Below are 130598 nucleotides of genomic sequence, written 5' to 3'. Positions count from 1 at the left end.
ACAGACTCGGAACTCCAGAGAACACACTGGTCACCAGAGGGGAGGTGGGTGGGGGAAACAGGTGATAGGGATAAAGGAGTGCTCTGGTGATGAGTACAGGGTGATGGAGGGACGTGTTGAATCACCATATTGCACACTTGAAACTAATATTACATTGTACACTAACTATACTGGCATTTAAAATTATAAAAATTCACTAAAAAAAAAAAGGAAGAAGGAAGAATGGAGCCGTGGAAGAACTCTAAACTTAGAATTAAAGTCTTTGCTGGGAAGACATCTACTTTTTATCATCTATGTCCTTGGACCAATCATTTACTTTTGGGGATGTGGCTAGGGGACCAATCTTAGCCAAACAGCTCCAAAGATTGTTATAAGAATCAAAATTACACAATGGTAGAAAAAGTGCCCTGGACATTGTGGTATGTATGACATTAGTATCAAGAAATTTTTTATTATGTTTTATAATGTTATGTTAGTCATCAACAGTACATCATTAGTTTTTGATGTAGTGTTCCAAGATTCATTGTTTGCATATAATACCCAGTGCTCCAAATATCAAGAAATTTAAGTGATTTATTTGGAGTACTCTAGTTTTTAAAGTATTAGTATTCTATTCGTGTAAAATCAGGATATTTTCTGGTACTTTTCAACTCTCTGCCAAATCTTCCAATACAGGTGGACAAGGACTAACTGTGCCTTACCGGGTACAGCTAACTTACATGTTACCATCAATGTCTATGCAAACTCAGCATTAGGTTGAACCATATTAAATTGCCAATTCTGAAGGTAAAAATGGTCCAGTATTTCCCATTATACATGTTTCCTTCTAATGCTACCTTCCTCCCCGTCTAGATGACCAGATGGGGCTTAGAGAGAGAGGAAGATGGACCCAAAGTCAAGCAGGCAGGGCAGGACCTCGGTCTCCTGGTCTGCGTGTCCAGCTACTGAGTCAGGAACTTGTAAATCTGCACCGTCACCTGGATGTACTTTTGCTGGATTTGATCCGATTCGGCACAGCCTGGCGCTCTCTTGTCTCCATTTATCCCGGGCTTCATTCTCCTTCTGTCAGGAATTCTTCCCACTTCCCACCACCACTGCGAGGCCATGCATCTCTGAGCACTGCTTGAAGAGGCATGGCGGCCCTGTCATTTTCCACACGCCTCATCTCATTCCAGAGGCCGGGCATCTGCTCCTGGGTTTGTCTGGGATTATCTGACCTTTCCGTCATGTGCACACTCTTCAAAAATCCCGACCCGAGCTGGATGCCTGAGCGCTTCTGAGCATCACCCGAGTCCTTGAGCGTCCGTCCTTCTGAGACTCTTGGGTCAGGGGGTGCAACTTCTTTGTCTTTTCTTCATATTGACATGATGGTACCTAGAAAACTGTTTTAGAGAGAAATTCTGTATTTGTCAGTTTGTTGCATCAGAGGACCAAACTATTTTTAAAAAATTATTGTTGTTTTCAAAGATTTTCTTAACGTGACTTAACCACTAACATAACCGATACATCATTTACTTTGTGGGGGAAAAGCAGAGGGAGAGAGAGAGAGAATCCTGAGCAGGCTCCATACCTAGCGTGGAGCCCGATAAGGGGTTTGATTTCACGACCCTGAGGTCATGGCCTGAACTGAAGTCAAGTTGGATGCTTAACTGACTGAGCCACCCAGCCGCCCCATAACAGCTTGTATTTTGGGGAGACCTCTCTTTGCCAAGCACCGTGCTAAGTGCTTTACGTTGGCTCAGTATTTAAATTCTCATATGGAGACTCTAAGTTAGATATCACCATTAACCCACTTAACAGATCTAAGAAAAGGAAGGACAGGGAGCCTCGGTCAAGGTGAGGCAGGTGGGCGGTTGGCACTGGCTTTCACACCCAGGTGCTGAGTTCTCAGTCTTGGAGCTCTGCTGCCTCCCTAGGGTTGGATCCTGAATGATGTCATTTGCTTATCTAAATACTTAATGCCAGGTCGTTGTATGTAAATATGTATACCCATGATCGATTATCCAGGTTAACCAAGTTTTTTAATCCAGAGGGCCATACATATATTCGTATTTTGTGCCAAGTAAACTGATCTTTTGACAATTGAACACAACTTTTTATTTTTAAGCAGATGTCTGGGGCCCTGGGGAAATCCTTGCTGAAGAATGTTAAACGTCCTGAGGGCTAAGCCAGAGTGATAGGCAACATTGCCCCTGTTGCAACAATTTTGGCATGGGATTATGACGAGGTGGGAGCCTTATGACTGAGCTCCGGGACGCCCCAGAACCCTGACAATAATAGGCTGGATGTAGGGTTGTGTACATGGTTGGCTTTGGAGGAAATTCTCCTCTTGTTAGTTTATTCTGAGTTCACTTGGGAGAACCGTGCCTTTCAGCCTTGTGGAAACGCTGGCTTTTTTTTCTAGAGGAGTTGGCTCTGTTTTGTTTCTTGCTGCCTAAACTAATGGGGAGTGATGGATGTGCATCACTTGTTTTCCTAAATTATTAACAATTCCTTGAAGTAGAGAAAAAAACAATGCAGGGAATATATTTCTGGCAGACAGCATGCTACAGTGGGATGGACGTGACTGGCAGAGACTGGAGGCACTGGCTCCAGCTCGGGATGTGTCCCTCCACATGGACATGCCCATTCACTGCAGTTAGCTCCCCACACACCTCCACTCTCGCGCCCTCTCCCCCCCTCCAATCTGCCAACTTGGGAGAGTCAGCTCAGCTTCTGAATCTCAGTGTGCTTCTTGATCCCTTTGCTTATTTGTTCATCCATTCATAGCTACCCACTCACTCACCTTTTAGATTTCAGGCACAGGTTCAGGTCCTAAGGAAATACTGTTTCCTTTCTAAAACAGTAAGGAGAGTACTTTCTTGAGTTCCACATATTTGTTATGAAGTAAACTTTCAGCGGTGTGCAGATACCTTGCAAAGCTGAAGCAGGACACAAGTGTTGGTTATTACATTTTTAAAAAAATAGTGGCATAGGAAAAATGTTTGCATTCATCAGTACTCGTTAGTTCAGAGTCTTTTTCCCACCCCATGTGGAAACTCAGACCATGAAGTCATCACTCCCTATTCCTCGCTTTGTGGCTAGACCACGTTTTGTTTATCTGTCCATCTGTGGATGGACATTTCGGTTCTTTCCACCTTTGGGTGCTCATGAACAGTGCCACTGTGAACAACTGTGTATAAGTTTTTGTTGTCCTACCTGTTCTGAATTCTTTGGGGGTATAGAAGTAAGCGTGGAAGTGATGGGTCATGACGGTAATTCCATGTTTAAATTATTGAGTAACAATCACACTGTGTTCCAAAGCAATCACACCATTTGCCCTTCCCACCAGCAGGCATGCTGGTTCCACTTTCTGTAATATCCTCGCCACTTGCTGTCTCCCACTGTTGTCATCACGGTCATCGTCAGTATGAAGTGCTATCTCATTGTGGTTTTGATTTGAGTTTCCCTAATGACTAAGGATGTTGAGCTCCTTTTTCTGTGCCTGCTGGCTGTGAGTATATCATTTTCAGAGAAATAGCTTTTCAAATTCTTTGCTCATTTTTAAATTGGGTTGTTTGTCTTTTTTGCTGTTAAGTTGTAAGAGTTCTTTATGTAACCCAGATACAATAGATCCTCATCAGAAATAACATTCACAGATATTTTCTGCCACCCTGTGAGTTGTTTTTTTCCCCCATCTTGGTAGTATTCTTTGATGCATGAAAGTTGTTAATTTTGAGGAAATCCAATTATGTCTATCTATTCTTTGTTGATTGTCATATCTAAGAAATCTGCCAAATCCATCGTCGTGAATATTTACTCCTATGCGTTCTTCTAAGAGATTTATTATTTTAGCTGTTATGCTAAGGTCGCTGATACATTTTGAGTCAATATATGTCTATTTTGTGAGGTAAGTGTTCAACATCATTTTTTTTGCATGTGCATTTCCAGTTGTCCCAATACCATTTGTGAAAGACAGTTCTTTATCCATAAATGGGTTCAACATGCTCACTAGATATCAATTAACCATGGATATATGGCTCTGTGTCTGGATTCTCAAACTTGCTGCATTTATCCATATGTCTACCCTCATGCCAATATCACACTGGAAGTTTGTAGTAAGCCTTGAAATTGGAAAGTGTCAATATTCCAAATTCATTCTTCCTTTTCAGGATTGTTTTGGCATTCAAGGTCTCTTGCAATTTTATATGGAATTTGGGATCAACATTTCCATTTCTGCAGAAGAGATTGTTAGGATTGCAGATAATCTGAAGATCCCCTTGGGGAGCATTGCTGACTTCATAATATTAAATCATCCAATCTATGAACATGATCTATCTTTCCATTCGTTTATGTCTCCTTAATAACTTCCAGCAATGTTTTATAGTTTTCAGTGTACAAGTGTTGCCTCTCTTTCATTGTATTTATTCTTAAGTATTTAATTCTTTTGGATGCTATTGTACTACTGTAAGTGGAATTTCTTTCCTAATTTCATTTTCAGATTATAGTCTGTAGATTCACAATGGATTTTTGTATTTGAAGTTGTTTCTTGCAAATTATTAATAATTTATTAATTCTGATATTTGTGGATTCTTTAGGATATTCAATATATAAGATAATGTCATCTGCAAATAGTGTCATTTCTTCCTTTCTAAACTGAATAAGTTTTATTTCCTTTTCTTTCTTAATTGCTCTAGCTGAGACCTCACAATTATTAGAAGTGTTAAGACTAGATACCCTTATCCTGTTCCTGATTTTAAGGAGAAAGATTTAGTCTTTTTTTTTTTTTTTAAGTAAGTTGTTATCTATGGGTTTTCTACGGATGCCTTTTATTAGGCTCAGGAAGTTCATTTGTTATGGACTGAATTGTGTCTTCCCCAAATTCATGTGCTGAATGTGACTACATTTGGAGATAGAGGCTTTTAGGAGATAATGTTAAATGAAGTCGTAAGAGTAGGTTAATCCAGTGGCACCAGTGATCTTAGAGGAAGAAGAAGAGACACTGCAGTTCTCTCTCTCTTTCTCTCCATGCACACACAGAGGAAAGGTCACATGAGAACACAAGAAGGTGGCCATCTTCAAGCCCGAAAGAGAAGCCTCCCCAGAACCAACCATGATGACAACTCCATCTTGAACTTCCAGATCCAGGAACTGTGAGAAAATAAATGTCTATGGTTTAAGCAACCTAGTCCCTGGTATTTTATTATGGCAGCCTTAGCAGACCAAGGCCCCACTTATTCTCAGGGTTTTTTTAGTGTTCCTTTTTAACATGAAAAGGGTTGAATTTTTGTCAAATGCTTTTTCTGTATCAATGTAGATGGTCACATGTTTTTGTCCTTTGTTTTATTCATATGTTGTATTACATTAATTGAATTTCAGATGTTAAACCAACCTTGCATTCCTGAGATAAATCCCACTTAGAGTATATACACATGATTTATAATCTATTTAACATGTTGCTAGATTGGATTTGCTGATATTTTGTTGAAGATTTTTGCATCTATGTTCATAAGAGTTATTAGTCTGTTTTCTTTGTTTGGTGACAATAGGGATTTTAGGACTCTCATAGGGTAAAGGGCAAAGATAGATTGTTTTCCAAGGCTCCTAACCAACCAGGGAAGTTTCTTCAGATGACAAGACAATATAGAGGGAGCAGGAAAGTCTCTTATTTATATTTTTTCCTATGTTTATCTTTGACATTTACTTTTAAGGCTTCCTTAGTCCATTCTATCCCTTTTATCAAATTAAGTTTTGAATTGGCTAAGAAGACAGAAGCCAAGCTTTGTAGCTGTGTAAGACTTGCTATAATTCTTACATGAAGGGCAGAATGGACCTTTGGGTGGCCTGACTTTATCTATCCACTTTGTTCCTTTTTACTTAGGGAAGGACCTAGGAGAAGCCTTTTAAAAACAAAATGAGCCTATCTCATTTTGTTTGCTAAAGTCAGAGTGCAGTAAATGATAGGATTCCTTTTCTAATCACTGCTTTAACTGGAATTAGTGACCGAGAAGCAAAACGTTTGCACTGTCAACATTTCTGAGGTTGCAACCACATGGTATTATTCATTTGATTTCTCCATTGCAAATTGTATACACACACACACACACACATTGCATATGCACATGTAAATGTATCTGTATGTGTGTGTGATTAAACTAAATTCTACTTTTGAATTCTGAGATGGTTCACAGAGATTATCTGGGATCATAGAGTCAACATTGTTGCCCTGGGTGATGAACGGAAATACTACATGGGAATCAATTTCTCTTGTTGCTCTTTTACTATCTTCATAGTATTTCACCCATAGATTTGAAGCCAGGCATCTTAACTTCGGCTGTTTGATTATCTTTATACAAGCTACAGATGAATGTTCATTGCTGGTACTTTGGTGCAGAGCTGGAGGAAGGGTCCGTCCTCTACTCCTGCTGAGGAAGGGGTCCTGAGCTCCCAGTGAGAGTCTCACTGTTCAGGTGGCCACACCCCTGCCCACTTTCCATCCGGGTGCTTCCCCACAAACTAATCTTCTTTCCATTTCCTGCTGAGCTTCGCGATTGCCTAGTCTCTGCCAGTGTTACCCCACTTCCTCTATTTGGAGGTACTCTTCTACCCTTTCCTAATTCATCCTCATGACGTGTGTCAAATTTTTCTACATGAAGCTGTCATTAGTCCACTTTCCTCATGTAGGGAGGTAGAGAGGTGGGCCTAGGTGGTGTTTAGTCTGCCCACTAGGATAAGCAAACTAGAGGAAACTACAGTGCTGAGAATGTGTTCTGGGACAGGAGAAGGCCAAATAGGAAAGTCCAAGGTCACGTCTCAGTCAGGGTTTTAAAAACACTGTCAGCTTCAGAGTGGGATAAGCAGGAGGTGTTAGGATCTAGTGGTAGATAGGGTATAGACCATGAACTGGGTGGGGTGGAAACATATAGAAAATTGGTTTCCAGAGACTAGGTTCAGTCACCTTGTGAGGTGTTCAGAGGCCAGGCTTCAGAGGTGTGAGCTCTGATGTAAACAAGGGTTTTGGAGGACAGGATAGCAACCATAGAGACCCAAAGTCACTGTCCACAGACAGGTGCACACAGGGCAGGAAGGGTCAGCCCCTGGGAACCTGAACAGGAGCTCTCCATTCAGCCCAGTGAGGGGAGGGATGATACTAAGTTCAGCCTGTGTGGGTGGGGAGACGGAAATGGTTGCAGAACTTTGAGTACTGAGTAGCTCAGTCAAAACTGATTTAGGAACTAAGGATGAGCTAGAGAGTATGCATTTGGTTATAGGCAATTAAACTGAATCTTAAGAAAATATTGGGAAAAATACAGCGTTGTGTCAGGAAAGGAGACTCACCATCACCAGGTCTGGTCACTCAGTCCTTTGATGGCATTTCCAGGTCAACGATGAAGACCTCTTTCAGGTTGGAGAGTGTTGTCAGTGCATCTCAAAGTACCCACATTCTCAGAAACAAATTCACAATAGTCAAACCCCTAAGAAACCAAACCATAATCCAAGAATAGTTTTTTTTCTTGTTGTTAATTTACAATAAGAAGTATTTCTTTCTAGTGATATTCATGCATGCTACCCAAATTAGTAGCCATTAGGATATGATTAGGGCACAGAATGATATTTGAGGACCCTGGGAAAACCCTCAGGTCAATCCTTGATACCATATAAGTCTCTTGAACGTGAAGGTCTGCCTAGTCCCTTCTATCTGCTAACAAGCACCCACTCACACCTTGCCCCTCCTCCTTTTAATAAACCATCTTCTCCGGTATGTCACTACGATTGGTTGGACTACTGACCCTTCATTTGATTCCTGCATGGCCTTGCTCTGTCTTGTTGTACTTTACGGATGCCCTGTTTCCTGGAGACTAACACAGAGCAGTCATCTCCATTGAGTCAGGATTCAGATAATGTAAATTGGAAGCTCAGCTTCGGTCTGAGGGCTTGCTATTTTAACTCCTCTGCATTGACCAGGTGGCCAAAATATGACACAAGTCTGACATAACTTGTATCCTTTGAAGACTTTCTGTCCTCAATAATTTTCGGCCAGATGGAGAGATGGCTTGCTATTTTAACTCCTCTGCATTGACCAGGTGGCCAAAATATGACACAAGTCTGACATAACTTGTATCCTTTGAAGACTTTCTGTCCTCAATAATTTTCGGCCAGATGGAGAGATGGACCAAAAAGCTCATGAAGTTAAAATCCTGGGGTAATGCAACATTTATAATGGTTTTGACTTTCATGAACTCTCCTTTTGTCTTCACTGTATTTGTTGTGTGCTTTATTATCACATTAGAACAGGAATTCCTCAAGGCATAACAGCTTATTATACCTCATTGGGCTTCCACTCCAGAGTCTACAGATCCTTCCTGACCTGGGAACATGGGGCTGCCCTAGCAGGATGCAGAGACTTGACCTGAAAGTGCACGAGGAACGTCAATAGGAAGGCAGACTCATCACCTGGGAATCTTGAAAGAATGCAGATTCTGAATCTCTCGGAGGTCTGAGACAGGGCTCAAGGTCTGCATTTCTAACCAGCTCCCAGGTGACAGAAGTGCCACTTGTCTGCAGACCTTGAGTGACAAGGGTTTAGTGGTTTGGAGACTCACTCTCCCGAGTGATTACTTCAGTTTCCTCCATCGTCAGCTTTGTGCCCTTGGGCAATTCCTTTCATCTCTCTGAGCCTCATTTTGGGTCTGTAGAGCAGGAATGCTCCTTATTTCTCAGGCTCTTGTGAGGATGAAGGTCTTGAATGTTTAATGTTTTTGATAGTGTCTGTCATTTACAATCTTTCCTTCTAGCCAATCTCTGGCCCTTAAAGCTAGATTTACCCCACAGGAAGACATGGGGCAGCTGTCCCTAGGGTTTTCTCAAAAGCTTTCAGTCTGCTTAGGCACCAGCTAACCCATTGGTTTGTTTCTAGCTCCTGCTCTCAGTGGGTGTCACCCTTCCTCTAACCCCTGGATCATGGTTCCCAACACCTGGGCTCTTCCTGAGACTGGGAATTCTGAACACACCTGGCTTGGACACTCAGCATGTACAAATACTGTTGAAAGGTGCCTTATCTTTGTGACATCATTGGAAGAGGACAGACAATCCCTTTCTCCCACCACTGCAAGGCTGCTACCTGGGGATAGTGATAAAGTCTGGCTTCCAAACTGAATAGGGTTTATGTTTATTTTGGGAATACATTTCCTTCCCCAGGTGATCTACCCCCCCGAGAAGTTGGTTAGTAGTCTGTCTTTTTCCCCAAAAGTGGAGTGACCCAGGGGAACCCTGGGAAGTGGTTCCTTTCTAGCATTTAAAGACCAGCCCAATTTCATTGCCACGTGAGATATGCAATCCCAGATTGCTGAGCAGAGCTTTGGCCACAGGTTTCCTGTGTACGGGGAAAACACTAGAGTCTGACATTTCTGTTTGAGAGAGTGCAGGATGCTCTCGTAGAGAGAACAAGGGGAAATCATCAAGTTGTCCATGATTACCAAAGGATATGTAAGAAATATGTTGTCTAAGGTGGAAATTGCTACCCTTGGGTAACAGGAAAAGGCTGGCCATTACATTATAAGTAGGAAACGGGAGGTAATGAAACAGAGGCCGAGCACAGAGTGCAACCTCGATAAGCAAGTTTGCATCACAGCTGCTCAATCCATCCTCTCAGATGGCTCTTCTCCGGGGCATTGAAACTCAGTCTCTCATATCCATCGGTGATATGAACAAAGAGATTTGCCCGGTTGTTGCTATTGTTATTGGAAGCTAATACCAACAAAGTGCTAGCAAAATATCCCCACAGCGTCCTATGAGATGGAAAGCACCCGGACGGACCCAAGCGGACCTGTGCGTGTTCATGTCTCTGAAGCACCGTGAGCTCTGAGGGCTGGTGCAAGTCACAGGGAAGTTGCTGCAGATCAGTCTTAATGGACACAGGCTTCAAATAGTCAGCTTACACAGCCGAGGGTATGGAGAGGCCATGGTAAAAATGCCTTCCCTGTGTGTGGCTTACAGCTCAGCTCCCTAAAGAGTTTGGGAGCATAATGCCTGGTTTGTTCCCTGGGTGTCCCAGCCGGCTGACTGCTGGTAGGATTTCTGGCAAGAAATAAGGCACAGTGAACCATGCTCCCACGATATTGGAAAAGCAACTTTGCCATAAGTCTCCTAAGAACATATGGCTGTACTCACGTGAGGTCCATTCTGAGCAGTCATTACTACAGAATCTGTGCTGGCAGGTGCCATGAAGACCACCTCCTCATTTTGCCCCTTTAGAGCATGGGTCTCAGAGAGGGACAGTCTTTGATTGTACAAGTTGGAATCCAAGTTGGGATGAAGGCTCCTGACCCGCGGTAGGTTCAGTAGGAACCCTGACATCACACCTCCCACTGGCCCCTTCCCTGCTCTCACAGCTGTATAAAGGGCAGTGTCCAGTGGGGCGATGGGGGTGAGGCTTCCTGGGTGCCCAGTTTTGAGGCTGCCATTCACAGAGCAGTCCACAGGACCAGCATCTTCTGGAATTATGCAGTGTACCCCCTAGGGTGGGCACATTGCCTGTGCTTGGAAATAGCTGTGATCTGGGCCAACTCATACACATCGAAGTCACAGGGGTCCCAAGCATGATACAAATGGATGGAGTGAGCTCCTGCTTGGCACGAAACCCATGGGATCAGGCCTGGGCTCTTGACAACAGAACTATGGAGGCCTGAGAGCTGAACTGGGCCTGGGGTGGGATCCATGCCCAAGGCCTTCAGGTCTAGGAAGGGGAAGTTTGGGTCAAACTGGGAAGTGGTTTCCCCAGTGCCACTTAGAGCATCACTGGCTGAGCCGGGGTGAGGACCCAGGGTTTCTGGGTGCTGGGCCCACACACTCTCCCCATGTTGCCTTAAATGGTAGTGAGAACAGTGCTCTGAGGATGTTGGCTGGAGACACTGATGGCCAGTACCAGAGATCACCTCCAGCTGGCTGGAGCACAAGAGGACGGTTGTTAGAGTGTACATGGGTGTCTCTCTCTCAGCTTATAGGAAGCCACTTCGGTTCTGTCTCTCTCTCGCCCAGACACACACCTGTGCATACACATTTCTGGCCATCTCTGACCCCTTGTCCCCCCATAGACCACTGCCATGGCTGAATATTTCTTTTTCTTTTTCTTTTTAAGGTTTTACTTATTTATCTGAGAAAGAGAAACCATGATGTGGGAGACAGAGGGAGAGAGACAAGCACAGTCCCTACTGAGCAGGGAGCCCACGTGGGGCTCAATACCCAAGACCCTGAGATCATGACCTGAGCTGAAGGCAGACACTTCACCGACTGAGGCCCCCAGGCACCCAGTGGCTGAATATGTCTTAAACCCAACCACCCCAAAACTCTCCATCTCCATCTCCAAATGGAGGCCCAGTTCAGAGGTGTCAGGCCCTGATTCTCACCTGTGGTTGTAGGAGGACTGGCAGGACATCATCCAGAAAAGGGGACGAGGGAAGTTGTAGTTGAGGATCCTGGAAGCTGAGAGGAGAGAATTATAAATGAACCCCGCGGACACTTCCGTAGGTGTTGCTGTATGTGGGGGTCTTCCTCCTACCCCCACACCCAAGGCAGCCTCATCAAGTCCGTGTCCTCCTTGGCCCCGTGTCTCTGTCTTCCCCACTCACCTGATAGGAGCCCAGGGCCTGGAGGATGGAACCGGAGATGTGGCCTCATCCCTGCTCAGCTCTGCCCGCTGTGCTCGGGGCCCTGCCGGGAGCCTCAGGGCACCCTGCCCTCCCCGCAGCAGCCCCTCACGAACAGCTATGGGGCTCCTTCTTTGCCATGGGGAGCCTGGGGAGGGCCCGTGTGGGGTGTGGTGTCTGGGAAAGAGGGAAGCAAACACGCTGTGTGCCTTTGTCTCAAAACAACCTCAGACTCCACCTAAAACACAGGCTTTGACGCTCAGGTCCCTGAAGCCTGGGGGCGGAAAGAGGAATGTGAATTGGGGACCCAGGAGTCAGCCTGATTCCCCTGCGTGGTCAGGAAGAAAGCCGTCAGGCCTCCTCGGGGGAAGCTTTGGGGTGACCTGCCCTGTTGCTTTTAGCAACCTCTTCCCTGGTTCTTGTTCTGCCTTTGGGGTGAGAGAGAGAGTCAGCGAGCCAGCAGGGGGAGGGACAGAGGGAGAGCGAGAATCTCGTGCAGACTCTATGTTGAGCATGGAGCCCAAAGTGGGACTCGATCTCATGACCCATGATATCATGACCCGAGACAAAACCAAGATGTGGACACCTAACCAGCTGAGCACCCAAGGTGTCCCTGGGTCTATCGGTCTTTCTAAAGTGCAGCTCAAACTTTGTCTTCTCTTGTTTGAGCACTGCCATGTCTCCCCAGGCCTTCCTCCTCCAGGATGGAGGCTCAAATCTGACAGAGCTATGAAGCCCCGTGAGAGCTGGCTGCAACTACCCTCCTGCCTGCTCCCCTGTCTTGCCCAGCCCCCCGAGAACAGGAGCCAGCACCCGGCAGGATGTCCATCCCAAACCATACGTCCCCTGCCCTGCAGATGAGGCCCCTTGCTTCCGATCTCCCGATAGCCACAGCTGCTCAGTCCTGTTTCATCAGCTGGGTCCCTTGTTGAGTGAGATGACCCTGAATCATGAGGGGACATGGCTCTTTCCGTCCTGCTCTGCAGGTCCCGTTCAGATGGAGGAATTGTGCAGTGTTTGCTCACCCAGAACTTGGTCGCTGGTCTAGCAATTAAAGGACACATGACCACGTCTCTTCCTTCTAACTGCTGTTAGTAAGACCCCAGGAGGGGTCTGAAATGGCAGCGAGCTATGTTTGAGGTCATTAGAAGGTCGTGGAGGGGCTGAGATGTTCGCATAAATGGGATTGATGCCGTTGCAGCTTTGAGCCAGCCTTTACGCAGTGCCTGTGACAGATGATCTCAGAGGGACCCAGGGGAAAATTGGGGAACCACAGGGAAAGATAGGGGGAATTTTGTGACTCCTAATATGTGAGAAAAGACAAGCCTCAAGGGAAAAAGATATAGGGGGAGAGGCACATCCATCACCCATCTGGTGATAGGCAAGGTCCTCCCCTACTCTCTTTGTGGCAAAGATGACACATCTGAGCCACGTGCCATGGGTCACTTCTCAGTGACTGTCCCAGCTCCCCAGCTCCCCTTTGCGTTGAGAGGAGCTTGGGAGACCCCAGAGAGCACAGGGGTGTGGCTGCTGTTCAGACACCTGGGCCACAGTGGACCAGAGCGTCCTTCCAGGAGACACATCACCCTGACAAGCACCTTGGCTACTTGATGGCATGTCCCTTCCCTCTCCTACCGAATTCTGGTAGCTGAGCATCTGCCAGTCTGTGCTCTGTGGCCCATGCTCTGTAGCCCTCCTCACTTGTGCACCCACGGATCGCCTTCCCCAGGGTGCTCACCAGGTCTCCTTGGACTTGAGGATGAAGGCTCTGCCTGACCTTGGCCTCTAACTGGCAACAGGAGGTGAGCAACTCCCTCCCCTGGCCCAATCCAGTGAGGCCAGATTCTGAGTTAGTAAGGTAGCTCACGTTGCCTTTGTTGACTTCGTGGCCTGCTGTGAACCAGAAAAGTGATACTCTCATCACTTCATCTGCCATACCTAGTAGAGTTCCCTGTTTACGGATGGAGAAACTGAGCCCACGTCCTAGAGCATGGTTTCTGGGGAGTCTCCCCAGCCACTGGGGTCTGATGACCCACTCCTAATTTCCCTGATTCCCCAGGAATCAGGAGTGAGCAGATTCACTCTCTAAAGTCCTTTCTGGGTTTGATGCTGCCAAAGGAGGGCAGCCTGTGTGCAGGACAGACAGAAGGGATGGGCTAGAAGGAGGAAGGAGCCCAGCTGAGACCAGGGACAGGAAAAGCCCCCAGTTCCCGGTACAAACAGCATGTCAGCGCTGTGCTCTGCATTCTGTGTAGACCAAATGACTGGTTGTGTATGTGGCATTGGGGTGTGGGGTGGTGCTGAATTCATGTAGCCCCTGAAACATTGAGGAACAAGGACAAGGGATGAGGAGGGACAAAGCAGGCACACGTGGACAAGCCAAGAATAGCAGACGGGCTGCGCTCTCGAGCCAGGAGGAGAGCCCAGATCCCGCCGCGTTAAGCAGAGGCTGCTGGGAGGAAGTGGAGGCAGGTGGTGGAGACCAGGCGTCCTCCAGGGCTGGGCAGTTCCCCTCGTGTAGAAGCCAAGGTACGGATGTGGTTTCCAACTCTCTGGAGGCCCCAGAAGATGTGTATCCTGGCCTCATGCATGCTTGATTTAGAGATAAGCACTGGGCTGGAACCGAAGGGAAGGAGGAAGGGGTGCTGGAGGGGGGGTGGTGATCCCCACTCCTCCCAGTGGCCCAGGCAGATTCCCTGGTGCCCTCCCTTCTCTGCCCTCCCTCTCCATCCTGCATCAAGCTGCTGTTTCCAGTCAGGCTCGGAGCACCTGCCCAACTGAGCCCAGATGGCCAGAGCCTGTGCAGGGACCCCAGACAGAGACTTCTTGCTGTCACTGCCACCATGACAGTGCTGGCTCTCTGAGCGTTGGGAAAGTCCCTGGATTAGCAATGGAGGAGCTCAGCCCGAGGGGCCCAGGTGCACTGGGGCTCAGCACCTGCTTTCCCCGGCCTCATTTCTTCCACACCCACCTTGAGTCCTATTTGCTGGCACCCTTGGTAGCCTGCATTTCCTTGTCATTCCTAAGCCACAGATTGGGGTGGGGCTCAACCCACCTTGGCCTCCCTCTGAGCTGGGCTCCAGGAAGTCTCCGTTCCAGCCCAGCCTCATGGGCCCACTCTGCACCCTCTATCCTCACCCTCCTTCCTCCAATTGGTACCTTCTCTTCATGCACATGTCTATCTCCACCCGTACAGTGTCCCCTCCAAGACAACACCAGCTCTCTTAATCTTGTCATCACCCGCCCACTTGCAAGAGCCCTTGCTGTAAGCTAGACGTATTGGAACCCTCCATGCTCTCCTCCGAGAGCCAGCAGCGGGCACATGGACTGTTTTTCCTCCCACTGGGTCCCGGAACATGGGAAGCCAGACCAGGCATGTACCTCTCGGTGGTTACTGGCTTTTCTACCATAACCCAAATGTATCCTCTCCAGGACATGAGACTGAAATCACCCCCCAGACTACTCAGAACGGCAGCCTGGAGAGTACGGTCACCAATGCAGGAGCAAGGGTGGGCCAGCAGGACAGCAGGCGTGGGCCGAGAAGGGAAGGGAAGGCAGAAAGGAAGGAGATGCAGGAAGGTGGAGGCAGGCACATCTCTCTTGGGGACAGCAAACTGCACCCACCTCGTCCTGGTCTTCACTTTCCTCAGCCTGGGAAGTGCTCCCGGCCCATGGGGGTGGGTGATGGCAGCTCACTGTCGCTGAGAGCACAGAACATGTATGTTACAGTGAGTCTCGCGGTGGGGGGTCCCGGGTCCCACCTTGTCCCCTTGGCGGAAGAGGGTCTAGAGCAAACCTTGCCAACTTCACATCTTTCCCTGAATGTGGCTGCATTCCCATCAGTCTGTCCTGAAGAGAAGGCGGCCCATCAACCGGGCTACTGGAATGAGGATTTGAGTGCAAAGGACCCACCTCAGATGCCCTCCTTCCTCCCGGTGGCGGTCATGGGCATTAGAGTGATTGTTGTGGAAGCTTATGGACTCCATGTGTCCACATCGTGCATGCTGTTATAGAGGACATGGGGTAAGTCAAAAAAAAAAAAAAAAGAAAGAAAGAAAGAAAGTCAGCAGGGACACCTGGGTCGCTCAGTCAGATAAGCGTCTGCCTTCAGCCCAAGTCGTGATCTCAGGGTCCTGGGATCAAGCCCCTGCATCGGGCTCCCTGCTCAGTGGGGAGTCTGCTTCTCCTTCTCCCTCTGTCCCTCCCCCTGCTCAGTTTCTTTCACTCTCTCTCTCAAGTAAATAAATAAAATAAAAAATAAAGTCATCAATACCAAGCAGAGTTTCCCACATGGTGCCTACTCAATCATGCTTATCATGTGAATGAAAGAGAGGTCAATCTATCCTTTTATTGACTATATTAGCAAGGGGTGCACATGAATCCATGGTAGAAGGGGGACACATGGGGCGCAGGGGCAATGAGTACGTTCACGTTCGCCTTCACTGCAGACCGCTCATTTCTTCTCCATCCTACACACATGGCTGGCCTTCTAGATTCCACGCACAGGCACTGCATGATTATAAGTATTCACTTTATTAATTATAGTCCTCCTCAACTGGATACCATTACTTGGGTTTGTAATTTTCTTTTATAAATATTAATACCAGTCATTATTTAACATTATGAAATAGCATATTCTAGCATTAAAAAAAACACGGAGCTAATTTAGTGTCCAAACTCATTAATGGTACTTAAAAAAATCAATTAGATAAGTTTTTTTTTTAAAATTACTGTCTGCAGTTGAACACAATTCACAATATCAGTCTCCCCCTTCACAATGTAAGTGTTTACAATCCACGGGTTCTCTTGATCCCTGATACACCCTGGGAGGTGGCATGATTACAAATATTTGTTCTGCATCTGGCAGGTAACTTAGTAACTTCTCATTTGATCCCAGTTTCTGAAAGAAGACAGCCAGGTATTTATTAGGACATTTTAAAGAGGGTAAACTGAGGCCCAGGGGTGAGGCACCTTGCCTTGCCCATCTGAAGGAGAATCAGAACTCGTCTCTGGCTAGAGGGGGTCTCCCCAGGTGCCACCACTCGCTGGCCATGCTGTCTTCCAGCGTTCGAGAACAGTAGTGCCAACAGTGGTCTTGGGTAAGAGAGCTCTGGATGCAGCTAGATTCAAGTGCTGCTTGGCCAAGCCACCAAGTGTCTTCGCTGGCTTGTGCCAGGCACACAGTGCAAAGCAGACACCACAGAGAGAAGGGAGACCTGCGTAGTTCCTCCCTGAGTTTGCATACATTCCGACTTGACCTGAGTCTCAGACCATGAAATCGCTTGCTGACAGCAGAATTCAGTCAAAAGCAATGGTCCCTTCAACCTCTGGGAGCTCAGTGTCTGGGTGGTCAGGTACATTTCCTAGGAACAGTGAGGTAAGGTTCCCTGTTGATCAGCAGAATGGACAATGGTTAAGACATGTTCTGGGGACACAAAGATCCCAACCCCAGCTTCACCATGTTCTGTGTGACTCTGGGCAAGTGACTTCATGTCTCTGAGCATTGGTTCCACATAAGGACATGTGTTATCCCAAAGGTATGTATTTCACTGGGTGCCATGGAAGGAACATAAGGTGACGGATGCCAAGTACAAGAACCTCACAAGGCCAACTGTTGATCTGTGCACCACAGTCATGGGAATGCAGGGTGGTGTCAGGACTCACAGCCATCAGACAAGGCCTTGAGACCAAGACCAAACCCCTGCACTCTGTTAAGAATCATTTCATTTATTTGCTTCCTCAGTGTGAAATGTGACAGACATAATTACTTCTAGAAATATCTCTTGTTAAGAGGGCATGACCGCCTCCAGGCAGCAGCGCCCCTTACCACCAGGGCATCCTTTGTACAAAGTCCGTACCCTCCCCATCACCACTGCCACCCCTCCTTCGGGGTCTGTCCACAGTCAGTGTGCAGAGAACAATGTGTGGAAAGGACTGAGCTGACCTCAGAGGAATCACAGAATGTCTACACAGCAGGGGGCATTGCAGGGAAACCAAGGGAATGATGGAAGAGGCTGTGCGGTCACCTGGTGGGTCCCGCTGAGCTGTGAGCACCTGCAAAACCCCATGCTGACACACCCAGAGATGATGACTTTCCTGGTGGAGAGCACACAGAGCTGGAGAAGCACTCCTTTTTTGAGTCTGGCCGCCTGACCCGTGGTCTCACTGGAAATACTTCACGTGACAGCAGTCCCCCTTGGCAGGAGAGATTTTCAAAGCCTACATCCCCTGAGGGTAACAGCTGAAGGTCTTTCCAGTAGGTTTTCATGAACGTGCATGTTCCCTTCAGGTCCACCAGCCCTGTTCTGGGGTTCCACACTGGCTGTTTCATGTCACATTGCCAGAAACACCTCCCACCCAGAAATCTGCCATTTGTAAGCTGAGTCCACAAACACTGTTTCTTCATTGGTGAAATGCATGCCTGTTACTTTGTAACTATTTTATAGTTAGGGATGATAGCTAAAAATGCAACAATGTATCAAAGGTTCTGTTGTTTCAACCATATGTTATTGAGGTGGAAACAATGGCCTTGCTTTTTTGTCTTCGCTTTCCCCACCTTGCTCTTTTTTTAGGAAACCACCTCAAATTTCTGTTTAAAGTCCTTTCTAAGACTCTGGGACTGTATTCAAACACATTTGGTTCCTGAAAAATAGACACTAGCCCTTTAAGAGGACAGTGTCTTCTGAAAAATAGACAGTCAAGTTCAGACAGTTGCCTATCGAGGAGGTACACCTCGGCTCTGGTTACGGCTGCAGGATCAGCAGCAGGAGGAGCTGCTATCTGTCCTGCCATGTCTCTCGTCCTGAAGACAGAGAATAGAACAGCTTCTGATCCAGCAAGACAGGGTTGTATGGTCCCTGGGGGCCTTATTCCACCTGCCTCTGTCAGAAAGGACCCAGGACATGTTGGTGGCATTAGTAAAGAGAGGGGACGGGTGGCTTTCATTAGTGTCAGGGACATCAAGAAAGAACTCATGGCCCCAGTGGGGAGAGACAGCCAGCAGGTGGAACACAGAGGGGCTTTCTCCTGTCACTGTGTCCCTGGAGAAGGAGCCGTCTGTGCAGGGGACTGGGTGGGGACTGGGTGGGGACTGGGTGGAGACCGGGCGGGGACTGGGTGGGACTGCCCACGTACCAGTGACCCAGGAGCCCTCGCTGTACGTCCACACTTCCCACTCGACCTTCCATGAACCGAAACGTGGCTTTTGCCAGAAACCTCAGCCTGAGCTGCCAAAGGTCTTCGATGACATCATGGGACCATCTCTAGCTGCATGGCGCCGACTTTGTACAATTGATGATCTTTCCTGGGCATTTCTGGACAGTTCCCCTTTTATCACCCGTCCCCCACTCCAGTTCATCTAATCCACCAGTGGGTTCTCACAGCCCGACCCTCGCTTCAGCAATGATCCAAGCCTTCACTTCGCCCCCGCTCCTGCAAACCCCGGTCCTCTCTCCCTGGACCACGACTGTGGCCTTCTACCTGGTTCCCCCACTCTCATTTTGGCCCTGCAATCACTTCTCCACACAGTGAGCAAAGTTGGGGCCAGACACAACCCTCAGTTGTGTAGTTGCATCAGACCCACCTAAAACCCTCGGCCACCCCATTCTCCGAGTGTACCTTGCAGCCCCAACCAGTCCAGGAGCCCCAGCCGAGGTCCCTGCTGGCTCCCATATCCTTGCCTTCGGCCCCCAGGCCAAGGGCTTCACACTGCTGTTCCCAGTACCTGGAATGGGGGCTTTATCACTCAGGCTTACTCGAACATCTCTTCCTTAGAGATGGTCCCTCAAAGAGGCGAGCACCTGGGGGACACCAACCCTCTGTCCCTCCAGCCTCTCCGAGTCTGGGGCAGAGAGAAGAGTTGCTCTTCTGTCCATGTCCACCTGCTCTCAGTAGAACCCAACCTCCCAGGCAGATTAGGTCCAGGGTCCCCCAGGTGTACCCCAGTGCTCAGAGCAGGGTTAGCCTCAGGGTGCGGCTCCATGGGTCTGATGGGGTCGTGTGATGGGAGCAGCTGATCTCTCCCATTCCTGACCTCAGCTTCCACCAGGCACCCCAGGGCCTGTGGCCAGTCTTCTCCTGAGCTCTGGCCAGGCACCTGAGCCCATCTAGGAGGCGCAACATGCCCTGGGACTTCCCTCTTTTGGGGTGAAAATGTCCCTGTGGCCTGGCTGTTGCTCTCACGGCCCCTCCCGTTGGCCTTCTTCCTTGCACTCGTGGAACCGGGCACTCTCACCGCCCATGGGCCACCCTGGGCACTCTAAGCACCTCGACTCTACATCTCTGTGCTCTTCACCCACGCTGCAGGCCGGGTTCCTGCATGGTCCCGAACCCAGAAACACAAACTACAACACATTTCTGGAGGGTTCCAGTGTTCGCGGTGCAATGGAGGGGACAGGCGCTAGTGTAAGGGGGGAGATATCAGGGAATGTGCTGGGGGAGAGCGGAGGGTCCCTGGCTTAGACCTGGGGGTCAGGCGGGTGGGCCGACTGTCCCAGGTCCCTCTGTCTGTCCCTCCTTCTGGCCATGGTTGTGGGCTCCATCCTGCTCCCCCTATACAAGAGGGGGCCCTGTCCTCCCCACACAGCCCAGCCTGATGATCCATGTGTAGACAGCCTGGAGCTGCCGCCCTGTCCTGTGGGCACACATGCAGACAGCACAGCTGGCCACCTGTCACTGAGCTGGCCCTGCACAGACAGCCCCATGTCTATTTCTCACTTGCCCTCCCTCCTCATGCACCTGCCACCACAGAGGCTTCCGCCATAGGCTGCTTCTCTGCCTGGAAGAAACTCACCTTCCTCCCCGGCAAGCAGGTGTTAGTCACACCGACTTCAAACAGGACCCAAATGTCACCTCTCTTTGAACAGTGCCCCCTCTTCCTGGCCCACCGGCCCCCACCTTGAGCAGGAAAGCCCAAGGTCCTACGGGGCCCCAGGTCTCCCCACCTGCTGCAAGGAGTGAGACAGGCTCACTACAGCCATGGGGAGCTAAGTCACTCATGACAGCCCCGCCCCAGAGAAGGAGGGACACAGGACTGCAGCCCTGCTCACTGGCTGACCTTGGCACTCACCCTGTGGCGGGCCTTGGTTTCCCCACCAGGCCTGTGAGGTTTGTCCACAGGGCGAGGACTGGCAGGTGCAAGAACCCAGTCACCACTGCCACCTGCTGGCCGTCTACCCCTCTGGCAGGCTGAGCTCCTGCCCCATCTTTCCTATTTTTAGGTTGGCGCAGTCCCCACTCTTTCCCCAACCTCAGGGTAAGAAGAATTATCGAGGGTGTGGGGAGAAAATATCCTCCCCATGATTTCCTCTCCCATGCTGCCACCCCAGCCCATTCACTTTCCATAGCAACAGCTTCTGGCGGAATCAGAGCCTGGTTTTGTGGGTGCCTACAGCACTGGTCTGTTGTTCACACTTAGAAATCCCCCAGAGGAGCAGGGACACTTGCCGGCAACCCCCACAGCTGAAAGCCTGAGCCCCAAGGTCCAGAGCAGCTGGGGTTAGGTAGGGGCAGTGGCATTTGTCCTGTGCAAGCCTTTGAACAGCATTCGGTTTCACTTAGGCCAAAATGAAGAGATTGCAAGAATGTGTACAATAAAAGCAAACTCAGCCAGCAACATGCCTGATCTAGGCTCTCAGATGCTAGAATCAAGTTCCCCCCGAAAGCCAGGGCCCTGCAGGCAGACTGATCAGACTGTCTGGAAGAGCAGCCGACAGGAAGTTGTAACTGGTCTGTGGGTCTCCTGGAAGGGGGTGCCTCCTTACCAGGAAACTCTCCTGCCTCGGATGCAGCTTCACGCTCTTGTTTTTCCCTCATGTCCTTCTCAGCGCATTCATTGCCACCAGATGCCTTTGAAAATAGTCAATAACCCCAACGAGTTATTGCTGCCTGATGCAAAGCCTTGTGTGTGCTCTGTGTCTCTAAATTGCAGCAAGAAGTGGATGACCCTGAACCTGGTACTGGGGGACATCTGAGGCAGCCAGCACAGGGGTTAGATGAGCATTCCCGGTCTTCCTGGGAGCCACCACAGGAGGGACTCCTGGAACAGAGGCAAAGTTTTGGGCTCCAGGTTAAAGCCACAAAAGAAAAAGGGGATCAAAGATGGGCCCAAGCGTCCCAGGAAGGGGCATTACTCTGAGGTGAAGTCTTGTCTTGGGACCCCATTTTGCCACCTGCAGGGGAGGCTTGGAGGATGTCTCTGCAGACCACCAAGGGAGATTTATTCATTCACTTATTCATCAGGTAATTACTGAGTGCCAAGGACAATGCCAGATGCTGGCGATAGGAAGTTGAGACAAGACCACCCAGTTCCTATTCTCAAAGAGCATAGAGCCTCATAAAGCAGATGAAGATTGATCTAAACATCACATAAATGATTGCATAATTACACTGAGAATGCTACCAAGAAAAATGACTTACATGAGAGCACAAAACAAAGGAACTTTATGTGGCCTGGGATCTGCCAGACCTCCCGAGGAAGGGAGCTTTGCACAGAGAATAGAAAGATCAGTGAGAGTTAACTCAGTGAAAAGAGGGGAGAATGCCCCAATAGGAGGAACAGAGGCTCTAAGTTCCTAAGGCAGAGGGAGAGAGGCCTCTTTGAGGATCTGAAAGAAGGCCGGGTGAACTGGAGCAGGTAGTGCTAGACTGGGTGTCCCCACCTGATCCCCAAGGGCCTGGGTGGGTGGCGGGGGGTGGAACAGGAAGCCCTGGGTGCTTTCCTCCTCAGGGATGCATGGCAGACAGCTGCATGCATGGCAAGATAGGCCATCTGATGTTCATGGGGAATCATACAGGCAGCACAGGGGCCCATCACTGACAGCAATATCCACCTAGCATGGGGTCTCGGATGTGACAGGCACTCTCTAGGACTGTGGAGTGAGTGAATGAGAAGTTCCTCTGCCGGAAACTTGGGAGATGGTCTCCAGGGAAGGGATGCTCCCAAGTTCTTCCGAGTTTTCCTTTACCTCCCTTTGTCCCTGGGGTGGGTGGGAATGCTTTTGGATAGCTCATGTCCAGGGATATCAGTTGAGCTATTTTATTTCTGGTGAGCATTAGGAAGCAAGATACAATGTAAACACACACTGCCTGCTGTCCCCCTGACTTTCTGTTCTTTCACTCTGGGTTTGTGTTCTGTACTAGTTTCTCCTTGCTGAATGCTATTCCCCTTCTCCTCACAGAGGTAAGAATGATGTTTTAGGTCTGGGCTGGAGAACCCAAACTCAGAAAGTAGCTTATTCCCCGTGCTCCCTTCCATGCGGGTACATGGTTCTCCTGGACCCATTCCTCATGGCTTTGAGGCTGATGTGGCATACAGGGCTCCTCATGGAGGGTCACCGCTGTGGGAAGCTTGCAGGGGTCTGGGTCAGAGATTCAGGAGCCATTCATGGATGTGGCCAATCTCCCCTTGTTCTATTTTCATTTTGAAGACTGTATGTGAGAACAGAGGGCACCAGAGGGGAGAGTCCAAGAGCTGAAGAAAGCAGCCCCATGTGTGGAGGCGTGAAAGAAGTTTCAGAAGCAGTAAACCTCAGAGGGGCTCAGTAACCGTCTTGAGATCACACAGATAGCTCTTCCGAGTGGGGATGTAAGCTGAGGTCATGCAGGCTCCCGAGCTGTGTTCTGATGGCCACTCTGGTAACCTCAAGGGGAAAAAATGATACAGACACAGCTTACTGCATGCTCGTGGTGGATTGCAAAACACGGGCACGGATTCCTTCTAAAGAAGTGTGTGTGTGTGTGTGTGTGTGTGTGTGTCCCCTTGCAATGTGACTCTGAGGCATCTGTTTCCCACCTCTGGAAGTGGGAGCATCCTGGGATGGACCATGATCATAACCGACAGTGAGATGATTGGAAGTGGGATTTTGCAAACTCCAGAAGCTAAGACTTGGGAGATCTTGTGATTTTTGCTTTGACCTCTTGAAACTCTGCTCAGAGACCACCAAGTAAGAATGTCTGGCTCATCCTCCGGAGAATGTATGGTCACATGGAGAAAAACCAAGGCCAGCAACCACGGCCAGACATGTGACCCCCAGCTCCGCTGACCTTGCGACTCAATGAAGCTTAACAGCCAAGCTGAGGCCACACGGCCCAGAAAGCAGAGTCCAGCCGGTTCTCCAGTCACTCCCCACACCCATGAGGTTGTCTAAAGCCACTAATTTTAGAGAGGTTCGTTATGCATCAGTAAACCACTAAGACATCACCCCTTTCACATTCAGGACTCTCCCCCGTCATCTTTTTCACCCATGATGACCCTGCAGGCTATCCTTTTCCCCTTTTACAGATAAGGAAACAGCTTCACAGAGAGGCTGCCACTCCATTAAGTGACCAGGGCTAGAGTTTGCACTCATGTCTGTGTGGCCCTGAAGGCTACTCTCTCCATACTTCACTCACTTGTCACAAGCCACTGAGATGGAGGAAAGGAAAACACACCATCATGCCGGAAGCAGAGGCTCAAGTCCCCATCTGTAGGTGTCCTTAATTCTTCTGGTCACAGAACAAAGCTCAGAACTGGGGAGCTAAGGAAAGATGCAGGGGTCCTCGGGACACTGCAGAAGAAGGGATGGACTTGGACGTGTGTTGACTTTATTGAGCAGACCCACATGAGTCAAAGACTATTGTGACTGAGACCCACAAAGCTGGTACAACCTGGGGGGGTGCCAAAGCTATTCAGAAAAGCACTGGTGGGGTTTGTATCAGTTATGATTCTGTTGTGTTACAGCTCTCCCCAAACCGGGCAGACAATCAAGAGAGGCTTGAAACTACAGAGAAGTTGTCAGCCGGGTGGGAGCATGGACTTCCCCTGCATTTGGCAAGAGGCTTCCATCCATCACCAGGTGGCTCATGACATGGCAGCTTGCTTTTCTGGGGCTGGGGGAGAAGGGGGCGATGAGAGGGGCTGGAGGAGGAAGGAAAGTCAGCATTTTTTAGAACTTAAACTTGGAAGCTTCCTACCATCCCATTATGCTGCAATCACAGACCTTTCCTGCCCATTGTGATGTGGGGCAGGGGCACAGGTGGGAACGCAGGAGGGGCGTGCTGGGGTTCTTGGAATGGCCACCCACCCTGGCTCCGAACAGCCCCCGAAGCATCAGCCACATCACCAAGCCCATTCCTTTGTGGGGGAGGATGTCAGCAAAGGTGTTCCAAATGATTTCAGGAAGTCTGATGGTCTCTGGCCCCATGAGAGGGCTTGGCTAGCATTGCTACTCGTGACCGACTCACAGTGATGGTTTTTACAGGCTTTCTAAAGAGGTACCTCTCTCCCATCTCATAATGCCATAACACACAGTGGAGGCTTAGCTGACAATTCAAAGTGAAAGAAAAAAAAAGTCAAAGTCAAATAACACAGTGGACAATTTCCACACGTTTCTAAACGTCTATGACTCTGCCAGCCTCAAAGGACTTAATGTTTTCCGAAAGGAAGTAAAGTCATGATTGAGCCCTCAGTGATCTGGCAATTCTATAATCTTGAGTCTTTCTTCACAAGGGTGATGCCTCTCCCGGGACTGCCCCTTCCTTCACCAGGAACACATCCGCCCATCTTCCAGGGGTCCCTCCGATCCCGCTCAGAGCCTTGTCCTCCACCCTCTGCCAACCTAAGTAAATCTGTTTGTTAAAGGGGAAACCTTCCCCACTGCACCTGTTGATCTGTGATCAAAGCATTGCAGGAGGCAGAATTATTCGGAAAAAGCCAAGCAGACCAGAAAAAGAAAGGGAGAAAGAGTAGCACAATACGAGAGACGAGCTGAAGAAAGCTACTGCGACCAGCCTGCTGCTGGCGTCATGATCTGTCTGTCTGTGTTCTCCGGACAAGTCTGTTTGCTCCAGGCCCTCCCAGGGGGGCTCAGCACAGAGGAGGACCTGGGACTCCAGGCTTGTGGGTCATTCACAGAGCAGCTGCATGTCCAGAGGCCAGAATGACCATGGGGCACTGAACACCTTCCTTAGAAGCTTCATGTCCTTAACGACAGAGTCCGCATTTCCAGCAAGGTGACATGTGCTGTGACCTCCTAGTATGGGTGAATGTGCTTTGCCTAGAATCTAAGACTGAATTATAACTAGAATTCCCAATACAGAAGAACAGTCGTGGTTAAACACTGTGTAGGAAAATAAGGAGTTTCGCCGTTAAAAAAAAAAAATTAAGCGAGTACATTTGCATTGTTGTGCAACAGTCACCAACTACCTCCAGGACTTTTTCCCCAAACTGAAACCCTGTCCCCATTAAATACTACCTCCCCTTTCCCCTCTCGCTGCCCCTAGCACCCACCATCCTCCTCTACTAGTCTAAGTACCTCATATGACGAAATCAGGCAGTGTTTGTCTTTCTGCAACGAGCTTATTCCACTAACCAAGTCCTCAAGTTTCATCCATGTTGTAGCAGGTGTCAAGAGGTCCTTTTTTTTTTTTTTAGACTTTATGCATTTAGTTGAGAGAGAGAGAGAGCTCACGAGCGTGGGGAGCAGATGGAAAGGGACAAGAAGGCTGTGCTGAGCACAGAGCCCAAGGCAGGGCTCCATCCCAGGACCCTGAGATCATGACCTGAGCTGATTCAAGAGTCAGACGCTTAACCGACTGAGCCACCCAGGTGCCCGTGTCCTTCCTTTCTAAGGCTGAGTCATATTTCCTTTGTTTTTGTAGCGTATATTTGTTTATCCCCTGATGAACATTTGAGTTGTTTCTGCCCTTTGGCGATTGTGGATCCCAGTGTGTAAATATACATTTCAGACTCTCTTTCCAGTTCTTTGGAGTATAATCTGGAAGTGGAAGTCCTCGATCCTACGGGAAGTCTATATTTAATCTTTTAGAGGAACGGCCCTCCTGTTTTCCACAGTGGTGGCATCACTTTGCCTTCCCACTAGCAGGAAGAGATTCCGATTCCTCCCGGTCCTTGCCAATACTTGTTATTTTATCTTTACGTGTTTTTTTTTTTTTTTATGGTAGCCCCCTCATGAGTGTGGATCTTGTTTGTTTTATAGAACAGAAAACCAAGATTTAGTAAATTGAAACAGTTTTCTTCAGGTGGTGTTGCTAATCAGCGGCAGAGTTAGGAACCGTATGGGATTTTCTTCCATTTTCTTGCCGGGTTAACAGTGCCTAAGCTCGGGCTTGCCGGGCTCCTGCCCCTGGGAGGGAGCTCTGCTTAGCCTACATCAGGCTGATGAGGAACACGTAAAAATACCTCTATCAGCTACCAGAGAGTCTGTGATGGGTTCGGTCAAAAACGAGTCAGTAACCTGGAACAGATAAAATCAGAATAACTCCTGACCTTTGGTGCAAATGCCAAGGGACCCGAATGTGGATAATTTTGGAAGCCAACTGAAGAGTTGAATTATTACTTGTCTCAATGCTTCCTGCTTTCGGTTGGGACTGGAAATGGAAGCGCCAGGCCCTGCCAGGAAGTCTGCTCTCGTGGTTTTACTGGTCAGGGCTAATTTAGGAAGTGCTGGAAATCTCGCAGAAACCCCTTGGGAAATTTTTACCTTGTTTTCCTGCATAAAAACTTCCACTCAGTTAAAAAACCTCAGAAATGACATCTGCCCCTTCCTACTGGCTTATCTGGCTTCAGCCTTGTGTTCTTTCCCGGTGCAATTCAGTGTCGGGTGGCACAGCCCAGGGCCCTGTGCCCCGCAGGGGCTGGGTGGGGAGAGAGCCAGGCATTCCGCGGGCTCTCGCACACATCTCCCCTCTCACCCACACGTTGCCCAATGGAGCGCCTGTTAGTGTTTGCATGTCACCATTGAAGATCTTGAAACTCAAAGAAGGTGCATTAGTTTACCCGACATCGCCCCTGTGAAAGAAATGGTCACGACATGAAGCTGGCAAGATGGTACCTTTGTCCTGACCCCTCTCTGTTTCAGAAGTATCACAAATCATTCTTTTCTCGAAGGAGGTGTGAGTTCTCACTACGAGAGGTGGAAGTTCAAATTCCATCATCAAACAGAAAATGTACGCGTGGCATTAAGTCCAAACTCAGACCACCACGCCCAGCCCAGGGTCCTGCCCGATCACCTCCACCTGCAGCCACACTGGGTCCTCTCTGCTCCCGGACAAACCTGCACATCTCGGCTTCCCCGCCTTTCCTCAAGCCGTTCCTTCACACACCCACATCCTCCTGACCTTTTGAGGCCCTGCCCAACAGATCGTGAAAGAAGCCATTCACCTTCTTTCTTTCCAATACCCACAGTTTGTGAGTCAGACCTTCTCCGTGTCTCCCTGGGAGCTGCCCCCGTGTCTCATCTGAGCTAAGAGAAGGCATGCACACAGAACATGCACCAGCACAGTGATGACTCGTCGGGGTGTTTGGAAAAGGATTCCATGAATTATGAGTGAAACACTGAATGGAAAAGATCTATGCAAATTTAGGGGAAAAGAAAATGTGAGCTTGAAGCGGAAAATGAGTCAGCTTTAGAAATTAAGATTTGAATGGTTGAGAGTCGAGGCCAGGGGACCATGGGAGGCAAGAGTGATGGAATTGGGAAGAGGTGAGTGAGAAGGAGGCCAGCCTCTGCCCCAGCAGCACCCCCCGCCCCCCTCCCAGGGAAGGCAGGGGTTCCTGCAACACGAGACGCATGCAGTGGACAGACTACAAACCCTCACCGTCTTTAAGGAGTCATTTGGCATTCCTTCGTAAAACAGAGAGCAAAAAAGGAAGTGTATGTCACCCTGTATACCTGCTTAAAATCAGCCATTCCTCATTCATTTATGCAATAAATCTCTTTGAGTGTTTACCATGTTTGGTGAATAGACAGATTTCTGCTTTCATAGAATAAGTAGCTGGGCCCGAAGGATCCAAATCAAGACCACACCGTCTTTTTCCTTGACGTCTGTGGAAAGATGCCTAGCAGTGAGCAGATTTGAGCAAATGGATTAATCGTTCAATCCCGGACAACGACGTCCCACCGACTTCGTCCGAGTGGTGCCAAAGCTGTCATCACAGTTGCTGATGGGTCCTGAGGAAGAGCAGAAGACGGAGGGATAAAATCCCAGCTCAGTGTTTCCTCCCTGACATCAGTTTTGATCACTAAGACCTGGCTCCCATGACAGAGTAATCCAGTTCTCTTCCTCTGAAAAATTAACAAGGCAAACTTTTGTAACTGTTCTTGGGACACTCTTATTACAAAGGTAGAGGTGAGCCTTGGCGTCTTTTCTTATTTTGCAATTCAAATACATTCCAGGCTATTTGGAAAGTGTATGTAAGGTTTTTCTTTTTTTTTTTTTTAATTTTCACATAACTTTTTTATGGCAGGCGCTTTCCCATGCTATTGTATTATTTTCATAAGTAATTTTTTATGTCTTATTTTTTATAAACATATAATGTATTTTTATCCTCAGGGGTACAGGTCTGTGACTCGCCAGGTTTACACACTTCACAGCACTCAAACACAATCTACATGTCCAGAAGCATCTTGAGCTAAAAAAAGAAAGTAGAATCAAAACATCAACTTTTCTCTGGAAAACAAGACACCAAGGCTGGTGGCTGCCTCTCCGTTACTCATGGCCCAATTTCATACGCCCACTCTGCAGGGCATGAAGTACTGGGTGCCCGCAGAGGGTGGGCAGTGAGTCAGAGCAGCTCTGATCCTGTCACCCACCTGGGTCTAGCTTGCCAGTGTGACTCATGCGGGGCCAGCCCCTGGAAGCCTCCGTGGGCCCTCCTCAATGGGGCAGGAGCTTCCTGTCACTCCGTTCCCAGGCCCTGGGCTTCTGCACACACAAAGCACAGTCCTCAGACCTCCTCTCTCTGGGTCAGGGACGAATGAGCTAGTTTTAAATGGCGATCAGTTTTTGGAGGTCTCAATCAGTCTTGGGGGCAGGCGCTATCTCTGTTCTCGGAGGCAAAATGATTTGATAAGCTTTCCAGGGGTGTCGGGGCCTTCAGTGGAGACAGTCAGCATTTGGGAATAGTGGGAGACATCTATTTTCCTGGACACATCTATTTTCTGCCCAGGTGGCGGTGACGATGGAAAGTCAGCCTTCCCCCCGCCCCCCCTTTGTGATTATGGAGGCAGAGCCGAGGTGGGGACAGGTTTTGGGAGTCCTGAGGATGAAGGAGTGGGCCCATGGCGCAGTGTTTGGATTGAGAGAGAGCCGCGGGGGTGAGGCTGAACCCCGCCAGGAGTGGGAATTGCTGACGCCGGCTTTAAGTTTTCCTTTCTACATTGTAATCCTCTTACATTCACTGCAGACCTGAGGACAGTCATTAGAAATGACAGTCTCACGTTTAGCTGTGCCTCCAAGCTAAAAGGGATCAGCCTTGACCGTGATTTCGTGGGAAGCAGACCGGAGACGTCTGGAAGCGGGGAGAGGTGACAAGAGCCGACAGCCCCCGTCAGGGTGGGTCCCAGGGAAGCGAAGGCTTGGAGACTGAGGCTGACCTGGTGCTGGCTTAGGGGCTGGTGGAGAAGTGGGGGTGGTCAGCTTACACTAATATCATCATCTTGATGCGGTTCTAGAAGAAGTTCATTAAAGATCAGAGGTCAAGATGTCCCAAGTTTAAGGTCTGTTCATATCCAAGGTTGGTAAAGAAGCAAGCTTAAGAGCACATCCTTGAAGGTCAGCTCAACCAGAAAAGCAGACACGTCCAGAGGTCTGAGGAACCCTGAGAGAAAAAGGGCAGGAGCGTGTGGCCGAGGACAACTGGGGAAAGGAGCAGGGCCAGTCCACAACCCTGCAGACTGTCTGGGGCTGGAATTAGCCCATATTTAGATATAACTATATGGCCTCGGCAATCTGACCTTTCCACCTAAATTAATCACCCAGACCTACCACAGAAGTGGAGTGTCTGCCTCTTTACTTGATGTGACTATTCACGACGTGAATCAACTTTGCTAAGTTATTATGGCCAGTTTTGGGGTTATAAACCACTCTGGGCTCTTATGTGAAGGTGTTTTTTTCTGTTTTGTTTTTAGATGAGATTAGCATTTAAACCAGGAGACTTTTCATAAAGACTACCCTCCAAATGTGGGTGGGCCTCCCCTACCCAGTTGAAGGCACGAAGAGTAAACACTGAGATCCCTGAAGGAAGAAGGAACTGTGCCTCCAGACTGTATTCGGACTTGAGCTGCAATACCAGCTCCTCTCTGGGCCACACACTTACTTATTTTCCCTATTGGTTTCAAACTGGCCAGCCCCTAAATTCACATTATTCTAAGGAGTCAGTTCCTTAGAATAAATCTCTCCTTCGGAACATACACTTCCTACTGGTTCTGTTTTGCAGAGAGCTGGCTAACAGACCCAGCGTCTGTTACTTTCCCTGGTCTGTCTTGTGCCTTTGATTGCACTTTTCTCAATTTTTGTCTCTCCTTGTCCTCCTTTACTTATGCTAAGACCCTCCTGTCCCCTCCCCTATGCGTCCACGTCGTTGGGACACCCTTTCATAGAGCACGATCTACCCAGCATAGGCAGAGCTATGTGGAACCGGGGCTCTAAGCTTGAACTGCTGTGAATTAGCACAAGCCCTTGGGCGTACCAGACTCCAGGACTCTTTTTATCTATAAAATGAGATGCTTGGTCCGAATCAGCGGTAGTTTAGGTTGGAACGTCGTAATGTAGGTTGGGATCTTAGAAACGGTGTAGGAAATTTTGTGTTTCCTGGGGAAAATGTCCAGTGTTTTCATCCAATTGGAATCACTGGAATAATTAATCTGGAGAAATAGAAACAGCCTTTTCATTATTATAGCTATTCATTAAGTTCCAGGAAAAGGAAATGTTCAGTAATGTGTGTGTGCGTGCGCACACACGTGTGCGCAGAGTTAACTCATGCTATTTTGAAATTTTGGTCTTGAGTACATTGAATGAGTAAGAATTTAAACTGAAAGCAGTGAGAAGAGTTAAGAGGCAATATTTTAAAAGCTGTGATGGTAATTATATAATCTTGAGGGATGTGCAACAACACAGACACTGCCCTCTCCCCGTCATAATAGAATCGCCCCCAAAAACGGCTGAACAGTCATCCCTGGAACTTTGACCATGAGTCATTACCAGGCCCAACGACCTTGGAGGGCGTAACAGTGGCTGCTAATCAGTGATCTTAAATAGGGAGCGTACCCCAGATTTAACCATGTCAACCCTTAAGAGCCAAGCACATTTTCTGGGCAGAGGCAGGACATGCCACAGAAGGGGAAGTAGAGTGAATTGACGTACGCAGGGGACTTGACCTTTGTGCAGGGACGCACCTGGAAGTTGTGAGCAGGAATTGGGCAGCATTGAGGAGAAAAGCCTAGCCCCACCGACGGCCGGTCCCCCCATCAAAGGATGGGGGACCTCCATCCTACAACCACAGAAACCGAACTCTGCCAACAATCTGGGTGGGGTGAATGCAAATACTTCCCCCCTCCCCCCCGCCAGAACCTCCAGCTGACTCCCTGATTTTGGCCTTGGAGACACCTGAGCAGAGACCAGAGTGGACTCCACCCAGTCCCTCCAGTTGACTGCACCCCCCTTCCCCATGAGGACTCTCCAGGGTGCAAGGATCTCCAGCCAGAACCGAAAGGGCATGCTCTGTGCTTATCTAATAAAATCTCTTTAAAAAAATATTTTATTTATTTATTTGACAGAGAGAGAAATAGCAAGAGCCAGAGCATGAGCATGAGGGAACCGGAGAGCGGGAAGCAGGAAGCCCGATGCGGGGCTTGATCCCAGCTCCTGGGATCATGACCTGAGCCGAAGGCAGACGCTTAATGACCGAACCCTCCGGGCGCACCCTAATAAAACCTCTTGACACAATATTGTGTCGACAGAACTCAACACCATTTCCATTTTGGAAGGGCTTCTTCTGCAGGCCTCTGTGGTCCCTGCTGCCAGTGCTTTCCCTCCGATCTCAGATTGCTTTCCATTCTCTCTGCTTGATGTGGCCGTGTGGCCTCTCATCTGGGTCTCTGTCTGCCTGACCTGCTCTCAGCTGAACTGCATCCGGGTCTGTGTTTCCAAACACCATATTGCTGGTTATGCTCCCCTTCTGATTGTCCAGATCTGGGCTCTCCCGGGGGAAATCCCAGCCCCCCCTCCCCCACCCCACTTGCCCAGCACGTCTGTGGGGATGCATCCTGGGCTTTGCCACTTACAGCCCTAAGGATGGAACTCTCGGCTCTAACCTGCAGGAAATGGACCGTCCTGCCTTGAGAAACAGATTCACCAAGTAGCTAGGGCCATAAATATGATTCTTTTCTTTTTTTTTCCCTTCTCTTCTGGGATTTGCCACAGCTTTATCGGGATAGGATTCCATACCCTAAAACTCACTTATTTAAATTGTACAATTCAACACTTGTTTTTTGTTTGTTTGTTTGTTTTGTTCTTAGTATATACATGGAGCAGGGCAGCCGTCAGCATGATCTAAGTTTACAATCTTTTTATCACCCCAGAAAGAAACTTTATACCTCCTGGGGAGCACTCATTATACCTCCCACCCCCTCAACCCCCAGCCCCCAGCAACATCCTCCCAGCCCCCAGTGACCAGTCATCCACATTAAGCTTCTACAGCTGTACCAGTTCTGCACATTCTGTAAAAGTGGACTCATGATACGTGGCCTTTCGTGGCTTCTTCCACTTAGCAGCATGTTTCAGAAGTTCTCCGTGTTTTGCGTGTAATGACACTTTATTCCTTTATTCCTTCTACAGGAATGATATCCTGTGACTAGAGCGCATTTTGTTCATCCATCCATCCGTGGACGGGCGTGTAGGATTTTTGTCCTTTTTGGCTCTTGTGAATTGCCCCTTTTGACAGAGTATTGGTGCTACAGACTTTGGGGCACACGTGATTTCCTTTCTCTGGCTACATACCGAAGTGTGGCGTCCCTGGTTCATGTCCTGATACCGTGCTTGCCCATTTGAGGAACAGCCAGACAGTCTGGCAAAGCGTTTGTGCTGCTCTGCGTCGCCACTGGCAGTGTGGGGTGGTTCCGACCTCCCTAAACCCTGGCCAGTCCTTGTAGTTCTCTGTCTTCTGATTCTAGCCACGCCATACGTGTGACTGCTTTGGCGTGTGTTAGGAACTGAATGTGTGCCGCTCCCTCGCCCAGCCCCCCTCCCCGATTTCCTACATTGAAATCCTCACCCCCAATGCCATGGTGTTAGGAGGTGAGGCTTTGGGGAAGTGATTAAGTCATGAGTGTGGAGCCCTCCTGAAGGGGATCAGTGCCATTGCAGAAGAGACCCCCAGGAGGGTCCTGGCTCTCTTTCTGCCATGTGAGGACATAGCAAGAAGGTCTCCATCCACGCACCAGAAAGCACACCCTCCGCAAACAGCAAACCTTCTGGAACCTTGATCTTGGATGTCCAGCCTCCAGAATGTCTGTTGTTTAAGCCCCTGCTCTCTGGCATTCTCTGACTGAGCTAAGACAGTGGGCAGTGCCTTCCTGTTCCACTCCCCACTGCCCAAGTTGTGGAAATATCCATGTGGGGGACATGGTTACCGCCCCCCCCCACCCCCGCAAGTGATGTCTCTTGAATACCTCCTCTGGGCAAGTGATTTTGTTGGTACTCCAAAAAAAAAGGAAATGACTAAGGCACGATCTTTGCTCTAAAATAACTTCTAAGCTTGTGAACGAAATGCATTCTACTGACTGGTGCTTGGGGTCAGGTCATATAAAATCCAGTTGAGGGAACCAGTGGCAGCTTCTTCTGGGACTTGGCATTTGAGCAGCTGCTGGAAGGCTGGAGTGGATTTCAGTAGCTGTGGATGGAAGGGACAGGAGAAACTGTTCACCCTTCTGCAGGGTTTGGCTCCGATGGTTTGGATAAAGCCCAGGATACTAGTAATGTCCCGTTGCCGGACTTTGGAGGCTGCTCCTCATGGTGTGTGGCCACCATGACTGCCAGGTTGACAGCCTTGACAGCGGGGACATGTGAACGTTCATTTGTAGTTCTGTCCCTGACGCCTTCCCCATCTCACGTCTTACCTCATCACCCAGCTTCCCCTGCAACACTGCCTCATCTTCGTCCAGTCCTGTCCCCCATCTCACACCCGGACTTCACCTGTGACCTCCACAGCACAAATGAGAAGAGTCATAATTAGAGTTTTTCCTGGAAGACCACATAGATTCTGCCTACCGCTTCCACAAGGAGTCCTATCAAAAGGTCTTGCTTCAAAAAAAAAAAAAGGTCTTGCTTCAGGTCCAGCAATGGAGGGCATGGAACGAATTGCTTAGCCGACAGGGAAATTGCCCTCATGGAAGGTTCTGGAATGGGCGGAGGTGGACTGGCGCTATGCTCCTATGCTCGGAAAGACTGGCGTGGGGATGGTGAAGGATGGTCAGAGAAGCCAGGTGAGTGACCAGGTAAGGAGCTGCCATCCCAGCGCAGGTGAAGTTCACAGGAATGTAACTAGAGCAACCCAAGGCTGTTGCACAGGGAGAATAGGATGAGACTCTAGATGGGCTGGACTTCGGGGAGGGCTGGGAAATCCAGGAAGATTCTCATCTACCTTTCCCTCATGTATACTATGAGATTTAGGTATGGGAGATAATGTGAGATTTTTCTCTGACATATAATGGGGCACTAGTGTTTAAACAACGTCTCACTGATGTTTAAATTGTATTTATTTAATTGATTCCACCCCAACTTCATGTGGCAGAGGCAGGAATCCACCTTGGAAAAGCTCTTGGTGAAATCCTGAGTCCTCTGAGCAAAATCTGTTAGAATGCAGGAGATACAGTGTGACATTCATTTGACTTCAAGCACGGTCCCATCCGTCAGGGTCGAGAGCCCTGGAGAGAGAGCATGGCCCCATTTAGGTGAAGAGCTCAAGGCCTTTGGGAGTGAAGGGATGAGGATCCCAGGCCTCTTTAGCTAGGGTTTTAACTAACCCCACTGCCGGGAAAGGAGCCGACTCAGCTGAAGGTTGGGGGCTGAACTGATGCCGGCTGCTTTGCTGGCAGCCCAAGACCCGGGATGAAGCAAGCCATGCTGGGAGCAGTGGCCGCCCATGGAAGGTGAGCCAAGGGAGGCATGATCGAGGGGCCGAGGTGGACACCCCTGTGGCCCCTGCCAGTGCCCAGAGCAGCCCAGGAGCCAGTGCAGAGTGACGGCCGCCCTCACCGCGGGCAGAACTGGTGTCTGGCCACAAGCGATGGCATGTAGAGGACTGGCCAGGTGTCCTCTTCTCCATCCACTGGGCCCCGGACCAGGTCAGCCACAGCGGGGAAATGTGGATCTTTCTGCTAATAAGAGCAGGCGGGAGCTCATGCAATTCCTAAGAAAGTGACTTAATTTATGCCTCACGTTGATAAAACTGGTCATATTCAGATATCAAAGAAGAAGAAGGGGAAGGAGAAGAGGAGGAAGAGGAAAAAGAAAAAGAAACTATTTTCTACTCCAATATGTACAAATAACTTTGCTTCTTCAGGCACAGCTAAAGGACAACGGTCACTCACAACCTGTGGAAGGAGGCATGTATTCTTAAATTTTCTATGTTTTGTGAGTGCATTACCCATGGGTCTTACAAAATGTTAAGCAAAGACCGAATTGTGATACGACTGTGTGCTGCCTTACTTCCCCCCGAGGACGCCCCTCCTCCACTCACTTGAAATCCAGGCCTGACCTTCGGGTCCCCTGATTGGTGCCGACAACCCTACGCTCCACTGGATAAATGAGGCACGCATTCCGGGATCCTTGGTCCTGGGCCTGCACCATCCTCCTTGTAATGGCCATGACTTTTCTATGAACAAAGAGAGGAGGCAAGTCTGAAAAGCGGTCCCCAGGTCGATGATCACAGTGTGTATTGTGTGAAATCTCAGTCACATGAGATTGTTTCACTGGGCTCGGCCATTTACGCGGAAGGGACGCATGAGGCTCAATGAGACGAGAAGCCAGGATCGCCTCCCTTTCTCACGTTACGGACGGCTTGGAAATAGTTTGTCAAATTGTATTTATGGTTAGGCAGGTTCACGCAGTGGCTTTAGAGTTACCCGCCTGGAACTATATTGGAAATGGAAGATGAGGGAGCAGGAGAATAATACAGGGTCAATTAAGGCTCCAGGGAAGAGAGGAGAAAAAAACAAAATCAGAAAGAACGTTAAAAGGAATCAGAATTTTTTATTTTCTTACCAATTCAAAATATCAAGGGAAAGGAGTGCATAGACACAAAAAGTCTCCACCGGCATGTGGACAAAGCAAACCCAGAAACACAGTGGAGTGACAGACTGGTATTCACTGCCATCGACTCAGGAGACAGCTCTGCCTGGCTGTTGGGCGGAACTCTGGCTGCTTGTGTCGTGAAACTGATGTTAGTAGCCCAATTTCACAGGTGGTGACAGTGGGGCAAGGGAGTTGACCCGATCTGCCCAGATTCACCCAGAAGCCACTGATGAGCTGGTATTTGAGCCTAGGCTTCTAACTCCTAAGCTCTGCTGTTTCCACCGGACACTGGCGTGGGGACAAGGATGGAAACGCTTTGCACATGCTGGCCCTCCCTGGACCGGTCTCTGCGCGAGTCATGTGCAACTGTACTGAGCCCTGGCATGGATGGGGGGTGGCCAAGTCCTCCTCAGACAGAGCCCGCTGCTCCAGAGAACCAGCCTGGATTTCCAGCAGTTCTTGAGGGAGGCAGGTGCTGTCGGCAAGTCGGCTGGCCATGGAAGAGGCCGATAGGTGGGAGCTAAGACATAGCAGGTGTTGGACACTCCTGTTACCAGGCAAGAAGCAGTCAGAGTGACTCATTACCCATCAGGAGGACTCACACGCAATTAGGCAGTTCTCTTCTCCAAGATGGTAATTCTCCAGGTTATAGGAAGATCAAGGGCAACCAGCATTGTTGAGTCTTTTCCAGGTTGGACCAGTAACACTTGATCAGGGCTTCCCAGTTTACAGAGTGCTTCCCTGCACACCAGCTCCTCTAGTCCTCCTGGAACTCTAGGACTCACTGCTGAGAGCCCCATTTTACCAAGGAGGAACCTGAGGCCCCCAAACCGCTGGTGAGTGAGGGAGCACGATTCCAGAGCTCTTCTCACTTACTAACCTGTTGCATTGCTCACCATTTTGTGCACATGTTTTCCCAGACATTAGTGAGATTTCTTTGCAGATAAAATCCATCCCAATTCCTCAACACTGGGTCTGGGAGGTGAGCAGTGTGCTCTGTATTGTGGTGGGCGGGGGCTTGGGGAGGGGGAGCCATGGTTTAGGTCTTCCCCAGGAGGAGGTGCTCCTAGTTCTTTGTTCTCATTTTGCATTTTGAGCAGAGGATGCCATATCAATGCTGTTACAAAACAAACAGCCGGATGAAGGTTTCACGGCCGATGTTATGTACGATCCCGATTCACGTATCACATCTCTTTCCTGAGCACCTATTACACGCCAGACACGTGTGCCAGAGAGTGTATTCAGCCCCACAGTCGCCCTTCCAGTGGGGCCACCTCTGTCCCCAGTTTGTAAATAAGCCTGAACACAAAGACGTTGAGTACTCCCTGGGTGCGGCAAACAGTCGGCTTGCCCGGAGTCTGCAGGGAGTAACAGTCCCACCTTTCCATTGGAGGGAGTGGGGGATGGGAGACATTTGGGAGAAGCCCCTTCTCACTCGTTGGGAAGAAGTTGTTTGTTCAGGTAATGTAACTGATATCTCCGTGTTGGGACAGGTTCTCTGTCTCTAACCCACTGTCCCACCACGGCTGTCTCTGAGCTACGGCCACGTGGCAGTGGGACGGAGACTCAGGCATTGTGGCCATAAAGTATTCGCTCATGTTTATTGGGAACGCACTATTTTCCTGGATTGTGTTCTTTATTTCCCAAGATGGGTATTATTATTGCTCCCATTTCACAGACCAGGAAACCAAGACTTTCAAGGGTTAAAAATCATGCTCAAGGGCAAAAGCCCAGGGATAAGTAGAGCTGATATCTGATGCATACAGTCTGTGTACCAGACAGATGAGAGGCCAGAAAAGAAGGAGGGGGAGTTTGTCTTAAGGATAGCAAGGTCAACAGGACTTCTTGCCTCCCAGAACAAATGCGGGCAGCAACCAGCTTATGAGGGTTGGAATAGGAAGTCGTTTTATGAAGCTGTAAGAAGTTGTAAAGGATGGAGAGAAAAGGTTGGCCTGTTGGCACACCAGCACTGCCTTCCAGTGAAGAGAATGTGGGCATTTTAGAGCAGGTGTCCTACCAACTGTGGCTTCATTGGTCTGGGAATCTGCAAATCCAGAGGCAAAAATGTGGGTGTGAAAGTCATGTGAGTATGTAGAGGGCAGACTGAATTCAAGGCTGAACCAAGATGGTCATGGGGAGAGGGACGCAGGACACGGGGGCAGGGCTGCAGAAAGGGTCGTCTGCATTTCCATCTGCAGGCACCATGCCGATGGCCAGTGAAGGATGGTGAGTGTAGGTGGAGATGGTCAGTCACCGAGGGCTGTGTGCTGAGGACTGTGGTAGAGGGGCCGGTGAACTAAGTTTTGTTCTGAAGGATCGCTCTGGTCTCAGGGCAAGGCTAGAACACGTGGTGTCCGTCCACCACTGTTGTGTTAACAACACGGGTTGGCTGTTGTTGGGTGTGTTAGGAGGAGCTGTACTGAGCTAAGAGTAGCAGTGAAGATGACAAGGAAGGTGACTGACAGAGAAGGTGATGGCCTGGCTGCCCTCGGTGGCTACATGGCAGGGAGTAGAAGCTGAGTTCCCACCAACCCCAGCAGCCCATGAATGTCACATAGTGGTAGCTCTCAGGGGTGGGAGAGATGGCTAGTGTTTCCTAAGCATTTTCTCATTGTGGCTCTTTATATTAGGCATGGTGCTGGACCTCACGGTGCCTGATCTCACGATTGTCTTGCAGCAACCCTAGGTGTCAGCTGCATTTTGACAAGGTCCAATCCATGGACTGAGTGCAGACATGGAGGTGTGGTCCTAGCAAAGCCGGAAGAAGCATTCTTCCTCCGGGGTTTCCCTAAGAGGCAAACGGAGCATGTGTCCGGGTGAATCTGGCACATCAGTGAGAAGGCACATTCTCTAAAAGGAGAGAGGTTTGGGGTTTGTTTTTGTTTGTTTGCTTGTTTGTTTTTAATAGGTCCATGCCCAGCATGGAGCCCAACATGGGGCTTGAATTCATGACCTTGAGATCAAGACTGAGTTGAAATCAAGAGTCAGACACTTAAACCACCGAGCCACCCAGGTGTCCCTAAAAGGACCGAGTAATTTAATAGGTTTATATCATTAGTACTAGCAGCTTCCTGGATAATGGGAGATGGAGGGTGTCCGGAGATGAGCAAGGTCAGCTTGGTGCCTTCAGTGATGCCTCCTCTCACACAGGAGGCAAGTGTGTGTAGACAACAGGGGAAGTGCGTGGGACAGCATGAGCCAGGGAGGAACTGAGAACAGGAATACCCTTCCAGCTTCTAGGCCACGGCCCCACCAGCTGAAGGCTGGGAGTGGAGGATTGCCAGTGAGTCTTTGAACGTCTCTGGGCATGACGGACGCACCGTACGCTTAGACCCTGCTCCTCCCGGATTTCGAGTTCTCTCTCTCCACAACCATCGGAAAGGAAATCACCATTTTTTCTTTTTTTTTTTTTTAAGATTTTATTTATTTATTTGACAGAGAGAGACACAGCGAGAGAGGAAACACAAGCAGGGGGAGTGGAAGAGGGAGAGAAGCAGGCTTGCCACAGAGCAGGGAGCCCGACACGGGGATCTATCCCAGGATCCTGGGATCATGACCTGAGCTAAAGGCAGCCGCTTGACAACTGAGCCACCCAGGCACCCTGGAATTATCATTCTTATTATGGCTACACATTCCCAAGCAGGCTGTGAGGCTTTACCAGCTGATGGTCCCTGGTCTTCTTCCCTCTTAAGACAAGAGATTATAGACACAGATACGATTAGTATTAGTATGAATCTTTAGAATAGAATGAAAACTTCTAAAAACCTCTTATTCAAAATTGTAGCATTTGAATAATTTTTGAGCTACCAAACGGAATTTATTGAGGCTAGTTTAAAGGCTAATTGATACCATTTCAATTTCAAATTGAAACACTACTTATAATGCATTGTCATTCAATGTTAATGTGTTAATGTTGAAACATAATTTGAGACTCTTTGAATAAGAGCATCGTTAACCCCGTTGTTGCTGATCAATGTACCGAGATGTTCAAACGCAGATGCTTGTCCAGTGTGATGGAACGCATAGTCCAGTAGCTCCAATCCCAAGAATTTCTGGAAGGAGAAGGAACCATCTAAATACGTTGGTGTCTAACTCTTGGGTGAGGAAGAAATAAACAAGAAAACACACCAAGTGCCTGGCATCAAGCCTGGAAGGCAAACAGCACTCAATAAACAGCCTCTGTTTCTTTCTTAATATTTTATTTATTTATTTGACACAGAGAGAGAGAGAGATCACAAGTAGAGCAGCAGACAGAGAGAGAGGGGGAAGCAGGCTCCCTGCGGAGCAGAGAGCCCGATGCGGGGCTTGATCCCAGGACCCTGAGACCATGACCTGAGCCGAAGGCAGTGGCTTAACCCACTGAGCCACCCAGGCGCCCCAAACAGCCTCTGTTTCTTGAGTAGATTGTAACTTGCACAGCTCTTTTCCAAACGTCTTTATTTTTCTTTTCCCACTGGATCTAGAACATATAAGACACAAAGCATCTTAGGATACATATTAATTGCAACTGCCACAAGCTGTGGAATGTTCTGTTCATGACAGGTGCCCACTCCTCTTACCCAGCAGAGGAACCATCCTGCTGGCAACCCCACAGAGTAGGATCCTTATGCTTTTTTACATATGAGGACACTGAGATTGTTTTTTTTGGTTTTTTGATTTTTTTTAAGATTTTATTTATTTATCTATTTAGAGAGTGAGAGGAGGAGCAGGGGAAGACGGACAAGCAGACTGTGCTGAGCACAGAGCCTGACACAGGGCTCCATCTCACCGCCCTGAGATCATGACCCGAGCTAAAATCAAGAGTCAGATAGGTAACTGACTGAGCCACCGGGCACCTCGTGTTTTTAAACTGAAGTGTAGTTGACACACAATGTTACATTAGTTGCAGGTGTACGGAGTGATGGTTCCACACTTCTTATGTTACTAAATGCTCATCAGGGTTGGTGTCACCGTACAAAGTTTTACAGTATCACTGAGTCTTCTGTCTATACTGCACTGGGACACTGAGGTTTCGAGTCCCCAGACTCACTCACACGAGGTGCCTATTAAGTGTCCGAGCTGAAATTTCATCTGACCCTGTAGTCCTTGTTTTTAACAATGACACTGGCCAGCACCAGGAAGGATCCCCGGGGACGGGGAGCCAGTTTCTGCCTCTGGTCAATGTACACAATGGTCCATGGGTTTCAGAAGATAAAAGTGTTCTGTGGGACAACCACTGCCCTTCCCACTTCCCTTTGCCTCAGGCCCCTTTCAACTGAGGGGCCCCAAACGCCTCACTGTGACCGTTTCCCTGAGTTGACTTCCAAGGGCTTCCTCACTGTCATCGAGGTCATGGTTAGGTCCTAACACAGCCATCCATCAACCTCATGAGCAACATTCTGAAGGATCCCTGAGGACTCCAGTATCAGGGTTCATCTGTTTTAATGTTTTTAAACGTCCCTTCAACAGCAAAGCCCACCGTGACTGGAGTTCTAAAATCCACCCACTATTGTCTGCTCTTTCTGGTGGATTGAGGAGGCAACGCATCGGTGTTTCCTAGCGTGGACTCATCAAGCCTGGCTTTAACTGACCATGGAACCCATGTCTTTCAAGAGCGTCTTTCAAGAGCGTGCATGTGCTCCTGCAAAACTCAGCATCTGACATGAGAGACTTGCCTGACGTGTAGCACAGATGTGCAGGCATAAACTGCAAAGCCGTAAGAGAATTACTGTGATCGCAATATTTCATTTTTGTCGAGCCCTAGGTTGTAAGTATTGAACACATGATCTCAATCCATCCTCACAGGAGACCGTGTGAGGCAGGTAATGTTCCTGTACCACCTTAAATGTGAGGAAACTGAGGTCTACACAGGTACACGGACTTCCTTACTATCATTTGGCCATCAGGAGATAGGGTCTGGATCTGTGTCTCCTTAGTCTGACCGCAGAGCATGAGTCTTTAATCACAGCTTCACACAGCTCCATGGTGGGTCAAGGGCAGGGAAAGACAGGGAGGGCTGCTTGGAGGAGACATCGTTTGATCAGAACCTTGAATCTTGAGTAAGAAGTGGACAAGGGAGTCAGAACAGATGAGAATTCCCAGCTGAAGAAACAGTATGAACCCAAACCTGAATGTCAAGGTCATCTCATGTTTTGGGAACCTCGTGTGGTGTTACTCAAGTGAACTTCCTGGTGAGGGTGGGGCAGTACTACAGGGAGCGAAGGGGAAGTGGCAACGCTGATGCGGGGGTGAGGTCACAGAGGCCCTTGTGGGCTCTGCAGAACCTGGAGGTTTGGTCCTGCTGACTATGGCAGCCCTTGAAGAAGGTGGGACCTCAGAAGCGGAGTGATCGAATGTGCGTGTGAGGAGGGTCGCTGTGCCATGTGCACAGGCAGCGGGAGTGGGGTGGGCTGCAGAGACAAGGTGCGTGGGTGTGGGGACAAAGCACACTGCTCCTGCACTGGCCTAGGTGGGGCAGGATGCAGGCTTTGAGGCCATGGCAAGAGGGAAGAGGATTGACCCATCAGAGCTATTTCACGGGGAGAATGATCAGTACCTGGTGCCTGAGGGCATGGGCGCGGACGGTGGGAGGTCTGACTAAGGGGCCGTGCTCTACATGACACGCGGCAGAAACTGACTAACTCGAGCCAAAGAGGGGAGTGTGTTTGATGGCTGCTGGCTAGCACAGCTCAGAGTCGGGAAGAGTGGGAATCCCTACCTCAGTAGTGATAGTTAGAGCAGCTAAAGGCCCCTGGGAGCATGAGGGTAAGGATGGGGGAGGGCTCTCTGGTCTTCTCCAGATGGCGCCCGAAGCTCCATTCCATCTAGAGTCTCTCTGGCTCCAAGCATGAGCAAACTCTTCAGTACGACATGCCGTTAGCATCGACAGTTACAGGTCTCCACGGAAGAGGGGGTGATGGAGAGACCAGCGTAGAATCAGACATGGCAGAGGATTTGACCGAGTCCGGCTGGGGTCCTCCAGCCCTGGGATCCAGCCTTCCCCTCTAGGAAGGAGCAAGATGAGCTTAAAGCAAGACAGACAGCCCACTCTCCAATAAGAAGAGAGATGTAAGATCTAGAGTACATGAATATTATGTCTGCCTATAAAATACGAACCAATCTCCAGAATTACCCCCTTTCCACACACACACACACACACACACACACACACACACACACACACACACAATTTAAAAGGAAGCTCATCTTCAGCAGAAGTTCTCAGCGATGATGAGTGTATGTCACGGCTCTCCCGGTGACCAGGGGCATCAGCTCTCTGGACGGTGACTATGGGGTATCCTGAACCCAGTAACTGAGAGAGTGGGAGGACTGGGGACCGGAGTCAGTATGTGTGACACGTGGGGCAAAGGCATAGAGGAACACACGTGCAACAAACCTGCTGTCGTGAGCCTGGGGTCTTAGACCACCCCGACTCTTCCTGGCTGTGTGCTTTTGGGCCAAATCACTCAAATCTGAGTGTTGATGTCCTCAGAAATTTCAGCAAATACTTCAGTTTCAGGTCCTACCTCCTTAACCTCTGATTCCGTAAGTCGAGTTCTTAAAAAGTTCCACAGGTCATAGGCCGAGCAACAAAGGGTGAGAACTGAATGGCAGGAAAACCTAAAAGAAATCATCCTTCAACATGTACTCATTCGTTCAGCTCCCATCTTCCAAGTCCCTACTGTGGGCTGGGGTCTCTTCTGGGCACTATACCCACAGTGATGAATGGGGTGGGACCCATCCCCTCTTGGAAATTAATGCCTCAGAAGTAGCTGTCAACAAAAGAGCCTAACCAGAGAAGGAAATAAATGCCTCCACATGGATCCAGAATGCTATCTCCTCCTTGCAGGTTTCCTGAAATCTCCATAGGTCCTAAATTCCTAAACGTTTTTCATCGACAGTTCTGGACTTAGGGATGTTTTCAATGTGCTACACCCCAGGGCACTTGAGATGCAAAGCAATTCTCAAGGACCCGCAGCTCTCACGTCATACTGGGCATTCCAGAAGGTATGAGTGGAGCTGGGAAAACTTGAGTCTTAACTGGAGCTCTTTCTCCAGCTCACTGTGTCTTCGAGTGCGATTATGAAACTGTAGTGAGAAATGGTGAGATCCACCTGCTGAGAGCACTGTGCCGATGAGAACATAGAACTGAGTCTTCTGGGTGCCTGTGTGGCTCAGAGGGTTAAGTGTCTCTCTTCGACTCAGGTCATGATCTCAGGATCGTGGGGTCGAGTCCCACCTCAGGCTTCCTGCTTAGTGGCGAGTCTGCTTCTCCCTTTGCCCCTCCCTCTTGCTCGTGCACACTGTCTCTCTCAAATAAGTAAGTAAATAAATAAATAAAATCTTTAAAAAAAAAAAAAGAACTGATTCTTCTTGGGGTGCCTGGCTTGCTCAGTCAGTGGAGCATGTAATTCTGGATCTCAGGGTTATGAGTTCAAGCCCCACGTTGGGCTTGGAGATGACTTAATTTAAAAAAGAGGGAAAGGGATCATCTGGATGGCTCAGTTGGTTAAGCGTCTGCCTTTGGCTCAGGTCATGATCCCAGGGTCCTGGGATTGAGCCCTGCATTGGGAAAGTCTGCTCCTTTCCCTTTGCCCCCTCCCAAACTGCTCGTTCTCTCTCTTTCTCAAATAAATAAATAAAATCTTAAAAGAAAGAAAGAAAGAAAGAAAGAAAGAAAGAAAGAAAGAAAGAAAGACAGAAAGAAAGAAAGAAAGAAAGAACTGAGTCTTCTTACAAGCAGGAAACCCAATGGTAGCATGTTGCAGATCCTACTAAATCCAGCAGGGACATGGTTAACCCGGACTGCCGAGCCATGTGCCCTTCTGTGGGGCAGAAGTCGGAGCCGCACTCTGGGACGACCTGCCCTGGTGGAAAGAGGAAGCTCTGCCTTGTGTCTGTGCGGTCGGATGGGGGCGGGGATGGGTGGCAGGGCCTGGACAGCCGGGAAAGCAGCGGCCAGGACTTGTGGGAGTCAGAAACACTGTCGATGGAACATGAAGTGATTTGAGAGACTAGACGTGTGAACGTGGGTGCCCGGGATGTGTGCGCCTCCTGCACATAACGCGTGGAGTGCGTTAGATGAAATGATTTTTACTGGGCGTCTAAAGGCGCCTCGCAGAGCGTCTGACCCGTAGCAGGTCCCAGTAACCGTTTGTGAGTAAATATCTGACCGGCGGAGGGAAAGACCCAGTAGGTGCTAGAACCCAGACTGCAGCAGTAGCTAACGAAGCGATGCCAGTCATTCCAGCTGGCTTTGGGGCAGTGCAGGTGGATCTAGGCCTGGTGGTGGCCCAGCACTCCCACCGGCATAGCCTGGCAGCTGAGAGCGTGGATCCCGGTACCGGCCGTCCTGGGTTCCAATTCCAGCTCATCCTCTTTGAGCATGTTGCTTTATTCTGCATACTCGGGTTTCCCCAACTATAAAATGGGATAATAACGGCATGGGTGTGTGTGCGTGTGTGAGTGCACGCGTGCGTGAGCACGTGCGTGAAAGGAATCAATACACGTGAGAAGCTTAGAACCATGTAAGCAGAGGGTAAGTCTCTGAGGTTATTAGCTATCAGTGTTAGCTGTAAGGGGAGCTGTATTTGGACACGTATTTAATCACCTCTGTCCCAAATATCTCTAAAGTAGAAACAGGCGTAACTACTCCAGAGAGGGCTGGGAGTAGCTACCGTCCGTCATCTGGCACCAAATCTCCCCTCATAGGGATCGCTCGACTGTTTCCCAGACCACCATTTACCATTTCGCATCGCCAGCGTCTCCGCTTCCTTTTTTGTCCCTCACAGCTTAAAAAAATACAAGTGCAAGTAGGTTCTCAAATAAAATCACGTAGAAGAGTTCAAAGATCTGAGCAACTCCCAGGCAGAGACGTGATGGTTTAGCAAGGGCCGAACGCACCCTCCTCCCATCTAACCAGTGTCAGTTTTCAATGTTTGGCATTTATCTTCCCCGTTTGCGGAGTGGCCCTCCATCCCGGGGGGCTCCGCAGTCCCCGCGAAACACCCCACCATTGCCAGGAATGGGGGAATTTGGTGTCCACCCTGAGCCACTGGGAAGGATGAAGCCATGTGGAATTCCAGAACCTTCTCAGGCGGGACCACCACAGAGGCCCCCGGGGCCCCCAGCTTCCTCCGCAGAGGGAGAGGGGGAATTTCTGGCCGGGACCCTTGGGCAATCCCCCGGCTGTTACCCAAACAGTCACAGGGCCGGCCGCGGACGCAGGACGCGCGGCCTTCTCTGAACGCTTGTCCTCAGAGGAGATGTGAAGAGGCAGAGGGACTGGATAAAGGGAACTTCTGGGCTGGCTTTGTCCAGAAATTTCCTGTCAAGTGTTTCACTTCACGTTTAGGAAAGGATTGAGGAACTCTTGGGAATCTGGTTAACAAGGTTAGACCGGCTGAAGAGAAATTCTACACCCGAGTCTCCCTCCCCGGGGACTCTGAGCCTCGTGGCCTCCCACCCTCCCGCATAGAGGCAGGAGCCAGTTTCCAGAAAGGCCCTTGGCTTCCCGTCTTGTCTTTGTGCCTCAGCTTTGTGGTGGTCCTCGCATGCACTTGGCATTGTCTCCCCCCAACCCCCACCCTCTCCCACGGTGTATAAAAAATAGAAAAAAAAAAAAAAAAAAACAGGAAATACGGGAAGTGGCCCCTCTGCCCGCACGCCCTGGGCTCTGTGGACTGCACCATCCCCAAACGCTTTCTCAATTCTTCCACCGCTTTCCACCAGAAACCTCCCCCCACCCCCTCCCCAAAAGGGCAGGTGGAAATAAAGCACCAGGCCCAGCCAGCTAAGAAAATACTGCGATACCAAGTATGGCTGAAACGGTGTGCAGGGAAGAGTACACGGTGTTCAAAGCCTGTGTCTTCTCAGCCCTCCTCCCTGGGTTTTTAAAGAGCAGATTTGGGAAGACCGGAGAGAAAGAAAGAGTACGGGATTTTCTTTTCATTTCATGGATCCTTAACCCATATTTAATGCAGACTCTGGATTTTAGACACAGCAAGTGTGCTTGTAATTATTTCAAACAGTTAAAAAAGCTAGTTAATGATGTTCAACATAAGTAATCATGTTAAATAGTAAAATTTAATTTCTTAAAAACTTAAATCCTCATATCTTCTGGAATGCATTGTACTGTAGGATGTCTGAGTAAATTAAATTCTCTCCCGCACACTAAAGCATCAATTTCCTTATGGTAATTATCTGCTAGATTGGATCTGTCAGAGGCAGGGAAGCAAGCCTGACATTATACCCTCTTTACAAAAAATGATTACAAAAAATTAAGACGAATGAGTAAAATTAAGGCCGCGGCTGGTAAGCCTCCATAAAGCTCTCATGGATCACTCTACATAAGATACCATTGTGCTGGGGACTAAGCTTTTAATGACTAGCCGTATAATCAGGGAAGTCCATTAAAGGACAGGAGAAGTAACCGATCACAAAGATAACAACCAGAAATGATTTTCCGCCAAGTAGAAGCAATTTATTATACACAAAAACGCATTTCTAACGGAAGTGTCTAGAGAGAGGAGGAACTCACTGGAGATGGCAGGATTCCTGTCCTGGGAAGTTGGACAAGGGGTTGGTGGGGGGACACTTGGGGTCCGGCTGGCTCTGCAAGGTCCTCTGGGGGGCTTTGCAGGTTCAGAGACTGGAAGTCCCCCGGGGCTACAGAGCATGCTGGCCTCCTGGGGACCCCTGCCTCTGGGGTCTCTGGCCTGGATGTCTCGGGAGCCGCTGATTCGGACACAGAGAGGCTCAGTTCGGGGCCAGACCCACACTGGCTGTGCCGCGTCGTTAGTCTGCTGGGTAAAGCCAGCCATGTGTGAAAGCACTCAGGGAATCTAATTGCTCGGCTATCACGGCCTGCACATTCCTGTAATTAATTTGAAGGCTAAGGAAAAAGCAAAATCCCCATGGAATCCCAAGGAGAGCTGCCCTGTCTCCAGACGTAAAAAAAAAAGCGTGACTTGGCGTTCAAGGCCCTGGAGCCTCCACCACCCGTCACCTCCAGCTCTCCCCTCCTCGCCCTCCAGATTCCTTTCTCTGCCAGCCCTGTGCATGCCTTTGTCTGGGCTTCTCCCTCTGCCTGTCCCTCTCGAAGGACGACCTCTTCCCTCTGCATGACTGGGATTGTTGCTTCTATCCCTCTCCAGCAGCTGTCTACTGCCTGATTTTCTGTAAGTGTCCCATCTTCCCAGGACCTCAGTTTTCTGATCTGTAGAATGGGATTGTTATGACAACACAGCCTCTTGGATTGACTGTGTGCATTAAGGACGCACTGGGCTCGATGTGCGGTGGGCTTATGACAAGCTGTGGCCTCACCTGGCTCTGTGGCACCTGTGTCTATCACAAGCCCTGTGAGCAGAGAATGTGTTTTTCATCATAGTCTCAGCACCAAATACAACCGCTGACAGGTGTATGTTCTTTAAATGATGGTCCAATGACAATGGGAAGGATTGACATCTTTCTCATCTTGAGTGAAAACCAGGGGCAATGGGGGCGCCTTTGTGGCTCAGTGGGTTAAAGCTTCTGCCTTCAGCTCAGGTCATGATCTCAGGGTCCTAGGATCGAGCCCCGCATCGGGCCCTCTGCACAGTAGGGGGCCTGCTTCCTCCTCTCTCTCTGCCTGCCTCTCTCCCTACTTGTGATCTCTATCTGTCAAATAAAAATCTTAAAAAAGGAAAAAAGAAAACCAGGGGCAATGAATTCTCATGTCAAAGCCTCAGTTTACCTGCATTTTGCAAGCCCTCGAGGACCTGTTCTGTGCCTTTCTCGGGTGTCTGGCACGTTGGGATCCCAGATCACTTTACTGGTCAGGGACACACAGGGCAGTTCGGTGGTGAGCCCCGGGAGCCAAGGCGGCCTTCTTTGGGTGGCCCCTGGCGGGGCTTCATCTTGCTGAGCCTGCTCCCACCACCTCTAAAGAGCGTGCCCAGCCCAAGGTTTCTCTACATTGCTCGTGCCCTGCACGCAGTTAGAGCCTTTCCATATGACAAAGATCCTTGCTCATTCTGAAGCTAACTTTCTGCACGATAACTTCTCTCTGGTATGCTTAGGGAAAAGGAACTGCTTTCACTGAACTTTGGTAATATTTCCACGAGACCACTGATGGAATTATAGTGCCAGCTAATTGGATATGTGCCTGTCTCCCCAGGTAGCTAGCTAGGGAAAGGAAGAGTCACAGGGCGTATTTTCTATTCTCCATTTACGCCCAAATGTTCTGGAAGCCTGTCCTGGTATAAACCAGCACCTAAGAGAAAATAGGTGTACTCTCAGGTGACCATGAATATACCAGGCTTCCAAGTGATGGTGCACCTGTGCAGAAGGTGTGTACCTGTCCAATGGAGCAAGTGTCCTTCCCTCTTAACCCTGGCACCGAGGACATCTGCTCATTCCTCTCCAGCCTTCTTCCTTCTGTCTTACTGCCAATATGGCTTACTTCTCAGCACAAGCTTTTTTATTGTGGTAAAATACACCTGCCATAAAACTCGCCATCTTTACCGTTTTAAAGACTACGGTTCAGTAATGTTAAATACATTAACACTGTTGTGCAACTTCCAGAGCTTCTCCATCTTGCAACACTGTATCTCTGCCCCCATTAAACAAGAGCTCCCCTTCTCCCATGCTCCCCAGCTCCTGGAAGCCACCATTCTGCACTTTGGTCTCTATACATCTGGCTTCTCTAAGTAACTCGTTGATGGAGTCACACAGTATTTGTCCTTCTGCGACTGGCTTATTTTACTCAGTGTCATGTCCTCAAGGTTCCTCCATGTTGTAGCACGTGTCAGAATGTGATTGCTTTTTCAGGTTGAATAATATTCTAGTCTATGTGTATAGAAACTTTTGCTGTCCATTCATCCTTGGGTAGAAACTTGGGCTGCTTCCCCTTTTTGGTGATTATGAACAATGCCGGCATGCATGGGTGTGCCAATATCTCTTTGAGAGCTGCTTTCCATTTTTTTGGATATATACCCAGAACTGGATGGCTGGATCAAAATTTTAATTTCTTGTGGAACCGCGATACTGTTTTCCATAGCTGCTATCCCATTTTACATTCCCACAATAATGCGCAAGAGTTCTAATTTCTCCACATCTTCAACAACATTTGTTTTTTGTTTGTTTGTTTGTTTGTTTTTGTCTTTCTTGTTTTTGTTTTTGATAGGAGTCATCCTAATGGGCATGTAGTAACATCTTACTGGGGTTTTGATTTGTATTTCCCAAAGGAATATTGAGCATGTTTTTATGTGTTTGTTGACCATTTGTGTATCTTAGTTAGAGAAATAGCTATTCAAGTCCTTTGCCCATTTTTAAAATTGAGTTATTGTGGTATTGAGCTAGAAGAGTTAGTTGTAAATCCTAGATATTAACTCCTTATCAGATACACGATTTGCAAACATCTTCTCCCATTCTGTAGGTTGCCCTTTCACTCTGTCAGTTCTGTCTTCTGATGCACAGATGTTTTTAAGTTGATATGGTCCCACATACCTATTTTCAAAATTTTTTGTCTGTGCTTTTGGTGTTTGGCCCACAACGTCATTGCCAAATCTAAAGTCATGAGGTGTTTTCTTTTAAAGGCTTTCTAGTTTAGATCTTATGTTTAGTTTTATTTTATCTATTTTGGGGCAGTTTTTAACATGATGTATAGCCAGGGTTCAACTTTTCTCATAGCAGAAGTTTTGTCCTGACAGTTTTAGACATTTTTTTTTCATTTTTAAGACACAACTTCCCCGTAAAGGAGAAGGAAGTTTAAAGATGAAAAGAATGTCCTGAGGGACAAAGACAGTCTCACTCTGCCATATTGGAATCCACAACACCCAGCTGAACAGACCTTTGTAGAATGAGTACAGATCTCTATGGGGATAAAGACCAATGCATGCAATGGGTTTGCACCAGTCTACCCAGCTCGAATGCCTTGTGTGTAGCCCAGAATCTTGCTCCATAATGGGCATTTCTGCCTGGTGAGCACTCCCATCCTCCTTGTGGGGTTGGGGTGTGATGGGAAGTGCCTTTCTGACGTCCGAAATGGGTGACCAGAGTCCATAAGCCAAGAGAAGTTCCTTGAGACTAGAGAGGGTTCAGGTAAGTTGCTAGCCCAGTGCATAGGAGTGAGACCAGAAACAGGAAGGAGCCGGAGAGTGGAGAGCTGTTAAGACCTAGGAGCCCGTCAGAACAGGTGGAGTGGCCGTGGGATGACTGCCATGAAGCCCATTAATCCTGCCTCTTGTGGGCACCCCTCCAGAGGCCAATGGGCACCAACTCCTTGGATCCTGGGAAAGATGGCATGGGCAGCACCAGGGAGTGAAGACCTGAGCAAGCTGACCTTGGGGTCTGGCCATGGGTTCTTGAGAACAGCTGGCATAGAAACACAGCTGAAGCCCCAAAGCCCCGCTCAGTGACCCATTGGGTAGGGCCCGGTCACCCTTAAGATTGTGACCTACACCCTGAGAATATATGAACTGATGTCCATATTCAGCAAAACTCCATGACCCGGCTTTGTGGCCAGCACACGGCCTATGAACTCCGTCTGCAGGATTCTGTTTGGGGATGTAGATGCATGATCAGAAAAAACACACAGACGTCGAAGTGATCATCGGTCACTCATACCTATAAGCCCGTCAGGCACCTGAAGTATGATATCTTTCTTATGGGTGCTTTCTACTTGCCTGATAGGGTCAGGAAGATTCTAGTTACTCATGGTATCCTCAAGACAGAGGTGGGAAAGGACTTAGAAGATCCTCAGAACCAACTTCCTCAATCTGCAGAGGGCATCTGAGACCCTGAGGTGCCCTGTGACTTGCTGGAGATCATGCTGCTGGCTGACGGCGGACCTCACTGACTGAGGCCACATTTTGTTTCTGCTCCTGTGATTCCTTATCAGTCAAATGACAAGATGTAAGGATTTCTGAGGCTAACGTAAAAAAAAAAAAAAAAAGCATACTTGTTAACTTATTATAGCAAATCCTTTGCCTAAATAATTTTGTGTTATTTACCTAAGTTGTAATTATTTAATTGGCTGAAAAAAACCATTTTAACAGGATGGCTGTACATTCGTAGCACTCAATCGTTCTGTAGCAATGTTACTAACAGAGAAGCACAAAGTGTGCTTCAAAGAGAACTCCGGAATGATCTGGGATGTCCAGACGAGACCGTGCTTGCGACAGGATATCGAGAGAGCAGGTTTCCAGCGAATGACCAGGTGGGGACTCTGAGCTAAAATAGCCAAAAACCAGCTTCATGTGGAAGGCTATGGAAAGATATGACAAATTCTCCTACCGGAACCACCCATGACCTGGATGTAAGAGAGTGACCCTCGGTGGCAGTAGGAATGTTTGCAGAACACAGCTGAATCAAGTCATCACAGCCCATTTTGCCATCAGCACGCAGCCTTCGAAGTCAAATGCATTATATTTTCATTCTTCTCCTGATCAACTCTCTCTTCCAGACTCAGACGGGAAACTCCCCTATTTTGTTTTAAAATAAGCTAAGGCAACAGCCCACTGTTGGGCGGGTTTCACATCCATCCTGCATTGTGACTCTTTACCTGCTGGAAGCCCAACCCTACCTGTTCTCACCTCGTGAGCCCCTCCAGTGTGCAAATCTCGTCCAGTCACGACACAACTGGTGTCCATTCCACGTGAGATCCCCAAAGCCTGTATATATGGCTCCAGATCACCATGCTTTACAGCCAGGTATGTCCCAGGGCCCATTTCTTTTCTTTTTTTTTTTTTAAGATTTTATTTATTTATTTGACAGACAGAGATTATAAGTAGACAGAGAGGCAGGCAGAGAGAGAGGAGGAAGCAGGCTCCCTGCTGAGCAGAGAACCTGACGTGGGGCTCGATCCCATGACCTGAGATCATGACCTGAGCCAAAGGCAGAGGCTTTAACCCACTGAGCCACCCAGGCGTCCCCCAGGGCCCATTTCTATCTGGATGCAGAATATAGGGTTCCCTTTTCCTGGGATGTGATGGGTTTTTAATAAATGTTTTCTAAAGTTGTGACAGATTGAAGTAAATGAATTTGCAATATTCCCCGCTCATCTTCAACATCCTAGGACTCATGTTACATATGATGGCAGAGGTGGAAACAGATGCCATCTTCTATCTTTCGTATCCATGATCTTCAGATGACTTCTCCCAACATCACTTGCGTTCCCAATATGTGTTAGGCAATGTCTCTCCCTTCGCAGGATGTAGTTCCCAGACTTATGGGCCAAACAAGTATACAGGTAAACAGTTATGAAACAATCCATTAAGTAGATACTACAGGTACAAAGTGCACTACAAATGATGAGAATCAGTAATGAATTCCCCCAGGGGGTTAGGAAGACCTAGGATATTACCATTGGGTCTTTAAGTTTACGGTGAGGAAGCTGGCAAGGAAGACAAGAGAGCCCATAAAAAGGTGTAAAATGAACGCTGGCAGCCTGCGCAGTGGCAGTGTGGGATGGCTTGGTGACGGGGAGATGAGCCTGGAAAGGAAGGCAGGAGCCATGCGGCGAGAGACCTGCTGAACTCAGCTGAGGGCAAAGGACTTGTTCTGGGGTTTGCTGGGATTGCTCTGAAACTGGGAGGAGTCCTATCAGAAAGTTAAATGAGCAGATCTGTGTTTTAGAGCCAGCATCTGGCCACAGGGAGGAAGGTGGATCTACAGACGGCAGAGCTGGCATGAAGGAGGGGAGGGAGCAGAAGAGCATGACTGCAGACCGCTCATTATGAAAGCGTCAGGGATGGAATGATGATGGCCTGAACTGGAGGCAGAACAATGGTGGCCGTCGAGAAAAGAGAAGTTAAGACATTTGGAGTTGTATTCTGTAGAACCTGGGGATCCCTTCTTTGCAAGTGATGTAGTGAAGGTGGCCTGGGAGCAGCGGTGGGGGTTTGGGATGTGGGTCTGCGTGCAGGTAACCAGCCTAGGTGACTCCACGCAGGTTGGACCGGCAACTACACGTGTGAAGTCAGGGACTGAAGCCGGCTTGAGAGGAGGGGCCGGTGGGAAGCGTTTGGAGGTGGATATACTGAGTTGAGTCGCGTGCATGACAGCCGAGCAGAGCTGTCCTGTGAAGGTTAGGAGAGAGACTCTGGGTCCCAGCCAGAGTACTGGATCCCAGGGACGAGTTTCCCCTGTTTGTAGGTCATGGGTAAACAGAAGGCCGTTGAAGGTATGCCAGGAGAGTGGGTCGCCCCTGCTGTTACTGCTTTGTGGTCAGTCCTTCTATTCAAGATGTCCTACACCCCAATTCGAAGTAATGTTACAACACAGTTCTTGACCATCTGCATTTAATCCTTGATCCAGGGGAAAGTCCAAAGTCTTTATGCCGGCATACAGGGATCCTTTGAAATCTGATCCTGGGTGGACTTCTGTTATTTCTTACAGATACCCTCCATCAGCAGTTCTCAAAGAGTCGTCTGGGTGACCTCAGGGTACCCAATATTCTTTTGATATGCATGAGGTAAAATCACGGGTGGATAGAAGATCCATTTGGAGTGTGGATCTGGTTGAAGGATCCAATGAGAAAAGCAGAAACAGGGACGTATATACACATATATGTACAAATACAGGTGTCAGTGTATATGGGCACACACATTTTTAAATTTCAAATTTTTTAGAGTGTGTGAGTGTGTGTGTGTGTATGTGTGTGTGTGTGTGTATGTGTGTAAGAATGAGAGGGGAGGGGCAGAGGGCAAGGGAGAGAGAGAATCTTAAGCAGGTTCTATGCTCAGCATGGAGCCTAACACTGGGCTCGATCTCACAGACCCTGAAATCATGACCTGACCCAAAATCAAGAGTCAGACGTCTAACTGACTGAGCCAGCTGGGTGCTCCACTCACACGCACCATTTTTTGGTGAACCTACTATAGAAGGGGGTTGGTCAAGCAGCCTGCACCAGGCTGTCCCTTCTCTGATGCTGCTGGAGTCCCCAGCCTACCAGCAGGCCATCGGGAAGGAAGATGAGGAGGAGACCAGTAGGCAGAGTTGGAGCCTTACAAGGACACACTGAAACCCATGTCTGTTCTTGTGGTCTCTGATCTTGGTGGTGTGGGTGTCCTGGGGAAGCCCCTTCCTCAGGTAACTCCACACACGTAGCCCGGGAGTCAGAGAGACAGAGGAAGAGCTGAGCAGGAGGGCCTCCATGGGTAGTATTTGCTTCATTAGTATTTGAATAACAGGAAGACAGTGCTACAGAATGATGGCAGAGTGGTCATCACCTGCCTTCCACCTCGAACTCTGAGGAGAAAATTTCCCTTAAAGCTCCTCCCGAGGGGACACCTCCTAGAACATGGACTCTGGGAGCCAGAGTCTCCATGTTCACATAATGGGGGAGGGGCCCACTGATTTTCAGTGGAACGTGGTTCTACTTCAACACGGCATCTAATCTTGAAGAAACTACCGCTTGCTTTTCTAGATAGAATCAAAGAAAAACATCATGGTTGTCTAAAAAGGCTGTTAAGACATGCCTCTCCTTACCAAGGATTTATCTTCACATTTTCCCCATACATCAACCAAAGACAAATCTATCGCCACAGATTTGCAATCCAGAAACAGAGGCAAGAAATCTGCTGCCTTTTAGTAAACCACTAGATTTCTTTTTCTTTTCTTTCTTTCTTTTTTTGGCAAAATACTTATTTTTCATAAATAATAGGTTGTGTTAATGCATGATGACTTTATTTCTATGGTTTTAAAATGAATTAATAAACATTTTTAAATTTGTCAGTTCTAACTTCTAATATAGTGAATATCAATGGTATGAGCCATATGAACAAATTCAGAACCTTAATAATTTTCAGGAGTGTCAAGGACTTCTGAGACCACCATTCTGGAAAACTACCAGCTCATATGATGGAGGAAGTCATCAGGTTGGGTCTCTAGTCCAGACACATATGTTCCTCCTTTGCTCTGGCTCCCATGTTACCTGGAATGTTCTCCCCTCCTCTACCCTCCCCTTAGTGAAGTTCATGGCATTATTCAGGGCTCAAGGTCATGAGCCCCAGGAAGCACTGTCTATTCTGTCCTCTGGTAGATGTCTTTAGTTATACCTGTGGCACCCAGAACCCCATCTTACCTTATGCTCTTTATCTCTGCAGCTGAAACACAGCACATCACACCCCCCTGTGAACCTAGCTGGTTCACACAGGTGAACCCTCACAGGTGTGTTGACTGAGTAACTAATGTGCCCTCAGATCTGTGCCAAAGCCTGAGACATACACAGGAGTTCTATTAAAGACAAAGGTGGGGGGGTGCTCATCAATTCAGGCCCGCAGAGCTTCCTCCCAGAGAAGTAGGCTGAGGACAGTCACTTCTCCTGAAACAGAACACACAGAATCAGAGGTCACTGTTTTGAAGGAATCTGGCAGTTCCACCTAACTTAGGTGAAATCAGAATTGTTGGGTATTTTCAAAGAAGTGGATTCTTCTCTTTCAGTCAGATTTTAAATGAGTGGTACTTGATTAAATATAGTTCATAATAACTTGCAATCAGAATATCAATCATCTGAGCCTGGTCAGCACCGGCTGTGGTGCTGACCAACCACAGAGGCCATGGGTTCTGAGGAAGCCCCCCTTGGGGAGAATTCTCATTCTACTGTGAGTTAATGTGCTACCCTGTGGACCTGTCTGAATTCTAGGTCCTCATCTGTGAACTGTACAAAAGAACACATACCCTGTAGGGTAGCTGGAGGGGTTAAGTGAAATAATACTTGGACCTGGCTCACAGAGACATTAAAAGGTTGTGGCATCCTCGCTTCCCTTCCCTTCTGTCTGCCCAGCCCCTCACTGACATTGCAAACTCTAATTAGTTTGTGATGTTGTTTGCCTCTTCACTTGGCAAATTCAGAGGAAGTATACTAAAATTATTCAAGAATCCTGGGCACTGGGTCCAAATCTGTGAGGTTGTACTGGATACAAAAAAAAATATTTAAAAATTGACTTTTGAGATCCTTTTCTATTTTCATTCAAGTTTTAACTCTGTGTCTTCATCTTATACAGTTTTTCCCAGCTGCCCTGACCTACAAGTTTTTCTTTTCTCTAAGGCTCTATAATGTGTACAATCTACACTATGCAATTTAGCCCTTAGTAGAAGAACTTGACGTGTTCTGTGTCCCAGTAAAATGTGTGTGCACATGGAGACTGCCAAGAGTCCTGGTGAACCATCATCCATCCACCCATCCATCCATGCATCCATCCATCCACCCATCCATGTGTCCATCCATCCATTCACCCATCCATATGTTCATGCATCCTTATATCCATCCATCCATCTGTCCACACATCCGTCCATGCATCCATCCATATCCTCCATCCTTCCATTCATTTATTTCACAGACATTTTGAAGTATTAACTCATACATGTCTGCCTAGGTGCAGGGCCCTGGTTGATACCAAGATAAATAAAACATGGCCGCAGACTTCAAGGATGGCGAAGAGAAATACATAAATGTGCCTTTTCATTACAAGGAGATAATTGCTATATTTTGCATACAAAACCAAAGTAAGGCAATATGAGGAGTCACAGAAATAAGCAGACTTATTTGACAGCTATATTAAAAGAGCTGTGTTAAAACCCAAACTGGATGTAGGATGACTCTCAGCTTCTGGCTTTGGCACATGGGTGAGTCATGGTGTCACTGGCTCATCAGGATTGTTGACGTTGAGCAGGATCAGAGGCCATAGGATGTGGATGGTGGGTGATGGGCAGGGTGGGGGAAGGGCTGCCTGTTACATGGACAGTACATACAATACAAGAAGGGGAGCCATGATCTGTTTCAGAGGAGAGTCATTTTTAATAATAACAATGTTATTATGAGTTGAATGTCTCTAATGTGCCTGGTACTTATGTATGTTCTCTCATTGAATGTCCTCAACAACACAGCAATTTTTCTAATACAAAATGTGAGCATCAAGGATGTAAATTTCTTGCCATAAATCAAGGAGAGTACCAGAGTCTGTGCATCTCCCCAGCCTGCACTGAGGGGACACTGACTTTGAAGTGGACCAGTGAGTCGGCTGTAAGGGTAGGGCTTAAATGCACAACCCCTTTCTAAGGGAAGAGATCAAAGTCTTCATGGGATATCATGTGAATATTTAGAAAGTTAGAGAAAGAGGAAGATAAAAATTCTGAATCAGAAAGCTTTGACCAAGAGTAATCAAATATCAAATACCACATTCAGTGGCCAGACACCAGGAAGGGCAGTGGTGAGATTCATGGTCCCTCCATACACAGCATGGTTTCTCCCCTTTAGACCCCGGTGAAGACTCTGTCCTGCCCCTCCCTATCACCCTCCACTTCAGCACACACTGCTTTCTTCTCAGGCAGGAAGTGAAAGTGAGCAACTCCCTCACAAGGGGAGCTTCTGATGGAAAGGGCACCTCTCTGTAGAGCCTGTGAGAAAGGAAGGGGGGTCGAAGCTTTTTCCGAAGAACAGAACCTTTTTCAGGAGCCTGAGTCTCCAGGCACCCGCAAGGACAAACCATAAAGAATTCAAAGGAACTATGATCAAACCACAGCCAACATTCACAACAGCACTCCCCACCTTAGCTAACCTCACCTTTTAAGCAGAAGAGGTCAAGGGTTTGGCAAAGGTCCCTGTGCTTCGGAGAATTACCAGGAGCTCTCATCTCCCTGGTTTGATGATCTCCATGTCTGAGCTCTTGGGAGCTTTCCCGGAGGCAGCCCAGCACCCACCTTACACAGGGTGTAGTTGACCAGCCACCATTCTTGGGCCCGGCACAACCTCCCACACCAGACTTTACAGAAGTCAGGCTCCAACTGGAGGAGCTGGAGGGCTCCTCCATTGTTCTGTGGAGCCAAGAGCTGACTTCACTGCACAAAAGATCAGAGCTACCCAAATAGACAGCAGCAGAACTCGTTGGGTGTTATGGAGCCTTGCCTGTGTTGCTGACAGGAATCACATGTGGGGACTGTTTCCACCAGACTGCCCCTGAGGAGCATAGGGAGCAGGGTGCACCCACACCTGTTCTTCCGCTACGCACCTTGCAGGCCCTTATTCCTCACACACTCCTGCAAGAAACGAGTTTGCTCAGGTCCCCTGAGCTGTGACTGATGTCCTGATCATTCAAGTCTACCCCTTCCCCCCTACCCAGGTTGTGTGGACATCACTTGCCTGTCCCCTTGTTCTCAGAAGGCCTCCTTGAAAGTTCACAGTCCCCGTGTGCATTTCACTGCTTTGTGTGTAAGGCTGACTCCAGAGAGGTCCTTTTATTTCTCAACTGGTAAATTCATTATGAAATAATTCTTGGAGAGATACAGGCCACTGATTTTCTGCAATTTGCAATACTACACTTTAAGTTGCGCTGAAAGCTGAGCATTTTGGTCCTCTGTTTTAGAAGTATATTAATATTTCTGTGACCTTTACCAGATGGCAGTTGAGACATAGTCTTTTAAATAACAAAACGAAGAAAACCAATAACCTAAAATACATATTACTGACCCTAGTTTGATGAGCAAATTAGGAGAGATAAGTCTTTTCCTAAAAGGTAAAGAAAGTCAAAAGGTCTTGTAAAGTTGAAGTAGAATGATTAGAGATACATGAATGGATGGATGGGTAGATGATAGATAGATACATAGATAGATAGATAGACAGGTGAATGGATGGATGGATGGATAGAAATATGGAGAGATAGACATATGGATAGATAGATGGATGATAGATGGATGAACAGATGGATAAACAGATGGATAGGGAGAGATAGACGGATAGGTAGATGGCTAGATAGATACATGGATACATAGACAGATGGGTAGATATTGTAGGTAATTTCCTTGATTACGTATTTAGTCTGTATCTGGCTGTCAATAAATGTGAGGGCAGAAAGCCATCTGGGAGAGTGCTGGGCATCTGTGCTGCCACGGACATGCCGGCTCCAAGCATGTCACCAGCTACGGGGATGAATGCCTCTCCATTTGCACTGGGGTTGGCCAAGGCAGTCAGTACCTTGTAGAGCCAAATCTGCCCTCAAGCCCTGGACTTATTTTGAAGCCTTGCACCTCCTCCCTGGTGGGTCCAAGTAGCTAAGTGCCAGCATTTTCTCCCACCAGGTCCATGCTGTGTGCAGAGTTCAGTGTAAGGTGGACAGAAGTCCCAAGAACTGAGACCAAGCAGAGGCCACGCCACCCAGAGTCATGGTGAATAGAGGACAGAAGGGCCAATGTTCCCTTAGAAATGTCCATGTCCTGTCTACGGCCATACCACCCTCAACGCACCCGATCTCGTCTGATCTCGGAAGCTAAGCAGGGTCGGGCCTGGTTAGTACTTGGATGGGAGAAATGTCCATGTCCTCCCCCGGAATCTAAAGTGGCTGTGATCGTGCTGTCTTGGTCTTGTTCAGTGTTTGAATGCGGCGTCTACTGTTCACAGTGGTCTCAGAGCCATGTCATGAAGGACACGCAAGATACCTGGCTGAAAATGTGACTACTGAGGGACCCTCTCGGGGAAGACTTTTGTTGCCTTTGTCATCTTACCTAATTGTGCATAGACGAACGGCCCTACGCCATTAAATGTTAGGAGGTATTTACCCGACACGCCAATTTGTGTTTGGACTCTCTGATCTGCAGAAATTAGACCACATGGTTCCAGGACCTCCTCTTTCCAGTCTGGCTGAGTTTTCCCTTGACTCTGCTTTGACCTGCGCGGAAGCTTACAGTCCCACCTGGGGCCTCAGGGCTGCACTGGGAACTGGACGACCCATCCCTTCCTTGATCCTAACACAGATCCCATGGACTCTCCCTGCCAAGGACCCTGTGACCCAGGGACACCACACCTGCCCTCTGCCGTCCCCACTACATTGCCGAGTCTCCTCTATGCTGTATCTTGTGGTTCCGCCAACACAGGAAGAATAGATTAACACTGACACTTTATGGCTTTACCTCCAAAGCCGAATGCAAGGAAGTAAAGCTGTTTTCGTTTACAGTTCACAGGGTAGAACCAGTGGGGTTTGCCCTCGAAACCCACTCTGGGTGCCTGTGTGTGGGGGTGGCACTCTGGAGATTTTCCTGTGTGTTGTGATCCGTGGGTGTGGTGAACAGGGCAGCCCGACCTTTCGAAGTCGGTGTTCGCCTGTGTGTGGGGAACTAGGTTTAAGGGATGGGAAGTGCTCTGATGTTCATACTTGTGAGTACGTTCAAAACAAACTATCAGCAGCACACCCAAGGGCTTCGATAAAACTGCAGGAGAGCATCTGAATACCATTTGGAGAGAAAGCCCAAGGATCTGCTGTGATGCAAAGTTAGAGAGAACCCCGAGACTGTGGGGCCTGGATCAGAACACTAGGCTTCATATGCGGGTTTATTGAGAATTTATCGTGCTCCCGCTAGATGCCCAGCGCCTTACAGATTACCAGTTGCTGCTCCCACATCCCAATGTAATGAAATAAGTCCCCTTTTCAGAAGGACTATTAATATGGGTAAACCAAGGTCTCTTATGGAAAAGATACAGAATTAGTTCCACTGAATCATTCCTTAAATTTGTATGTGTGCAAAGCACCTTTCTTGTGATAGGATGTCATATTTTTATTTGGAAAAATGCCACATATTGTTTAATGTATCATAATGTTTTGGAGAAAAATGGACTCCACTGACTACACGGAGGGTTTAATTTTTGTAATTTTGAGAGATTATGCATGTTGGTGCTCCCCACAGCTGCCTCAGTGCAATCAGTGTTTAACGACTTTATTGACTGCCCCCGTTGGCTTGTTGACACAGACCCCACGATATCGGCGAGGCCCCGTGGGCTCCTGACCACAGGCTTGGCACACACACTGCTGTGTCCCGGGGGGACTTGTGGAAGGACTGAGTGCACTCGGGAAGAGTGTGCATCACCTTCCCGTGTTAAGTCAGGTAACTAGATTCTCCGTACTCTCAGGGCTACTGCTAGACTGTGTGTATCATTGTAATCACAGCATCATCTCCATTGTTCCATCAGGCCAGTGTTATTTTTCTCCCAGAAGCTACGGCTCAGACCTGGAGAGCTGGTGCCCTTTCAGAGCGATTCTGGTATCCCTGCTCCGAGTCAGAATGCCTCCTTGCCTCCCAGGGATTACATGAGATTGGTCATGAGAAAACCCCACCTTCAAAGCAGATATTTCTTAAAAAATGGACCCTGAAGCTATATATTTTCTGTAGTTAGTTGTAGCTACTTGTCATTTTTCTTCCTTACAGGTTATTGAATATAATGCAGACCTCGAGATTCCCAGAGATGAAAATTATCCAGTCTGCTTGGGTTTTGTGGAACGACTGAGTGTAATTTAGAAAATTCTCATTTATTAGAACATGGTCCCCAGTGGTCAGGTTGTTCCTGCTACGGGATAGTTGGCGCCTCTAACCCCAACCACTGGCTTCCGGCTGCACCTTCGGGGCGGGAGGGTGACCAACCACGAAGACCCACCCCATTTTCACTATACTGTCCTGGCGTGGGTTTCCCTTCCACGGCTCAGCGCTCCATCTAGTGCGTGAAACACTAATGAGAAACACATTAAACATGTCTAATGTGATCTGTGACCTACTGATTTCCCCCCAACAGTTAGGCATCTACTCCTATCACAAGGATCTTAAAATTAAAACAGAAAAATCTAAAACTGTGTGGAAAGGGGAAAAAGCATGTAGAGAACCAGTGGTTCTCAGACATGTCACGTCCCAGAATGACTCAAGAGGCTTCCTTGGGTAACGGCTTTAAATGCAGAACCCTGAATCAAGTTTGTTAATGTCTCTAAGTTCATGTACTGATTTAATTCAGCCTTGAGCTTCCTGGCAGGTATGGGAAAATGGGAGCACTTTCCATTTTAGCATTTTCCATTTGGGGCACCCAAGTAATTTCACACCTATCTATATTACAAACCACCAAATGTTAGAGAAGATTGAGGTGGGTGGCTTGCATAATTCTCACACTCAAGACACCTGTTCTTCAGGAGGGCAAATGTCTCCTTGGTACTAAATTCATTAAAGGAAATATCTGATAGTTTAGGGATATAGGCTTTTTTTAATAACTTCTCAAATTTTCCAATTTTTTAAAAAATATTTTATTTATTTATTTGACAGAGAGAGAGTTAACAAGTAGGCAGAGAAGCAGGCAGAGAGAGGGGGAAGCAGGCTCCCTGCTAAGCAGAGAGTCCGATGTGGGGCTTGATCCCAGGATCCTGAGATATTGACCTGAGCTGAAGGCAGAGGCTTAACCCACTGAGCCACTCAGGTGCCCCATCAAATTTTCCAATTTTAAAGAAATACATGTCAGTATAACAATATAAAAACACATAATTACCAGTAATGTGTTTTATATCTCCCCACATTATGCTGTGTATACCCATTTAAATGAAATAGGATAATTAAATACATACTGTTGTAAAATCTGCTTCTCACACTTCCCAATAATTGCATGTACATCTTTCCGTGATAATAGAGACCTCCATTGTTTTTTAAATGCATTATTGTATCTAGTATATTCATGTACTGCAATTTATTAAAATTTCTCTCGATGGGCATTGTTTCTAATTTTTCTGTCATAAATTGCCACACCTTCAATTTCTTTATATAAATGTATTTGCTCACTGGTGTAATTCTTTGCTTGACAAAACCCTAAAAGCAAAATTACTAGGTTTGAAACTTTGCCAGCTGGTAAAGCTCTGGAAACAGTGCTGAATGCCCTCCGGAAAGTGTGATCAGTGTGGGGTCCTGGAAAATGAAGCTGTGGCTTTTTCTTACCAGTACCGATCGGCAGGTAGAATGTGAAATACTACAGTCATGTCTCCAGTACTCTTGAAATGTTAATACATCATTTGGTCTTTGGCCACTTGTATTTCTTATTTTTTGAGTGTGTTTATTAATATCCATTGTCTTCTTTCTATTGTTGTAATCTCCCCCCCCCCATGATGGACTGCTTTTATAGTGAGGATATGAATTTTTGCCTGACATATTTTGCCAACAGGTTTTTCTTTAAACATTTTTGGTGGTATTTTTAAGTTAAAGTCGTTCATTTTTTTCTTCATAATTTCTGGCTTCAGTGGACTCTGGAAAAATTTTCCCACCACCTCATAAACTAATTCTCCTGAATTCCCAGGTAACATGCCTAAGACTGTCAATTATCTACTTAAAGCTCTATTCCAGAAGCAGTTTACTTTCGATTTGTGGGAAAGACTGGAAGTATTTTTCTGTTTTGTTTCCCAAGAGTTGTTTCCGGATCATCTGTTGAAACAAATCTATCCTGTATTCAGGGGGTTGAGATGATTTCTTTATCTGCTTCTCTCTAGATTTCCTCTTCTCTATCAGGAGTATCAAACTTTTTTATTGTTAAGTTTGAGTAACATAGTTACAGTATTACATTGTAATATCACTATCTTCTAGAATAAGTTTTTCGGAATGCATTTTCTCTTACGGACAAGCTCTCTAAGACTTTCGAACGCTATCTTCCACCTAACTGTTATGGAAACTGCAGGGATTCTCTGTGTTTGGGTCACCCCTAGGGATAAATAAAAGCCTAGAGGTAAAGCTGTAGGAAAGCCCATGCTCTGGGGAGAGAAGAATGGGCAAGGGGCTAATCCAAGAAGGCACAGGTACATCTGTTCCCAGTGCATCAGACTGACCTAAGATCAGACTTCAGAACCTGAAAAGCAGATCCATATCCATTGGGTGGTCTTCCTTGATTTTTTACAATTTTCATTTAAATAGCTAATGAGGGAAACTGGAATAATACAACAGACAGTCACAGGTAAAGGCCAGGAATTTCTAGGGGCTGATACTTCTATGTTGGCCTCGGATTCGAGATCTATGGTGAGCAGGATTTTCATTTTCTCTTCACAGGAAACAACTCTGAGCTAGTTATGGTGCAACTGGAGAGATGCCATATTTCTTCTGTTGGATGTGGCTTGGGGATGCTGCAGACAAAGCCAACACTCCTCTAGAAGCAGCTTCGAAGGTGTTCAGGGCTCCGAGAGGTGTCCAGTCACCTGCGCTGTCAAGGGTGGAAGTAATTATCTTAAGTTACAGAAGGTGAAGGTCAGATGCTGCTTGGACTGTGCCATACATAGCAAGGCCCAGAACAACAAACAGGTGCCCCTGATTTTGAGCAGTAACACCCCCTGACAGAGTGGCCTGCCAGGGATGTTTACCACAAAATGTAATCTCTGGCACTTGCATTAATCCACTTCCTGGACAGGGCTAATCCTTCCCGTTTGCATTTGGGTGAGAATCTTCCAGAGACGAATATTTGTGTTGTGGTCTGATTTTTTTTTAAACAGATTTGCTTGTTCTGAAAATAATTAGGCCACAAGACTGGGTTCAGTGAAGCCATTCCTTTTCCTTGAAGGCAAGTCCACTTCCCAGAATGAATGGTCACGAGCCTTCCTGTTCGTTCTGGAAGAAAGGCAGCTCATAAAGACGGTCTGAAGAGCCAACATCCAGATCTACAGATATCAACAGAGGCGGTACCCAATCCCTAAACAAACAGCTGATTTTGCCTTTTTGGAGGAATAAGCAGGGCTTACACATTGGCTTAAAGCTCCATAGGATCACTATCTCATTCAGAACTGTTTGGAAGAAGAAAGCAGGAAAAACAAACAAACAAACAAAAAGCCTGAGAAATACTTCTGAAAGCTCTAGGAAATAGGGAATTTTTTGGTCTTTTTTTCTGTTTCTGTTTGTTTTGTTTCTGAATAGCTGTGAAGGTTCTCTAATTTGTAGAGAAATAGAGGCACAGTATCTCTATTTGGAAAGCCTGGGTTCTAGTTCTAACCCTACCAGTTATTAGTAGCATGACCTGAGATAAATACTGCACTTTTCCTTGCCTTAGTCTGGCTGTTCATAAAGTAGCAAGGATCTTAATGCTTGGAGGATCACAAAGCAAGGACCATAAAATGCTTATTATGGGTTTTCAGGATAACATGAGCTTAAGGTTTGGGAAAGCACTTTGCAAACTCTGACAGGATCCATGGATATGTGTGCACAAATAGAAATAAACTTCATGTGTATACAAATAAAACTACATTCGCCTGGCCAGAGGGACCCCGCACAGCCTATGCAGTGATTCTGGAGCTGGTTCGGTCTTTGGCCAGGACCCAGGCAGCCCACACACTGACCCTAAAGTGGATATGACTGGTCACTGTTGCCCTGTGAGCTTCATGGAGCCTGGGGGATGCTTCCTTTTCTGAAAGAGAAATATTACGGCCAGGTAAGGGATGGTTTTGTCCTTTGTTGTCCCCATGTGATGCCATATGTGGAAAGAACACACCCCTTTCACTCTCAGCCATTCAGTCTTCCCATTAAGAACATATGGGGTTTTGACTGGGTAGTCTGTGTTCACAAAATATGTGATCTGTCCTGTGCAGTTTTAATCACTGCATTAACATGGCCAAGACATGAAGGCTGTAGGGAGACCTGGCATTCTAACTCGAAAGAGGAATCTTCTAGAAATAGAATCACTGCTACTGATGGCTTCCAGAAAATCTTGGCTGCCGTCATGGAATGGTGGCACTCCAGGGCCACGTCAGGTCAGTGACTGAGGTTGGGGCCCCAGACATTCTGCCTGAGGCAAAAAAGAGCACCAGACCTCATACAGATGGACATACAGATGGACACACCCAGAACAAGCCTGGGTCATTTATTCCCCCATCACACCAAATGCAGGGCCTCACCAAGACTTAGACTTCTAAGTCCCACTCAGAGGGCAGGCCTTTGTCAGTAGCCTACAGTTTCTTGTTGCTTCTTATTGAAGGGATTATAAGGTTTTACATTTGTGACCATTTGAGACAGCGGTGCCTGGTGACGGAAGATGTCAACTTTCATTTCTTTCCGTAAGATGCTATAACAGGGTGGAGAAAAAAGAAAAAAAAATGAGCCATGAAATATACATTGAAATACATAACCTCATCTGTTTTCCAACTAATGATACTCATGTTCAGGAGAGGAAATGAGGGTCAGGAGAGCTCATAACAGAAAGGGAGACTGGGGATGATTAATCCTTGTGTGCATTGTTTCATTTGTTTCTTTATTTGCATTTGGTTCCATTTATTGCATTACATGCATCATATTGTAATCAGTTTCATTGACTGAAAATCCATTCTGTGCCTAGAATTATAGTCAGTGCTAAGAATGGATAGAATAGAAATTGTAGTCAAAAGGAGGTACTCAAATGTTACAACAAAAAGTCCCTAGGGGAGCAAGCTGGGGCCAAGAGGCTTAGAGAGTCACTTCTCTGGGCCAAGAAAGGACATCCCCAGAGTCTATGTCAGTGAGGGGTTAAGTGAGTCATGATGAAAGCAGGGTGGTAGATAAAGAAGAGGTGCATGGAGACAGAGGTGGGAGGGCATAGGGGATGTGGGGAGAGGTGCAGCGTGCGGGTGGGACAGGCCACATGTAGGGCTGAGAGTGGGTTTCCCCCTGCCAGTGGGGTTAAGCTGACTGCTCTCACATGACATCCTTAACCTCACGTGTCCTAGTTTGCTCTTTTAGCCAGCAGGAGTAATGTCATCTACTAAGTCTGTTGGAAGATTTGAAAGAAAAAGATATAGAATACCATGCAAATAATGCTTTCCAACCCCTGTTCATAACCCAAGGCAGTCTTCCCGGTGTGGACAGAGGTCACACTAACTCTCTTGAACAACTGCATTTTGCTGTGAATTTGCTGCTGTTTGAATCACACACATTCCTTGCGGTGTTTATATGTGGCAAAAGTTACAGAGCCACAGCAACTCAGTCTAAAGTGGCTTTTTAAAAAATACTATGATTTTTTAAAAGATTTTTATTTATTAGAGAGAGAGAGAGAGAACAAGCACAGGGGTGGGGGGTGGGGGAAGAGCAGAGAGCGAGCGAGAAGCAGGCTTCCAGGACTCCAGGATCGCGACCTGAGCTGAAGGCAGACGCTTAACCGACTGAGCCACCTGGGTGCCCCTTTTTAATGCTATGGTTATCATGAAGTTGTAATTTTTTTATTATGTTGTGGGAAAAGGCTGTTGAAGGACAAAGTCAAGCTTCTGTGCAGGCGGTATTCTTATGGGAGGGAATGCACAGGAAACTCCGAACTGTCCTGGAAACAAGAATGAGGAGAAGCACCCACGGGCATTCCCTTGATATTGAAATTGGAGATTCAAAACGTCGGTGTCCTCTACCTCCTAATCCCTGCCCCTCACTTCAATCTCCTCCACTAATCTCTTTCCTTGCTATTCCGTGTGTCACATCAACCTCAATCTAAGGCACACCTTGCTCAAAATGTGTTATGGGGACCACGTGGACTGCAACCCCTTGGCATTGACATTCAAGGCCTAAACGCCTTAATCCCGGACCACCACTGCAGCCTCCCAGGCACAAGGATCCACAGCAAATGCACCAGCCTGCCTTCTACATGAAGGGGTATCATCGGTCCCTTTTCTCCTGGTGGTCTCCTCCACCTACATCTGGCAGGCAGGAGCATTGCTGACTGGCAATGTCAGAATGCAGACTCTGGGAGGTAGAGAGCGGGCTGGGAGGGCGTGGAGGCAGACATGGGAATGGAGACTGGGTGTCCGCCTCTGAAAGAAGCTTAGACGTGAGAGGAAGGAGGGCAGAGAAAGGGATGGCTTCTCAGAGGGGGCATCTATGATTTCTACACGAGGGAGGTGGCTGGGATGGGAAGCCACGGAGTTTCTTCTCAAGCGAGAGGAAGGGAGCTGGGTTGAAGAGGACCCAGTGCTCGCACGGAAGACCAAGACCTTGTCTTTGGTGGAAAAGGAGACAGAAGCGATGGTGGGAGGAGCGATTCTGGTGTTGGGGGCAGGGAGGGGAGAATTCACCAGAACACCTGGAGACGGGCTGCAGGCACAGCAGCCTGTGTGGCTGCCACTGGGCAGTACAGGTTCCTAGCAGCACGGGGGTTTACAGAGCAACAGTGAGGCTGAGCACCAGAGCCCAGGTTCAGGAGTGCCCAGAGCATGCCCCGCGTGCGGACAGTTTCTCAGAAACAACAGAAAAACACAGCAGATCAGTCAGACACCATCAGGAGGAAGTCAACTCACTAAGCTCTCATGATACTCATCAGAGAGAGACTTCGACTCCCACTTTCATGGGGAATTTTCAGCAAAAATACATTAAATAGAGTGTTACAAAAATTGAGAGGTTGATACATCAAAGGCCTAATGTTCTCTGATCTCAAGGGCCAGCGGGGTCCTCATGTTACAGAAAGCTTTTTTTTTTTTTTAAGATTTTGTTTATTTATTTGTCAGAGAGCGAGAACAAACGGGGAGCAGCACATAGAGGGAGATGGAGAAGCAGGATCCCTGCTGAGCAGGAAGCCCGATGTGAGATGCGATCCCAGGACCTTGGATCATGACCTGAGCCAAAGGCAGGCACTTAACCACTGAGTCACCCAGGCACCCAGAGAAAGCTTTTCAAAATCTGAGTGCCCCACTGTGTTTTCTCACCGCCAAGCCCCAGTGCCTGTCATGTGCCCTCATTAGGGGTGGGCACAACAATGGAGATCTGGATATCGGACCCAACAGAGGTCGGTCACTTCCTTGTGAGTGACTCTTGGGTTGCTGCCACTGTCTGTGTTTCGAGAGCCTATGTGTACCCTAAGAATAATAACCCCAGAGAAGCCACCGCAGAGGGTCCCAGTCCCCAGTCTGAGACAGGATGACAAAGTTATGTGCAACATGTGGGGAGTGGTGAGTGTGGGGCTGCCCAGGGCTCAGCACTGGGCCTAAATCTGGGCTTGAGGGTGGGCCAAAAGACTTGAGTCTTTTCCCAGGTAATAATAGCAGTAGTAACATTAGGAACAGCAGGAACAGCATCATTAGTAAGAGCAGAAACAGCAGTAGCAACATTGCTAATAGCAGGAACAGCAGTAACAACATTGGGAGCAGTGGAACAGCAGTAGCAACATTGGGGGCAGCGGGAACACCAGTAGTAACATTGGGAACAGCGGGAACAGCAATAGCAACATTGGGGGCAGCGGAACAGTAGTAGTAACATTGAGAGCCGTGGGAACAGTAACGGTAAGTAACAGTAGGGGGTGGTTTTCCACTTGGGAATATATTTTTTTGGAAAATATATTTCTTTGAAATATAGTAGAACGTGGATCAGCTAGGTCACATGGTTGGGGAAACATGCTAGACCCACCGGGTGTCGGAGCTGAGGTTTGAGACATGTGGGGAGAGAAGATGGATCATGAAAGAAGAAGGCAAGCGATCAATAATGTTCACATGTGCCCTGGAAAAACACCGCCGGGTCTCTCCTCTGTCATTAACCACCCAGACACAATGTATGATTCTAGTTTTGTGGACACTACGTCTAAACAACAGACATCAGAATGCATTTAATTTGCCATCGTTTCTTAAGGTCTTGTAGTGAAATAAAATACATTCATTATCTAAATTTCCATCAGTCCTGCCTTTGCAAATGGACCTGTGACATTGGAAAATGTGTCCTGCTTTTCCCTCCACTCAGTCACTGCCTGAGAGACCAGGTCATGCATACAGGGTGTACAATGATCTGGGCGCCTCATACACAGGTCCCCCAGGCCCTCCTGTGGTTTCATGGCTGCGTGGTGAGGGGCTTTCTGTGTGGGATCCCTGGGATGAACCAGTCTTTTCACACACAGCTTGGCCCACAAATATCTGTGAGACCAGGGACCCTCTTCCTCCAAGGGTCACAGCATGACCTGCTTCCTCTGTGAAGCCTTCCTTAGCCCCAATGCGGATCCCTCGGACTCTTCTGTTTGCCTCACTGTCCTGATCTGTAAAATGGGGTAAAAAGAGCACCACCCTCTCAGGGTTTCTGAGTTGGTGAGATGAGTTTGTAAGTACAAAGCACTTGGATATCCTGGTGTAGAAGAAGTACTCACCTGCATGAATGACAATATTAGGGTGATAGGCGTCATCCTCTACTATGACTGTGTTTTCTTGTTCAGTGCTAGACTGTGAGCTCCTTGCAAACTGACTAGTTTTTGTGAGTTCCAGGAGCACCATGAATGGCCATTGACCCAGGGAAAGAACATACAGATGAACCAGTAAAGTCATGAGTGAATGGGAGAATAAACAGCTGTACGGGGGCACCTGGGTGGCTCAGTGGGTTAAAGCCTCTGCCTTCGGCTCAGGTCAGGATCTCAGGGTCCTGGGATCGAGCCCCGCATTGGGCTCTCTGCTCAGCAGGGAGCCTGCTTCCTTTCCTCTCTCTCTGCCTGCCTCTCTGTCTACTTGTGATCTCTGTCACATACATGTGTGACAAATACGTAATATTTGTCAAATACATAAATACATAAATATGTCTGTCAAATACATTAAAAAATCTTAAAAAACAAACAACAACAACAAACAGCTGTACGGACTGACCACTAGGGCGCACAAGGCCCTCCCCACTTGTTGCCTTTCGGAACATATAAGAAATCCAGTGGGGTGGCTTGGACTCCACCTGTAGGTCACCTGCTCCAGAAGCCCTCCCTGACTGCTGAGCTAACTCAGCACCTTGGCCAGGTCCTACCGACTACACTGTCTGGCGTTTTATTCTTCGGAGCACACAGCAGGCTCTCAGATCATTTTATTTCTTCAGTTACTTGTGTGCTTCTGTGCTGTCACATCCGAACGTAAGCTCTGGAGAGCCAGGATCATGCCTGTTGGGCCTTCCTGCTCAGGGCCTTTAGCGGTGCCTGGCCCGGAGTGCATGCTTAGTAAACATTTGGCAAATGAACAAATGCTCTACCGAAAGAAGAAAAGGCACCCTTTGTGGGACAGCCGCCTCCCAAGCCCTCCGAGACACACAGCGACCTCCAGGGATAGCTTGTGCATTTGCAGGAGGCTGCCGCTGGACCTGGTTAAGACCGCGTTTGCATTTCCAAGACTGTGTCATCTTATTTGCAAGCCCAGGACGTCCATCAAACGTGTTCAGATTTGAGTTATAATGAACAATAAGAACGCGCTGCTTCTCGTTGACAGCTCCAAATAAAGAGTCCGCGAGAGCCTTCTGTCTGGCATCTCCTGCTTTCAGTGTGGAAAACGGTGTTTAAAAATATATGTGACGTTCAGCAGAATGTTGTCTCTTAAGGAAACGAAGGTGGTGATTCATGGGGAGTAAATATGGGGCGCATGCGTTGGGCTCCAGGCATCCACGCATGTTCTGCTGGTTACGCAGAAGGGTTTTACGCGTGCAAAGCTGTGAGTCCGAGAGGTAAAGATGCTGCTCACCTAACAGGCTTTAAGCATCTTCGCACGCTCCTTTTAGCCACAGAGGGGAAGTGGACACCTCTGTCTTCTGGACTTGACACCCCAGTTTTTTAAATGATGTAAATTTACTCTTAATATGTAATTTTTCTTTAATGGAATAACCATAATGAGGATCCACCCCACCCCCCAGCCTCCCGCCTGCTCCCAGGGCATCTGAGCATGTTGAGTAATAGGACTCGGACTTACCGGTGAACTTCTGAATCTGGTGACGGGGTTGTTGATGGAATGTCAGAATTGGCGGCGTGTCTGGCTGTGAAATGAACCTTCCCAGTGTATCCTGGGATATTGGCAGAGCTGAAAGAAAGAGTTAAAGATAGGGGACAGAGGAAATGAGAAGAGGCATTTGTGAAATAGCCCTGGTCACCAGCACCCACACATGAAAGTACGAAGGACGACTCGGGAAATGGGGCTGGCAAACAGGAAAGCGTGCAGGCAGGGGCACGCTGACTCAGATGCACAGATAGCCGCTCTCCTCTAGGACTGAAGAAACCGACTTCCAGCCCATGTTTTTCCCATTATTTGAATTTGCAAGTATTTTACATACATGATTCACCACCGAGCTGTTTCCTAATGAAGGAAGACGTGGGTTCTTTTTTATTTTTTTTATTTTTTTTTTTTTAAGATTTTATTTATTTGAGAGAGAGACAGTGAGAGAGAGCATGAGCGAAGAGAAGGTCAGAGGGAGAAGCAAACTCCCCGTGGAGCTGGGAGCCCGATGCGGGACTCGATCCTGGATGCGGGACTCCGGGATCATGACCTGAGCCGAAGGCAGTTGTCCAACCAACTGAGCCACCCAGGCGTCCCAGGACGTGGGTTCTTTATGGAACCCCAGACCTGTGTTCCACACATGACTCTGTCTTGCAGACTCCAGTCCTAGTGGACATGCAACTGTGTTTTTGCTTTTAGAGATATTATGTATTTATTTGAGAGAGACAGAGAGAGAGCAAGAGAGTGAGAACTGGGGGAGCGGCAGACAGAGGGAGAGGGAGAAGCAGACTCCCCGCTGAGCAGGGAGCCCGATGCAGCTCTCCACCCCAGGGCCCTGGGACTACGACCCGAGCTGAAGGCAGACGCTCAACTGACTGAGCCACCCAGGCCCCCACAGAGCTGTCTTTTCAAAATAATATTTTCTTGTCACCATTGTTGCACTGCATTCTTGATTTCACATAATTTCTTGAAACCGCACAGATTTAAACAAGCATTGGCTTGTTCAGTTCTATCTCACTTAACTCTGCTGCCTTCTCTGTCTTTATCCCACCAGTAAGAGGGGAGAGAGACTACACGGGAACATATGGGAACGTGTTTCACAGCAGATATAAACTCCCTATCTAGAAAGGCAAGGAAGTATCCCAAAGATGTATCTTAATAAGCAATTCAGAGGTGTATGAATAAAAACTCATATTTTTGGCCATCTTTACAGCATGCAAATGCTTGGAAGTAAATGCTTTACTGAGGGAGAGGTGAGGCTGGGCTCCGGGGCTGGGCTGTGTGGGCTCAGTCCCCGCTGTTGCTTACGACCTGTGGCCGTGGACTCCACAGCCAGGGATGGTACGAAATTTAAAGTGTATTTCAAGAGCAAGAATCCAATATGTGCAAAGCCTGATGCTCACTCATCTAGTACACGGTCCTTCTGGACTTGAACTCCTAGTGTCCTGTTGTTGCCGGGACCTCAGCTTATCGTGTGTGTTCGGGAGGGAGAAGGATGACCGCGGCCACCGTTCATATACCAGTGGCGAGGACAGGACCAAGACAATAGGCAAGCACTTCCAAGTGAAGCTTATCCAGCACGGGCAGCTGAAAAGATGTTCGGACAGTGGTTTCCAAATGTCCCCACACACTGAAAATTCATGGGGATTTTTCAAAGGTACCCAAGCCTGACTCCCAGCCCCCAGACATCCTGATTTAACTGGTAAGGGAGTGTGGCCTGGGATTTGGAGTCTTTAAAAGCTCTTGAGATAATTCTAGATAAGCGATGCTTCGAAGTTTGGAAATCCCCGTGTCAGAGCTACATTTTCAGGTTTGTTGGAGGGACCTGGGTGATTGAATGAGCGTTGCCAAATTCTAGGCAGCGTCCTTTAGGATTTCCTGGAATTTTCTTGAAGAAGTGTGGTTGTATGGCAGAGAGGTAACCAAAAACGGGGCAAAATTCTTCATGTGTCTGTCTTTCCCCCAAACATTCTGTAAAGCTTCCATGCATGTTACAGAGGAAATCCCCTTCCTCTGTGTGAGGTGTTTTTTTTTCCACTGCCTCTGAAACACCTGCAGAATTAAAATGCCTCTAAAGTCACGGCCTTCCAGGAGAGTAGTTAAGAAGTGGAAGATGGAGGCAAGCGGTTTGTCAATCAGGAGGAGAGTTTGATAGAGGGCATCATACAGCTCTGTGTGCCTCGTGGAAGAGGTTATTGATGTGAAGGGATATTATGCACTACATTATAATGATGATACGCTGTTACCTTACATCACATCCACTAACAACAAACCACGAGCCAGGAGACTCTGTTAAAGATAAGCCACTTAGGCTTAAGAAATGAAATCAGTTGCATAATAAACCAATTTTGAAGTTTGGGCAAATATTTGAAAGCAGAAGTCCTCACCCACGCCGCTTCTAAATCTATTCCATTTACCACCCCCTCCCCCTTTGCAGGGACATCATGGGGGGACTTTTTTCCCTTCTTTTTTTTTTTTTAAGATTCTTTATTTATTTATTTGACAGAGAGAGATCACAAGTAGGCAGAGAGGCAGGCAGAGAGAGTGAGAGGGAAGCAGGCTCCCTGCTGAGCAGAGAGCCCGATGCGGGACTCAATCCCAGGACCCCGAGATCATGACCTGAGCTGAAGGCAGCGGCTTAAACCACTGAGCCACCCAGGCGCCCCACTTTTTTCCCTTCTTCAATGCAACATGTTGACCTCCTGTCAAGAAGAGAATGGTCTCTGGGGGACAGTCTAGAGCCTTGTTGCCGAGGGTCGACGTGGTTTTCTAGAGGGAGGAGACAATCTGCGAAAGACGAAATATGAGGGCTTTGAAATGCACTTCCGGATGGGTCCCATGGTCAAAGGCCCCCTCCCCCACTTAAGGGGATCCAAGACAAGCTGGAACTCATTTAAAAATAAGACGTCTTCATTGTTTGTGTTTGCTCCAGAGCTTCATGGCCCTTGAGCCCTTCTGGTATACCCCGATTCCTGGAGCAAGCCAGGTACGTGGGAAAACATTGTCACCTACATTTCCAACTAACTGGTTTTGTTCGATCTAGTGAAACAAAATACAGAACAAAGAAATTTAGAGCATAAGGAACTCAGTGAGCCTCTCAGAAAAGGGAGCAGAGAGGGTATGCGATTCCAAGCAAACAGGAAGAACGAAACAGTGGCAAGAGCAGGTTGGGTGGAGAACACAGGTCGTGTGCACGTGGGCTGGGATCTTGGCCTCCACACAGCCTCTCCCTGTCCCACGGCAGGACGCGTGCTCACTGAGGCAGCACGGTATCCCAGGGGCCGTTTGAAAGGCTGGCGTGAATTGACTTAATCCTCAAGAGACCCTGTGTTGTAGGTCCTAGAATCATGCCTCTGGTGCAGGTGCAGGAACGGAGGCTGCGGAGAAAGTCCAAGGAATGTGTCCAGAGCCGTGGGGGCTGGCGGAGGGCAGAGCCACCCCACCCAGAAGGCTGGATGGAAGGACCTAGGCAGGAGAGCTCTGCTGCCCCCGAATGGTCGCATTTACTCAGGACATGGGTTCAAACGCAAGTTCCAGTCGATTCGATGATCCTTCACGGAGAGCTGTTAGTGTTGGGTGCGGGTCCAGGCGGAAATCAGCCAGGCCTGCTCCCGACACCTTTCACGTTAATGAGAACGGTTTTAAGTACACAAGCAGAGATTTGAAGAGCCCAAGTGGGGTGAAGACCACCAATGCAAAGTAAAGGGGTGAATGAGAGGGATACAGAAAGAAATTGGCATGAGGTCAGAGGGCAGAGTGCAGAGAGGATGGCATTGAGTCCTGGGACGGCCCCTACCAGCTGTGGGACCTTAGACAACAGAACTGAAGCTCTTGGAGCCACACTGTGCTCTGGTCAGAGGACTGTGGCTTCCCTGGATGGGGCAAGGCAGGGGAGGGGTCAAGGCTGGCCCAGAACAAGGGGGTGGGGCTGGGTCAAGGCTGGGACTTCAGGAGGGCAGAGAGAAGGGGCTGCAGAGCTTCCTGGGGGAGCCCACCGCTGGAGGGGAGAAGGAAGGGGGCCTTGAGCTTGGATGTACTTGTTTTGATGTTGGGAGAGAAATCTAAGTAAGACCATAATCATTTTGGACATCGGGTTGTGTTTCTCAGAATTGAAGCTATTTGGGCCCCAAGATCTGCTCAGGAATTACAGTTTTATTGTTATCCTTATCCACAATAAGGTTGCTATTGTTACCATTTATTGTTACTTGTTTTTCCTCTGTTCTTAGACTCTCCCGGAAGGGAAGGGGACACAGAAATAACCCAGAGGCTTCAAACGCCAACGGGCTGGAGTCTACGCCTGATGCTGAAACGTGTCCTCATGGGCAGGGCACAAGCTTGCCCTGGGGGTCAGGGAGCCCGTCTCTCAGCCTCTCCTGAAATGAATGCTCTGGGGCTCTTTACATCATGCTCTCCGGCCTCGGCCTCCTCATCTGTAAAATGGGGACCAAACCAGTTCCCGGGCCTCATCACATTATTTTGAAAAACAAATGAAGGAGTAGATGTGAAAGTCCTCTGAAAAGGCAGAAGTGTGGCCAAGGTAAGGAACTACTATTCATAGCCTCGTTCTTGAACCTGGGTTGTGGTAAGGTTGTGTGTGTGTGTGTGTGTCTGTCTCTGTGTGTGTGTGTGTGTGTGTGTGTGTGTTTCATGGTGCAGCACTCCTTGGTGCCTGGCAGGAAGGCCCCGCCTTCTCCCATCTCAGACCTTCGCGAGCACCTGCCTGAGGATCCATTTTGGACAATCACTGCTTCTTTCCAAACGCTTCATCGCAGAGATGATTGAGGTGAAGACACAGTAAATATGAAACTGTGTACAGTCCTGAAATGAAGGATTACAACCTTGTGGAAGGCAGCTCAGTGGGGGGAGGTGGGACCCGGTGGGTTTGGGAAAACAGGCCAGTGGTGTCTGGAAAGCACCAGGTGTGGGGGCGGGAGGCACGGGTCCATGGCCAGCTTCCACCTCGCTGGGTTCACTGGGCTGTGTCACCTCGGCGAGTACCTCTCCTTCTCTGAGCCTGTTTCCCTGCTGGTAAAAGGAGGGCTGGGCCAGGTGAGAGCCACCACCTAAGACCCCAGCTGCGTAGCTCCAACAGCTGGTTCTTGGCAAAAGAAAACGCACTTCCAACATTTCCTTAGGAAAGAGCAGAATTGTATGCCTTTGGATCCTGCCTTGGCACAGATAGGCTGTTCCCTATCATTCCCACACTTGGGCGCTTTTTACACCGATGACCCATGAATGCAAAGCATTATGGAACTACATGGAATCATAGGTAATTACTAAAAGAAAACGAGACTCTCGTCAACCTTGCTCATTAAGCTCTTGCAAAGAATATAGCTCTTACATTCAAGAGAAGGATAAAACATCAGATTTTGGGGGTAAAAGGGTTTCCTTAGTTTTTCCTTATGTTAGTTTTTGCCTACTTTTTTTTGCTTGACACAGATTCTAAGTGAGAAGTGACTTGTTATTTTTTTTTTTTTTTAGTTCCTGAATTGTATCCTGATCCAGTAAACAGTACATGTTTCCCGAAGGAATGAAAAAGCCATTTTTCCTGAGCTTTAGGATTTCTTGTTGAACTCAATGGATATTGTGTATTCACTTAGTTCCTAAACTAGTCTCAAGTTACAAGTTGAACTACAATGCAAACTGCACTAATACTTTGAGTTCCTTAACTGTAAATGTTTTGTCATAACCAAGCACTCCTACAAATCAAAAAATACTTCAATTTTAATGAGAAAACTCTGTTTTTAGGGATTTATTCTACATAAATGCATGCATAATTGTGCAAAGATGTATGCGGAGGTATTTATTGTTACATTGTCCACAATAGAAAAAATGTGTACTAAGCCCTTGGCCTCTGTAAACTATAATATAGCCTTTCATGCAGCCATTGAAAAGATTTTAATAGTCCTGCATAATGTCAGGGAGAACGTGCATTGCGTATTTCAACTTTACACCCATCACAAATGTACGCGCACACGGAGCTACACTTTGCAGATGCTCATGCGTGTGTGTGTGTGGAGGGGGGGAGAGTAAGAAATATATCGAGTTTTAATTTGGGGGCTGAAAATGGAAGAGACTTTTACTTTCCACACTTTAAAAATATTCGAATTGGTTTTTTAGTGAAAACATTTGGAACATTAAAAAAATAAAATAAAAAAAGATGCCGGGTGAGTTTTAACCCTAGCATCAAAGGAGAGCACAAACATGCAGAACAAATACTTGTTCTGCTGTAAATTTACCTAAAATTTCAAAAAAAAAAAGTGAGTTTGCAACATGCTTAAGAATGTTCAGGTGTTTTAACTCCAAAATTCACTTCGAGGAGTCTCCCTTAAATAAACAATCCCAAATCATTAAAAAGAGTCATATAAAAAAGTGCTTGATAGCATCGTTTGTCATAACAAAAAAATGCAAAGGAATTGCATGTGTCACCTAGTCATGTGAACTAGTCAATGACAAACACATCTACACAAATAAAAATTATAAGGAGTGCATAATAAATGTACCTACGATACCGTTGTAATGTTAAGGTGGTAAAATTTTTTTTCGACAGTGTAATTCAAATTTTTACTAAAATATATATAAATATATATCTGTATACAGAATAAAACATTTTTATAGTGGTTATCTTTAACTTCTGGAATTATGAGTTATTTCTTTTTATAATTTTTTATTTTTATTATTTACTTATTTAATTAATTTTTAATCTTTTTTATAAACATATAATGTATTATTGGCCCCAGGGGTACAGGTCTGTGAATCGCCAGGTTTAAACACTTCACAGCATTCACCATAAGGTGGTAAAATTTCAAAATGTAGTACGACCTGAGCTACTAAATATAGGAAAGCAAGACCAAAAGTGCATAGGACAGGTGGGACTATGTCAAAATCTTAATAATGGTTGTGTGTTCGTGTGACAGTGTGCTTAAATTTTTTTATTGTGACCATTTTCTCTGTCCTTTTTCCCCCTTAATGATCAGACTTAGTTCTACAATAATTTTTTAAGCTCTTTTTTAAGCCATTGGTACAATCACTGGCAATTTGAAAACCCTGGCTGCATCAGATGACTTGGTAACCAGAAAGCAGAATCTCAAATTAAGGGCAGATTTGAAAGACAGTCACTCTTTCGGGAGACTGGTGATCCCAGCAGTGGAACCACCTGAGCCAAGAGACAGTAGCCTTGAGCCTCTGAAAGCTGGCTTCTGTTGATGGAGTGGAGAGCACACTCAGACACCATGATTAAGTCTCATGAATTATGGGAAGAATCCTGATGATAATACATGAAGACATTTTCCTTTAAGAAAGTTTAAGATGGGGATGCCTGGGTGGCTCAGTTGGTTAAGCGGCTGCCTCCGGCTCAGGTCATGATCCCAGCGTCCTGGGATCGAGTCCCACATCCGACTCCTTGCTTGGCAGGGAGCCTGCTTCTCTCTCTGTCTCTGCCTGCCACTATGTCTGCATGTGCTTGCTCTCTCTCTCTCTCTCTCTCTCTCTGACAAATAAATCAATAAAATCTTTTAAAAAAAAAAGAAAGTTTAAGATAAGGAATTAAGAGAAGAGTCATATTTGCTTTGGTATAGGATGGCACGCTATATTCTGAACTTGACACAAAAATAGTCAAGTTCGTGCATTTCTGGGTGTGGGATTTTATGCAAATGGCATCATATGGTGTTGTCTTTTAGCTCAGTGTAGTTTTGAAAAAAAAACAAAATATTTTGTTTAAGGGTAGGTATTTATGTAGTAAAATTGTCAAGCAAAGCAAGTGAAGGCTAAGCACACAGTCTGATGGTGATGACTTTGGGGTTGGGAAAGGGGACCCAGGGAATGGGGTTGGGAGGCTCACAAGTGGCCTAAAATATATTAGCAAAATGTTATCTCTTTATCTAGGCAGGAAGGCACATGCATTTATGTGTTATTTTACTTTATATGTTACATAATACACTACATATTTTTGTACCTATCAATATTTCATAATAAAAGTGCAAAGCATTTCTTTGTGCTACAATGTGACGATTACATGAAAAACTGAAAGCTGATGGGAAGAAGAAACTTTGCGAACTTGGTGGCCCTCTAGTGCCCAAATCGCACAAGTACAATACACGTCTTCTTTTCAGAGATCACTCACTCTTTCACTTCCTTAAAAACAAAAATCAACAGCAAGGCCAGGGAGAGTGGCATGGTCCCAAAGTTACCCAGGTGAGATGGTATGACTTACATACCGGCTGCTCTTCACTCTCTTTGAAGAACCACCCAAGAGCACATGTTTCGAGTCTTTGGCAAGAATGTTTTATAAAATGTTTCACAATTTAAAGATACATTTCAAAAGAAAACCAGTATTAAATTTTTATACCTCTAAGATCTTTTTAAATTGGTTTCGTCCCCATGTCCTTCTTGTAACATCTTTAGAATTACTACATTTAATAGCACTAATTTCCTTGCAAAATTTGAGGAAGAATCACACCAACAGGTCCTTCCTCAAGGCTCAGCTCAGATATCACATGCAGCCGTTGGGTCCCACGGGTGAAAGTGGTCTCTCTGTGCATATGAGCTTCGAACACACTAAACTAACTTTTTGGGGGACTTATTTCAGCCTGCTTTATATCCTGACTGCTTGTGTACAGCCCTAATCCATCCCTCAGATTCTTAAGGCACACGGGACGAAGTCTCTTGTCTTTTTTATCATTATGTTACCACAGTTCTTAACACGGCACCTGGAACGTTTTATAGGCACTTTGGTCTTTTCCTTTGGTTGCCTTTTCTAGAGATTTAAGTGAGAGAAGTTCATAACTATATTTTAAAACCGAGGTTATATTTGAAACATATTTTCTAGTTTGGCCAAGCAGTCAAAAGAATTACATAGTCAGAATAGATAATAGAGGGGACCATGAGATTACTGCAGGATACAGGATTGCATCTAACCTGCCACAGAGAAAGGCAACTTGTTTGTCTCATGGGCACAGTCAACGTTTAAAAAAAAAAAAAATAGGAATCCATTAACATGGAAAATACTGTCATGATTCAGTTTGGCCTTGCATGAAATGTGCAAGTTTGTCAATCATCACAGAAACTGAAGGGATAATATCCATGACATTCAGTGACTCGGTGGCACAATGAAAAGAGCGTGGGATTTCAACGTCCAGCAGCATCTGGTGAATCCTAGGGAAGTGACTTCTGAGCCCTAGTATTCCCATTGGTGAAAGCAAATATATATACATATTATACATAAACAAGCTATATATATTTATATAGCTTAATATAAGTCAAATATATATATTTTTTAAAGATTTTTTTAATTTATTTGACAGACAGAGATCACAAGTAGGCAGAGAGGCAGGCAGAGAGAGAGGAGGAAGCAGGCTCCCTGCTGAAGGCAGAGGCTTAACCCACTGAGCCACCCAGGTGCCCCAGTCAAATATATTTTTATATTTATATATGATATATTGTGTATATTATATAACATATTATGTATTTTATATTTTTGTATGTAAGATTATAAACTATAAGTTATATAACTTTGTACTATATTATTTTATATTATATATGTTTTATATAATGAATAATATTATGTTGTATGTTATATTATATAAGCATATTATAAAGAATAATATACTATATATTATTGTATATATTATTTGTATATGATAAAATATATGTGATATATTTAGATTATATATTATATAAGATTATGTAGGTGTAAAAGTATACATAAGTCTATATATGAGATTATAGAAGTGTATAAATATTTATAAGTATATTATTATATAATTTTATAATATATTTTATATAGATTATGTGAGTATATTTTATATATATGGAATTATATTTTATATGGGATATAAAACACATCGTATGAATGTATATCCAGGTGCCCCGGGGAGTCACTGCACAAAATTGTCATCCCGTTTGTGACAAGTGCTTTTGGGCAGCTGGTGTCTTTCTTCTCAAGCTATGTCCATGGGGACAGTCTTTTATATCTCACTTATGATAAAGCCCATCACCATGTTCCATCCTTAACGGTAACATAAGGGAGTGATTACTCAAGGAACTCACCGACTTGTGTTTGTATAGAGCGTTTTAGAGCTCCGAGGCTTGGTGACAGATGTGATGTCTCCAAAGGGGTTGTCCACATCATCGGCATTTGTGGACTGCACGTAACCACTGTTTGTATGACAAGAAAAGAAAACGTGGGTTTCTTGATAAGAAAAATGGAAGAAAAGATCAACAGGGTCCTAACATCCAAAGGAAATTTTATTTGCTAAAATCAAAAACTGGAAAACCAAAATAAATAAATAAATAAATAAATAAATAATAATAACCATGACAATGGAATCATTTGTCTTAAAAAAATAAAGGCAGGAGATTTTCTCATTTTCAGAGCAATAGTTTCGAGGCCCTCATGATCTTAAGTTTGGGCCAGAGTGGGAGTAGCAGGTGGGTTGGGATTTTGTGCCAAGAATCAGGCTGCAGCCTGAGTTGGCTCCTTCCCTGGAGACAGGGATCAAGCCTGGGGCAGGCCAAGATTGGCATTTGCCAGAGCCACTAGGGCTCCTGCTGGGGATGGGATCCTAGTTGGAAAGACTGGCTGCCTCCATCAGAGAGCAGTAATGAGGGAGGGAGGGGGCAAAGATGAAAGATCCATCTTCTCAGATTCACTTGGTTCCATGGTCTGATGACCGAATATTTATGTTTCTCCCATATTCCTGTGTTGATATTCTAATGCCCAAAGGGGATGGTAGGAGGAGGTGGACGAGCAGGAGGTGGGAGGAGCTTGGGTCATGAAGGTGGAGCCCTCCTGAGCAGGATTCAGATTCTTCTAAGAGAGGGCCACAGAGCTCTCTTTCCCTTTCCATCCTGGGAGGACCCGTGGAGAAGTCTGGGACTCGGGAAAGAGTCCTCCCTCCACCATGCTGGCACTCAGATCTTGGGTTCCCAGGCCCCAGAACTGCTAGAAAGAAATGTCTGTTATCTATAAGGTAACATTTTGGGTTAGCAGCCCCAGTGGACTCAAAGACAGAGTCATTCCTCAACCCGAAGCAGACAGACCCCCACAGGCTGGACGACACATGTCTTTGCCAACTATGGAAAGCCAAGTTTAAATCCAGACAAGTAAGAAGAGACATTTCCTGCACTTCAGTGTTAGTGGGCACGTCTGTATCTTCTGCATCGAGCATCAAAGCCTTTCTGCTTGACAACACCCAATATTAGTAGCACCCAGTGTACTTTACTTTGTAAAATAACCAATTTGGGGAAACAGAAAAATACCACTCCCCCTTTCTTTCTTTTATCAAAATCGTTAACAGATCTGTGATGAAAGTCCTGACATTAAGCAGGCTCTGAGCTGGCAAAACATTAGAAGTCTGTTCGGAAGTGTTAGTTGTCTTAAACAGTGAATTACAAACATGAGTGAGCTGAAGGCAGCTACAATGTAGATGTAAATCTAGTCATTTTTAAGACATTAAGAAACACTCTCACTTACGTATAAAGAGGAATGTATTTGCTTCTGGAACTTGGACTCACGCTTAGAAAAAAGAGAGAATATGGACAATGGACATTAACTTCATAAACATCAAATTATTACAGTGTTTCTCTTATTAAAAGAAAAGGAAAGTCTTCAGAGATACCTCATGGGAATTAACCTCTAAGAGTCTGTAATTGTGAACAGAGGTGATTTAAAGAAGGAGTTTTAAGCGAAAATTAAAAAGCAGAACAAATGGACTCCAAGTCTTGAGGACTCGTGGCTTGCTCTCTGCGGCCCTATTTTAAAGCCTCTCCTCTTGGCTTTCTCCTTTGCTGTAGGCATCCTTCAGGACTGAATGGGCAACACTTGGCAAAGCTGGGCCCCCGATTTCCTTCAACACACGTAATTCTCATGTCGAGTGGCTCCTCCTGACCAGCCAGTCTAATTCTCCATGGTAGAGACGAAGCAGCCAGGGCATGAGGTTTAGTCATTCACACCAGATCACAGTTATTTATGGAATCTCAAGGAGCTCTGGGTTTATTTTCTATTTTCCCTGCCCAGCCCCAGAATCAGCCATTTCTCCAGGGGTCTCATAATTCCTTTACTGAAAAATGGTGATTAAAAGCCAACATCTTAACATAATAAAAAATAAATTAATTTTTAAAATTTTAAAATAAAAGTCAGCATCTGGGGGCGCCTGGGTGGCTCAGTTGGTTAAGGATTTGCCTTGGGCTCAGGTCATGATTTCAGGGTCCTGGGATCGAGCCACGAATCCGAGTTCCTGCTCAGTGGGGAGCCTGCTTCTCCCTCTGCCCATCTCTTTTCTCTCTCTCTTTAATAAATAAATAAAGTCTTAAAAAAATAAAAAATAAAAGCCAACATCTGGGGGCTACATATGCTCATGGGTGCTGGGGTAGAGGCCCCTGCTCCTGGGTCCTCTGAGTGGACAGAGCTGGCGGCGGGTGTCAGTATAGGAGCTGTGCAGACACGTATACTGATGTGTGTTTCTCTATCTCCTGTTTGCATATAGATTACGGCAAACCTGAGTTCCTAGGATCCCTCCTGGTCAAATCCAACAGCACAGTGTTCATTCATAGCCTTCCTTCCTTACCTATTCATATCCTTCCTGACAGCATGAAGCCTGCTTCCTGTCACTGACCAAACGCGTCGTTTGTTCAAACCCATACATGTAAGAAGTGTTAGAATCGCCCCCCGTTTCCCGGGAGACACACTCTCCATCTAGAGCACCACAGTGTTTAGATACCATTCTTTTTGTCTTTAGCCTGACATTATTCAGTCCAAATACTGTTTCCAGACTTATTAAAACCCAAATGTATCTAGGACCACCCACTTAAGTGTGGTTATGTCATTTATTTGTAACATAGAATCTTTTGTCAACCTGTGCACTCCGTTCTGGACCCCGCCGACATCCGGCAGGTTGGGCTGTCCGTGTGGATTTGTGCATATTTGTATGTATTTATTTCACTTCCCATTCACTGAAGTTTGTTCTTTTTTTTATTAAGATTTTATTTATTTATTTGACAGAGAGAGAGAAAGAGGATGAGCGGGGGGAGGAGCAAGGGGAGAAGAAGCAGACTCCCCACTGAGCAGAGAGCCTGATGAGGGACTCGATCCCAGCCCAAAAGCAGATGCTTAACCACCTGAGGCTCCCAGGCGCGCAGTAAAGTATGTCCTTTTTAATGACTAGCTCTATGGGCTTCACAAATACAGAGCCCAGTCAGCCGTACAGAGCCGTTCGCTACCCTAAACGTTTCCTTTATAGACTCTCTGTGATCCCTCTTTCCAGCTCTGGCTGCCATTGTTCTAGTCCCATCCCAGTAGTTTTGCCTTTTCTAAACGTCCTATAAATGGGCTCATACAACATGTGGCCTTTTGGGTCTGGCTGCTTTCCCTGAGCAAAACGCATTCCACACACGCTGTCGTGGGCTGTATTTGGTTTTGTCATTGCTGAGTGGTACGCCATTGCATGGGTGTATCTAGTATGTTTACCCAGTGCATGCCTGCCCACTAGCCTGTTGAAGGAGATCTGCGTGGCTTCTAGGTTTGGGCATTATGAGTTGAGCCGCATAGATGTTCGAATACAGGTTTTACCGTGAGTTCCTGGGAGCAACATTTGCACAGAGGAAGGCTCCAGGGTGAGCTCCTCTCTCAGAAATCTGGACACATGGGGATACTGACTAACACATACAGCTTTCATTCATCAGATGATTTCCTATTTAAAAAATGCACTGAGGGCACCTGGGTGGCTCAGTCAGTTAAGAGTCTGACTCTTGGTTGTAGCTCAGGTCCTGACCTCAGGGTCATGAGATTGAGCCCATCAGGCTCTGTGCTCTCTCCTTCTCCTTTTGCCCCTTCCCCCTTCCCTCTCTAAAAAAAAAAAAAAAAAAAAAAAAAAAAATTAAAAAATTTAAAAGAGAACGGATTCATATAAATGGGAATCATAAAGGATAAAAGGATAAAATCATAAATTTTATCCTTTGGGTGAAGTATTTGCTATTTTACCACATATGATATAAATAAAACGATGTTAATAAAGTGTTCTCATTAGTACTCACATAATGTAAGAGTTGGCACCGATGATTTACATCTTTGTTCTTTTAAAAGATATTTGAATGTGACCAACAGTTTCAGCTTGCTGTGCTTATGAGTCTTATATTTTGTGAATGTCTTAATCTTTTAAGAAGTATCATCACTCAGCTTATACATTGGAATCTATTTTTTATATTGGGAGGTTTTATACATTTGGCAAAACATTTTAAATAATCTTTATCAAAAAGTTTACACTAACTTTTTAGTTAAGTTTAAGTTTAGTTTAAGTTAGGCTTGAGAAAAACTAACTTTGTTGACAAGACAACATTCTTCTCAGTATTTTCACCATTTGCAATACTAGACTCGGCAGTTACATGTGGTTATGATTTTGCCCATTTTCACTTGATTATTCTTTTTTCTTTTACTGATATAAAAATTCATTTCTAAAAGACAATATATGTTATTTTATTGATATCATACAAAGATATGAAAAATGTTGTCTTTGACATTATTTTTCCATAACTGAAACTTATCAAGAGCGCTCACCAATTTTGCTGACTACCGGTAAAAATCTCCTGGACCTAGCAATTAATTGTGGATTAGGTAAAGATGAAATTAAATGTACAAGATTAACCTTCCCATTGAGGTGACGATTGAATCTCTAGGAAAGAAAAGAGAGAATAATCTTACTGTGGACACGTGTTTTTCTTATGCATTGTCTGTCTCACACAATTCTTTATAAATATCTGCAGTATTTTTTGCAAAATACACAGATCTGCTTAGACTTCCATATGATTCATTATATTTTCTATTCCATTTAATTTTACAAAATGGTGGTTGTGATTCATCACCATACAAAATGGTGGTCGTGACTCATCACCAGTGTCGCCACCAACAGGCTACACTTCACTCCCTAACTACTTCGTGGAGTATACTCATTAACCTCCACTGGCGTGATTATTCAGTCATGTGGAGAACCGGATCCCTCATTCACACTGTAAACCTGAGTTGATTTCCTGCGGTTTAAAGAAATAAATGTGAAAAGCGAAGTGTTTTTAGAAAAAAAGTAAGGAAGAATAATACATTACTTCAGAGTAGGGAAAGATCTATTAAAAAGCCCATAAAAATAATAAGACATGTAAGAAAATATTGATGATTTCAGTTATATTAAAATTCAAAACTTCAACCCAGCAAAGAACAGTATAAAACTGAAAAGTGAAAGACTAAAGGAGATATTTTGATGCATGTTACCAATAAAGCATTTTTTGCAGAATAGTAAACATAAAAATTTATACAATTAATATATAAAAGACAAGGAATCCAACTGCAAAGGGGGCAAAATATGTGAACAGGTAAGTTACAAAAGTGAACACCCAAGTAAGTCATAACCAACAACAACAAAAAAATGAGTATTGGCTATCAGGTAAACAGAAGTGAAAATGATAATGAAATACAATTTCACACTCATAAGATTAGAATTTTTTTAAATTTGAAATTCCAAATGATGGCCATGATGTGCAGTCGTGGAAACTCAAGCATTGTCCGTGGTTTAGCCCATGGATACAACTCATCTGGAGAAGAATGTTCCGGTATCTAGAATATAAAAAAGTCCATCCTCCTGAGGCGGCCATTGCAGGCATAAAGTATGTACATAAAATCTAGAAATATTTTGGGGCTTGGGTACATGAAGAAACGGGGACACTGTTTCCAACTGCAATAAAATCATAAAAGGAATTAAATTACAAGAAAGATAAATAAATTGTGGTATATCCATACAATACAAGCCTGTCCAGCAAGGAAAGTCAGCACCTAGAGATCTACACGCCAACTTGTATGCATCTCACAAACACGACATTGAACAAAAACATTATGTATACACACACACACACACACACATATATGTATATATATATACACACACATATATATACATGCCACTATATTGAGTTTATGACCATGGAACACAATGCCACATGTTTTAAAGTCTTACAGGAATGTATGAAATATAAAAAATCAAATTCAGAATATTAGTGATCCCTAAGGAAGCACAGAGAGGCTCACCATCGTGTTGGTAATGTTCTATTTCTAAAACTGGGAAGTGAATACACAGATTGCATCATATTCTCATTTGCATGTTTTGTACATATTAAATATTCAAAAATAAATTTAAAACATAAAAACAGAGGATAACCCAGATTGTGGATTGTAGTGAGAACAAAAAATAGGGAGAAATAGTGACATTTTCAATGAGATTTTTTAAGACTAAATGCACAAAATGACTTTTATGGAAGGATTAATAATAAAACCACAGTTTCTAGCATAAAATAAAACACAAAATAACTCTCTGATGCAAAAGTTGATAAAAAAGTTATTATCCCTTGAAGTCCATGGATTTCAGACTATAATTCTTCATATCAACTTATTTATAAGACAGTCCTTACTTTTATTTTTTTTAATTTTTTTAAAAGATTTTACTTATTCATTGGACAGACAGAGATCACAAGTAGGCAGAGAGGCAGGCAGAGAAAGGAGGAAGCAGTCTCCCTGCTGAGCAGAGAGCCCAATGTGGGGCTTGATCCCAGGACCCTGGGATCATCACCTGAGCCGAAAGCAGAGGCTTTAACCCATTGAGCCACCCAGGCGCCCCAAGGCAGTCCTTATTTTTAAATGATTTTAAATTTTTTTTTTTTTTTTTTTTTGAGAGAGAGAGAGAGACTGTGTGCGGTGGGGGTAGGAGCAAAGGGAGAGAGAGAGAGAATCTCAAGAAGCCTCCACACTCTGCAGGATCCTGATGCAGGGATCAAAATCAGAACACTGAGATCAAGACCTGAGCCAAAATCAAGAGTCTGGTATATAACCCACTGAGCCACCCAGACGCCCCATTCATAGTCTAAATTGTAAGGAAGGTTAAGAGAAAACAAGAGAAAGCAGGAAACACTGAGCAAGTGAATAGGATTGGGTTTTCTTTCTCATCACAGGGACGGAAGTCTGAGGTCTCTGGAATGTTCTCCATTCCAGAGGATTGGTCCATTCCAGGATTTAGGGTTCTGGCATAATTTACTGTCAAAGAATATGTTTCAAAATGATGAATTTTCCAAAGATGGATAAGTATTTTAAGTAGCTGAGAGATCCTCACCCCCTCTTATATGCCATGGATGGGAGCACCAGACATATCAATGAGAGAATTGTGATAGGGAAACATTTACTGATGAGGACGCAAGAGGATAAAACTTACAAAGTAATGGGCTTGACTGGTGTCGAGAAGGATCTTGTTTGAAATCTGTCCCAGAGTCCACCAACCATCTAAAATCAGAAGCAAAATGAATGACATATTTAATGCATAAGTTACTGTCATGTCTTATCTAGAAGCCCCAGCGCTGCTAACTGTCCCTATAGCATCACAGGCAAGCCCCAGGCTCCCAATGGAAAGCACTCCCCAAGCCTGCTTAGCAACTCGGGGCTTTGCCCCAGAGCCCCTCCTGGTCTCTGCTCTGCTCTCAGACCCTTAGTTTCCACTTGATTTTGCAGGGCTGGACACTGCCTCATCACCCACCTTGTTTGGACTGAAGATCTGATTTTGGTTTTCATCCCAGAGTCTGTACTCACTCCTTTTCGGTCCACCCTAGGTGGCCCCAGGCTGGTCTCCCCTTTCCAGCTCTGCCCATACTCTGAGCTTTGAACCTCATCTTGCCCGGAAGGACTTTGGGTTCTGGTGTAACTAAATGCCAAAGAATGTGTTCCAAAATGACCAATTTGCAAAAGATGTAAAACTATTTTTAAGTCGTTGAGAGATCCTTAAAAACAGCTGTAAGAATCCAGACATGTTTTCTGTCCTCCGACTGAGTTTAATTTCCATGCGCACATCCTGTGCCAAGACTTTATATTAGAGCCGCATTTTCCCCTCTGTCGCTGCCATTTTGCTCCGTAAAAGCTGACAAAGTTTTTCAAAATGTTGTGGGCTTCTTACCCTGTGGTTCCGAACCTCTTAGGAGTCCGCGTTTAGTGCCATATTTATATATAATTATTTTCTTTACTGTTATGTGTTTTATGTAGGAAAGAGTTTTGTTATGAGAGGTGGTCCCGGGCTTGTCAGACTTCTAAGGGACGAGGAACAGAGAAAAATGGCAAGAGATTCGATACAAGCAGGAGGTGCTTTGCAAGCACAGAGCCAGGGTTGAGTGGGCAAACGTGAGGTCCGACTTAAGACCCAAAGGATTCACGGGATGTAGCCTGGGGGGGGGGGGGGTGGCAGGGAAGGACAGCATGGGAGTGGAGCACTGTTTGGAGGGTGGGGCTGGAGGAGCAGGAGGAACCCAAAGGGGAGGATCAGGCTGAGGAGGTCAAGTGCAGTAGCAGAACTGGGGACGTGTCCTGTCAAAGCACACGGATTTCACTTTCTAGAAAGTGATGGATTTTTAATAGGTCGAGAGATATGAAGCGATTCACACGTTAGGGAGAGCACCCTGGCTGTGGTGTGGATACAGAAATTCATGTGCTGAATTCTCGATGTTTGGACATGATAACAGAGGGGTGCCTGGGGCGGGGGTGGGGCTCAGTCGGTTAATCATCCGACTCTTGATTTCAGCTCAGGTCATGATCTCAGGGTCATGAGTTCGAGCTCCATGTCCAGCGCTGTCCTGAGCATAGAGCCTGCTTCTCTCTCTGTCCCTCCCTGCCCTCTCTCTCAAAATAAAATAAAATAAAATAAAATAAAAATGAAAAGACATCTCTGGAGACAACTATGCTTTGTTTCACTAGAAATAAAACCTCTATGATTCATGGGTTTTCCCATTCTGTCTCAGAGTGTAGAGGTTAGATTCAATTTCAAGAACTGTTCTCAACACAGGTTCTCTGATGGAATCATAACTATTTCTCCATCCCTCAGTCCTCCTTGGGCAGTTTTAAAATAAACCCAGTCATCGCAAACGAGTTTTGAGACAGAGGCAGTCTTTAAATAAATGTTTAAAAAGCCCAATACAGGTAACATTGAAGTATTTGAGGCCATTGATGACTTTTTACGATTACGGCACTTTTGATTTCATAAATGTATATATTTACTTGTTCTTTCGATATTTCTTACAACAAAATGAATAGTGAAGTTTTGGGCTTCAGTTAAGAAATAAATGCATTGTTGCAAAAATGCAACTTTATATATATGGGAAAAGGCACTAGGCACATGGAATCGAGGTCCCTAATTGCTGACCTGGGTTATTGCTGGGGTCCCTTCATATCTTTTCAGTGTAAAACACTGTGAAATCGGGTCAGCAGCTTTTTCCACTGTTGTTTCTTCTGGATCGAGTTTTGGTGGTAGCATCTTGTCCCAAGGAACAACTTCATAGGCTCTATGAAATTATTAAATAAGGATATTTTACGAAAAGTGCGTATTCAAATGCTGTGAGTGTCCTATACTGTGTGGCAGGTGGAATTTGAAGGTGTCCCTGCGACTCCTGCCCCCTGGTGTATATACCGTGTATAACCACCTTCCCTCCAGTGTGGGCAGAGCAAAGGAGTATGACAAGGTATCACGGCTGTGATACTCTGTATGCCAACTTTATAGGGCCAAGGGGTGGTGCCTATATAATTAAGGTCCCTAATCAGTTGAATTTGAGTCCATCAAAAGGTTGATTCTCCTAAGGAGGTCTGACCCAAAGAGGTGAGCCCTAAAAAGAGACAAAGGCAGAGAAGACACTCTGCAGCTGTCCTTCAAGAAACACCTCATGAGGGGCACCTCAGCGGCTCAATCGGTTAAGCATCTGACTCTTGATTTCGGCTCAAATCGTGATCCAGGGGACCTGGTGATGAAGATATATATATATATATATATATCTCCCTTATAAGGGAGGTTCGGTGGGGTGAGGTCCGGAGCTGATGACCAAGAAAGAATTCTTGAGATATCTTTGGTGCAAAGTGGTGGTTTATTAAAGTATGGGGGCAGGATCCGTGGGCAAAAAGAGCTGTTGCCCCGGGTTTGTGAGGAGCGGTCCATTGTATGCTTGCAAGTTGGGAGGGGCTTAGGGATGGTGTAAGTCTCTAAGGAATTTTGGAAGCAAGGCTTCCAGGTCCTTGAGGTGTGGTTGGGAAAAGGTCATTTATTACTGTCTAATAAAACCTTAGTCATGAGACCCTTCAGATGTCTATCGGTGGACCTTACGCTTGGAGATGATTGCCCACATGTGTCTTGGAGGGTTTAGAGATAAAGAAAGTTTCCAAAGGAATTTTTGTATGTTAAAGTAGAGTTATAGGATCCTGGCTGGGGCGGGGTAGAGGGCGGTCAGGCTAGGATTGCCTTTTGCCCTTAGCAAAGTGTTAAAGTGGAGGCAGTTGAGTCCCTAGAGGAAGGTCACTCTGCCTGCTTCAAGGACTTGAAGTCAGTGAGCTCTGGATTGTAAGGAAATTTAATAACTTTTCTTCTGCCTCTGTTTCCTACATCAGTGGGGTTGAGCCCCACGTTGGGCTCCGAGCTCAGCGGGGAGTTTGCTTCTCCCTCTCCCTCTGACCCTCCCCATGTTCATGTTCTCTCTCTCTCAAATAAGTAAAATCTTAAAAAAAGAAAGAAAGAAAGAAAGAAAGAAAGAAAGAAAGAAAGAAAGAAAGGGAGGGAGGAAGGAAGGAAGAAAGAAAGAAAGGAAAGAAAGAAAAGGAAAGAAAAAGAAACAACTCCTGAGCCCAGCATCTGGAATGAACTGAATTCTGCCAAGAATCCGATCACTCCCAGAGGACAAGGACCCAGCCCCAGGTGATTCTAGCCTGAGACTCTGATTCTAGCCTGAGAAGTTCTGAGTGTTGAACCTGGGTGGGGCACACCTGGACTTCTGACTGCAGTCATGTGGCTTAAAGTTGGTAAAGTGTGGTCATCAGTCGCAGGGCAATAGAAAACCAATGCACTGAATTATGCGCATCTTACAGTAGTTTGCACACACACACAAAATGCATCTGACCTTCGCAGCAAGGCAGAAAGACCATTCATTAACTTACAAATAAACAAACTCTGGCTTAGAGAATGAAATTTATTTGCTTAAGGTCACTCAGCTACTGATGGTCCAAGTCAGGACTCAGAAGTGGATTATCTGCCCCTGAAGAGTGAGTCCCATTCCCACTGTCCCACACCAGTGACCCTGATTATCAAAGTCTGGAGCATGGTACCCAGAGTCCAGCCATCTTGGATTTCAAGTTTTGAAAGTTCTGTTGTTTTGGACACACGCACACATGACAGGTGCAGCTAAACAGACTCCAGTTTGCTCCTGAAGGAAAACTGAAGAGCCCTCATTCCGGCGGCGGCATCCCGACAGGATAGATGGATAGACAGCCAGCCCCGGTGCCCAGCATCCTGCCCATACCCTCCTAGCCTTGCTGCAAACGCTGAAGGCTCCACTCCCCCTGTCAGTCAGACTTCTCCTTCCAAACAACCCCGCTCCTCTCAGCTGGCAAACACATAATTACCAGTGATCTCAGTCCCTCAACAAATACCTATTCAGCGATCCCTATATTTCAAGCACTGTGCTTGGGATAAAGGCCTGGATAAGAAACCATATAAAAATCATATTTACTGCATAGGAATGATGTGAGGGTTTATTAAATTAATATTTGTGAACTTAAATAGCACAATGATGGTCCCACAATGTGTTCACTGTTGGGTATATGTTTTCAATTCACTCACTCTGAAATCACTGTGTCCTAAAGAAAAGCTAACTCTTATAAGATATTATTAATTGTAGCAAAACCTTAAATGGTGCATTTTTCTTTCTCTCTCTTTTTAAAGATTTTATTTATTTATTTGTCACAGAGAGAGAGAGAGAACAAGCAGGGGGAGCAGCAGGCAGAGGGAGAAGCAGGCTCCCCCACTGAGCAAGGAGCCAGATGCCAGACTCAATCCCAGGACCTGAGCCAAAGGCTTAACCGACTGAGCCACCCAGGGGCCCCTAAAATGGTGCAATTTTCAGACATAATATCTGAATGGTATTGTCACAAGAAATTCACCTGAGTTGAACTAAATCTTGCAAGACGCATCTCCGTTTGAGTTTCTGATGCATTTCACGAATATTTTATGGACTTTTCCATACAGATTACACAAGTTTTTCCCCCCCTAAGGAAACTTTCATATGATATTTTAAATGAGACTATAAAATAGGATGATTTCATACGTTGTTGTGTCAAAAACCCCTATATTCTGAGCAAAGCATCACAACTTTAGCCAATTCAGTAACTGCTTCTAAAATGACCCCAGAAATTTTTTCTGAGAGACACCAAGATAAGACTACAATAGGGAATGAAATCAAAAGCTGGAGAGGAAATGAGAGGTCATTTTGTTAAACTCCTTCATTTTTAAGATGAGAAGAGTAAGAAGTGGGGGGGGGGCTCTGATTACCAGCCCCAGAGGGCATGTGGATGCTTTCTCTAGAGCTCTTTTCTCAACTTGCTCTAAGGTTCTGGAACCCAGCTCCATACCCTGTATTTCTTCCTTTCCTTTTTTTTTTTTTTTAAATGTAAATGAAGTTTATTTCTCTTTTTAAATACTGCTCAAAGCACTGCAGCTTGGTAAATAGTGTCAATTAGTATAGTCTTTTGTTTTTCATGAATGCTAAAAAGATGCAGCCTGTTCTAAGGGGATAAATATTTTCACATCACTTGGAGTTAATGAAGGCTCACCCATAAGCAACACTCTTCCTAAGGAAAACAAGAAGCTGTTGCCAACACACCAACCAAGAGAACTGTGTAAAAATGATTGTTACTATACTTCTGCAGTTGTTTTACAAAGGGGAGATAAGGCACACAATTTGGGTATAAACTTGTCATCCAGACTTGTAATGCCTGTGGTTTACATGATTGTTCCGTTCAAGGGACATGAACTTCAGACAGCAGGGCACCATAACCCTAATAATGCATTTTGCTGACTAATTATCTTTTCTTCCGAAATATGGGTTAGAATGAAAATAATCCCTCATTAAAAATTGACACTTTAAAAAAATTGATACTGTTCACAGAAAAAAAGCTGTATGATTTTTGCATTAGAATCTCCAAGTATATGTTGAAATGGAATTTCTTCTCCCCTCATCTCAGCCACAAAATGGGCAAGAAGTACAATTCTCTAAAATGCCTTAATTTTCAGGGCACCTGGTGGCTCAGTCCATTAAGCATGTGCCTTCGGCTGAGGTCATGATCTCAGAGTCCTGAGACGGGGCTCCTGTGTTGGGATCCCTGCTCAGTAGAGAGTCTGCTTCTCCCTCTCCCTCTCCCTCTGCCCCTCCCCACCACTCCTGCTCTCTCGCTCTCTCAAATAAATAAATAAAATCTTTTCAAAAGTGCCTGATTTTCAACTTCCTACAAACTAAGTACAGATGATTGAACCCAAAGCTTACAGAATGGCAGGATATTTCATAGAACTTTTCTCATACACAAAACAACGTAAGAGAAAGGGCTAGTAGGTGACGTTTTCATTCACAAATTGGCATCGTTTGGGTCAACAAGTTTCCCGATGCTGATTTTTCCTGCTAAGGAGACATGCAGAGAGAGAGAGAGAGAGAGAGAGAGAGAGGGAGAAAGCATGACTTCTGATTGTAACAATCACACCTGTCACATATATTCTTTATATTTTTATAAACCTTCTGGGAAAATACCTATTCATAAGTGAATTTCATGAAATCTGTTTGTGATGGGTGTGCCATCAGTGTAAAAGGAAACCATGAAGCTCAAATGTGAGGCACATCTGCTGGGTTCGGCCCCCGGGGAGGGAAGGAGTTTGGGGGGAATCAAGTGCTTTGTGGTGCCTACACACATTGTCCGTCCCTTGTGCTCATGGCAGCCACCCCCCAGCCCCCACTTCTCCACTCAGTGTTGCTCTGCCAACTTCAGAGTTCACTGGACAGCTGCAATCATCTCTTCTTGGGGCTCACCATCCTTGACCCTTTGCACAGTTTCACTCCCTCCTCCCCGAACACCCTTAACGTGCATGCCAATTCACACGTGTCGCTAAGCCATGACGCCTACCCTTATTTCTCTGGCTCAGACCGCTCCTCCAAACCCCAGACCCATACACCCCATCACCTGCTTGACATAGCTACTTGGATGTCTCATGAACATCTTTATATTTGTATTCAGCAGGTCTAAAATGGACTTCTGACGTTTCCCTCCAAACCCACTCCCCTGCTGTCACTGTGTCAAAGGAATGGCAGCCTCAGACTATCCGGCTTCTAGCTCAAACCCTTGGATTGTTCTTGACTCCTATTTCCTTGACACACATTACCTCCAATCTGCAAATTGTGTTGACTCTACTTTCAAAATATACCCAGAAGCCAACCGTGGGGGATGGCTTCCTACCAACTTCCAGCAAACTGTCCTTGCCTGACCTCTACGGACTCCCACGGTATCCTCCCATCTGGTCTCCCCCTTTGCCTCATCTGGTTGGCTGGGAGCACAGAGGCCACCATGTTGCTTTCTGCAAGTCTGATCTTACCACTTCTCTGCTAAACCTTCACTTCCCTCGGTGAAAAGGCCCTGGTGTTTACAGTTGCCTAAAGTGCCCCTGGACATGTGGCTCCGGGCAGTCTCTGCATTTTCCCATCTTCTCTTCCTAATTCCCCTCCTGTACTCTGTTCTAGACACACCAGCTCCTTTGTTCATCCCAGACCCTATGCACACTGCTAACACAGATCTTCTGCCCGACTCTGGATTACCTCTGCCTGGAAAATGGTCACTCCAGAGATCTGCAAGCCACTCCCATTTGTTTTCTGAGCTTCTCTCAAATCCCATCACGAGGGGCTAAGGAGCCCCCTCGCCCCTGACCTCCTTCAGTACTGATGCCTCCTACCCTTACAGAGGGCACCCCGATGCTCTCATTCCGTTCCACCTTTTCTCTTTCATGCTTCCACAGACTCATCACCTTCTAAGATAGGAGCTATTCACATGTTACGTTTGTGCTTATCGTCCATCTCCCTTTTGAATGACAGCTCTTTGAGAACAGAGATCTTTGTCTGCCTTATTCCCAGATGAACTCATAGCCCAGGGCACAGACATGCAGCAAGGGCTGAATATGGTTTTTGACCGAGTAAATGAACTCCTTCAGGCTTTCTCTGCATTGGTTTTCTGCGATGCTATACTCCTATCTCCTCCTCTCTCTGACCATTTCCTTTGTGCTTTGGTTTTATTCTTCTAACAGACAGGTTTTCTTTAAGACCCTCCCTTGACCTCTTTATTTTAGCCATCAGTGTGAGTAAATATCTGCATTTGATGTTCTCTGAACAACATACTGAAGCCCGGACACTGTGGCACAGAGAGGACGTGTCACGAATGATGTCATAGAAATACTTTTCAAATTTTTTTAGTTTTTACTATTTTTTAAAAGTTTTATTTATTTATGTGGAGGGGAAGGGACAGAGGGAGAAAAGGGAGAAGGAGAGGGAGAATCCCAAGCAGACTCCCCACTGAGCGCAGAGCTATATTTGGGGCTCGATCTCAAGACTCTGAGATCATGACCTGAGCCGAAATCAAGAGTCGGCTGCTTAGCGGACCGAGCCACCCAGGTACCCCTAGAAGTACATTTTTAAATCTAAGTTCTACTGGGAAAAATGCTTACTTTTGAGTTGAGGACTTGTAAAACGAGTCCTTTGAACTGTATTTCCTGTCTGGTTGTAAAAGCGGTTCCCCATCCTCCTAGAAGGGGCAAATAATGCATTAAAGGAGATCGGATAGACATGGGAAGTGCTCACACTTTCTATGCACATGGTTTCTTGTTCTCTCTGTCCCTACTTTTCTCCTGTCCTAGCACCCTGTGGGTGGGCCAGGTTTAATGCTCCCCTACTTTGCCCAATTGCTTTGGATATATACATTCCCTATATAAACTCGCAGGAATTAAGTTAAAATTGACAAATTGTGTATTCAAGTTAACAGAAAATCAATTCTTTAGGAGAAAGGTCTTGAATTTTAAATGTTGGCAAATGATGTTTTCAGCACCATGCAATTCAAACATCTTAAAAGGTCTTGTTTGTCTTGTCTTCTGATGATAGGACATTAGCTCTACAATGTTTCTGGCTTCCTACCTTTCATCTCATTTAATTAAAATGACTTATTATTATAACCATTGTCATTACTATCTTTAAAGAGTATCTGTTTAAATTTTCCACATTATTTTATCAGTGGTTCTTTGCCTGCTTTTGCTTCGTGTATTCTATTCATTTTTGTTTTTAACCCTGTATTCCTGGTTCCATGCTCTTTGGCTGAAGTTCTAGTTTCCATAATTCTTTCAAAGACATGAACCTCTGCTAGCTCAGTTGTTAACTCACTCACTCTCACATTTCAGTACTGTTCTGGATGGATATAGAATTCTAGTTTAATGCCTTTGTTTATGTCATAACCTAAATGTATCTCATTGACCTCTGGCCTGCTGTCATTGCATTGGAAGGACACAGATAAGGATGGTTGGCTGGAACTCCATGTTCCCCCACTCCCCTCTGCTAATATTTAGGATATTTGTCTTGGTTTTCCTTCAAAGAAAATTTGTTTAGAAGAAGATCTATTTTTTTCATCTGGCTTGAGTCATGCTATGCTTCTCCAATCTGACAATGCATAACTTTCACCAATTTGGACAATTGTCCATTTTTCTCTTTATTGTCAGTGGAGTCAATTTATTCTCTTACAAAGTTGCCATAGACAAATACTAGACTTTCTTGCTCTGTCCGCCAAGTGTCCTAATGTTTGCATCTCTTCATCTCTAACATCTGTCCTCACCCTATGCACTTTCCAGCTCACCACACTTCCTTCTTCCCGTTTCTAGTCTCTGTTGAAACCTGCTTGTTACAGATTTTTTTAATTTCACCAAGGTTACCTCTAGTGACATCATTGTCATGGTTCTGTTAGCAGGATGAGTGATATATATATATTTTATATTTAGAAGTGTTTTAATTTTTTTATTGGTACAATGATTTTGACATTTTAGTAATTTTGCCATGGAAAATGAAATCCCGCCTTACAAGAAAGAGAAAACTCCTCCAGACCATGCCCTGGCATCTTTACATATCAGAGCAGGTCTGCCAGGGAAAGTCCTGACCCTTCCATGTGGCTCCTGGTTCAGTCATGATACTGATAAGAGAGGGTTTAGTTGTGTGTCTGCCAAGCTCTGCCTCGGTGATTTTGGGATTTTTCTGGTTTTGTACAAGATACTTTTGCCTCCAAATGCAGTTGTAAACTCCTCCTGCTGTGAGTTTGGCAGGAGACAGAATGGCAGGAGGAGGAGGCAGGGGGGTGTGGGGCACTGCATTAGTATCTCCAAATTTCAACATCTTGTTCCAAGTGTCTGCATTGAAACCTTGGTTCATTCCCTCATTGATCATCACCAAAAGTACAACTGGCAAGTTGTACCACCAGACTGTTCCCACCTCCATGCTAGAAAACCCAAAGGCACCATCTCCTTCCACCCAGATGACCCGCTGCCCTGCCCTGGATTTCTGTCTTCAGCCACTATAGAGCATGTACTGGCAAATCCCAACCCAACTTCCATCGTTCCAAAAGCACCAGCCTCAAGCCTGTGATGAGGAAGTTGGTTCTGAAGCACAGTGTGTCCATCCCACAGCCATAGGATCTGCTCCTTCTCTTACCACAATACAGTCTCCAGGTAGTTGTTCTTGAACATGGTCTAAAGCCGTGTAATAATTCCTAGGTAGGGATTTGGGGGAAGCTGATTCCTGTGCTATTTCGGCCCACTGGTGATGATCCCCAGGCTGGAGGAGGCGCCCTTCCATACTCGCACACCTGAGAAGAGAGGCAAGTTCCTTCCATCTTGAACTGCCATGATTCCTCTGATGCAGCTGCCACGCTCTGCACCCTTCCACTCCGAGTTTTCTACCGCTTGCTCTCTGGAGGACACTGCCATGGTGTCTCATCAGATTCTCCTAAAGGCTGCTCAGGGACCTCATTTAGGTCTCCTAGCAAAGTCACAGCAGGCCTTACATTATTCCCCAATTCTGCACAGATATCAGTCACATGATCTCACTCATAGGTGGAATTGAAGAAACAAACAAACAGGGGGTTAGGAGGCAGCAGAGAAAAGAGAGAGAGACAAACCAAGAAAGAGACTTTTAACTATAGTGAACACACTGATGTTCACCAGTGGGACGCATTGTACTGAAGGATGTTTGAAAGGTAAAGATATATTTTCACTCCTGGGATAAACCTCACTTGATCATAACATATTGTCCTTCTTATAAATGACGGGTTTACTAACACTTTGCAATAATTTTTTGTGTCTCTACATGGAGAACGTAATTTCTGTAATTTCCTCTTCTTTTTATTTTTAAAGTTCTGTGTCTGGTTCAGGAATATCAGGTTAAGTTGGACTTCTAAAACTAGTCAGAAAGTGTTCCTTCTTCTATTTTCTGCAATAACTTATATTAGATTGATGTGATTTTTTCCAAAAATATTTGACAAAATTCAGCAGTGAAATCAACTGATCCCACAATTTTCAGTGTGTGAAGACTTTTGATCAGAAAAATTAAATTTCTTTAATAATTAGAGGGCATTCATGTATCCTATTTCATTTGTATCAATTTTACTATGTCGTATTTTTAAAGGAATTTGTTCATGTAATTTAAGATGCTAAATGAACTGGCATACTATAGTTTTTAGTATTTTCTTTTTTGCTTTTAGGATCAGCAGGAATAAATTATTTAATTTTCTCTGTTGGTAATATGTGTTATCTCTATCTTTCTTGATTATACTAATAAAGTATTTATCACTTTCATTGATCTTTTTAAAGAAGCAACTTTTGGCTCTGTTTTCTCTCCTATATCTTTTCTCTTTTTCGTTGATTTCTACTCTTATCTTTTTAATCCTTTTTCTTCTTTTTCTTTAAACATTCTTGTAGTTTCTTAATCATTAATATTTTAATTTTCAGAACTTCCTGGTTTCCTAAAATAAGCATAAAAGGCTAATTTTTTTTCTTTTAGCAGGCTTTTAGCTGCATTGTACAAGATTTAATAGGTGATAATTTTATCATTGTTCAGTTTAAACCATTTTCTAATTTTTGTTATGATTTCTTCTTTGACCTACAGATTATTTAGAAGTATGATTTTTAATTTAAAAGTATTTGTTATTTTTTTCTAAACATCTCATGGTTACTTATTTTTAACTTAACTCTGTGGCAGTTTAAGAACACAAGTAGAATTATCTCAATACACTTAAATATATGAGAACTTGTTTTATGCTCCAGCATATCATTATGGTGAATATCTCATATACACTTGATACGGTTTGTGTTCATTTACTTTCAGCCCATTTGCATCTTCAACGTGTAACTCTTGTAAATCACAAATAGTTGCGTCTTGCTTTTTTATCCATTCTGATAACTTCTGTCTTTCTATTCAAATGTTTAGTATATTAAGATTTAATGTAACAATTGATATATTAGGATTATATGTAGCATTTTATTATAGTTGTCTGTCTGTCCCTATGTTTCTGCTCCTCTTTTCTGCCTTCTTTAGATTATTTAAATGAGTGGGGTTTTTTAGAATACCAATTTTGTCATTAATTGGCTCTTTAACAATAACTAATTATGGTACCTTTCAGTGTTGTTTCAGAGGTTGCGTTAATGTCTTTAACTTCCACAGTTGACTTGGAGTTAACATTGTACCACTTCACATAAAATGTGCAGACATTACAACCACATGTCCCTGTCATTCCTTATTTTACAGCTGTCACATGGCTATATCTACATTCATAATATGCTTCAGAGAACAATGTTAGATGTTTGTTTTAAACAATTATATGTACTTTAAAGAAGTTAAAAGGAAAAAATAATCTTACATACCCAAGATTTCTTGTAGTGAATTTCCACTGGCTATCTACATCCTTTATTTTTCTTGTCTTGCAAATTTCTTTACATAGACTTTTAATATGTTCAATATAATCAGGCCCCCAGTTATATCCACGTCCTAGTCCCTGGAAATTGCATTTGTTAGCTTATATGGAAAAGGGTAATTCAGGTTGCCAATGGATTTAAAGTTGCTAATCAAGTGACTTTAAAATAAGAAAACCAACCTAGACACTCACATGGGCACGATGTAATCCTAGGGTCCCTAACAGTAGAAGGTCAAAGCAGAAGAGTAGGTCAGAGTGATTCCGTCTGATGAGGGAAGAACTTAACCTACCGTTGCTGGCTCTGAAGATGAAGACAAAGCCTGGGAACCAGAGGATGAAGATGCCAAGAACACGGATTCTACTCAACATACTCTAGAAGAAATGCAATCTTGCCAACACCTTGATTTCAGCTCAGTGAGATCCATTTCTGACTCCGACCTCCAGAAGTCTAAGATGATAAATTTGTATTGTCTAAGTCACTACATTTATGTTAATTTCTTCTTCAGTAGAAGGCCAACCCAGTCTTCGTCTCTGAAAGTTCGAGTTTCTAGATGTAGTCTTCTGGTGTGACGTGTTTTTTCTATAAGACCATAAAGATTTCTCTCCATTATTCCACTGACTTCTTGTCTGATGAGAAGCCTGTGAGGTTTCAACTTACTTTTCTCTTGCTACTCTCAAGATTTCTTTGTATCTTTTGTACCTGAATATCTGATCCCTGGGCTTTTTGAAAAATTGTTATTCTGTTTGGAATTCAATAAGCCTCTTGAAAACTGTAAATGTATATCTTGTGTCAAATCTGGGGATGTTTCAGTAACTATTCTTCAAATATTATTTCCTGTTACATTTTACTTCCCCTTTTAATCTTGGACTACAATTAGTGTATTTAAATTTTTCATACTGTTCCATGGGTCCCTGAGACTCTGTTCATTTATTTTTAGTTCCTTTTTTTTCACCCTCTACAAGTTCTACTTTTAAATCCTTCATACTTTCCTTGTCATATCCTTTATGCTAAGTAATCCCATATCATTTCTATTTTAAGATTTTGAAATTTTGGTTTTAAAATTTCTCTTTGGCTCTATTTTTTTGCATTCTATTTCTTTGATGAAATTCCTGTCTTATGATTATAAGTATATTCTCCATTATGGCACTAAGCACAGTTATAATAGCTGTATTAAAATCTCTGTGTGATAATTCTAGCCTCTAGCATGTTCCCATGTGAGCTTATCCCATTTTCCATGGTTTTATGTATGTTGAGTAATTTTGGATTTTATGTTATGGTACCTTTAATGTTGAAGAGGCCCTGGATTCTGCATTGTTCCTGAGTGTGTTTTGGATAAGAGTCAGATCTTAGATCAGTACCTTGTTAGCCTTTGATAGAACTGATCAGAGTCTGTTTTGAGCAAAGAGAGTCCAGACATCAGCCAAACACTCGGGCTAAGTCCACATTCGGAACTCTGGCTCCCTCCCTGGCTGCCCCCCTTCTTGGATTCTTTCCTTTAATTCTTGGTGCATGTTCCATTCTTTCATCTCTTCAGGTCAGAAAGACAGAGATTTCTATTGAAATGTTAACTACTCCAGTTGCCTGAACGTAGGCAAACTTCAGGCCACAAGGGGAATTCACCCTGAGTTCATGCTCTAAGTCTTAACTCTGAAATTTGCCTGATTTTGTTCAATCACCGGAGGTCTTGACCCAGTGGATCTGTGTTTTATCAGAGTCTGGGGCTGTTACTGGTGGGAAGGTTAGTCTTTCAGGAACTTACTCCACCACAGAGGAAACAAAAATATTTAATGATTTCTTTAAAGATAAATGCTTAATTTTAAAGAATTTGCTCTGTTTCCTTTTCATATCTGCCTGTTCTTTTCCTTAAGTCCTGTTCTTTCCTTAGAAATTCAGTTCCATGAAAGTTAATGTATATACAGTTGGCTCTATTATCTGAGGGTCCTTGGGTAAGATGTCCCCCTTCTGTTGTGTCTGCTGACACCTTCTCACAACAGACCTTTTTCACACGCAGTGTGATTTTGACTGTGGTTTCTTCTAGGGATAGCTTTTTTCTGTGGGATGCTACATGTCGATGCCACTTCGTGGAAATGTTGCCGTGGAGCATTGCTTATTTTTTCTGGGTACAAAGCTCTTCTTCTTCTTCTTCTTCTTCTTCTTCTTCTTCTTCTTCTTCTTCTTCTTCTTCTTTTCTTCTTCTTCTTCTTCTTCTTCTTCTTCTTCTTCTTCTTCTTCTTCTTCTTCTTCTTCTTCTTCTTCTTCTTCTCTTCTTCCTCCTCCTCCTGCCACTCCCCCTCCTCCTTCTCCTTCTTTTTCTTTTTAATTTAGGATATGGTATTCCCACACTACATGTGTCCTAATAAATTGTGATCCATGTATCCCCATGGTACAGAACAAAGTTTCTGTTTCTTCGTGGATGATATATGGTATTTTCCAATTTATTGTCTGGGTCAGATGACCAGCTTCCCACCTGTGTGTAAAGATTTGTTCAAATTCTTGCTCATTGCTGAGATAGCCTTTTGCGGTACCTGAATTTATACAGAAAACTCAATTCCAAATATCCATCATGAGATTTGAGACTCCCATTCCTATGTAGGTATTAAAATCCTAGCCCGTATACTCTTTGGTTTCAGTCAAAACCAGCTTGCTTCATTCCCCATTTCTGCAGTAAAAAAGAAAAACCCATTTTTATTTGGACCCATGACCTTAGATTAAAGATAATTCTTTCACAATTCCTTTGCAGCTAGTGCAATATTGAGTTCTGCCAACATCATTTAAAGTGATGTGTGCATTTTCTGGAACAAGTCCTTAGAAGGACGAGGATGTCCTTCTCTGATTTTGCTTCTATCTTTCTAACCTGATGTCCAAAAGAATGAATCTAGGAGAATATTGTACACTAAAACCACATGATAGTCCAGAATGTATGGGTTATGTAAAAGAGAATTAAACCTTCATAGTGTCCCCACCACAGCATATTGGGGTCTCTGCTACCCGAAGCTTCACCCATGAAAAATGTAATTTCAGTTGCACAACCATTTTTTAGAACTAAATTTTCTCTTCCTTTCTGGAAACTGGATCTTCTCTCTTCTCTTGTTTTTCAGCTCAGCTAAGTATTGGTTTTAAAATATGTGTAGCATTTTGATACATCTGTAGCATCTCAATATATCTGAAGTGATAGGGAGGATTTGTGGGAAAAAACTCACTCTTTGACAATTCTGAAAGGAAGCTTCCTAATCCTGAATTCTACAATTGCGACATTTACATACAGGAAAAGGTATAGATTTTTACCGTACAATTTAATCAGTTTGACTTAAATGAGAAACTCATATAACCAATATATCAGTCAGAATACAGAATATTTTTGTCATCTCCCCAAATGCTTCATTTCTGCTCTCAGTTGATCTTCACCCCCCATGGCAGCCACGATTCCATGTTCTATTACTAACACTTAGCTTTGCCTGCTCCTAGCTTCATGTAATTGGAATCAGAATTATGTATTTTTTTGAAACTGGCTTTTTTTTTTTACTTATTAGTATTGACTTTAAAAAAAAAGAAGATTTATTTTATTTGTTGGGAGGGGAGGGGCAGAGGGAGAGGGACGGAGAAAATCTTCAGCAGACGGCCCACTCAGTGCAAATCCTATTGCCGGGCTTGATCTCGTGACCCTGAGATCATGACCTGAGCTGAAACCAAGAGTCAGATGCTTAACTGACTGAGTTGCTCAGGTGCCCCTTAATATTGGCTTTTAATATGGGTGAGATTCTCCCACGTTCTGGTTTACACTTTTTTATTGAATACTTTCCATTCTATGATCTGTTAATCCATTTTCTTTTCTTTCTTTTTTTTTTAACATTTTATTTATTTGACAGAGAGAAATCACAACTAGGCAGAGAGGCAGGCAGAGAAAGAGGAGGAAGCAGGCTCCCCACAGAGCAGAGAGCCCGATGTGGGGCTTAATCCCAGGACCCCTAATCCGAAGGCAGAGGCTTTAACCCACTGAGCCACCCAGGCGCCCCATCCATTTTCTTTCCTATGGATTTTTTGTGTACATATCAATTGAACTGCTACAAGTTTTCCTGCACAAGTCTCTTTGTGGGCACGTACTCTGATTTGATTGGGTAAATATTTAAAAATGGAATTACCGGGTCATGGTGTAGGCGTGTCCCTTTACAAGGTATGCCAAAGGTTCGAGAAATCCATTTGCTTTCTGTCCTCACCAACATATGGTGTTGTCAAGCATCTTTTTCTTTTTTTTGAAAAAAAAAAAATTTCAAATTATACACATATTTAAAAAAGGATTTTTTGCCTCTCTTTTTACATCTACTAGCTCCTTGATGGTTTCCAAGCATCATAATTTTAGTCTTTCTGGTGGGTATTCAGTAGTATTCCGTTTTGGTTATCATTTGCACTTCCTTCACAACTAAAAATGAACACCTTCTCATGTGCCTATTGGACATTCATATGTCTTCTTTTGTGAAACATTTATTTCAGTCTCGAGGTATTTAAAAAATACTTTTGCTATCAAGTCACGGGAATCCTTATCCCACAGATCTTGACAGATACTGCAGGCACTTTCTTCCAGTCTGTGGCTCACATTTTTATCTTAACAGTAGTCCAAAGAGCAAAGGACTTTAGCGTTGACAGAATAAATTTTTTTCTAGACATAGTTATTTTGATGTCCTCTCTAAGAAATTCTGCCCACCAACGGCTATATTTTATTTTGTATTTTGTTTTAGGACCTTCTTTGTGCTAGCTTTTCCATTTAGGTCAATGACCAGCACAAAGTAATTTCTGTGATGGTATGAGAAAGGGATACAGGGCTCTCTCCCACATGGATGTCCAGCTGTTCAGAGACTATCTGTTGAAAACGCTGTGTGTAAACCAGTGAACCGTCTTGTTACTTTTGTGTAAAAATTGTCTATTTCTGGACTCTCAATTCTGTTCAGTTGATTTCTCTGTTATTACACGGAAACAACATTGTCTTAGTGCAGCATTGCTGGGGGTCTACAAATCAGGTAGAATCAGTTTCCTATTGCATTACTTTTTTCAAGATGCAAATTAATGTAAATTTCAGAGACAAAAGCAACTTTGTATTAAAAAAGCACAGAATTATGGTAAGGAAAGCAGTGCAACTATTTGGAGCTTAATTTGAATATTGATATCTTAAAAAATACTGAGTTTTTCACTCCATGAAAAAAACGTATGTCTGAATTTATTTAGATCTTTTGTCTCAGCATTTTGAGATAGTTTTCACTGCAGATCTTTGAACGTCTTTTATTAAAATTTTCCGTAACATTATAGTTTTAAAAAATGTTATTATGGGGCGCATGTGTGGCTCAGTGAGTTAAAGCCTCTGCCTTCGGCTCAGGTCATGATCTCAGCGTCCTGGGATGGAACCCCACATCAGGCTCTTTGCTCAGCAGGGAACCTGTTTCCCTCTCTGCCTGCCTCTCTGTTTACTTGTGATCTCTGTCTGTCAAATGAATAAATAAAATCTTAAAAAAATGTTTTTATAGTTGCTCTTTAATAATCTTATTTTCCAATTTCTAGACAATAGAAAAAATTATTTCTTTTGTATTTTGACCTTCAATCATTGACTGAGATGATATATATATATATATATGTATATATATATATACATATGTATATATATATATAAATTCTGTTAATACAATCGATCACAGGCATTGATTTCTGAATGGTAAGCCAACCTTGCAATCCCGGATGATCTCTATTTCATCATAATGTATTATCCATTTAATATGTTGCCAAATTTAACTTAGTAAAATTTCCTAAGGATTGTTTTGTTTGTTTGTAGACATATTAGATTGTAATTTTTTGTTGTAATATAGTTTATGTTTTGGTGACAGAGCTCTATTTTCCCCAATGGATTATTTGGATATGATGATATGATTTCCCCCTTAAACATCTGAGATCTTGTTCCTTCGTAAAACTACCTCCATCTAGAGTTTTCTCTGTAAAAAGTGTTATGATAATAAGCAAAACTATTTTCATAGACGTAGGTCCATCGAGGTTTTCTCCTTGTGTCAGTTTTGGAAAGTTGTATTTTTATGCCATTTGTTCATTTTATCTACGTTGTCAACCTCACTGGCATAAAGTTGTTTATAATACCATTCTTTAATAGAAAACACATTGTATGGAGTTGTAGTGTACTTGCAAGGAATGTCATCCATTAACACATACAGTCTGAGGAGGTTGTGCAGTTGTGTACAACCATGAAACGACCGTAACAGATTCAGAGCATTGACATTTTGCTGAAAGGTTCCCATGTCCCTTTGCCATCTGCGTCTCCCTCTCCTCCCAGACCAGGCAACAGGTGATCCATTTGTTGTCCGTTTTATTGGTTTGTGTTTTTAGAATTTCATCTGCATAGAACCAGTGGTACGTCATGTTTTGTTTCTGACTGTATTCACATGATATAATGATTCTGGAGGTTCGTTCATCTTGTCGCAGGGATCATCGCTGCGGTCAATCTAACTGCTCACTACTATTCCATTATATGGATTGGCCGCCATCGGTTCACTCTTTCCCATGCACATAAACATTTAGTTGGTTTCCATTTTTAGACGGTCACGAATAAAGCTGCTTTCAACATGTTTATGTCCAAGTTTTTTCCGTGGACATGTATTTAAATTTGTCTCTGGTAAATATATAGCCGTGGAGTGGCCGTCTATGGCCAGCGCCGTGTAGGTCCGCCGTCCAAACAGTGTTCAAGAGTTTCCAAACTCGTTGCACCATTTCGCATCCCCGGCAAGAGTGTGTGAGAATCCCACTGCTCTGTATCCTTGTCACACTTGGAATTTTTAGTTGTTTTAATTTTAGCCATCGTAAGGATATGCTGGACTTTAAATTATATTTACTGATAACTCAGCATATTAAGTATCTTTTCACGGTTTATTTCCCATTCTCTCATTTTATTTTGTGAAGTGTCTGTTCAGATATTTTGGCCCTCTTTCCTTTGGTTTGCTCATCCTGTTATTATTAATTTTAAGATAACTTCATATGTTCTGGATGTATCGTTGTAGGTATTTTTCTCATCCTGTTTCATTTTCTTAATGATGTCTTTTAAAAATCCAACCATTTCAAAAATTTTCTACTTTTAATTTTATGTTGAGGTCTGTTATCCATTTCAAGTTCATTTTTTTGTTTATGGTAATGTAATACAACTTTTTTTTTCCGTATATGGTAATGTAATAAAACTTGACTTTTTTCCCAGAAGGATAGCCAGTTGTTTCAGTAATTTGCTGAAAGACTTTTCTTTCTCCATTGAAATGTCTTGGCACATTTAAAAAAAAAATCAATGGCAATGTAGATCAATGGCTTTGTTTTGGGACTCTACTTTCCATTGATCCACTTGTCAATCACTTTGCCAATTTGTTTTGATTATTGTAACTTTATAGTAAGACTTAAAGTCAGGTAGCACAAATTCTCTAACTTTATTCTTTCTATTCAAAATTGTTTTAGCCATTTTAGGATTTTATCTCATAGAGATTTTATAATTGGCTTATGAATTTCCACAAAACAGCTTTTTAGGGTTTTGATAGGGCTTGCACTGAATCTCCAGGCCAGTCGGAGAAGTAGTAATCCAGCAACAAGTCTCCCGACCCAGGAACCTACTTTACTTTTCTTTATTTAAGTCTTTGCTAATTTATTTCACTCAGTAATGTACCAAAGTTTTCAGTTTAAAAAAATGCATGGTTTTAAATAAAATCTTGTGTGGTTTTTGGTACTATTGTCAATGGAATATTTTAACCTTTCATTTTCCAGTTGTTTCTTTCTGATATGTAATATTACAATTGATTTTTATACAATAACAATAAGCCTTTGCCTCTGATAAATTTGATTATGTCTAACACTTGGTTTGAAGATTTCTGAGGATTTTTTACAAATATGATCATGTCTGGGGCACCCAGGTGGCACAGTCGATTAAGCATCTGACTCTTGATTTAGGCTCGGGTCGTGATGAGACAAAGCCCAGCATCAGGCTCCATGCTGACCATGGAATCTGCTTGGGATCCTCTCTCCCTCCCCTTCTGCCCCTCCTGCTCATGCTTGCTCTTTCTCTCTTTCAAGTAAATACATCTTTAAAAAAAAAAAAAAAAAAGCCCTAAATATCATGTCATCTCTACATGAGTTGGAATTACTTCTTCCTTTCCAATATTTACGATTTCTATTTCTTTTTCTTGCCTTTCTGCAATAGCTATCCTCTCCACTAAGTGGAAAATGACAGTGGTAATAGCAGGCACGTTTGTCTTTTTCCTGATATTAAGGGAAAGACATTCGGTCTTTTTCATTATTTCCTTTAGCCTCAGGTTTTTCACAGATGCCCTATATCAGATTGAGGACGTTCCCTTCTAAGTCTCATTCGCTGAGAATTTTGGTCTAAATGACCATTGATTTTTTTTCCCTTTTGCTAATAATACCTCAGTTATTTCTGATCCTTTGCTTCTCTGTATCTATTTTATAAAGAACTTGTCAAATTCCACATAAACACAGCTAAGATATTGATTTGGATTGCACTGAAACTACAAAACAACTAAGGGCTTCCCATCTTATACTTCTTTTTCTATTTAACATTGTTTTATTGCAGTCAGCATATAGATGGGTATGGATTTTTTTTTATCTAACATAAAAATTGCTGACTTTCAATTTCGTTATATTAAATTGTATCCAACATAACATCTGACATAACTTGGTTTAAATATAGGTTTATTTATTGTTTGTTTCTTCTGTTCTTTTTCTTTTTATGTTACATTCTTTTGTATTATTTGAGGTTTTTTTTTTCTTTTTTAAATTTCTTTTTGTCTCCCCCATTAGGTTATTGCCTATGATTGATTGATTGATTGATTGGCTTCTGTTATTACTGTCACTGTAAGACTTACATATCTTTAATTCTAGGGTTTAGAGTATAATATTATACCACATCATGAATATATAAAAAATTATAATAGCATATGCCTATTTTCATCCCAACCTCCCTTGTGCTATTGTTGCACAATTCAGCTCTGCATGGGCTGTACCCCCAAAATACATTGCTACTATTGTTGGCTCGAACATTCAATGATATTTTGAAGAATTTCAAAATGAAAAACAGTGTTTTCTATTACCATATTTACCATTTCTCTTGACCTCAACTTCATCCCATTGTATAAACTCAAATTTCCACGTACACCATATTCTTTTGTCTGAAGAACCTCCTTCAGGTCTGTTGGCAATGTGTCCCTCAGCTTTATTTTCCTGAAAATGTCTATACTCTGCCTTTCTTTTGGAAATTTATTAGTGATGCTTTAAAAAAAAAGATTCATTATTTATTTGAGAGAGAAAGCACAAGTAGGAGAGGGGCGGAGGGAGAGGGAGCGGGAGAATCTTGGGGAGATTCCTGCTGAGCATGGAGCCCAGTACGGGGTCCATCTCACAACCTGAGATCATGACCTGATTCAAAACCAAGAAGAGTGGGATGCTTAACTGCCTGAGCCACCCAGGTGCCCCACTAGTTAAGTACTCTTAATTAACGTTTTTGACATTTAAAATATGTGTCTCCAGGGGCGCCTGGGTGGCTCAGTGTGTTAAAGCCTCTGCCTTCGGCTCAGGTCATGATCCCAGGGTCCTGAGATCGAGTCCCGCATCGGGCTCTCTGCTTGGCAGGGAGCCGGCTTCCTCCTCTCTCTCTCTCTCTGCCTGCCTCTCTCCCTACTTGTGATCTCTATCTGTCAAATAAATAAATAAAATCTTAAAAAATAAAATAAAATATGTGTCTCCATATCTTCCAGCACACACAGATTCTGACAAGAGCCTAGTGTCATTCTTATATGTGTTCCTCTGTATATAATGTATGTTTTCCTCCAGCTGTTTTAAGATGTTTTTTTATCATTGTTTTCTATAATTTATGTGCATAGTTTCCGTTATCTTTATACAGCTTGGCACTTGTTGATTTTCCTACATCTGCATATTTATAGTCATTTAGGAACAACACTGGCCATGGTTTGCCCATTTTTCCCACTTTCTTTTTTTCTGGGACTCCAATTACAGGTATATTAAACAGCTCGATATCATCCCACAGCTAGCTGATATTTTATTTATTTGTTTTCTATTTCATTTTAGATGGTTCTTGCTATGTTTTCAGTTTCGCTGGTCTTTATCCTGCAGTATCTGGTCTGCTCTTAAAACTATACCCATTTATGTGCCATTTTAGTTACTGTGTCTTTCATGTCTCAATGTCCTCTTGAGTCTTGTTTACATCATACATTTTCCCCATCTCCATGGTTGTAGTTTCCTCTACCATCCGAACATATGGAACGTATTTGTAATAGCTGTTCACACATCCTTGTCTGCTTGTTTCTTTGCATCTACCATTTCCAGGTCTGGTAATAATGATTTGTTGTGCCTCCTGACTCTGGGTGGTATTTTCCTACTTCTTGGCATAAAAAATCACTTTCCTTTGAGTACGTATTTTGGATCTTGGGTTATTGCTTGCTAAAACTTGTTTTACTCTTAAATAGTGTTAGATTTTGTTCTAGCACAAAGTTAAGTAATTAAAATCAAGGGGTGATTGGGGGGCTTCTTTTAACCTATTCAAGCAAGCCCATAGGAACCATTAGAGTAGGGCTGATTAAGCCTGACTACGATAGTGATATCCTTCTGAAGAGTCTACCTGACATCCTGTGTTCTATAAGTGGGGACCTGGACCGTGCTCTGCCCCGTTAAAGCCTCAGAGCAGTACTCTAGGGAACATCTTTCCTCCACCTCTGCAGTTTCCATTTGTCAGTGTACAGATTAGTGCTCGCAGGTGCACACACGCTCTTCCCCAGCTCTCCAGAGCACTGTCTCCGCAACTCCCTCCTTTCTGGAACCCCAGTTGGCGAACTCCAGATGCCTTGAGTGCCCAGAATTCCAATCCCTGTCTTCTCAACTCAAGAAGGCATAGCCTTCGCTTCCACGGACTGTGGCTCAGAAACTGCCTCCAGGCAGTAAGTTGTTGAAATTGCACGGTTCCCATGGTTATTTTCCGTCCATTAGACATTCTAGTCCTTCACTACCTTTTATCCAGTGTCTGGAAACCATTTTTCTTATTTTGTCCAATTTTCTATATGTTCAAGGCAGAAAAGTGAGTGGAACAGCTGGTACTCCATCTCCTTTGCTTCATTAATGTCTTTTCTTTTTTTAAAAAATTTCATTTTGTACTTTCTTTTGGTTTACTTTGCTGTCTGTTTTCTAGCTTTGGAGAAGGGACTTTCATCCACCAGGAAGGGTGTCACCAGCACCCAGAGTGTTGCCCGTGACCTTACATTGTACACAATGGTCTCCCGTGGAAAAGACTTGATCCAACAGAATCCAACTGAAAATGTCAATGGTGCAAGGTGCCCAAACCCTGGTTGAAACTACTAATTCCAGCCTGCTGATTTTTCCCCCCCACCCCTTGGGGGATTCCACATACATATACATTGTTTCTTTTTTGCCTTTCTTCCATCTCAACCAGTTTCACTCAGATATTTTTAACTGATTCTCCATCTCCTTTTCTTCTGTTGGATGTTTTCTTGCCTTTCCTCAATGCCCCTTCTTTAAAAGTTTTAAAAGATTTATTTGTATTAGAGAGAGAAGGTGAGCAAGTGCGCGAGCGGCGGGCAGGGGGAACAGAGTGCAGAGCCAGATTCGGGACTTGATCTCACAACCTCAAGATCATGACCAGAGCCGAAACAGAAGTCAGACGCTTAATTGACTGAGGCACCCAGGTACCCCTCTGCCTTCTTAAATTTTTATTTGAATCTCTTTTCCCTTGGGCACAGTGTAATTCTTAATTTCTGAATGAAATTTCCATTTCTTTCACTTTTTTCACTGTCACTTTTATTTGGATTTATTTTCTTAAATTTCTGTGTGAAGGCAGCTTTTCACATCCTCAAATGATTGTTTGAAACATGTAATTCAGTTTGGAATAGTATAGTACAGTTTTCTTCTGTTTTATAGTTGATTTGGTGTTTTGTATTCTTATTAAAATATTTGGCTCTTCTTTTGATTCTTATTTTCATTAACGTATTTTGATTCTTGTTTTCTGTTTTGTTACCATTTCTTGGAACAGATTTACCCAGTTCTCTTCCATTCATTTGATGGATTTGGAGTAGTTTGCGCTATTTTTAGTTCAATGCTGCCCCCTTCTGTCAGTGTAGCAAAGTGCAGCACTTTCTCTAATAAGTTGTTTTCCTGTGGCAGGTAATTGTTACCAGAAAGGTTGTGTAACTTCTGCTCAACTCATTCTTTTTGTCTTTTAGAATATTAGTTTTTCCTCTTTCCCTCATTTTTTTCTTTTTATCATCCCACCTCCAAACGGTGACTCTTTCTTTTCTTTTCTTTTCTTTGTCAGAGAGAGAGAGGGCACAAGCAGGGGGAGCGGCAGGCAGAGGGAGAAGCAGCTCCCCACTAAGCAGGGAGCCTGATATGGGACTCCACCCCAGGATTCTGGGATCATGACTTGAGCCAAAGGCAGACGCTTAACCGAGGGAGCCACCCAGGCATCCCCGACTCTTTCTCTCGAACTTCTCTAACACGATCAGTGCCGCTGGAAAACTGCGACTTCAAATCATGTGTCCTTTTCAATTCCTTCTCTGCAGACTGACAGTCGCTTTATCTTCTGTCAGTGGTCCTTAGATGAATCTCATGGTGGCTTCTCTCTACCATGCCTTTTTTTTTTTCAAGATCGTCCTCATTTACCAATAAATAAATTAATTAATTAATAATTAATTCTGTTAAGGGCTCGAAGTATGACGTGTTAGGGTTTTTAGTTTTCTTTCTCTTTCAACTTGCAGTAATTTGAAGTTTAGTATTTCTCTTCTGAATATGTTGAAAGTTTTTGTATGCTATCGTTTGTCCTAATCTGCTTTTTTTTTTTTTTAAGATTTTATTTATTTATTTATTTGTCAGAGAGAGTGAGCAGAGGAAGACAGAGCGGCAGAGGAAGGGAAGCAGGCTCCCTGTTGAGCAAGGACGCTGGGATCATGACCTGAACTGAAGGCAGCTGCTTAACCAACTGAGCCACCCAGGCATCCCTGTTCTAATCTGCTTTTGAGGCCATGTGGGGGAGCACAGTTTTATGGAGCTGCCATTACATTTGGCTCCTTAACTGCTACGTTTGTTTGTTCTTTTGAATAGCATTGGCAGAAATTCATCATTTTTTTTTTCAACAAACTAACTTCTGGCTCTGGTGATTTTTAAAAATCATTTGTTTTTCATTTCCTTATTACTTTATCTTTATTATTTTCTTCCTCCAGCTTAAAAAAATTGATTTTGCCATGTTTTTCTAGCTTGCTCAGTTCTTAAATTTTTAGGTTTCCTTCTGTTATAACATACTCATTTCAGATTACATATTTCCTCCAGGAATTATTATAACTCATTCTTACAGATTTTGCTACAATATTACTATTATAGTTCAGTTCAAGATATTTTCTAGTTTCTTTCATGATTTTTCTTTGGCCCATGACTCATTCATAAACATATTTTTACATTTCCAAATACATAATTTTCTAGGATGTTCTGATCTGTCATAATTGTCTTGTGGTCAAAGAACATACTTTGTATGATTTAAGATATTTGAGAAGTGTACAGAATTGATGAATCTATTATACATCTGAAACTAATATAACACTGTATGTGAATCACACTGAAATTAAAAGAATAAACAAATACGTAAGGTGAAAATTTAAAAAAATATATTTGAAAAATTTCTGGTTGTTTTATGGTACAGTATGTGGTCATTTTTATTAATGGTCTTTGCAAAAAGGTGTATTTATATATATCTATTCGGTCAACTTGCTAATTGTGCTGTGTTATTCTACTATATTTAGTTTTGTCTATACTAAATCTACCAATTTAGTCCTGTTTTCTTGTTAATTGCCACACAGCTTATAATGACTCCGATCAGTAAGAGTCATGAATAGATATTTCAGTGTCTTTTCAGATTAAAAAAAAAAATCTATGTTTACCGTAGGGGTGACAACAATCCACCTAACATTATGAATGCTATATCCTAATAAGTCCTGAATCTTTGCCAAATCAAGTGCTGCTACATCATCAGTGTAATTTCTGTATCTTCTCTGAAAATCACATGCGAATGTAAGTCATAAGATCTATGTTAGAGACAGAACCAAGAAGCAACTAAAACCAATGGATCTACTGTCAAAAAGAAGGGATGTAGAAAAGCAAAATCCCATCAATGTTTCACTAGAAAGTGTACTAAATCAGAATTGACAATAATTCATTTAAAATATATTTTATTGGGGCGCCTGGGGGCTCAGCGGGTAAAGCCTCTGCTTTCAGCTCAGGTCATGATCTCAGGGTCCTGGGATCAAGCCCCGTGTCGGGCTCTCTGCTCAGCAGGGAGCCTGCTTTCCTCTCTCTCTCTCTCTCTCTGCCTGCCTCTCTGTCTACTTGTGATCTCTGTCTTTCAAGTAAATAAAATCTTAAAAAATAAAATATATTGTATTATGCCCTTCTCAGTGATTCACAAGCTGTCACAATCACCTGTGTCCTTCGGATAATACATTGATACGGTTGCTGGATAATGTGTGGGTAAGATCGGTCTTCCTCTTGTAGGGACAAAGATTCTGAAATCTGTGTGTTCTCATTGTTCTTCAACAGGGAGACCATTAATTCTTCTGCACCATGTCTAAGTCTTCTCCAGCAATATCTGAAATGGATGCCTCCTCCTTTTCTGGCGGTGCATATCACTGGTCATCATCATTTTGGTAGATCACAGGCATCATAATATCATCTTTCATTGCCATCTGGATTTTTCTTCAGTACACCATCTTTTCCACTTCCTGATTCGTCTTTATAGGCTGCCACTTCTGTTGTTAATGTATCTTCAGTTTCTTTATGAAACGTTTGTTTTCAGAAATGTATCATTTACACCGTTTTCTCAAAGTCAATCCTTATAATAGCTCTTTTCTTGTGGGTGTGTCTTTTTTCTATTTCTGTTCTCTACATGTTTAGTATGTGCTATTTCATAAAGGAGGGGCCAAATTTGCTATTTGACTTCAGCTTTAGTGATCTTGGAATTGGCTCAATGGGAACCTACTGATGCTAGATACTTCTTAGGTTCGGTGACAAGACATTGAGGACATCTTCCTTTATTTATGTCCTAAAACCTTAGCATCATTCACAGTAAGATCCCTCATCATGGTCAACATCATAAATGCCTCAACTTCCTAGAACTTCTTCACATTTTGCAAGAGCTGATAAAAGATGACGGCCGAGTCCAGATTCCAAACCATGCAATTACCATGAACGATGTGAAAAATTTCAGGAGTTTCCTAGTTCTGTCCATTCATGTGTCTTCCATGCTTTGGCTCTTTCTTGAAAATTGTGCTTGGTGCTGGGATGAACAGTGACAGTCATCGCTGTGGTATGTGGTGCTTGTGTGGGGCCTTAGCTCCCAATGTAGAGCAGGGAATGTGAGGGGACCCTCCAGGAAACCCCAGAAATGAGCACGTGGTGGATATGGTAATTGCATTTGTGTGTGTTGCTTCCGTCCTACTCTTCTATACATCTGGGATTTCAAGTAAATACACGTTCTTCTTTTTTCACTGTATCCTCGATGTTTCTTAGTCCATTTCTTGTGTATTTGTGTTTGATCCTAAATGGTATTTCCTCATTTCTCTACCAATCCCTCAATTCTCTGTGTCAGATCCGCTGCACTGTGCATTTACCAGGTCTTTGCTTGTTATAGTTTTCCGTTCTGGAAGTACTTCTCCCCCCTCCCCAGTTTCTTAATTCCTCATTTTGTAATATTTAATTTCTGTACAGAAACCCTGAACTCATCTTTTCTCTCCTTGCATATTTTCAATGTCTAGAATCAACTTGAGTCCCTTTTTGTTTTCTCTCTTCCCTGCTGATTCTGAGTCACGGTGTTCTTTCTCTTTACATGTTTAGCTACCGTTGGTTGTATACTGGACATTATATTTTAAAAGTTATTGATGGAAATAATTTAAGGCTTAATAAGGCATTATCTTTCTGCAAAGAAGTTTTGTTTGTGTCTGCCTGCATCCTGGAAAGGACAGCATCCTCAGATCCCCTTAGTGTTCTCATTTACTTGGACCAAGCCAGGCTTTAATATGCACAAGGGCTTTTTTACTATTGATCTAGCCTTTCTTCTAAGCCGCCAGCCTTCAGGTATTCATCCCAAAGCAGTGGATTGTTTTCAGAGATCAATTCCAACATTTGAGACTTATGAGACCTTTTTAACACCTATGAGACCACAACATCCAACTCAAAGTTGTAGTTTTCCCTCCTAGAATGGTAAATCCTGTATGGCCAAAGTGGCCTTGGGTGCGAGGCTTAATTTTTAGAATTTCCTTCTTTTTATTCACCTAGTAACGTCTCTCTCCATTATTAGCTTTTTGAAATTTTAAGAAAAAAGGAATATTAATCTAGTTGTTTTCCATCGCAAGCATTGTCCCATTTACCTGGTTAAACTTCCACTACAAGAAGTAAAATATCCAGATTTATTTTCAGTAACAAAAAGTCTAACCTTATTTTAAATTTAAATAAGTCTGTGAGTAAGCATTTACATGATAAGCACGTACTTCAATATTCCAACTCTAAAATAAATAACTAGATAAAGCATGGAGACTTGCCATGAATTTGCAGCTAACATGAAAAACAAAAGGCACCAAATGCCTTCAATTTCTTATAATGTTTACTTTGATTTGCTCTCAAAGGACTTGCCTGCAGGAGCAATGGATTCTTTGAAAAGTCTGGAGATAGGATAAGTGAAACTATTAAGTACACATTTTCTTTACCCTGGTGACAAAATTCTGCATTTTATCTGAGTTTGGAATAGCTCAAAATAGGCCAAATTACCCCCATTTCTAAGGCCAAGATTTTCTTATAAAGAAAAAATCTATAGACAAGGAAAATCAGGAATCCCTGGCATGGGTGGATGGCATCTTGATAAAGGAAGCATTGATGACATGTATTTTGAATGAATTTTTTCCCATAGTCATGTACTGTATAGTACAACTGCTGGTTGTGGGAGGTATTCTCCAGTCCTCTCCGTGGGAAAATTAGAATGGGAAATCGTGAAGGAAGAGGTGGAAAAATTAGAAATAAATCTAACACTCCAACCACAGATAAATTCACAGGCAGATCAATTTTTGGAAGGGACTTAGGAAATGGAAACTGATTCCTTAAAGTATGCATATCTTTATTGCTAATGGGTATGGGGTTTCTTTTTCGGGTGATGAAATGTTCTAGAATTAGATTATGGTGACATTGCTTAATTCTGTATCTTATAAAAAAACACTGAACACTCTAAACGGATGATTTTTGTGATGTATGAAATATATCCCAATAAAGCCATTTTTTAAAAAAGAAAAACCTTGAGATATCTGTATATTCCTCAAGGTCTTCAACTTATTTAACTATCATGGCTTTAGAGACTGTACAATCCACATACAAAAAGGGTCATTAACACAATCCTTAAATTTAGAAAGATACCTAGGTGTAAATTTTGGTTTCATACTTACTTTGGAGTTTAAAGTCAATTAGCTAAGGTCCCTGGGCATTAGCTTTCTCAAATAAAGTGGGGATAACAGCACTGCCTTGTCCAGAGGCAGGGACGGAAACAGGAGTTTTGCTCAAGTCGTGCACTCTAGGAGCACTCTAGGTGAAGAGCAGGGTAGAACCAGGACAAGAAGTTAGGGACAGCGTGGTCTCAGCAGAACTCAGCTTAGATTTACATGTTTCCTCAGGGAAGTCAGTCAGCCATGGGCCAAAGTCTCAGGGGACGGTGTGGTAGGGTGCTGTCCTCTGGGCTGCTGGTCGTCTGCCATTTAGTGGCCACCACTCGCTGCTACCAGAAGAGGATGCCCTTGCCAGTAAAGGGCACCTGGGTTGGGCACTACTGGCATTTGTCACACCCTCCTCAGCGTAGTCTGGTTGTAGGAAGGCACAAGATAAGACATACCACACAATCACTGTGAGGGGCTGCACCATGCCTGGCACAGAAGAAGTACTTTATGAATGGCAGCTAATTTTTGCAGGGCTTCGAATATCAGAGGCACAAAGAAACAAATTACAAATATTGGGTCAGGAAATCTCACCGCACACGTTGATTCTTCATCAAAGGCATACGTGTGATTGATTGAGCATACTTCATGACGAGGCAGTAAAGGAGTGACTTTCAGTGGGCTTGTCCAACCTGAAAACAAAAATGTGTGTGTGTTGGGTTAAAAACGTGATAGAGAGAGGCGCCTGGGTGGCTCAGTGGATTAAGCCGCTGCCTTCGGCTCAGGTCATGATCTCAGGGTTCTGGGATCGAGCCCCGCATCGGTCTCTCTGCTGAGCGGAGAGCCTGCTTCCCCCTCAATTTCTGCCGGACTCTCTGCCTACTTGTGATCTCTCTCTCTCTCTCTCTGTCAAATAAATAAATAAAATCTTTAAAAAAAAAAACGTGATAGAGGGGTTTCTTCTTCTTCTTCTTCTTCTTCTTCTTCTTCTTCTTCTTCTTCTTCTTCTTCTTCCACCAGAAATACTTCCTACATGAAAGCTAAACTGTATCATGTTACCTGACATGTCCATGGATTATGTAACAACTTTTATTACCAGTGAGAACAAATCGCTTTGGAATGCACGTGTTAGGGAATTGTAGCAGTGCAGTTGTTACTACTCATTACTTGAAGAGGTCTGCTGAGGACTGCGAATCTGCAGATGAGCTTGGGGGTGTATTGGGCATGGACACAACACCAAGGGGTTGGTTACTAGGCAGAAAATGTATCTAATGACAGAAGTCCTAAGACACTAGAAAATCGGCTCACAAGTATTTACTTGTAACAAGTATTTACTTGTAACAAGTATTTACTGTGTTGTAAATATAAGTAGATGCACACACAGAGAGCTCAGAGGGATTCCTGGTTTTGTGGTGCTTATGAACAAATGGAAAACATAGTCCTGTTAGTAGATAACGTTGTGTCATGTAGCAACTCTAATCCTTGTGCTCCAACTGCTGGGGGAGTGCAGAGGAAGAATACTAGCCCAGCCGGACTGTGGGGAGTTAAGAACAGCTTCCTGAAGATAATATTTGCTCTAACCTTGACAAAGGGGAAGTCAGAAAGGTTGGGGTCTGAGAAGGTCTTGACACACCACTGTGAACTTGGAAGATGGTGGAGCCCATGTGAGGAGAAGCATGGGTAGCCTCCAGGAGCAGAGAGTCCCTGGCTGTCCAAGGCAAGAAAATGGACACCTCTAACGCAAGGAACCGGATTCTGAATGAGCTTCAAGTGGATTCCCCCCAGACACTGCAGGTTTGGGTGGTCAGATCCTGAGTAGAAAACCAGTTGAAATTAAAAATAGAGCTACCCTATGACCCTGCAATTGCACTACTGAGTATTTACCCCAAAGAAACAGATGTAGTGAAAAGAAGGGCCATCTGTACCCCAATGTTCATAGCAACAATGGCCACAGTCGCCAAAGTGTGGAAAGAACCAAGATGCCCTTCAACGGACGAATGGATAAGGAAGATGTAGTCCATATACACGATGGAATATTATGCCTCCATCAGAAAGGATGAATACCCAACTTTTGTAACAACATGGATGGGACTGCAGGAGATTATGCTGAGTGAAATAAGTTAAGCAGAGAAAGTCAATTATCATATCGTTTCACTTACTTGTGGAGCATAAAGAATAACATGGAGGACATGGGGAGATGGAGAGGAGAAGTGAATGGGGGAATCAGAGGGGGAGACAAACCATGAAAGACTGTGGACTCTGAGATACAAACTGAGGGTTTTGGAGGAGAGGAGGGTGGGAGGTTGGGTGACTCTGGTGGTGGGTATTAAGGAGGGCACAGATTGCATGGTGCACTGGGTGTGGTGCATAAACAATGAATCTTGGAACACTTCAAAAAAATAGAGGCAGAGGCAAGAGATCAAGGCAAAGTGAGAAAGGCAGTGCTGAATCCCACAATTATTTCAATTTTGAGAATAAGGATAATTCTGTCTCTGACCCAGCTGGCTGAAGGAAATCCTCCAGCAGATTACCATGCCAAGAGCAGCAGCGGCTTTGAAAAAGAGGAAAATAGAGAAACAACAGAACTTAAAACTTGATTTTTAAACCAGAGCTGGAGATAGGGAACAGGACAACGGATTACAGCTAAGCACCCCAGGGTCAGGACATTCACGCTTAAGTATGGTGATGCCATTTCCATTACCTTGTTTCAGTATCTGCTGCATAAAACGAAGCCCCCCGAAGTCTAGTATGTTGAAACAACCATTCATTGTCTCCTAGGACTCTGAAGCTAGTCAGGGTTTCCTATGTCATGTGGCGTAGGTTGGGATAGCTGAAGATGTCCAAAATTATCTGACTCACTGGCTGGTGAGTGGGTGTTGACTATTACCAGAGATCTCAGCTGGGCTTCCTGACCAGTGACTTGTTTGTTGTCGTTGTTGTTGTTTTCCTTATGGGCCAATGTTGATTTTTTCACAAAATAGTGACTGAATCCAGAGAAGGAATCTCAAGGGGCCCAATCCCAATGACAAAAAAAAAAAAAAAAGTCTCCACTTGCTGCATGGTTGCTAATATAGGGTAGAGCCCAGAATCAGTGTGAGAAGGAAACAGACCTCATCTCAAGGCAGGAGGGGTGGCAGGAACACACAGGGAGGAGTGAACCACCGAGGGCCACCTTTGGGACCTGTGATCACACACTTCTTCCTCGTAATTCACAATCTCACTTCACCACTCTCATGCCACCAAACAAATGTCAAGTCCCTTGTCAAGGAAAGTACTATGCCATTTCTTCACGCATTAGAGATTTAACATGTTTGAGACTGTGATACTTTTATCGTGAGTGGGTTTTGTGTGTATCTCATGAAACTGGGGGAGTTTGGAACAGTTGCCATGAGCCATATTTTTCCATAGGCCCTATTATTTTTATTATAAAATTTTTCTGTAATGTAATTTTAAAGAAACAAAACCTTAAAAGAAAGATTGAAGGACTATTCTATGTTTATTTTCTTGTTCGTGTGTTTTCTGTCCTCTAGCGGTTAGAAATACAAGTTTTCAACATCTAAAATACTGTTTTTAGTGGTCTTCTCTGAGGTTTCTATCTCAATATAGTTAAAGGCAGGTCAATTTTGTTAGCTTAAAAGAACTAGTTTCAGGTTTAGTTGATTTTTTCTGCTTTTCTGCTTTCTATTTTATCTATTTGCACCAAACATAGATCTTCAAAATATATGATGCAAATATTGACCGGATTTAAGGGAGAAGTAACTGTTTTGAAATAATTGGAGACTTCAGTACCCTACTTTCAGTAATGGTTGAACAACTTATCAAAGATCAGTAAGGAATTAGAGGACTCAAAGAATACTTTGACACAGAATACATATACAGAACACTTCATCTGACAGAATACCCAAGCACAAACAATATTTTTCTCAAATGCACATGGAACATTCCATAGAACAGATTATTTTGTAGGCCACAAAATAGGTCTTCATTAATTTTAAAAGACTGAAATCATGCAAAGTGTATTTTCTGATCACAATGGAATCAAAGTAGAAATTGATAAAATGGAATGAAACTACAAGTCAATATGTGAAAATTAAATACCACACCCCTAAATAACCACAGAAATCACATGGAAAATTAAGAATTATCTTGAGACAAAGGAAAACAAAAACACAACAAAATTATGGGATTCAACAAAAGTAGAGCTAAGAGAGAAGTTTATAGGTATAAATACTGAATGAAAAAAAACCTCAAATTAACAACCTAAATTTATAACTTAAGAAACTACGGAAAAAAAAAAAAAAAGAAAGAAACTGAACCCAAAACTAGCAAGAAGGAAATAAAGAGAAGTGTAGAGATACACAATATAGAGAAGGGGAAGAAATAAAAACCAGTAGAATTGATGAAATCAAGAGTTGTTTTTTTTAAATATAAAGAAAATGACAAACATTAGCTAGACTCAGATGACTCAGAAAAAAACGGATGACTTAAATAAACTAGAGGGGACAGTACAAATGATTTTTGTTGGAGGAGGCCATCAAGAGGATGTTACTTCCTGTGAGCTGGACTTGAGCATGGGAGGCTTCTCATCCACTCCCCTGTCCTTCAGATGGACCTTCTGCCCACCATTCCCCCAGCAGGAGCTGTTTTAAGAATGTAGCCCAGAGTAAGGTGTTGTTGAGACCATCTGGATGGTATAGATGACTGAACCCTGTGAAGGTCTTATATAAACTTTTAGGATTCCAATGGCCAGTTGTAGAGATCTACTTGTCTTGCAGCTGCCCAAGACAAGTCTTGTATATAAGTTCTCTTGTTTATTAACCCTGCCACTCACCCATCCGGAGTGGCCTTCCTCTTTCTTTGTTCTCTCTTTGCCCTCCTTGTATGAGGGCCAGTTTTGGATTTCACCCAAAGAACTCTTGAGGTTGCAAACTAACAACTTTACAGAAATAAAAAGGATAAGAATGTACTATGAACAACTGTGCACTAACAAATTCTATAACCTAGATGAAATAGACAAATTCCTAGAAACATGTAACCTACCAAGACTGAATCATTAAGAAACAGAAAATATGAACAGATCTATAACTAATAAGGAGAATCACTAATCAAAAACTCATTCTATGAAGCCAACATTAGCTTGATACCAAAGTCAGACAAGACACTGCAAGAAAACTACAGATCAATATCCCTAATAAATATTGATGCAAAAATCCTCACATACTAAAAAACAGAATTTAACATCACATTGAAAGTATTAGACACCATGACAAACTGAGATTTATTCCTTGAGTGCAAGGAATTATATTTGTGCATTGTTGGTGGAAATTTAAAACGGAGTAGCCACTATGAAAAACAATATGGTGATTTCTTAAAACATTAAACATGGAATTAGCATGTAATAGAGCAATTCCACTTTTGGGTATTATACCCCAAGAACGAAAGTGGGGTCTTGAAAAGATATTTGAACCCCTATGTTCATAGCAATATTACAATAGCCAAAACGTGAAGCAACCTGTGTCCAATGATGGATAAACAAAATGTAGTATATACACTACAAAAAAGTTATTCAGCCTTAAAAAGAAATTCTGATACGTGCTAAAACATGGACATTGCTATCCATGAAGACATGCTAAGTGAAATAAACCAGTCACAAAAAGACCCATACTTTATGACTTCACTTATGTGAGGTTTCTAGAGTAGCCAAATTCTGAGACATAAAGTAAAATGGTGATTGCCAGGGACTGGGAGGATGGAGGACATAGGAAATTAGTATTTAATGGGTACAGATTTTCAGTTTTTTAAGATGAAAACTGCTAAGGAGATGAGCAGTGGTGAAGATTGCTCTTAATACCAATGAACCATACACTTAAAAATGGTGGATTGTTAGGGACCTCCCCCTTCCCAATTCGCATATTGAAACTTTTATGGGATGGCCAGGTGGTTCAGTCGGTTACTTGTCTGCCTTTGGCTCAGGCCCTGATCCCAGGGTCCTGAGATCGAGCCCTGCATCAGGCTCCTTGCTCAGTGAGGAGTCTGCTTCTCCCTCTGCCTGCTGCTCCCCTGTTCATGCTCTCTCTTTCTCCCTCTCTCTCTGACAAATAAATAAATTAATTAAGAAAAAAGAAACATTTACCCCCAAAGTCATGGCATTTGAAGGTTGGGGTATTAGGGAGGGGATTATGTTTAGTTACCATCTGGAGGGTGTGACCCCTGTGATAGGATTACTCTCCTTATAAAAAGAGGGATCGAGGCCAGAGTGTGTGTCTCTCTCTCTGCCCTGTAAGGAAACAGCAAGAAGCAGGCCCTCTACAAGCTAGAAAAAGGGCTCTCAGCAGGAATCAAGTTAGCTGGTACCCTGATCTTGGATTTCCCACCCTAAATAAATGCCTGTTGCTTAAGGCACCGAGTCTGTGATTTGTTTTAGCAACTGGAGCTGAGACAGTGGCTAAAAAAGAAAAAAAGCAGGAAGACATACAAAGAGTTATGAGTATTTATATTAGGAACCTGAGTGCAGGGAAATCAGGGATGTGACAACCTTTATTTTTCCTGTGATAAGGAAGACATGTCATCTGCTGTAAAGAGAGGCAAAAAGACAAATGAAAGGTTTGAATATAATTAGGATAAGTTTAGAGTACTTGATTGGTATCTGAGAAAGAAGCCAACTAGGAACAAAAATGTACTGAATCCAGTTGTCCAGACGAAGTTGGAATAAGGCAAGAAATTGGCAATATAATCTTTTATGATATCTTTTTGGTATTTATGAAACCCCACTGAAAAGCATACTGGTGGTGTGTGATATAATTAATTTTACAAAGGCATTCTTATCAGAATGTATTCATTCTGTACTCTTATTGCCAAGGAATTGAAAATTCTGGACTTTCTAATAGCTCACATTTATTGGTGCATTCCTTCATGTCAGATATCTTTACGTGAGTTATGTTAAATATCTCCACTAATATTTTATGAAGTATTACTAGTACATGAATTTACAAATATGGATGCGCAGGCATAAAGAGCCCTTGGTCATAGTGCAAGTAAGCCTTCTATCAGGACTCAAGCCCAGAGGGTCTATAGAATTCTGCTGTACTGATCTGGGTAGCAAGTCCTATACTTCAACTGAATTGTTGATGTAAAGTCTATTAACTCTATTTTTGTTGTATGTTAGCTTTAGTAAATTATTTCTTAAACTTTTAATTTGCTGCAATAATGTTTTGAGAGTCCAATCTTAGAAAAACTTACAAACTAAAATATTGCTCTTAAAAATTAGACTAGGCTAGGGTTTACTGCTTACAAGCAAGGTGGTATACTTGTCTAGAATAGAACTACTAGAAAAAACAACTTCAGTTCCTTTAAAGACATATTCTTGGCACTGACTATTATTTTACACTGAAACATTAGCAAAAGAGTGAGTTCAAGCTCTTTTCCACAGAGTCGGAATCAGTAAGATGTTCTATGTCTGCAAGACCGGTCTGGACTCATCATTGGTTCAATGCAAAATTACATGGGCTTTCAGTAATACTGTATTTCATTAGATGGCATTTCCAAGAGATTAGAAAATACTCATTTGTTAAAATAGGTCATCGAACCTCATTCATACCCTTTATATGGAAATTCCAAACTGAGGGATTTCCTGAAGCTCATGTACTAAGTCCACAGCTGAAGTGCAAAATTAAAAGCATAACTCTTATCATATGCTTGTATCTCTCCAAATTGCTCTGTCTGTTCAAAAGTGGGTATCTGCAGGGTGGGGCTGGGAAGAGGGGTCCCTCATTTCTATTTTCTTTTCCTTTATTCTTACCCCTTCCAGATCCCAAGTGATTATAGCCCCTCTTCATGGAGAAATGGCAGGGACCATGAATCCCCACTGCTCCAGCAAATGGTGGTGTCACTGTTTCTCCACATCCTGTCTCGTTAGGCCTCTAATCTATGGCCAGATGCCTAAGAGCAGTGGAGGGGGTGAGGGTCTGGCACTAGAGGAAGCGTAGCATCTCTTGCTGCAGCATTTGGTCTTTTCCTTTCCACATACTCAAAGATGTTAACCTGCTTGCAATCACTGCTTGCCAGACACACCTACATACAAAAATACTCCTTGTGGCTTTCCTTTGGAAGTGTTTCTCACTCTTTCTGCACCAGGCCTGTGACACTCTCTGGGAGTTCTCATGGAGAAATCATGAGGTATAGCTATCAGTAAGGGATCATTGATTCTGTGTCCAGGGCTATGGAAGGGTTGCTTCCTAGCAGACCCCCAAATCTACTTTCAACTATCTACCCATTTCATTTCAGCTCCTGTGACCTAGTGCTTTATAACCACCAGAAGATTTGTTTTTTCAAGGGAGACAGACAGATATGGAGGCATGCTACACAATTATCAAAATTAAACATACATGGCCTTGTGGAAAAATTAGGTCATCTGTATGTCTAGAATAAATTATCTGATATATACTTTGTGTGTTGGTCACTTACCCTAATTAATGCATTTAAAAAGAAACTTCTTTTTTTTACAAACAGGTTTATAAAAGGCTAATCATTCTTGCTAGTGTTTCCTTGCAATCTATGACTTAAAAATAAGAGTTCCTGATTCAGTTCTTCATAATTTTATGTGAAATTTTCTGCTAAATACTCAGTCTTATATCCATGCTCTTCTTCCTTTTTGAATTTTTAGAAATTATAAAGCCCATGTCACGTTACCTCCAAGTCTTGCTCTGATGGAAATGTCTGGTATTGCCCTGGAATTCCATCTCCTGTCCTGTTTTAGTTCTTCTAATAAAATGGTTTGTCTTTTCAGTGTTGTTTGAAATCCTGTGTCTGGCCTGGGAACTCGATGTTGTGGTTTCACATCACTGAAGTCCACTAGACTTGGTATGGTTCTGCCAATGCCAGGCTTTAAGTCAGCATCACCACCAGGACTCAAAAAGCCTGAACAGGAATCACCCAAGGGCACATCATCCCGAAGTGGAAATAATGGATAATCTCGTCCATATGGTGGGGGATAAGGATAGTGTAAATGGTAGTCCGGCAAGACTGAAGGGGGATAAGGGTGAAATTTAAGAAAAGTAGGGTTGCATTTCTTTTCAATTCTGCCATAGTTATGTCTATCTTCAACTCCCTTCACAAAAGGCATGTTCATTTTCCTTAAGAGATTGTAGTAGTGTGGGTAATCTGTATTCTCAACAGCCTTTTTTCCTGAAAGGATGGACCTTTCAGAGATACTTATCTTTCCAGGACTGTACTGTGAATCCACATCCATGGCCTTTCTCTTTAGACTTTTGGATGACTGTAAACTAACTGCTTCTGATGACTTCTTTCTATTTGCAATAATTGAGGATTGGTTAATCTAACATAAAGTTACTGAACTGGTTGTCTAAATATTGATAGTTTTTTCTTTTTAAGGCAGGTATCTTTTCTCTACCAAAAGAAGTATAGGACAGTAAGGGACCAGGACAGAAAAACAAAACAAAACAAAACAAAAGAGAGTCCTCGTTGCTTGGCAACAGCTAGAACTCTAACACATTGGACGATTTACTCTGTATGTCATAATTTAATTCTTAGGAAAAACAAGAATAGCTTTGTTAGTAATATTTTCACGATAGTTTTCTTCCCAATGTCCATTTGTTACTTATTTTCAAATGTTTCCATAAGTTGATATTTTATAAGTAAATGATATTCATTAGAGTACAAAGCAGTTAATCAAGGGCGAATGTATTTTTAAAGTATATATTTGACTAAAAAATTAAGTATTTACCTTATAGATACAATAAATTACAAAACTCACTACCTAAATAAATATAAACTTGGATGCAGTGCAAAAAATGAACAGGTCTTATACTCAGTTAACTCAGTGATCTATTTTTTAAGAAAAATAATTAATAGTCAAAATACAATTTATCTTTCAAAAGCCCTAAATTACTTTACCTTTTGACTACCAATGTATAGAACAAGACCAATGGGATTTTTGAACTCATTTCAGAAAACTACAATAAGGCATGAGCTATTAGCTCACATGTAAAAAAAAAATGATGGTATTGGTCATTTAAAAGCTCATTTCAATGAGATAATTTGTACTTGCATGAAAACTGCTACCACAGGAATTATAAATATTGCAATTTGGGCACAGGGCTCACACCAACCCTTCTGGAGTAAAACCAAACCAAACCAAAAACAAAA

At 44.5% G+C, this 130598-nt stretch overlaps 1 protein-coding gene and 2 pseudogenes across 1 annotated transcript; 1 reads left to right on the top strand and 2 right to left on the bottom strand.

The window, feature by feature from the left end:
• The first annotated feature begins 60868 nt into the window (after positions 1–60868).
• Positions 60869–61000, top strand: LOC123952427 (annotated as a pseudogene).
• A 6352-nt stretch (positions 61001–67352) lies between these two features.
• On the bottom strand, positions 67353–129681 carry SPATA48 (spermatogenesis associated 48). Its single transcript, XM_046020008.1, has 9 exons — positions 129123–129681; positions 121029–121126; positions 98647–98723; positions 92281–92419; positions 90313–90380; positions 84546–84587; positions 83120–83227; positions 73052–73159; positions 67353–67476 (listed from the first exon to the last, which is right to left on the bottom strand). Exons 1-9 carry the CDS (start codon positions 129679–129681, stop codon positions 67353–67355), a joined length of 1323 nt encoding a protein of 440 aa, XP_045875964.1.
• LOC123952110 lies at positions 100079–103289 on the bottom strand (annotated as a pseudogene).
• Positions 129682–130598: the final 917 nt, after the last annotated feature.

The sequence above is a fragment of the Meles meles genome, chromosome 10 (assembly GCF_922984935.1).
Source record: "Meles meles chromosome 10, mMelMel3.1 paternal haplotype, whole genome shotgun sequence".
Lineage (NCBI taxonomy): Eukaryota > Metazoa > Chordata > Mammalia > Carnivora > Mustelidae > Meles > Meles meles.
This window is presented reverse-complemented; position numbering and strand designations above follow the sequence as displayed.

What these genes read in the sequence shown, in the direction of transcription:
- SPATA48 (XM_046020008.1), bottom strand. Translation starts at nt 129,681, where the DNA reads ATGGATGTGGATTCACAGTACAGTCCTGGAAAGATAAGTATCTCTGAA. An exon ending in TACAAGTCCTCAACTCAAAA is followed by an intron (nt 92,420 to 98,646) that starts GTAAGCATTTTT and finishes ATAATTTCATAG; the next exon opens with AGCCTATGAAGTTGTTCCTT. An exon ending in CCAGTCAAGCCCATTACTTT is followed by an intron (nt 84,588 to 90,312) that starts GTAAGTTTTATC and finishes CTTTTTTCTAAG; the next exon opens with CGTGAGTCCAAGTTCCAGAA.